The sequence below is a fragment of the Sapajus apella genome, unplaced genomic scaffold (assembly GCF_009761245.1).
Source record: "Sapajus apella isolate SASKATOON/1434 unplaced genomic scaffold, GSC_monkey_1.0 scaffold64, whole genome shotgun sequence".
NCBI lineage: Eukaryota > Metazoa > Chordata > Mammalia > Primates > Cebidae > Sapajus > Sapajus apella.
In genome coordinates, this window is record NW_022437004.1 from 12,262,494 (window position 1) to 12,406,672 (window position 144,179).

The 144,179-nt window shown below is 36.2% G+C and overlaps 1 protein-coding gene, 1 long non-coding RNA gene and 1 pseudogene across 2 annotated transcripts; 2 read left to right on the plus strand and 1 right to left on the minus strand.

The window, feature by feature from the left end:
- Positions 1-11,975: 11,975 nt before the first annotated feature.
- LOC116530076 lies at positions 11,976-12,078 on the plus strand (annotated as a pseudogene).
- A 27,913-nt stretch (positions 12,079-39,991) lies between these two features.
- On the plus strand, positions 39,992-83,119 carry PLPPR4 (phospholipid phosphatase related 4). The gene is made up of 7 exons (XM_032247961.1): positions 39,992-40,513; positions 62,001-62,186; positions 70,817-70,946; positions 73,105-73,300; positions 74,899-74,956; positions 75,771-75,944; positions 79,246-83,119. The coding sequence occupies exons 1-7, from the start codon at positions 40,436-40,438 to the stop codon at positions 80,569-80,571; spliced, it is 2,148 nt and encodes a 715-aa protein (XP_032103852.1). The 5' UTR covers positions 39,992-40,435; the 3' UTR covers positions 80,572-83,119.
- Positions 44,197-64,181, minus strand: LOC116530012. Its single transcript, XR_004259786.1, has 3 exons — positions 64,048-64,181; positions 61,935-61,941; positions 44,197-44,209 (listed from the first exon to the last, which is right to left on the minus strand). It is a non-coding gene; the product is annotated as an uncharacterized LOC116530012 (long non-coding RNA).
- Positions 83,120-144,179: the final 61,060 nt, after the last annotated feature.

Below are 144,179 nucleotides of genomic sequence, written 5' to 3' on the forward strand. Positions count from 1 at the left end.
AACTATCAAACATTGCTGGAAGAGATTTTTTTGTAGATTTCAAAATAACTGCAGGAGTGGATTTGGAATGTTCCCAAGAAAATAAAATGAAAAGTGTTTGAGGTAATGGATATCCCAGTTACCCTGATTTTATTATTACATATTGTATGCTTATATCAAACATTACATTTACCCCAAATACATACAACTGTTATGTACACATAAAATTAAAAATTAAAAAAATTTTAAAGAAGACACAAATAAATGAAAAGGAATTTCCTCTTTTCTGAGTGGTGCCTATTGGTACCCTGTATTTTGATTAACCCAAATCTTCAAATGTATACTTAGCCTGTTTAGCTCTGACTAGATTAATCTACACATATTGATGCAAAGACAGATATTATCCAACAAAGTAAAGTCCAAGTTCAAGAAAAAATAATCAACTTTACATAGAAACATTAACTCCAATTATATGGTCAATCATAAATTTGGCTGCTTCTCTGTAGTCTATGCATGAGAATCTATATTGAATTAAAAACAATTTATATACATAATAAAATTATTTGAGATGGTGCTGGTTCCTGGAAGCCACTGAAAATGAGAATTGAGGTCCTGTTCCTCAGACCCAAAGAGCCCAAGTGTTCTCCGTCCCTTGAATGATGTTTCCAGAAGAGACTGGTGGCAGAGGTGCCCACTGTATTACAGAAAAATGTTTTCAGACATTTGACCTCATTATCTATGATGCCATATTTACATTTATTGTTTCTGTTCTCTTAAACTGAGATTGTATTGCTAACCATAGAACTGACTGTGTGGGAGAGAGAGTATGAAAAGCAGTTCTCCCATTGCTAAGTCTAGCAAGCAAGGGATATTATAAGAGAGAAGGTAACATGGGAACCACAAATGCAGCCAGAAACATGATTTCTTCTTTTCTCTTACTCCTTTCTGACCCCTAAATATGACAAACAAAACTGGTTCTAACTTTTTAACTGCCCTTCTAAAGACTTTGAAGAGCAAAAGAACCATTGGTATACTCAGAACCAGTGAGGATGATGGATGCATTACTCAAAAATAGTGTAGCATATCTGCCAACTACTGCTGCTCCAATCTCAATGCTCCATAAATATATGAATGGTACAAGAAAACTCTACCTTTCCAGCAATCACCAGATGAAGATTCAGCAATGGCAATGTCTAAAATTGGCATGGGATCACAGTTTGCATAAATTTATTATAAAATCTGTGACCTGATATCTGTGCACAGGAGGAATTGATAATGTCTGCTGCTGTAGAAGGCTGTGGTAAGTCAGATGATGGTCAAATAGTAGATCTATGTCCTGAATTCACAAAGCAAACCTTAAACCTGTGCTGCTCATTCTCAGCCAAAAAATATTTGCTACATGTCAGCTTGTGCCAGTGAAAGGGGAGAATTCCCTTGAACCTTTGTAGGACACACAAATGGGGTGGCTCATTTACTCAGCTGCCATGCTCAGTCTCTTAGTGGAGGGAGCACATGAGTGGATTGGTGTAGGAACCAGAGTGAACAAAAGCTGGAACTGGCCAGTTGCTCCTCTCTGTTGGGAGCAGGCTCTGTGTGAGCCCTGTGGGAGCATCCAGGAGAGTTACAATGCTCTTCTAGCTCTGCTGTCCAAGCAGGTGTCTGTTAACACCCAAATCACCAGGGGATGTATGTTACAATCAGTGTTCTTTTAGTATTTGCTGTACATAGACACAAAAGTGTTAACTAGCTCAGTGGAAGGTCAGGGTGACAGCCTTCTATATCCTGCCCTTTGCTACCCAAGTTCTTGTTCAGTATCCATGAAGAATTAGCTCATACAAATAAATTGAAGGCTGGTGAATGTGGAGGACTTTATTGAGCAATGAGAGTGGCTGTCAGTGGGAAGGGGAGCTAGAAAGGGGGTGAAGTGGGAAGATAATTTTCCCCTGGAGTCCAGCCCTCCCCAGCTGAGCTCCTCTCTGACCATCCCTGGTAGAACTCCTCTCTGACTGTAGTCTCTGATATCCAGCTGCTTCTTCTCGTGTGTGTGTGTGTGTGTGTGTGTGTGTGTGTGTGTGTGTGTGCTGAGTCTGGGGTTTGAGGTTCTTATGGGCACAGGATAGGGAGCACAGTGAGCCAAAAGGCAACATTCAGGCAAAAAAACAGGGATAGTTTGCACTTTGGGCCACAGGTCCAGACTTGAAGGTAGAGCACTCACCAGGGACCCCACCCTCTTCTACCTAGTATTTCCCTGCCTCCAGTGTGTATCACTAGTTGCAATACTAGGTATGTGAAAGACTCAGATGTGAATGAGACAAGATTCTTGCATTGTTAAAAGAATGAGAAAAGCATATATGTCAAAACTGTTAACATTCTATAAATACTGAGCACCCATTAAACATAACACAGAATTTATAATCTCTAAATAAGTATAATAATGTTATTATTACTAGTAATTTTTATTACTGCCATATTATTTATTAATAGTGACATTTATGATGATACTCTAATTTCTGAGCTAATATTCAGACTCATACTTCTTTTTATCAGTTTTAAAAAATCAAACCATAGAAAAGTAATTAGTAACAACCCACAAGATATAATTCAATCTTTTCAGATTACTACTCTAGGCCTTGAAGCCATATCTAAAAAGACCAGCTCTTTTTAAAAAATGGAATAAAGTGATATTTTGCTGCAGATCCTTGGATTAAATCCAGTCTTTTCGTTGTTATTTCCATAATGTGTATTGTGCTAGATCTTGAAAATGCATTTAATCTCTTGGCTATTGTTCGGTTGCTTTTTAAAACTGCTACTGGCATGAGTTTGCTTTGGCAAACGTTTAAGTGTGAGGGCACTGAGTTAAGATTCATGGTGAAAGGAGAAGCAGTGTGGATGGGGTGTTGAAATTATGTTCAAATTTGGTTACAGATTGGGCCTAAAAGTAGGTGTAAAAATTCAGGCTAAATGTAGATGTGCAAGTGAGGAGGAAGTATGAGAGAGAGCTGCTAAGACCAGTGAGAAATGTGCAACTCCATCTCCCCAATGCCACAGTCAGTCCCAGAAAATGGAAACATTCAACTAACTGATAATCATGCTTCTGAAATTGTTTTCACTGATGCTCCTGATCACAACTTCCCCCACAGACCTGAGTGTTGCGCCAACTCTAAAGCTAAGCCCATTATCTGCCTTTCTAGCTGAATTAAAGAAATAGACACCAATCTCCATGGGTAGAATGTGGGCTGGATGGGGACAGAAGAGGAGAAAAGACAAACAGCTGTTCCTCATTACGTGATGAAGGGCTACAGTCACTTGTAGAACAGACCAAGGTATTTTTGACTATCCCTCTAGGTCCACTCAAATTATTTACAAACCTCAATCATTCCTGCCTTCATTTAGTGAAGAAAAAAAATGGTTCTCATTTTTTGGTATACTTTATACCATAGCCAAAGCAAGAAAAGCTAGAAGTCTATATGCCTACAAGAGATGGAGGGGCTTCTAATAAGCTGCCTTTTTCCCCTCTCCTCAACACATGGACACACACACACACACACACACACACACACACACATTGACATACATAAACACCTATTTTCACCTTAGTGGAGGAGAAGGCACAGGATCTCCCCTCTCCCCTGGCTGCTGGTTCATAACTGAAAACCCAGAGAAGGCCCTCCTTTGCTTCAGCTGTCCGAGCTCTGCCCTCCTGCCCCTTGTCACATACTTACATCTCACCTATGTCTTCCTCATTTGTAATTAATCTTGAATACGCATCAGAGGCATTCTGACCTTGCTTGATATTTACATGAGCTCCGAGTTTCTGTTAGATGTCCTGAATTTCCTATGACTTCATCTCCATCTTTACTACCGAGCAATAATCACCTCTCTGCAAAACACAAGCACACACACATACTGACACACACAGCAAAATGCAAACAGACACACACACACACACACACACACAATCACCAAGAAAAGTCTAATTTTCAGCCCCTGGACTTGGTTTTATGTCATTAATGTATTCTTTGCCATCTTGATCTAAATGTGACCTATTTGAAATGCTGCCCAATTTTCTAGCTTCGTTGAGTCGCATTTTAAAGCTCATTACCGGGTCTAAAATGATTTGTATCGCCTCCTATTTTGAAATATAAGCATTTTAAAAATAAAGTCTCACTATAAATAGGACTGTTCTGAAATTACATGTGGCACATAATTAAGTGATACACATTTAAGCACTCAGCTGTTTCATAATTCTCCAGTACCTGCTGCTGCTGCACTGAAATTCAGAAAACACACTGCCCTTATTCTGGGCACCCTCAAACCAACGAGAGAAGTAGGCACAGATATAGTCCAGCAGGATGCCTTGTGAATAAGCAATATTTGGAAGCAGAGGGCCCCATATCTAATGGGTTTTATTTCTTAACTCAGGAGCACCAAGACATCAATGCTTAGAATCTTGACTGAGCAGTTGTTCCTCTGATGAACAGAAGCCTACATTTCCTCCTGCTGGGAGAGTAGCCTGTGTACTTTCTGATAAGTATCAGAAAAATTTATAGCTTGCATGAGAAATGGAGTTTCTCCCACAGTAGTAAATCTATTGACAGGCACATGGGTTTTTCTGTCCTTGGCAAGCTTGAAGTCCAGAGACTACCGAAGAGCAAGTACTGGAAGGAAAATATGTACAAGTCACCTACCTGCCACAGAACCTGCAGCTCCCCTTGCCTCTGCAGAGTGCCAGCCACAGTTACCTTAGGAGGTGGCTAGTGTGATACCATCAATATTTAAAGGGGAAAGGGGGCATAATAAGAGGGAGTGTCAAGGGAGGGGAGTGATGAAAAGTAATCTTTTCAGAAAGAGGCCAGAGAGTATCTCCTTTCCTTCTCTAATGACTAATTGCTCTGAGCTCTGGGACTGAATGGCAAAGCCTAAAGCAAGCCTCCAAGTAAGAACAGGAGTAGAATAAGGAAGAGGGAAAGAATAGAATGAGGAATAAAGGAAAAGGATGGAAAAGAGAAGAGAATGAGATAAAGAAAGAGGGAAAGAGAGGAGATGGGTATATGGCAAGAAAAAGAGAGTTAAGCAAGGGAACAGAGAAAAAAAATGAATGATAAAATGCAAATAGAAAAGCAGAACAGAGAAAAACATTCATCTAACCCAAGCATAATCAAATACTTGTTTAGTATAGTGTTGGTGGAAGTTTTTTTTAGTTTCCTAGTCAGAGGGGAAAATAGATATGAATGATCACTTACCTCTGTAAATACTGCTGAATAATACAGCATCATGGGAAGTTTCTCCATCTGCTTTGGTCAAGAGACAGTTATAGAAGCATATTACTTTAGCACTGAAATGAAATTTAGAGGTCATTTAATTCGAACTCTTATTTAATGTAAGCTTTTCCCACAACTTTTCTGATAATTAAATTTCCCTCTTCTTCTTGCACGTTTCTTAAAGCAAGGGGGTCACTCCCAGAAAAATTGTTTGTGTCCATTTCAGATAATACTCAAATTTCTGAAAGTACTTCCTTCTTCTGAGTGGAAAACTGTATCCTTAGAGTGTCCTTCCAATGGTACTCTTCTTTCTTCTGCTGAGACAAAGGAAAATAGAAAGAAACAAATAGAAAGGAAGGGAAACAAGGACATTATCGTGGAACATCACATGATAACAGGAAAGCATGTAAAAGAAAAAAATAAATATTTAAAAGGGATGTAAAAGTTGTGCCTCTGAAAAAAAGGGAAATTGAACAAGAAAGAATATAAGAAGATATCCAACAGAAAAGCGAGAGAGTGAATGAAACAGGGAAGAATATTTCATTATCTAATTATTGCCATCTAATTAATTTTATTTTAATATTTCTCTGATTACTTTTTTTCTTTTATGTCTTTTATGTCTTCTCCAAACTGGAACTTTATTGACCTGGGGAATAATGGCAGCAGCTTAATTGTATTTTTTGTGTTATAATTTTGAAAGTGTTATTTTTCTCTTATTTTCCAAATGTAGTCATGATCCAGTCCAGCATTTGATTTAAAAATGATGAAGTTAAATTTGTGATTCTTCTGTCTAACATGGTCATTACACGGTTGGAGATACAGTAATTGCTTTTTTTGTTTCTCAAGTGTTAATGATTTCTGTACTATAAATAAACTGGATGTTCCCTAGTTGTTCATAAACAACTTCCATCTGGGGTTCAAAATTATAATGGTTTTGGCTTGGTTCATATTTATGTATTGCCAGCATCTGAAATCAATTAAAAAGAGAGATTTTATCTACCATTGACTTGTTCCTAGCCACAAGTTTCTGAATTTTCAAGTCGTTTAAAAATACTCTGCTCATTTGTATCTCCTTATAGTAAATGTAACTTTATAGAATCGATATTAATTTCTAATTTATTCTCTAAGCAAAATAGGAAGTTATAAGTATATATTATTGACTGTGGAGAAAATATCTTCACATAACTTACATTGGGTTAAAAAAACTATAAAGACATCAAAAAAACTGTAAAGACAATGGCTACATTAAAGAGATAATATCCCACTTGTTGGATTTTTTTAAAGTCCAGTTTTCCTATCTATTTATCAGAAATATTTCCTCAAAGGAAACATTTGAGGAACCAGTACTGTCAATAAAAAAGAATTTTCTCAAATTATGTTATTCAAAATACATGCTTTGTTATGAAAATCATCCAAGTTTTAGATAAAATCCTCTCTAATTAACTGGAATAGATTCGTGACAAAAATTTACACAGAAAGCTACTTGTTATTATATCATTTGGATGTTGCCTTGAAATTAGAAAATACTCCTGTAGTCTTTTACATTTAAAATTTTTTCAGTATTAGTTTTTAATTGTATAGCTCCTTAGGTAAAATAGCAGCATACTGAGAATTTTAAAAATACCATTTTCTTTTCCAATGTAAGAACAGATGTGAAATCTAGGAGGGCAAAAACATTTTTTCACTAAGCCAAGATAAAAAATAATGGGATATTTTTGTATTAAGAGGTATAATTTACTCACATGAATGCTAATGGCAAATGAATATTGTCATCAGATAAAGAATATTCATACGCTCTGATCATTTTTGAGACATTTCCTAGGATCTTACCCATATTATTTGCTGAAAAATTTTGAGTTAAAGAATATCTATATAACTCAAAACTACTGTTTTCAATAACAAGATCTGAGATTAAGTAAAAGCCGTATTTCCCCACCCAGGGATTCAATCTGTTTTGCTTCCTTATACATTTATATCTCTGATACCCCAAATCTGAAGGTCTTATTTAAGAAATGGACAATGATTATCGTAGGAACTAAATTAATCCATATTAACATGGGTATTCTGGTAACTTTTTCTTCTTCTCATATATTCTTTTCTCTGAGAATAGAGCTGAGTTGAGTTGAATTGAACAAGAAATTTCTTTCAGTTTTTTACTTAGGATGCATTCTCCAACCTTACAAAATACTTTCTGCTGTCTTAGCTTTCTAGCTTTTATATACTTACTGTGTGACCCTTTCAGCCACTAACCTTTCTGGCTTCTCTTGTCTTCAGCTGAGGCCTTGCTGGGATTATTCAATAGTCTGGTATCTTAAAAAACTTTCACAGATGGGTGGATGAGTTGGGAAAGAAGAGATAAAGGATGACTAAATTTTTCTTGTAAAAAAATTAGGCTAATCTATACTCATAGTGATGTCATTTTTACAAAAAACCGTAGAATATGTATTTTTTATTAAAACGTCATAATGATTATTTCCTTAAAACAGAATAATAACTATTTAAAAAGAAAATCAGTTACTGTAACATCAGGAATAATTTCTTTTTCCAATGAGAAATAACCTAACAAAGGAAAAACAACTATTGTTTTTAAAAAATAAATGTGTCCTAGAGTCGATATTGTCTGTGTAGGAAGTAGCAGATGGACTGCAAAGCATTTAGGAAAGGAAATTATTTAAGTCTGCTTATATACTAGGTACTCTTCTAGGAGCAGGTGAAATAATACTGAATAAGATATAGTCCTGGCCACTTAGTTGGCTCGTATCAGTAGAAAAGATGAGACACTATCCAAGTTTAAGTAAGATACTAGGCATAATACAATCAATGGGTAGTAAATGAAAGGTGTGGACTGCTTCGGGCACATCGTACCCATCAAATAAAATGTATATTTCTAAAGTCATTGGAGCCAGACTTTGGGGAAAGGGTTAATCAGAGAAGGCAGGGTGTATTACTGTTGTCTCTAGCATTCCCTCACATTGCTTTGTGGACATCGAAAACCTGGAGCTGTTTCTATGTTCTTCAGCCTTTGAGAAAGCCTGTCTGGTAAACAAACAGGAGCTTTATATTACCTAGAGAAAAATGGGATGGACAATACCACTACGATGGTTTTAGGCTTTATTTAATTCCTGAGTTTAGAAAATATCAGAATAAAATTGATTTTCTTAAGCCATCAGCAGCAATAAAGCAGCTCCAGCTACTACATGGAGGTCGTGTGTCAACCTTGGGATATTGCAAAACCCTGTGCTGCCCACTCAGGTCTGATTTTTTAAAAGGCACACAACTCTGCATTAGATTTGAGAGATTTTAGAAAAACTTGAACCAGGAAGCCTTCCACCGGGATACTAGAAATACATGCTTGTGTGTTTTTTTAAAGATCATTCTTTGATTCATTTAGGCATTAGTTCCACAATATTTCTTGATATGCTATTGTAAGCCAGGCACCGTATGTGACACTAGGAATAAAAATACTCAGGGGACAGAATGAAGTGGAGAAATGAAAAGATTTGGTAGAGATAATGATTAAGCTGAAACTTAAAATGTACTTGGGAAAGACAACATATGTATTCTGACAATACTTTAGTAGGAGTCAAGATAGCAAATGGTTGTGTCTAGTGGCTGGAGATTCTAGGGCAGCTGGGCCACATTTGGAATTTGGACCTGGTGGATGGAGGCAATAGACACCAAAAAAGGGGGCAAAAGCTCTGAAACAGAAAATGTGGGTGCTGCTAACTTGTTTGGCAACAGCATTATTGAATGATAGCCACTTCTAGCAGTCAGTTATCTTAGTCTGTTCAGGTTGTTATAACAAAATATCATACACTTGGTAGCTTATAAACAATAGAAATTTATTTCTCACAGTTCTGAAGCTCAGACAAGATCAAGATGCTGGCAGATTCATCTACTGTTGAGGGCCTGTTTCCTGGTTTATAAACAGTGCCTTCTCACCGGGTCCGCACATGATGAAAAGGGCAAGAGTCTCTCCAGGGCCTCTTTTATAAGAGCACTATCCCATCCATAAGGGTTCTGATTTCATGACCTAATCACTTCCTATTTTCTAATGCTAACCTTTATGGTTAGGACTTCAACAATGAATTTATGGGAGACATTCAGAATCTAGAAGAGATGTTTAGGAAATTAAAACATCATCTTTTTCCAAGCAAAATCCTGCTCTATCAGCTGGCCTTTTACCATTCACTTCTGGCTACTGTTGCTTGATGATTAATAACCCTCACATGAACAGATCTCCAGCCCACTATTTCAGTTGAAATATAAAATGTCCTCCTCTGATGCTGGGTGCATCTCAGTCATTCTGGATCCTGTCCCAGGAAATAGCACCTGATGAAGATTTTGTCCCATGCTGCTCATGGGTTAGCCATGGGTACACAATGAGGAAGAAGGCTCTCTGGGCGCATGTGGTAGGTGTCCCTGAGGTTTTATCTCTTTATTATAACCACAATGAGCAAGCAGTAGGGTTTCATCCAGTAAAGAAGCAGATTATTTTTCAAAAACAACACGAGGAACATCAAGTTAGAATCTGGTTAGAAAGTCAATTTCTAAACATAAGTGATATAAAAGCTATAGCTGAAGATTTACAGTTCTGTGGAAATGTCTATGCTATATTGCTATTATAAATGAATAGTATAGGCAACAAAGTAATATGTAAGCAATATTTTGAAGGGAAATGTATACATAATTTGAATGTGTAAATATATGTGATACTGGAAGGGCTCTAATCAAAATGTTTAAAGTGATCGTCTTAGGAGTAAAGGTGTTTTTCCTCTATGATTTTCTGTGTTTTCAAGTTGTTTTTGTTGTTGCATTTTTTATACCAAAATGTTACATACATTTATAATTTGATAAAATTAAACAATGCAATTTTGGAATTATGCATTAGAGAAACACATGTCTCTATTTTGGCTTGGAAACTGGACCTCTGTCACTTTTAGAGCCATAATTTCATTTATAATTTTTTATTATTAAAAAATTTAAAAGTATGTAAACAACATGCTTGGCTTCACTGTGAGGTGGAGTTTCTCTAAAATTTATTTTAGGCAAAATGAAGTTAAAGCCTGTCCAGTAAGTAGAGTGTCCTTTGCTAATAGATATTGTAATAAAACAAAAATATGATTATATATCACTTTTTGAATTTTTCTTTCTCAAATGTACCATCAAGCACATTTTGTAGACCTCCCTGGCTTTTCTTATTTCAGAACACCAGATGGACATGGAAGCACACAGTGTGCTACAAAACATTTACTCCTACTCAAGATTTGTACTGACAGATTCTACTCCACAATTTCCCTTAAACTGTATCTTAGCCAATGCCATTATGGATTAACTCCCTGCCAGCAAATATAATGGTTGGTAACTTTTATTACAATGAAAGCGAAGCTACTGACTGAATCAGGATTCTCAGGATGCCAGTTTTGATTAACTTGTACTATTCTTGTATTTTCTACTATTAAAAGCATAACAATATTGTCATTACTTTGCAAAACTTCAGCTCTACATGAAAACTGGACAGATTAGTAGAATTCTGCTGCATATGCACCTGTTGAAACTTACTGGTGAATGCCGTTGGTATAAACGTTCACACTGCACCATAGATTTCATCCAAAGTTGTATTTTTCTACAGCTCTCTTGTTAAAATTCTATTCTCCTTGTATAGCACCTTTTCTTACATTTTAAGTACAAAATCCTAAATGAAAGAGTAAGAAATTACTTTTTATTTAATTCATTTGCAAAGGATGCATTGTTCTTTGAAGCTAGGTTTGAAAAGAATTCAGTATTTACCTTCTTTTCCCAGGGAAGTGTATAATTCTAACTTCAATGTTAAATTCTCATCGATGGTTGATATAAAATACTTTTAGCGCCTTTTCCTTAAATATTAAAAACAACAAAAATGATGACGGCAGTAAACTGAAATGCAAGTAACAATTTAAAGAGTGGAGCCATTACTGTGTTCCTATGGTAAATACTGCCTTAGTGATTGCTGATGCTTTTCATGATGCACAGTATAAACATTTTTATGCACTGGAATTATTGTTTAAAAGTTTTCACAAAATGTAAGCCAATCCCTGCAAAGCCCTTATTGGCTCAACCCTTGAGGTACTCACTTGAGGAAGAGGGGTTTTGTAGTAGCCTCTGATTGGTGCATTCTCAGAAGACCTAATCTAGTGATGGAAATGTTAGGAAAATATTAAATCCTTTTTATTTTCCTGCAAAATACCTCTGGCAACCTGTAGGACACAAAATAGTGCTAAGAGTACTTCCAGAATTTCCAATTTACTGGCAGAGCTGGTGTTTCCCTAGATGGGAAGCCATCTAAAGAAAGACAGTTGTATCATAGCAACTCTAGAAACCAATGCATTGCACACATGGTCATGGAAGGCCAATGATGGAGCCTTGTGAATAGAGATTTAAGGACTGATTTAAGCTGTACCACAAGAACTTTCTGGTTGCAGTCTCAGAAAAACTGTTATGTCAGTAAAATTTAGGGTGGACCATCTTTTTGAGACTTTAACCTGAGGTCCTCAGAACCTAGGAAGCTCAAGTTACTTCCTAGGTTAAAATTTAACTATTACTTATTAACCGTTAGACTTTTTAATTTACTACATCTGTTTTGTGAGTCTCAAACCTCTTCTGACCTTGCCACTCTCAAATCTTTGATCAAAATCATATAATAAATTAATCTGTAATTTTTAAAAACAACTTTCCTTCTTTTAAAGAGTCTATGCAATCGCTTCTCGGCCTTTTGGCTAAGATCAAGTGTAGTATCTGTTCTTATCAGTTTAATATCTGATACGTCCTCTAAAAAAAAAAAAAAAAAAAAAGAGTCTATGCAAGTGTTTTCTAGGGATATTTGTTTTACTATTGCAGTCAAAAGGTAAGATTTTAATAAAAAGATTTTTAAATAATCAAGAAGTAGAGAACAGACTTATAGAGGAACATTGTGTAATATATGGTGAAAGAAGAACATCTTTCAGAGGGTCTGTCTCAAATAATAAATTAAATCATGCCACTAGTTATGGTGCCTAATTTATCGTGATATATGTATTATGTGTATATATAGATATTCACAGCACTGCCATGTAATGCTTTGATTTTGCTACATATTAAGGTTGAGTCTCTTCTTGTAAATTATGATTTTGTGGAGCAGGCAGCAACTCTTGGAGGTAATGCAACCCAACTCTTCTACTTTTCAGATGTAGAAACTGAGAACTAGAAAGGTTAATGATTTGCCACATTCACGCAATCAGTTAATGACAAAGCCTAGTCTAGAAATCATGAAGCTTGACTCATTGATAGTGAGCTGGTAGGTAAATTCTTCCCTGCCTGCACATTAAACTCTCCTGAATCACCGAGGTACCATTTTGTAAACTATTACTGTAATTCATTGAGGCTCTTTATTCCTAAGCATCTTAGAATAATTTCAAAAGTGGTGCCCTAGTAGGCCTTGATAGTTAGTGGAGCTTCCCAAAGTGTTTTTTTTTTTCTTTCCTTTGTTTTGTTGGGGATGTCCTCAAGGAAAGTTCACCAGCAAAGATAATCTAGTTCGTTGTATTCAAAGCAGCACAAAATATCATATATTCTGAAAATAAGAATATCATTTTACAAATGGATGCTTCAGAAGGAAACTCTAAAACATAAACAGATAGTTTGTGTGTCTTAGAAATGCAAAGAATGATAGCTTGTTTTCATTGTGGAATTATTAAAAATCAATCCAGCACTACTAATCTTTATTTTCTTCTCTAAGAGATGATTTCAGTTGTGGATGAGGAGAATGCTGGAGAAATTAACATGTTTCTAGATTTCAGAAAAGCACTGGATGCTCTTCAGTGATATTATGATGAAGAATAAGAACAAGTATTATGTGAATAGATATTTCATTAAATAATGACACCCAAGAAAATAGATTTATGTCACCGAAAAAGTCAGTCATGTCTATTAGTTTCTATTCTTTGCCTTGGCTTGAAAATATAGAAATGATTGTTATCAGGCACTATGATTATTTATTTTCACTTTTGTTCCAAAAAGAAATTTAGCAAAGCTTGTAATGATATTTATACTAAAACATGAAAACAACATTTAGAAAAAGAAAATAAAGAAAAGTTTAAGCCAGAAATGAGGTTGGTACTCCAAGTACATGCTACAAATACCATCCTTCTTTCACAGAACAGTGGCAATTAACTTATCTTTTTAGGATTTCATGAGTAAGAAAGTTTTAGAGTTAAGGCATATAGGCTCAGTTTTTTTTTGTTTTTAAAATAGGGATAATAATAATATCTTCCTCATAGGGTGGGGAGGAGATTAAATGAGATAATGCTTTTATACCTTTAACACAGGTCTAGGTTCAGAATAAAGATATTAATTAATATATGTTGAATCCACAGCTCATTTATAATGTTCATCAAATTGTATGCATTTGATTCTGCTGTCTCTCTTGCCATTCTGACAAATGGAAGAAACTCCATAAATGTGCGTTGAAAGAAAGAAACCTGAATATTTCATAATGGTTTTAGAGGTAGACAATTTAGAAGATGATGGATCCATATTCATAAAGTTTTCTTTATTTCTTATTACTAGAAGTATTCCTGCCCTATGAACTTTAATTTTGTATTCCTCTATAAAAAGTGATTTTCTTATTAAAAAATGTTGCTTATTTTTCACTATTAAAGTTCTCTTTCTTGCTATTAGCTTTTGCATGAGTTGTCCCTCCCACATATCAATTAATAGAAAATACTCAAAAGTCAACCGTGGCCACTGCCACTTGACTCCTATATTTGCCTAGGACCAAACTTTAGGTATCTCACTTATTTATAGCTGGTCTTCTTATTTCCTGGTTCTAACATAACTTTCATTGAACACTTTAGACTTCCTTCTCTGACTTACGGTTTTAGTTTCCCAGCTCACCTGGTCCTAACTCAAGATATGTGCTTAATTTCAGCAAATGTTTTCGCTGCAAGTATAAGGCAACCAGTTTCTCTGGGCATTTAGTTCCCCCGACCCTCATGCCCCACTAGCTTCTCAAGAGTAGACTAGGCTTCCATTAGCTTTTTCTCCAGAGCCCACTGGAAATTTCTAGACTTGACATTGAAACTAGGATGAGGGCCAGACAATTGTCAACTCGTAAGAGTCTGAGATGGCTAAATCTTTCTGGTGGCTGATTAAGTCAAGATAGTAACAAAAAGCCATTTGTTGAAATAGGATTAAGGTAGCAAGTACGTCAACTGATTCATGTCATATTAAAATGCCCTTCATTGTGTAAAGGCCATGTTCTCATCCCTGCTTCTGTTCAGACAAATAGTTTAAATTTCTATAACCTTCTAAGCTGTCTCTTTCAGAGGAATAAATGGTTTACTCTAATTTTATATTTTTACCCCACAAATCAACAGGAACATATTCTAGTCAGACAATACAAATATGAGTATGTAAGTGAACAGTCACAACTAATCTTGTTTTTTTACCATCTATTTTCCATTTTTTTTTTCCTGCCTTTCTGGTCTTGATCATGTGATCAATTTTTAGATAAAGTTCACTTTCCTAAGACAATCAAGAAACACTGTATTGATGGACACATTGAATCTGTTCTACCTATTGTTCAAGTACCATTTCATAACCTCCCAGATATTTATCAAACACCCACCATAGGTGCATTTTAATTCTGGACAAACATACCCTATTATCCCCCAAAAGCAAATGGATTTCTGCCACCAGGCCTTTACTTTTCACATGCTACCTTTCAGGAATAAACCTCTCCACCAACATATTCTCTTTTAATTAGTATTGAGTCCAATTCAATTCTTATTTCCTTTATTATGTCTGCATAAGATTTTAGCTTCAAACAGATTCTTCTTACTTAAACTTCTATAAAATTTATATTTGCATTTTGGGCTATTCTATTATATAGTTTCTTATAGTCTTCTGTTTGTTGGTTGATCACTAATCTGTAAGAAAATCAAAGACTTGGATCAGTTAAATGTTAATTAGAATCTCCACTCTAACTTACCACAGAGCCAGCATGGGAAAATAATTTAACTTCTCTGCGTTTAATTTTCTTTAAATGTAACATGAGGATGTTATTTTCACTTCAGTGTTTTGGAGAAAATAAAAAAGTAGTGTATCCAAATTCTTGACCCATAAGATGTGTTTAATAAGGATTGGTTAATTCTGTCTCCCTTCTCCCAATATTTCATGAGTAACTTCTGAATCACCAACTGAATTGTTCAATATGCAGTTATACAAGTACTGTCTTTTACTATCACCATATAAATCCCTACTGTACTGAGTACTCATAGGCAGAGCAGATATACTCAATAAAATAAATGGTTATAGGAGTAATAATCATGATAATAATAATAACGATGTCTCGGATACCCTTTGCTGCATAAGAACTACCCTAAAACTAAGAGGGTTAAAAAAAAAAAACAACAACAACAACTAAATGAAAAAGTTTCAAATAAAAACGATGACTGAGAACTACTTCCAGAATGGCCGTGTGAGGAGCTCAGCAGATACTTTTCCCAGTGCCACAACCATAGCGGGGAAAAGCTATATTTTAAAAATCACTTAACAGTCTCTGGAAATTGTCCTTATGGCATACAGCAAATGGAAACATAGTCAATCACCAAGAAAATATACTTAAGTATCTGAAGAATAGCATGAATCTGTAGCATGTGAGCCATGACAGGTGCCCTCCCTTTCCTTCCAAGCTCAACATCATGAACGCTCCATTCCAGGCAGGTGAGGCAAGAACAATGTGCTCTCTCACCCTCCAGCTCTCAGTTGAGGGCAATAGCATGTTCCCAGGCAGAGCAGGTCAACAGAACTTCTCATTCCCCTATCCCTGCTCTGTGTTGCAGAATCAAGATTATAGGCTGAGAATGCATATTTGATTCCTCTTGTTGGCAGAGTTCCACTGAGATTGCATAATCCAAATAAAAAAATATATAAGTGTTGAAAAGACAGGATATGAAGAACCAACAATAATTTTTCTAATGCCTGGAAATCTTAAAACTTATGTGATTGTATTGAGAGTGAAAATAGAATGGAGAGAATGTCACCACAGCTGGGTCCGAAGGAGGATAAATGTCATTATTTTTAGCAGAATCACAGAGTAACTGGCACAGAGAAAAAGAAAGGCTATTTTATGTTAGCTCTTCCATCAAGGTAGTCATGGAAGACCTGCCACAAATTGGCTAAGTCACTTAAACTTTCCAAGTACCAAGTATTAGAATTTCAACGTACTCATTAATTAATCAAACCCCTCTCCACTTTTAGGAATTAATCCTAAAGAAATAATCAGAGTTGTGGATTTTTTAATGAGAACAAAAAATATGGTAACAACTAAAATGTCCAACAAAATTTAAAGAGTATGTGTACTATGCACTAATATGTAAATAATTATCACTATATAGCAAAATGTTTGGAGTGTTTTCTTAGATTTGTCAAATTTCATGTATCAGTCACTTGCGAAATAAACATGTGTTTTATGAATAAAGAATTTAAGATGTGTAGAGAATCATTAAAAATGTTGATGCATTTTCTTCATCACACAATCCTTGTTGCCTAAGCTAAGTTCAAATATTTTGCCTTTATTGGTTCTAACAAACAGTTTGAAAAGCTCTTTAGTTGGCTTTAAAAAGATAATGGACTATCTGTGTCTGTCCAGATGTGTGATTATGATTACAATACCAGCTTCTCTTAAAAGAATGACTACTTCAACCACATGAAAGACCTTTCACAAGCATGCCCTAAATAAGAGGATAAAACTGTTTGAAGCTGTTTTGGCAATTGATGCTAAATTATATTCTGTCACAAGTTTTACAAATATGTTAGAAAAGACATAGACAAAAAAAGAAATAGAAGCTTAAAATTCTAATTTTTGAAATTTATTGGTTCACTGACTTAATATTTATGTAAGACTGAGGAGCAAAGATGACTAATATTCTCTGCATGTCTTCTAGTAAACTACAATATAATGAGCAGTATTAGAATGCATACAAACAATTGTACCACAATGAAATAGATGTTAGAATAGAATATGAAAATAGATACAAAGTACTATGGGAAGAGATGTGAAAGAGTGATAAACTGAAACTGTAGGCCAGATTGTGTATTGCTTTTTCTTTTTTGAATGGTGTCATTGGATAATAATACAATGGCCAGAGAGTAGCCTGACTGTACAATTCTTGGCCAAGATATAGAATACTCTATAAATAGTATCATTTGCAATTACGCAGCATGGCAGCCCTAAAAAAAGGAAAATATCATGGTCTCTGGAAGTTTACAAAGACCTACAAATGGTGGTTTTTGAATCCAGCACTTTCTAGCTCTGTTAGTTGCTCATGCTTTTATTTGCAAAAGCTTAGGTTTGTAACTTATAAAATAAAGATATTATTATCTCAAGTTACAAAAAAGTGAAACTATATTCCTTAGTTTATTTCTATATGCCTTAGTTTATTTGGACTGTTACAACAAAATTCCACACACTGAGTGGTTTATAAATAACATAAATTTATTTCTTAAATTTCCAGATTCTGGAAAGACCAAGATCAAGGTGTCCAGTGACACCAAATATGCTGGTGCCTTATCTTGGACTTTCTTTTTTTGTTGTTGTTGTTTTTTATTTCAATAGTTTTGGAGGTGCAGGTGGGTGTTGGTCAGATGGATAAGTTCTTCAGTGGTGATTTCTAAGATTTTTGATGCAACCATCACCCGAGCAGTGTACACTGTATCCAATACGTAGTCTTTTATCCCTTATCTGCCTCCTATCTTTCCCCCAAGTCCTAAAAGTCCATTATATCATTTTTTATGCTTTTGCAACCTCACAGCTTAGCTCCCACTTATAAATGAGAACACACAATATTTTGTTTTTCATATCTGAATTACTTTACTTAGCATAATGACTTCCAGCTCCATCCAAGTTGCTGCAAAAGTCATTATTTCATTCCGTGTTATGGCTGGGTAGTAGTCCATGGTGTATATATACCACATTTTCTTTATCCATTCATTGGTTGATGGGCATTTAGGTTGGTTTTGTGTTTTTGCAATTGTGAATTGTGGTATTATAAACTGTGTGTGTGTGGGTGGGTGGGTGTGGGTGTGTGTGTGGGTCTTTGTCATATAATGACTTCTTTCCTTTGAGTAGATACCCAGTAGTAGGATTAATGAATCAAATAGTAGTTCTACTTGTAGCTCTTAAGGAATCTTCGTACTGTTTTCCATAGTGGCTAAACTAGTTTACATTTCTACCAGCAGTGTAAAAGTGTTCCCTTTGTCCACATCCATGTCATCATCTATTATAATTTATTTTTTATTATGGCCATTCTTGTAGGATTAAGGTGTATCTCATTGTGGTTTTAATTTGCATTTCCCTGATAATTAGTTAGGTTGAGCATTTTTTCGTATGATTTCCTTTCTTTAGTTTTTACGCCATCACCGTCACTGCTTGACAAATCTTTATTTTTAGATTTGTCTGTTTCCCTCTGTTAGAATGTAAGCTCTTTGAAAGACAAGGACTTAGTCTTTTCTGTTTACTACTGTATGTCCCATGCCTATTGTCTCATGTAGTAGGTGTTCAGTAAATATTTGCTAAATGAATGAATGAGTGGATGCCTAGTGTACATGCATGACTACCTCACCATGTTTGTTGTGTACAAAGCATGTACTTTGTGCAGTTCTGCTATGCTGAAGTAAGTCCTTTTCAATTCTTCCTATCTGATTCTCTCCCACAGTAATGTACTGGAATCCAGGAAAAACTGCAATCCTTGGCATGTACTTATCTAGCTCTTCAGACTTCCTCTGCTCCTGCTTACTGTATGCTACTTTGGGTAATTAAGTTATCTGAATTCAGTGCAATATTGCAAGTCTCTCCCTGTTTGTTTTTGGAAGTTGTAGTCTCTGACTGAATGTAGGAACACTGGAATAATCCCACAAAGTAGCAATTCCAGAGGGAAAAAGAAGCCCTTTGTTTTTCTGATTTTTACAAAACCATTACTTGAGCTGGAGCCATTTGATTGAAGAAGAATTTAGATTTTTCTGCCTTTTCTCAGATGGGAAGAATCGCTTAGCTTCTTGAAACAAAGCATGAGTATGGTTTCTACTATATTTCTCAATTAGTAGAGCATCTACTCTGATTCTAAAAAAAGACAAACAGTTATAATGTTCAGTGTTGTATGTCTTTATTATTTTATCACTTATTTTTCTGTTCTCATCTGTATGTTTTCTAGAAAATATGCTAAGCTGTGTTATAATCTATTAGCCAGATAACTTATTCAACCTGAAGACAGAAATTGTCATGAAGAAGTTAGTAAATATCTGTTAGTGTTGTCAAAGAAAAAAATTCTGCATCCACTTTCTAGATTGAATTAGGTGAAATTTAACTTTTCTTCCAACTTTCAGTTGCTCTTGAAAGTAAATATATCTAAAATTTTTTCAAAGAAAACATGTTTAGCAGATATAAAAACATTGCCTTATGTTTACTTGTTTCTTTAGAGTTCACATATTACCTGCACAAACACTAGGCAGAAACTGCTAATCGCTCACCTGAATGTCAGAATCATGATTTTTGTTGGTAAGGCAATGTGCCCAGCTTGAAAATTACATTGCCCCATTTCTGATGCAGTTAGGCTTTTTCCCCTCCTTCTAGATGGAGAAGCCAACTTGTGACTAAATAAGCTCAAGGTAAGAATGCAGGAGTGAAGCAGTAAAGGAAACCTGGGTTCAGGAGGGATTCCTGGAATTTCTGTACCCACTCTGGACTTCCAACTTCTGGTATTGCTGTGTGAAAAATAGCAAACTTTTATTCCCTGAAGCCACTTGTGTGTGTGTGTGTGTGTGTGTGTGTGCGCACGCGTGTGTGTGTGTGTGTGTGTGTGTGTTCTATTACTTGCAGCCAGAGACAATCCTAGCTTTTTCACTATATATCTCCCCTATCCCCTTTTAAAAACACTCAAGAGCTAATACAGAGTAAGGATTAATTACTAGGTCAAAATTGAAAAGAAAACAAGAACCTGGAGAGACAGTTGAGCACAGAGGCTACTTTTGGTCTTAGGGTATTTGTTAATACCAGAAATTCAGAACCTATATCTTGGTTGCTTGCAGGGCAACAGTGACAGAAACCCAGAGCAGGCTGCAAGTGGGGCTTACCCCGCAATGAGCTGGGACCGCAGTAGTATACATCCTCAGGGTAAAGGTGAACCAGAAATAGTACAGCCCTTTCAAGGAATTGCAGCCCTTTTTCAAATTGTCTGATCAGGAAATCTCAAGTTGCCCTAAAATGATTTCAGGCTGATAATCCTACCAGTCACTCAGCAGAAGCAACTGCTAAATTGATGTCAGAATTGATCTTAACAGAAAACCCTCAACACATGGAAAAACAGCTTTTCAATTATAATTACCAATCATTAAAAAACAACCAGGCCTACAAAAGTTGATGATGACAACCAGCAGAAACAAAGACAAATCAAAGATCCATACACTCTCATATAATGGAAGTATTGGAGACAAATTATAAAACATCTATATTTTCAATATGTAAGAAAATAAAAGATGACAGTATAAAGTTTATAATAAGGGGGAGAAACTGTCATTATTCTCAGACAACATGAAGAAAACTACAGATAAATCATGAGAATTAATGAGAGTCTAACAATGTTTCTATATACAAAATCAATGAACAGATATAACCCATTTTCCAATACAACAGCAACAAACAGGAAAAATAATACCATGTATACAGTAATACCAACAGTAACAAATACCTCAAGATGAAAAAAAAAAAACCTCTGCAAACTAAAATCCTATAAAATCGTTGTTGTAGAATTTTACAGGAGCCATAAATATATTGAAAAATAGATGTGTCCATGGATTAGAAGGCTAAATATTGTGAAGAGGTCAATTCTACATAAATTAATCCATAGGTTTAATGCTATTTTGATGAAAAAACCCTTCATGTTTTTGATTATTATTTCTGTGAAACTTGACAAGTTCACTCTGAGATTTATAAGTAAAGCCCCCAAAGAAGAACAGTGTGGAAGGAAATTGTTCTACCTTATATCAAGTTTTATTGTCATTTGTAGTAACAATAGAGATAGCAGGGCAGTGGTGCTTGGGTATACAAAATAGATAGACTGAATAAAATAGAATTCTCAGAGACTCATGTATATATGGACAATTGATTTATGTAAAAGGTATTTTAGCCAAGTGAGAGGAAAAGTTTTACTTTTTAATATGTAATGTTATGATATTTGAGTATGTTTGGGGAAATAAATATTGTAACTGATTACATTTAAAAAATTCTAGGAGTATTATAGACCTACATATTAAAGATTTCAGTAGTTTATTAACAGACTATCTTCTTGATTTCAGATCTTGGAAAACTCCTACACCAGACACAAAAAGCCATAATCATCAAGAAAAACATCAATCAAATGGACATCATTAAGATTTAGAGCTTTATGGTATCATTTAGAGATATCATAAAGAAAATAAAAGTGATAGACTGTATTTGTCAGAAAAAAAACTGGCAAAGAAAATATATTCAGAAGATATTTTTTAAAACCTATATACAAATGAAAAACAAAAATGAAAAGAAACTTCATAGAAAAAAAGGCAAAGAATTTGAGAAAGCACACCACAAAACAGGCTATTCAATGGCCCATAGATGTATGAGAAAGCAATCATCCTCATTAAAAGTTGGAAAATGCAGTCGGGCACAGTGGCTCACAGCTGTAGTCCCATCACTTTGGGAGGCCGAGGTGAGCGGATCACCTGAAATTGGGAGTTTGAGACCAGCCTGACCAACGTGGAGAAACCACGTCTCTACTAAAAATACAAAATTAGCTGGGCATGGTGGCATGTGCCCAGAATCCCAGCTACTTGGGAGCCTGAGGCAGGAGAATCCCTTGAACCCAGGAGGCAGAGGTTGCAGTGAGCCAAGATTGTGCCAATGCACTCCAGCCTGCGCCACAAGAGCAAAACTGTCTCAAAAAGAAGAAGAAGGAGAAGGAGAAGGAGAAGAAGAAGAAATTTAGAAAATGTGAAGTAAAACTGAAATGAGGTACCACATACCAACAACCACATTTGTTGCAACAACCACATTTGTTGCAACAACCACATTTGTTGCAACATCCACATTTGTTGCAAATAACAATACAGAACATATGAAGCAAAGGGAATTCTTACACCTTGCTGGTACTACCACTTTAGAAAACAGTTTGATGTTATGTAGTAAAATCAAAATATTCATTCTCTGTGACTAGCACTTACACTCCTAGGTACACACCTTAGAAAAACTAGTGCACATGTGCACCTCAAGGCATATATGGGAATATTCTAAGAAGCATGATTATAATCCCCAGAAACAGAAACTAACCTATCTGTAATCTTTGAAATGGATAAGTCATTGTGCTAATTCCACATGCTAAAATTTGTAGAACAGAAAAAAGAACTACATTTACATTTCATACACAGAGGACTCAAAAACATCATACTGAGTGAAACAAACAAGGCTCTAAAGAAGGAACACATCGGAGTTTCTGGTAGACTGGCCACCTCCTATTTTCTTTTACCTGATAATTACCCCAGAGTTAATCGTATTTTAATTCATTAAACTATACATCTATCTCTGTATTTTCCAATATGGGTGATTATATTTTACAATTTTACAAGCAAAATAAAAATATAAGTAAAATCTTACAATTGTCTTGTAGATTCATTATTCTTAAATATGGGGGGATTGGATACATTTGTGTGTGGACGATATTTAATAAGCCAGAGAAATAACTCTATTTAGGACAACTTCCTAGAGTTTCAATATTTATAATGGGGGAGGAGGAAAGACATCAATATAAGTATGGAAGGCTTTGGAGGGAGTGAACAGATTTAAATGGTTAGTAATTAAATCACACATGATTCAATGTGCAATTATAATGTGATGATTTTAAAAATAAATAAAATTTTTAAAACACCACATGTGATCATATTATAGAGTGACAACTCAATTCACATGAATTAAAAAAAATAAAATACAAGTCTTCAAATATATTTGACTCTTTTGCAGATATACATTTATTATTCTCTTAAGAAAAGCGAAAAAATTTGACAAGTATTGCTGAATGTAATGGGACACCATTAAAATGTGATCATAGGTGTATACTATCCTCAGGTTTGCATTTTGGACAATTACTCTGGCAATAGAATAAGGTAATTAATCAGACACAAAACTGGAGACAGGGCTAACAGTTGGAAGGATTTTGCAGTATATTCAATGAGAAGTGATTAGGGCATTGTGACATAAATGAGAGTGCATATATATGTATATATATATATATATACACATGCTAGACACAACATGGAAAAATATCTTCTTAATAATATATATATATATTTTATATATATATATATATTTTATTACACTTTAGGTTCTGGTGTACATGTGCAAAACATGCAGGATTGTTGCATAGATACACACATGACAATGTGGTTTCCTGCCTCCATCCCCCCATCACCTGTATCTGACATTTCTCCCCTTGTTATTCCTCCTCATCCTCCCTACCCCTCACTGTGCTTCTCCTATTCCCCCTCAACAGACCCTAGTATGTGATGCTCCCCTCCCTGTGTCCCTGTGTTCTCATTGTTCAACACCCACCTGTGAGTGAGAACATGTAGTGTTTGTTTTCCTGTTCTTGTGTCAGTCTGCTGAGAATGATGGTTTCCAGGTTCATCCATGTCCCTACAAAGGACACAAACTCATTGTTTTTTTATGGCTGCATAGTATTTCATGGTGTATATGTACCACATTTTCCCTGTCCAGTCTATCATCGATGGGCATTTGGGTCGGTTCCAGGTCTTTGCTATTGTAAACAGTGCCGCTATGAACATATGTGTGCATGTGTCTTTATAATAGAATGATTTATAATCCTTTGGGTATATACTCAGTTTTGGGATTGCTGGGTCAAATGGAATTCTATTTCTAGATCCTTGAGAAATTGCCGCACTGTCTTCCACAATGGCTGAACTAATTTACACTCCCACCAACAGTGTAAAAATGTTCCTATTTCTCCACATCCTCTCCAGCATCTGGTGTCTCCAGATTTTTTAATGATTGCCATTCTAATTGGCATGAGATGGTATCTTAATGTGGCTTTGATTTGCATTTCTCTAATGCCCAGTGATGATAAGAATTTTTTCATATGTTTATTGGCCTTATATATGTTTTCTTTTGAAAAGTGTCTGTCTGTTCATGTCCTTTGCTCACGTTTGAATGGATTTGTTTGTTTTTTTCTTATAAATCTGTTTTAATTCTTTGTAGATTCTGGATATTAGCCCTTTGTCAGATGGGTAGATTGTAAAAACTTTTTCCCATTCCGTTGGTTTCCAGTTCACTCTCATGGTTGTTTCTTTTGCTGTGCAGAAGCTGTTGAGTTTAATTAGATCTGATTTGTCTATTTTGGCTTTTGTTGTCAATGCTTTTGGTGTTTTAGTCATGAAGTCCTTGCCTATGCCTATGTCCTGAATGGTTTTGCCTAGGTTTTCTTTTTAGGGTTTTTATGGTGTGAGGTCTTATATTTAAGTCTTTAATTCATCTGGAGTTAATTTTAGTATAAGGTGTCAGGAAGGGGTCCAGTTTCTGCTTTCTGCACATGGCTAGCCAGTTTTCCCAACACCATTTATTAAACAGGGAATCCTTTCCCCATTGCTTGTGTGTGTGAGGTTTGTCAAAGATCAGATGGTTGTAAATGTGTGGCATTGCCTCTGAGGCCTCCGTTCTGTTCCACTGGTTTATATATCTCTGTTTTGGTACCAGTATCATGCTGTTTTGATTACTGTAGACTTGTAGTATAATTTGAAGTCAGGTAGCGTGATGCCTCCAGCTTTGTTCTTTTTGCTTAGAATTGTCTCGGCTATGCAGGCTCTTTTTTGGTTTGTCTAGCTTTTTATTTGTTCTGGTTAAAAATTTTAGTCTGAATTATCTAAGTCACCATTACTAGAAGCATCTATTTTTAAATATTGTTAATGTATGAATATATGTTTTAAATAGTAATCTTATTTTGATTCTATTGCATACATTTAAAAAAGTGATATGACACTTAGGTATTAATATATGTAATATTAATATTTACCAAAATTATATCATTAAGAGTAATTTAAACATGTTAAAATTTGAGATACTGTTATAGAATGATCAAAAAACATTTTAAAATATCATTTTAAAGGTATATGAGAAAAACTTTTGAAGTCTGTTTTCTAAGTATTTGATTTCAAATAACTTCCATTAGTATAGTATGAACTCCTTGGGAAGAGGAGCTGTGCTCATTTATCTCTGTAACTCTAATGTCCGATGAAATACCTTGTATAGAATACTCCCTCAATAAATATTTGTTTAATTATCAAATTTTTAGTTTAGTTTAAATTTGATTGATAAATATGCATGAAAATACAGCTATCTCTCTCATATGTGCATTTGCATCCGTATATGTGTGTATGTACATGTATCTGTATATCATTATATATGCTTTTTAAATTATACTTTAAGTTCTGGGATACATGTGCAGTTTGTGCAGGTTTGTTACATAGATATACACATGCCATGATAGTGGTTTGCTGCATCCATCACCCTGTCATCTACATTAGGTATTTCTCCTAATGCTATTCCTCCCCAATTCCCCCACCGCTGCTATTCCTCCTCTAGTCCCCCACCCCCCAGGCCCCAGTGTGGATGCTACCCTCCCTATGTCCATGTGTTCTCATTGTTCAACACCCACTTATGGGTGAGAACACGTGGTGTTTTGTTTTCTGTTCTTGTGTCAGTTTGCTGAGAATGATGGTTTCCAGTTTCATCCATGTCCCTGCAAAGAACATGAACTCATCATTTTTTATGGCTGGATAGTATTCCATGGTGTATATGTGCCACATTTTCTTTAACCAGTCTATCATTGTTGGACATTTGGGTTGGTTCTAAGTCTTTGCTATTGTGAACAGTGCCGCAACAAACATACATGTGTATGTGTCTTTATAATAGAATGATTTATAATCCTTTGGGTATCTACCCAGTAATGGGATTGCTGGGTCAAATAGTATCTCTATTTCTAGATTCCTCAGGAATTGCCACACTGTATTCCACAACGGTTGAATTAATTTACACTCCCAACAATAGTGTAAAAGCATTCCTATTTCTCCACATCTTCTCCAGCATCTGTTGTCTCCTGATTCTGTTGTCTCCCAACTTTTTAATGATCACCATTCTATCTGGCATGAGGTGGTATATCAATGTGGTTTTGATTTGCATTTCTCTAAAGACCAGTAATGATGAGCTTTTTTTCATATGTTTGTTGGCTGCATAAATGTCTTATTTTGAAAAGTGACTGTTCATATCCTTTGCCCACTTTTTGATAGAGTTGTGTTTTTTTTTTTTTTCTTGTAAATTTGTTTAAGTTCTTCATAGATTCTGGATATTAGCCCTTTGTCTGATGGGTAGATTGCAAAATTTTTTTCCCATTCTGTTGGTTTCCAGCTCATTCTATTGATAGTTTCTTTTGCTGTGCAGGAGGTCTTAAGTTTAATTAGATCCCAATTGTCTATTTTGGCTGCCATTGCTTTTGGTGTTTTAGTTATGAAGTCATTGCCCATGCCTATGTCCTGGATTGTATTGCCTAGGTTTCCTTCTAGGGTTTTTATGATGATAGGCTCCATGTTTAAATCTTTAATCCATGTAGAGTTAACTTTTGTATAAGGTGTAAGGAAGGGATCCAGTTTCAGCTTTCTGCACATGGCTAGCCAGTTATCCCAACATCATTTATTAAACAGGGAATCCTTTCCCCATTGCTTGTTTTTGTCAGGTTTATCAAAGATCAGATGGTTGTAGTTGTGTGGTGTTCCTTCATTACCATCATAACACAATAATAATTTCAAAAGTATATACAGTTGTGTTCTATAAAAGTATATATAGTTGCGTTCTTTTGAAATTATTATTGTGTTATGATGGTAATGAGTGGCTGGTCAACAATAGAAAACAACATTATTTCCATTAAATCTAGTCATATTCCTTTCTAATCAATATAACATTTGGTTTCAGTGTTTAAATAACATTAAGACTGTTATTCAAATGACATGTTGATTACATCTAGAAATCTGCTTTTCCTGAAATAGTATTTAATTTATTCTGATTTGCATCCCATTTTAAATAACTTACAAAAGACTCAGCACAGATTGAATAAATTAAATATATTTTTATAATGTGGCTTTTGCCATTTTATGACATTTCAAGGTTTAAATTTTGTTCTCAATAATATTTGCAGAGCCAAGTAGATGTCTGAAATTTAAATATCATATTAAAATATTACTTCACTGTTTTATATGGCATATTAGAAAATATATTTCATTTCTGTCAACTTTTTTATAAAAATAAATTTTATTTTATTTATTTATTTTTTTTTCCCATTTATTTATTTTATTGCATTTTAGGTTTTGGAAAAATAAATTTTAAACTCTACTTTGTATCTTTGTTATTCCTGCATGCCTGAAGTCATGTCAGAAATTCACTGCACTAGGAAATTCATGTCCATAGAATGTGACATTAAAGAGTCAAGCACTATATATTGCAGTTGGGTAGAATGTTGTTTAAGAACTCAGCCATGAGGGAAATTTGTGAGAAATGATATGTGAGGAAAAAGTCATGGTCCGTACTAGGAACAATAAGATCAACCACATATGCTCAAACCAAACTAGGAGACTAAAATGTAGAATTAGAATCAGTGAGAATTAGGATAGACGAAGGGATGGAAATTGTGGAAGTTGTTGAATATCAGGGATCAGGATTTACTTTTTTGTAAAGGACCTGAGAGTAAATATTTTAGATTTTGCAAGCTACATAATCTCTGTCACAGCTACTTCACTCTACCACTGTAGGGTCAAAGCAGACACAGATAATACAGAAAGGAATGCATGTGTTTGTGTTCCAATAACACTATTTGCAAACACAAGCTGGATTCAGGCTGTAAGCCAGTGTTCACTAGCCCCTGCTCTAGAGGCTCCAAAACCCCCAAGGGCTAACTAGTTCATCAAAGAGCTCAGTCCTCCTCCAATGTCAGAAGAGAGAGAATTGAAAAGCCTCATTTTTCCTGTGGCATTTTTGCTCTACTTGCTGCTGCATCCTGGTCCTCCATGATCCAGTGCAGATTACCTCGAGGGTGCTGAGGTTCTCTCCCTCACTTGGAGCCTGGCACAGACTCCAGCAGTGCCCCACATTGGGACTGCCAGGTTAGAGCTCTGTCATTTCACAGTCCCATACTCATTCATGATTCCTCAAAGCACAACACCACAAAAGGTGCTACAGTTGAGAAAATGGGAGATGACTCTCAAATCCATCTTCCCAATTGATGAAAATAAGAGGCTTATATAGTGGGACAGGAATGTAGCTAAATTGCAGGAAAACAAGAATTAGAGAGGGGTAGGTAAGAGTTGGTCAATAGGTAGCAGGTGGTTAGTTACGCAATCACGACAAATACAGGAATGGTGTCTCCTTGTCCAGATGCAATGATCTAGTAAGTTTCAGTTCCTTGATACTACTTGGGAGTTCCGATAGTCGATTTCCTGAGAAAGAAATGCAGGAAACTGTCATATCTATTGTTATCATCTTTATCTATCTATCTAGATATGACAAATATATTCTTAAGACTGAACGGTTCACAATAAGATACCATCTCCTATCAGTCAGAATGGTTACTTAATAATAAATAACAAGTACATATTAATATAATAAAATACATTGTACTAATATTATCTTATATGTTAATATATTGTTTTAAATTTAAAATAATAAAATGTTTTTTTAAGAAAAGTAAAAAATAACAGATACTGGTGAGGCTGTGGAGAAAAGGGAATACTTGCACACAGTTTGTGGGAGTGTAAATTAGCTCAACCCTGCGAAAGCATGATTGCGATTTTTCAAAGAGCTAAAAACAGAACTACCATTCAACCTAGCAATCCCATTACTAGATATATACCCAAAGGAAAAAATCATTCTACTATAAAGACATATGCGCGTGAATGTTATTACAGCACTATTCACAATAGCAAAGGCATGGAATCAACCTAAATGCCCATCAACGACAGAAGGGATTTTTAAAAATATGGTACATATGCACCATGGAATACTATACAACCATAAAAAAGAATGAAATCCTGTCTTTTGCAGGAAAATGGTTAGAGATGGAGACTATTATTCTCAGCAAACTAATGCAGAAATAGAAAATCAAATAACTTATGTTGTCACTTGTAAGTGGGAGCTAAACGATGAGAACTTATGAAAACAAAGAAGAAACAATAGATACTGGGGTCTACTCAAGGGTGAAGGGTGGGAGGAGGAAGAGGAACAGAAAAGATAACTATTAGGCACTGGGCTTAATTCCTAGATGATGAAATAATCTGTACAACAAACCACTGTGACCTGAGTTTACCTATTCCGTTTACATTTGCCTATATCAACTCTTTTTCAAGTAAAGATCTGCTCCAAGATGACTTCTTTTTTTCCCTGTAGAATGAACTTGCAATTCATCTTCTTAAAAATAAAATTTAGCCTTGTTCAAAAGAAATTCTTATTCAGGTGTGAGCTCATTTTTCTAAGATATGAGAAGTCTTTTCTGGAAGGGCTAGACATACTAAATTGAATAGAAGCTAAATTTTAAAAAATGCAAATTAAACAAACACTTTGTATATTGACTCTTTCAACTTCCCAACGTTCTACTTATCTTTATTCTGGCAACACCTTGCACCTGCTGGCTTTTCACACCACTTGCACAATTCACCAATCAAAACTTGTCAGCTTCCATTAACCCCAATGAGCTGCACCCATAGGCAAGACATATGTGCCTGCAAGCAGAGAAACTCCAGAATCACTACATAAGACGGATTGATGGGCATCCTTGTCATCACCTCTCCCTGCAAGTTGCGGGTGACAGCCAATTATGCAGTGGTGAGTAACTTGTGTTATGACTTGATTTGTAGTCTATTGTGATGCATTTCAGGATAATGGCATAGTAGGATTGATGATAGCTTGAAATCAGATACTGATTGGTAACACTTTACTCCCACAGAAAAACACTTACAACATCATTAGTATGATTCTACATTTTCTGCACTTTATAAAGTGTATATTGCACAGAGATTTTTGTTTATAAGTGAAAGAAACTCACAAACAAGTAACTTAGGCAAAAATAGTTGGAGGAGTCAGTGATTACTGACTCATATACTGAACCTCAAAGTTTGTGTTGGAGTTCTTCTTCTACGTAATTGAACTCAGGGACTAAAAACTCTCAAGAGTTTCTATATCTCATCTCTTTTCTATTAATGCCAGATTTATTCCCTTTTACAAGTGCAAGGCTTTCTTCATTTGCTTAAGGAAACATGACCATAGGCAGCTTTGGGACTTACATCTGTACAGCTTTGCCACCAAAAAGGGAAGGACACTCTTCCCTTCTGACTCTAGTTAGAAAACTCCTGGGAGGGTGCACAGACAGGATCCTATTGATTTCATGACAATCTCTGGACAAATCTCCATGGTCAGAGGACATAGGGTAGCATAAATGATAGGCTTCACTTCAATTGTGTGCTCACTCCATTATTAGTGTGGTGCAGTCTAACAGAAAATGTTCGGATGTCCCCAGGACCACATATTATCTTGTATTTGGAAGAGAGGCCCTCTCTCAAAATAAGGAGTTGTTGCAAACCAAAGCGACAGAGATTTCCTACATGTGGAATCAAAGATAAAATTTTATGAAAGAACATTTTATTGAATGATAAATTAATAACATACAATTCCATGTAAAGGGCAAGTCAATGAATCTGAGAATTCTAAAGATTAAGTGAGCATAGTCTCCCTATTTGCAGAGACAGGACAAGAGATTCTCTGTCATTTGTGACCCCATACCTATGTGAAATCAAATTTAAAGCCAAGAGTGGTGGCACATGCCTGTAATCCCAGTGTTTTGAGAGGGTGAGGCGGGAGAATCACTTGAGGCTAAGAGTTTAAGACCACCCAGGTCAACATAGTGAGATTTCAACTCTACCAAAAAAAAAAAAAAGTAGCCAGGCATGGTGGCTCACACCTGTAGTCTCACCTGCTCAGGAGGCTAAGGCGGGAGAATCCTTTGAACCTAGGAGTTCAAAGCTGCAGTGAGTCATGACCACATCACTGCTCTCCAGCCTGGGTGACAGAGAGAGACTTCATTTAAACAAAGGAAAAGAAAGAAACAAATCAAATTTGTATTACTTTTGTACATAAAAATGGAGTCCAGTATAAATAAAGCTATTTTTCAAATATCAATGAACAAATCTATATCAAAGGAATAACTAAAGGGTTAAAAACTATTTAAAGTATATAATTTCTATGTATTTTATTTTATTTTATTATTTTTAGATGGAGTCTTACTATGTTATCCAGGTTGGAGTGCAGTAGCACGATCTCAGCTCACTGCAACCTCTGCCTCCCAGGTTCAAGTGATTCTCCTGCCTCAGCAGGAGAAGTAGCTGGGACAGGCATATGCCACCACACTTGGCTAATTTTTGCATTTTTAGTAGAGACAGGGTTTCACTGTGTTGGCCAGGCTGGTCTCAAACTCAAAATGGTTAGAGCCACCTGGAAAAGAGGAAATGGAGAGAAGAGAAATAAAATGTGTCATTTCTCCAATTCACTCCTACAATTGGAAGTACAATATAAGAATACATCAAATAGAATAAAATGGTTTATAGTCATGTGCTAGATTGTGAAGTCAAAATAAGGTCTACCAGTATTCAGAGAAATGCCATTGAGATCCAGAGTAGCAAGGACAAAATTCAGAAATGTGAGATATGAATGCATTCCAGGAGACTAGAACAGCATGTGAGAAGGCACAGAAACAGAACAAAGATGGTACAAGTGCAGCTCAAACAAGCTCGTCAGAGGAGAGGACATCAAACAAGTGTCTAGTGGAGCAGGACATACCCAGAGGTGTTGTATGATGGAAGAACCTGGAGGCCATAGCAGACTTTTGTAAGAAACCAGGTATTAACTGATGCTAATGCAAATAGGGAAGAGAAAAATATGAAAGGTGAATGTTCATGGGAAATTCAAAAGAATTTGGAGATGAAATATAAGGGACACAAGGCATGAATAAATCAAAGATGACAAGATTTTTAGGTTGAGTGGGTTGGATCATCGTACACTTTAATTAGTTGCTGCTTGTTACTTTCCAGGAAGATAGTAGAGAACCAGTTGCAGTGTGACACTGAAGAAAAAGGAATAGCCAATTTATATGCATGTATTTCTCAACCCTTTCACACAAACACTAGTGTATTAATACAGCACAATAGGGTAAATATTTTAAAAGGGGATTGAGAGCAGCTGTGCAGAACTTGGTGGGAAAAAAAGCACATTTTTATAGCATGTGAACATGAAGTAAAACCAAGTTTTGGAGAAATACATTAAATTTAAAACTTCCAAATAAATTTCATTCAATTTTTAAATAAGAAACTTTTAAATGAGAAACTTAAGCTCACTTATAAAGAGAATGGCTACATACATTCTCTCATCGGAATTTTCACTTTTGACCTCTTTAAATTCTTGATAGTAACCATTGAAGAGAAACTTTGTCTGCACAAGTAGGAGATAAAAATCCGGGCCGGGGGCAGTGGCTCACTTTGGGAGGCCGAGGCAGGTGGATCACGAGGTCAATTTATCGAGACCATCCTGGTCAACAAGGTGAAACCCCATCTCTACTAAAAATACAAAAATTAGCTGGGCATGGTGGCGCACACCTGTAGTCCCAGCTACTTGGGAGGCTGAGGCAGGAGAATTGCTTGAACCCGGGAGGCAGAGGTTGCAGTGAGCCGAGATCGCGCCATTGCATTCCAGCCAGCGTTAACAAGAGAGAAACTCTGTAAATAGCAAAGACCTGGAACCAACCCAAATGCCCATCGATGATAGACTGGACAGGGAAAATGTGGCACATATACACCAGGAATATTATGCAGCCATCAAAAACGATGAGTTCATGTCCTTTGCAGGGACATGCATGAACCTGGAAACCATCATTCTCAGCAAACTGACACAAGAGCAGAAAATCAAACACCGCATGTTCTCACTCAAAGGCGGGTGTTGAACAATGAGAACACATGGACACAGGGAGGGGAGCACTACACACTGGGGTCTGTTGGGGGGAAATAGGGAAGGGACAGTGGGGGGTGGAGAGTTGGGGAGAAATAGCATGGAGAGAGGTGATGGGGAGGAAGGCAGCAAATCACACTGCTACCTGTGTACTTATGCAACAATCTTGCATGTTCTTCACATGTACCCCAAAACCTAAAACGCAATAAAATAAAATTAAATTAAAAAATTAAAATTAAAAATAATCTGACATCATTGCTTCACAATCATTAAAAATATAACAACCCTTGAAATTACATGTGAAGAATTCAAAAGCTCTGCCTTCATTGACAAAAGTAATGTTTAAATTTCTGATGATAACTTAGATGTTTCTGAATCCAATTGCATATTTTTGTTGCATGTTACAAAAGAAAAATGATGCTCTATTTGCAGAATGATCATTCATTTTTAGGACCATTGCTATGTAGGTAGCTTGGAAGCCATACACAAGGCATATAAGTGCCCATGGATAGAATTATAGATAGAAGACAGAAATGTCAATCATTTCCCTCAGTTGTGCCCATGAGGAGAACTGCTGGATCTCTCCACTCTCCAAACCTTTAACAGACCGCACCTAGGGGTGTGCCCAGTGCTCCCTGGGCAATAACATGCTCTGCTGCTGGCTCTCCAGTGGGTTTCCAGGTAGTGGGGCTCCCTCTAGGCTATATTTAGTACACTGGGGTGGAGCAGCAAATTCTGAAGTTGTTTCTCTTTTCTCCTGGTTTATAGCCTTCTGAGCTTGCTGTCATACACTGTTCCACCTTGAACCTGGATTACTTTGCACCGACCCTGCTAAGGCCTTGAGAGGATCAATATCTTGTGAGACAGTTGAAAAACATTCACAACACACTAGTATGACAATGCACAGCCATAACACAACTCTACAATAAACTTTTTATTTTGTTGCCTGTATCACTGCTATAGGTTTTCTTGAGGTAGCCACTGATTCCCAGGGCAAAGATGTGTTCCTGTGGGATGAAGCTCCATAGATTCATGTAAATCAGCTTCTACCATGCCTCACAAATGATCATAGTGGACAAAAGTCATTGATAGAAAACTACACTAAAACAAAATAATCTTTTAAAAATCTCTTGCCAGGACCAGGCATGGTGGCTCATGCCTGTAATCGCAGCACTTTAGGAGGCCAAGGCCGGGGGATCACTTGAAGTCAAGAGTTCAAGACCAGCCTGACCAACATGGTGAAACCCCATCTCTACTAAAAATACAAAAATTAGCCTGGCATGGTAGCACGCTCCTGTAGTCCCAGCTACTCAGGAAGCTGAGGCAGGAGAATCACTTGAACCCAGGAGGTGGAGGTTGCAGTGAACTGAGATTGTGCCACTGCACTCCAGCCTAGGCAATAGAGTGATAGAGTGAGACCCCATCTCAAAAAAAAAAAAAAAAAAAAAAAAAATCTCTTACCAGAACTGCTGTTAGGTAAACTTGGCGTTAGATTAAAAAACAAAAAAGTCGCATATCTTTGGTATGTGAATGTCTTCTTATCACAGGTATGTGACTTTTTTGTTTGGTTGTGGGCACAGAAAATGTTTTGATTGGTTTGGGCACAGAAAATGGGCTTTGGCTAAATTAATGAGAAAGACAGGAAAGAGGAGAGGAAAGGATGTATTTGGAAAGACAATGGAGATATACAAAGAAACAAAAGGAAGGAAAAATACAAAGAAACAAAAGGAAGAAAAAAGCCAGACTTCCTAAGAGAAAGGTAACAAGGATAGTTCAGAGAACCAAAAGGCCAGCATTAATTAGCATTTTCTGTTCTTCCACCATGCATCAACACCGAAAATTTTCTGACTCTGTATCACTTTCCTCAAGATTCAGATTTTTGGGGAATAGGATCCAATTGCTCACATTTTGGTCATTGTTCCATCTGGCCTCGGGAGGACTGAATACCCTCATTTGCAGTCCCAGTTTTGACTGTGGAAGTGGGACAGTTTATCATGAAAATTCAAGAACCATCACAAAAAGAGGGAATGATGGATCCTGAACAAACACAAACAACAGATGTCCATCTCACTCATCTAACCCGTTCATTTTTAGATGTGGAGACAGAGTCCCTGAGTTAAAATGCTCTTATACACAGCCACGGAATTAGTCAGTGATGAGGTTGGAGCTAAAACATTCCTTTTCCATCCTTTGGAAACTTCTCATTTCAATACTTTTCCTACGTCATACATCTGCATATTCAGTTATGTTAAGTCTATTTCATTTAGAAAAATACAATAAAATCTTACATTGTACCCTCAAATGTGGTGGAGTGGGCTGATATCTGAGAAATACATAGCTAATTTAAATATATTTTTATGACCTTAAAGATAAATGTCATGCAAATACCCAAAGGGCAAATAGTTGCCAGGAAACAGAAAAGCAGTTTGCATTCAACTATGGGCACAGAAAACCAATACATAGAAAAACGACTTCTTTCTTATCTGAGAGGTCTGACAGTTTTAATAATAATGTCAAATGCATTTTCAGGCATATTTTTTCCAGGCTATTTGTGCTATGAAATACTCTGTCTTGTGAAATGTCAGAGTGCTGTTTTTTCAGTGGGTGCCATTTTTCATTTGAATGCACTGAAACAGGATTTCCACTGAAAATGTTCAAGTTCTGTGAGGCACATTACATTGTTTTTAATGTCACTATTATACTGTAGAGCTGCAACTAGCATACATAAAGCAACATTCAACATAAAAGTTTTGCACTTGGCTCCAATGTGAATATACATGGGAAAGATGGAATGAAACATATTTTTTAGTTTTGGAATGTTCTCTAGTAGCCTCAGTGCTGTAAGTGGCTTGAATGTCCACTCCTCTCATGGACTTCCTTGACCACCATTCTTAAGAAGTTTCTCGTAGTGATTACAACTGTTCCCTAATTGTTTCTTTACTAGTCTATATCACAAGACATAATTATACGTTTGTAAAGAGAGGCAGTATGTGTAGCCCTTAAGATCAAATAGCTTGAAGAAACCTGCTGAGTTCAAGAATATCAGCCCCATTAATTATATATATCTGTGGTCCTACCATACAGTCATAATTTACCTCTTTGAGTCTCAGTTTTTTTTAACTATAAAATGTGATCATAATGATGCCCATTTCATAAAGATCTTGTGAGAGTTGCATGAGGTAAGATGCAAAGTATTGTTAACAGTGCCTATTCCATACTGAGCATCATGGAGGAGTTTTCTATTACTATGACTAATTTATTGTCTGTGTCTGTCTTCTTTTCACCTGCATTAGCCTGTGAATTTTATGCAGGCAGCAACCATATATATTCTTTCCTCTAGTGGGTGTCTTGTAAGAAATATGCCTCTCACATAACTGGGGACCAATAAATACTTGTAGGTTGAATGGATGGACAGATGAATGGATGAACTAGCTTTACAATTCACCAAGTGCTTTCACACTTATTGTCACAATTAAGCTACCAGGCAGTGTTGTCAGATAGTACCAGCACTCTTCTCATTTTGCACAATAGAAAACTAAAGCTTGGAGATACTAAATGACTTGCTTATGAGCAGAGTTCAAGCATTAGAAATTTGAGCACAAATTCATGTCTTCTGACTCCAAATTTCATTCTGTTTTGGTTCAAACTTTTCTATTTATTTGTTCCATCTCTGAGTCCTGTCTACTGATTTTTTTTTTTTTTTTTTTTTTTACAAAAAAGGGAAACCATTTGCCCTGTTCACGTTGGTGCATTGTTTTGAGCATCAAAAGTTAAAGTAGGTAATATATATCAAATTGTTACCCCAATGTAAGACATTATCATTTGTTTAATATTTAAGGGAATCTTTAGCTTGACTGTTTTATGAAATGCTATACATTAGAAAAACAAAATTCAAAAGGAGAGAGAGAGAAGGAAGGAGAACTTGGCCTAACGAAAGGTAAAAGATTTACAGTAAGAATTGGCTTTGAATTCTGAAACATTTCCTTATCCTTGACAATGTGGGCTGGCCAATCTGGGCAGACTAGCTAGGGAGGAAAAAAAGGGTACCTTTCTGATGTTTCAACAATTTCTTCAATTGTTGAGATATGATCAGCATATAGCTCTGATGTTATATCACATACTTTCAGGTTTTTTGCTATTAAAATTAGGCAAGTATAAGTTTAGTCTTTTATTTCACCTCTTCTTAAATAAAAATACTGAGTTTCCAGGATGATAACGTACCTCTTTTATTATTATTATTATTATTATTATTATCATACTTTAGGTTCTGAGGTACATGTGTAGGATATGCAGGTTTGTTACGTAGGTATACATGTGCCATGACGGTTTGCTGCATCCATCACCCCATCATCTACATTAGGTATTTCTCCTAATGCTATCTCTCCCCTATCCCCTCCTCCCTGCTATCGCTCTCCTAGCCCCCCACCCTTCTACAGGCCCCGGTGTGTGTTGAGCTCCCTATGTCCATGTGTTCTCATTGGATAGCATATCTCTTAAGTTAATAATGTCCTAGCTTATTTTTTACCTCACTAAAGACTATAAATTTTGTTAAGGTGTCAAGAAGGTTGTAAAAAGAAAGGCCTTCAGTTCCTCCCCACAACACAAAGTAATGTTGTTAGTAATGAAAAGTATAATTACTGGTTAATGTAATAGTTAAACAGAATTAGCCAGCACTTATTGAACATATAATATGTGAAAGAAACTATGCTGTATGATTATACATGCGTGACTTAATTTTATTGTTTTATTTATTTCTTCAACATATACTGACAACCTACTCTTTCCAGGTACATTTCTAGTTACCATAAAACATAATAATGAAAAGGTGCTTGACCTTATGGAATTTACTAGTGGATGAGGCAGACAAGAGAGAAAAGGACAAAGAAACATTTGATATACTGTCAAATGGTGGTAAGTTCTATAAAGGAAAATAAAATAGTATAAAAGAAAAAAGAGTGACAGAGGTCTGAAATTGTGATGTTACCTGGTGTGTCAAACACAACTTCCCTGGGGAGTTAAAATTTAAGCAGAGATATGAATTGAGTGATGGGTTAAGCCATGCAATTCTGGTGGAATAGAGTTCTCGGAAAAAGGAAGAGTAAGTACAAAGCTCCTGAGGCAGTGAGAGGCTAAACTGGAATGGCCAGACCATCGAGGTGCAAAGTGATGTGAATGAGGTCCCAGAACCAGGCAGGGTTGCCAGGTAGCGCTTTAAAGAAGATACAGGAAGTTTGGACTTTCTGTTGAAGTGGAAGAGAGCTTTGGAGGGTTTGCGTAGAATAACACAATCGGGTTTACTTTTCCAAGGACCGTTCTGGCTTTTGTGTAGGGAATCATTCTTAGGTTGTGAGAATGGCAAGGGCAAAATCTGGTAGAACAGTTAGGAAGCTGTTAGGTTATGCCAGTCTTGGCAAGAGATGGCAGTCCTGTGTGTGGTAAGGAATGGGGGCACGTAGTCAGTTTGGGAAGAAGATGTAGTTCTCTTCTGATTACTTCTATTTTCTAAGTGAAATAAGAGTAAATGTTATGAACTGAGAATGAGGAGATTTGAGAAGTGAGAAGCTCTGAATGGGAAAATGGCTGAACAGAAAAAATTCTAGAATTCTGGGGGAAATCCAGGACCTATTTGGAGTTGTGGTCATGAGCTGGATGGGAGAAAGAATCATGCGGTTGTGTGTTTTTCTCCAGTTACTTTCGGTTGCTCTGGTAAGGGCAGAGAATTTGGTCCAACTAAGCTGGGATTTTGATCAGGTGAGTATGGCAAATTGGGAGGGGAAAACAAACAATTACACTACTAGACTTTGGAACCCATGGCTGGCAGAGGAAAGTGGGGGCAAGAGGTGGTGGTGGCAGTGAAATGTGTACATTATTAGATAGGATGGTCCCATATTGCCGAAGACCTAAAGGAGCAGCGACTGAGAAAGGGAAATGGATAAATGAGTTTGGAATTGGCCATCACATGCTTGAAATGGAGACTTGAAGATACTGGAAATGGCCTAGGGCATGTGATCACAAAAGTTGGTTATCTTTATTAGTATAATACCATGTCCTGTGTTTGCTGGGTGTTTTTCTGTTCTTCATCAACTTGATACACTGGTTGCCAAAATAATCACAAAATTGAGACTAGCCACGTATACTGCCAACAAGCGGAAGGACTTTAGATTATTAATATCTGAAGACATACTTCTTTTTACTATTATGAATGTAATACTGACATTGTTCTAGGGTTGTGACAGTGAGATTATAACATGCCCTAGCCTTTGGGCTCAATGAGAATACCCATTACCTGTGCATTCACACATCTGCCTTTCTGGATGCAAGGAACCCACATCGTTCCCTCACAACCAATAGTGTTTGTTAGTGAGTGCTTTGGTGTCTAAGGGAGCCAAGGAGTCTCCCAGGCAGAGAATCTCCTATAGGAGCTGTCATTTCTGGTTAGCAACCAGCTCTCAGTGAGTGCCTACCGCGGCCTACTTTTCAGTATGATTTCATTTCGTGCAGGTAGGGTTGTTTTTCTCGCTACGGGTCAGTGCACTGGAGCAGGGCTTCAGATCCTCAGCATTCTTGAATAGCATTCCTAGAGTGACCCAGGAGGCTTCCCAAGAGGGGAGTAGGTGGCTTAGCTCCTCAGCCTCGCTACTGCAGAAACCAGGAGTGCGTCCCCCTTTTCGGATTCTTGACGTCAAGCTCCGACAGCCCTGGAGCCTCGCAAGGGCGGTAGAGAGCTGAGGAGGGGTGGGTGACAGCGAGGGGAAGCCATTGCAGCAACAGCTTGGAGGAGGGAGCTGGACGTCGCCTCTCGCCAGGGAAACGGGGAGCAGGAGCCAGACTAGGGGAGGAAGAGGACCGGCCGGCTCAGGGAATCGCTGAGCTGCTGCAAAAAGGGGCGGGGAGAAGGTGGGGGCGCTGCGTGCAGCGCGCTGGCTCCAGCGGTGGCCGCGGGGAATGTGACATCAGCGGCGCCGGGCGCTTGGGGCTGGAGGAGGCAGCTCGCCTCGGCTGCGCTGCGCACACCTCGCCCGGGGGAGGACGCAGACCGGGGCAGGCGGCAGGGATGTCGGCGAAGGAGAGGCCAAAGGGCAAAGTGATCAAGGACAGCGTCACCCTCCTGCCCTGCTTTTATTTCGTCGAGGTGAGTTGGCCCAGCGCCTTGGCATAATGCAGATCCTCTGGGGATCTCCTGAGCGAATTCAGGTCCCGGACAGCGTTGGAGGCGCAGAGATCGCGTGCCAGGGCGCGCTCCGCTGTCCCCAAATGCCCGACCCTCCCTCTTCCCCTAGATTTCACAGGAGCTCCCCGAAGGTGCCTGTGAATACCTGTCAGCCCGGGGTGATTACCACTAGAGGTGTCGCTGCTGGGCAACCAGGGAAGAGATACCTGTGTGAGTGAGTGTGGTTTTAGTTCCTTGGCCCTCCTGTGTGTCTGTGTGCACAACGTCCGCCAGTGCCCCAGAGGGGCCATGATGCCCATATTTCGGGATTTGTGTCTTCAACCTGCCAAGTACGCGTCGAGAACTCTGTGTGCACACAGCTGTGCCTAGGGCATATGAGGGTTGACGGTGTTTACATAGCACAAATATTGTCCGTTGCTTTTATTACCCCTGTACCCCCAAATCCCTCTCCTGTTATGGTGTTCACATGTGCTTCTAAAATTGGATCTGCATCTCTAAACATTAATCATCAATTTACTGGCCTCTTTCCACAGGAAAAAAAAATACATATTATGTATGTGTGTGTGTACATATCTATATATAATATTTTAAATCTATGACATCATCTGATTTTACATGATTTGTATCTGTGTATTTACTGTGCTGAGCAGGATGACAGTTAAGCAATTAAATGCAGATTTATTCATAATGAACCTCTAACTTACCAAAATGCAGTATTTGCGAGAGAAACAATTCATAGGAGGGTTATAAAGATTGACAGATACAGTGATTCCATGTACTGTACTCCATTGCATTAGGAAGACATTTTTAAGCAAGAGGTTTCTTAAATCACAGATAGAAAGGGGACGTATTGCATAGGTTTAGGGAAATTAGATGGTTTTAAGCATAAAACTATATTCTGTGTAGTTAGAGCCTGGGTTGCATAGAGAATTGTAAGACTGTTGCTGAATTATAAATATCCTTCTCTGGCCATCTTTTCAGCCAAATATGGAGGTTTAGCCCTTCCAAGTACAAACAGTAGATTCTGTATGCAATCATTGCAAAGCTTATCTGTTTTGAGGAATAGTCATTGCCTTGAAATTGGGAAAAGAGACATTGTCAGACTCTTCTTATAGGTAACAATGTATTTAGAAGTTTTGTATAGGTGTCATAGTTTTTCAAATAATTTCAGTTTTAAGAAAGATATATGTGACTTGCATAAGTTTCAGAGAAATGATGGGTGGCCCCTTCATTCATGACTCATTGAAAAGAGACAAATTAAAAAGGACCTATGTATTTAAAATAATCAATTGATTCATTTATTGTCCTTTTCACAAGAGATTTTTGAGACCATGGCTTAGGTAATTTTTGATGAAAGACAATAAACAGCTTTCTCTAGTAAAATGTAGACGACAGAAGATTCCGTGATGAAAAGGGTGAAGGAATGAAAGATGAGATACCTGCCTTCAAATTCAATATATCAGACCACTTGTCGCATTGCTAGTTTTGTGCTATAGTGCTTTCATTTGTGTCTGAGTCAATGACATTTGTCTAGGAGAAATCAGTTAATGGTTGAGTTCCCTCTCCAGGAAGGAGCACACCTGAGGTCAGCAAGAAGCTGACTACATGTAGGTAGCAGCTATATGGCTTCAAGGAAAATGCCCCCATGAAAGAGGATGCGAACTAGAGAATCAAGGATGTGCGTTTACAGAATGTACATGCACACTTCTGAGGCACCTTTAACAGGAGTACATGTCCCTTAAGCAAGAATTTTAAAAGTAAAAGTGCCTCATAATACATTGGAATTGTGTGTTTAGGAATAGACATCTCATAATTGTCACTTCTTTCCCATGAGTGGAAATAGCCCAGATTCATTACTTTTACTTTGGCCCATTCACATACCCTCTATGAAATTTTTCAGCAGAGCATGCTATAGAACAATTACTTAAAGACAATTCATGGAGTTTAAATGAGCATTGATGGCACTGTGACTTGGGGATAACAGACTTCAAAGGCAGATCCACACAATTGGATTGCAAATTATCTTCCTGACAACCAAATGCATGAATCACTAAAGAGCTTCCAGAAAATGGGAGACTGCATTAGTATACCAATTATTTAAGTGTTTGACCAGATGCACTACCACGGTCCTTTGAAATGACTCATTTTGAAGCTGGTGACAATGCACTAAATTTACATCTCCTTTGTAGGATGAATAAACATAGCTTGAATTCGCATGTTAGTAAAATGCTCTAGAGTAATGACACTTTGCTTTACAGTATAGTTTTCCAAGACCTCAGAAGTTAAGATGGAAAAGTGAAGCATGAGTGAATCTCTTTCCACCACATATTAGCCTAAAGCACATATTTTTAGCCTTCTCTGTTACTTGAACTATAATTTAAGTAACAAGAAGAGGCTAACAAAACAGACCTCTGGAGAAAACAGTTTCTGGGTCTCAAGTCAGTGACGCCACGAGCAACTTACACTTTGTCTTTTTCAAAGAATTTAGGAATTTAACATTACAAATTCATGAGAGATATGAGATATAAAGAAACTTTAATTGGGAAAATGAGGGAAGAGAAATTCGCTCAAGCCAGAAGGGGCTGAAATCAAGATGGACTGAGTTACATCAGGAAAATGGCAGCATGCTCTAGGGAAAACCTGGGCCGTACAGACAGATTGATTGGTTCAAACACCACCTTTGCCAGGTACTACATGAATTGATCTAGCCAAGTTACTTCTCTCATCCTTTGTTTCTTCACATATAATAGAAATTAAATAATATAAATATAAATACACATGTATTCATATATAATAGAAATAATTATATGTCTTAGACTATAGAATATATTATGAGGTTAAACATCAGGCCTGTGATATGGTAGGCAATCAAGATATGTTAGTTCCTTTCCTTTATAACTGTCGTGACCTGAAATGGATTATTTTACTTATAGTTTGGATTTAAGGGATCAAGTACTGATAAGGTCTAGCTTGAGAGTTCTCATAGTTAAGAAGTCATCTTCTCCCCGGTTTCTAGAAATAGTTTGGGCTCCACAGGTTTCTTGAAATGAACCTGTATTAATTGATATAAATGGGGAGAGTGAAGTGCTATTTACAGTTTGTACAATAATAAAGACAAACATTTATAAAATACTTAATATGTACTAACAATAGGGTTAAATGCTTTACGTGCATCATGTCGTTCAATCTTCAAAGTTTCTCTTTAAGAAAGAGGCCATCATTATCTGTGTTTTGAAGAAGAAACTGAAACTCATTAAAGTTAGACAACTTGCCCAATTTTATAGAGAAAAGTTAGAGGCAGGGCTGGATATTAACTCAGAACTCATGCTCTTCACCACTGCAATAACAATCTCTGTTGACTTGTTGAAAGAACGCTCAAAGTTACTCTGTATGGTTTCTCACTGGTAAAAATAGGAAGGTGTAATAAGGCAAGGGCATGCTGTCAAAGATGATACAGTTTTCTCTGGCAACAGATCAGCTTCCTCAGCTCAATTCCTCCTCCAGTGGGAGCCTCCAAGCACAAAGAGTTGGTAGACAGTGCATACTCTCCACATTAGCTCATCAGCTAGTGACTAGTGCCCCTCAACAAGGACCCTGGATAGAAGCAAGGAAGGAGTAAAGAGGTCGGCAGTCCATTTGCTGAGTGTCAAAGTATCTCTAATTATATCCCCGAAGGCATTAGGCTGCGGTGTTCAGCCACTAAAACCAAGTAACCTTGTCCTTGTTCACCACCATACCTGATGTTAAAGCACACATTAATTTAAGAGATATAATTATTTTTTCTTACCTCTTTGGTTTATGCTGCTATTTGCTGATAAAGTGGTTTATGGTTGACAGTAATGTTGGACAGCATTTGAAAAACATTGTGATTTTTAGTTTAGCACCTCATTTTATGAGCAAGTTTCATAACTTAGTTTTATACTGTTCAGCCTGGGAAAGCAAAGGTCAAGCAGTAAGAAGAACTCTCAGAGAAGCATACCCATACCCTATTAGGTTGAACAGAAAAGCAGGTAAAAAGGAATGTTCCACTAAAGAAAAGGTTTATCACGCTCTTAAAGTTTCTGAGTACTCTGCAAGAGATGGCTCTATCACTTACAGTGGCAGATGCAGCCAGCAGTGTACCTAGAATTAGCAAAAGAGTTTTCAAACTTAATAGCCCAATAGTATATGTGATAAGGTCAGTTGTCTGGGTGCTAGTGCATGCAAAGGATTACAGTGGTCCCTCTGGGGCTCAGGCTCACAATTTTGTTCTCATTAGTCATCCTGCTCAAAGATCAATGAACTATGTAGTATAAACAAGTGACAAATTACCTTTTTACACCTAAAAACCAATAAATTGTTAAAATAAATGGGAAAGAGATTCTTTTTACTTAATCATTCTGCTACATGACGTAACATTTTTATAACACATCTGTTGCTAACTTTATGAAGGCAGAAGACTTATGTTTGACCTATATGTAAATATATGTTTACAAGGCTACAGATACAGAAAAGAGTTTGAAATTGCCTGTTATTCATACAAGAAAACACACACAGACACATATGTATGCACGCACCTGCACATAGGTATGTACAAATACATATGGAGTGAGAATATCATCTCTCTTTCCACTCAGCATAAAATTACAGTATCTGAAGCATTCCAATGCAGAATATTTTAAACTCAAAAAAGTAAGATTACGCAGAAAGTTTTCATTTTATTTTATTTATTTTCAGGCAGGGTCTCACTCTGTCACCCAGGTTGGAGTGCAGTGGCATGATCTCAGCTCACCGCAACCTCTGCCTCCCAGATTCAAGTGATCCTCCCACTTCAGCCTCCTGAGTACAGGCATGCACCACCACACCCAGCTAGAATTTATATTTTTTGGTAGAGACATGCTGCACAGGCTGGTTTTGAATTTCTGGGCTCAAGCAATCCTCCCGCCTGAGCCTCCCAAAGTGCTTGGATTACAGAGGTGAGCCACTGTGCCTGGCCTATTCAGAAAGCTTTCATTATTTTGAATGTGTACTCAGCAGTAGATACGTTGCAGGATTTTGCTAACGGAGTTAATTACTATAGGGTCAGTAATCAAACAATGTGTTCAGGAGTAGAAGCCATTGCTGCTACTCTGTTACCATCCTACCTAGAGATGTTCAACAAGCCTTTGAGCAAAGTCACCTGGTTAGTTTGGTCTAAACACATTTTGACATTGTGGTGCCTTGACAAAACCTTAACACAATTTTCATTTTCTTCCCATTGGAAAGTATCCACAGATTCTTAATTGTAGCAAACATTAATTCACAAGATTTCTGTTCTATGTCATGATCTATGTAAAAATTATATAACTCATTTGATTTTATTGCTGAGAAGTATTGCTAGTTTATTCCCTTTTACATAAATGTTAGCATCAGTATGAAATATAAAATCACGTTTCTGCATTGCATATACCAAAATAGTAGCTGTAGATTTTTTTCTTCTCTAGATTGTATAGAAGGATAGGCTGCTCAAAGAAGTACTTCAAACTCTGCCAAATGAGATGAGTTGGCAAGTCTTTCCTCTTTCAAAGTCACAATGCATAAAGTCGGATGCAAAATAAAGTAAATAGAGAATAGATTCCTAAGTTTTAGAGATAGAGTTAAATGAGGACATTTCTGCAAATGCAAGTGTTGAACACTAGGGAATTCTTTTCTATTCCTAAACACCACCACGATCTTACTATTTCTTCATGGGAAAGTTACTTGGAATGTGATTCGTTCTACTTTTCTCTATTAGGAAATAAAAATACTTGGCTTGCAAATTTCAAGTATATCTTTAATAATAATAATGATAATAATCAGAGTAATAACAAAGAATAGTCCATTTCAAGTCTTCTTTATATGGGGCCCCTCTAGATACATTATTTTTAGTCCTGAGAACTATCCTACTGAGAAGGCATTGTTATCTTTATTTTTTGATTCAGAAATTATAGCTAAGAGAGCTACTGTCTTTACCAGGGACACATAGCAACTAAATGAAGAAGTCAGGATTTCAGAGCTTGTCCATTGTGCTCTTGCGTTATGACTACGCCACACTGTCTCACACATGCTTCCATCAACAGTGCTAAACCTAGTGCTGAAGTAGAATGGAGAGCCCTGCCTCTGCTGTGAGTTGACTGGCTTGATGGTATCTGGATGCATGTATTTGAAACATGTCTGGTTGTGGCTCTATCAGAGTTGCGGAATAGAGTTTTTCTCTACATTCAGCTCTAAACTTCACTGTGTTAGTGCTATTTCCTAATTAATAGTAACTGGTTTAATTTCTGACATGACTTGAAGGCCCAGTGGCCCCTAAAAAGAAGCTTCCTTTGGACAAGCACAAATGGCTCCTGTGAGTCTTTGATGGACATTAATGAGGATCATTGTGTGGGGATTAGAGGGAAGACTTAGAACATAAATAGAGTTTTAGGAGCATAGAATATGTAGGTCTATTAAAATGTTAGAAAGAAAGAAAACAAGATAATAGAAACAGAGAGAGGTGGGTCCAAGCAGGATTAGAAGAAAAAGCATTAGAAAATTGAAGGTAGGCATGAATTGTGTGTGTGTGTGTAATGGAGATCCAATCTGTGAGCAAACCATGAGACCCCTTTAAACATTTGATTGTCTAAGCTGGCTTGTTAAATAAAGATTACCTGAGACACTATTACTGATGTTTATGTTGGAAATGTATCACAAATATTACAGCAAACACATTTTCTCTAGCATATGTATATGGCATAGGACATTTCTCAAGCAACCTTTTTATTTAAAAGGTGGGGAAATGTCTTATAGAGTTTAAAAGTCTTATTACAGAGGTAAGTCTAATAAAATTATGGAATTTAAGAACATATGGCCTCACTGTTTCTTCTATCACATAAGAACATTTTTCCTTGAAAAGGTTAACTGAGTTAACCTGTAGACATACCAAGTGTGCCTGAAGTACCTAAGGACACTTTGGTTAATATCAGATCAGGAATAGAACCTAGGTCTCCTGATTCCTGTTCTAGTGCTTTTTCCTAATTACTACTATTTCTAGAATTATTTATATTAGAAAGTTTCCCTCTGGATTATAACATTTAAAATACAGGTCATTCTAATTCTACATGTGAACAAGTTGTGGTAGCTGTTTGTGCTAACTTCCAAACACATTTCATGACCACCTTGCATTAAACAACAAGTCAAAGCAATCATGAATGGATCTTCCACTTTTCCAAATTGTTAGGCTCTTTTAAAAGCATGGTAATAGCCAAAGATCAGAAAATTGGAAATGATTTTTTTCTCATTGTCTAAGTGCCCACTTGTAATTTTACAATTAATTACCTTGACATGAAGTCTGTAACACACAGTAAAGGAAAGTATAAACATGGGAAGGAGTAAAAATATAATTTATGTCATCATTCATGGAATAGCTTTGAATTTTCCCTCATACCTTAATGTAAAGTTTTCATACAAGACATTGCTCTGCCTCAAGGATTATTGAAAAGTTGAAGATTAAATCAATCTCTGAGATCTATATGAGTCCTCATATCTTAATTTTACTTATATTTATTTTATGATCTAGGAGCTACATATGGATTGTTTGGGATTTGAGATTTCAAAGAAAGGCATCACTGAAGCAAAGAACTTGCAATTTTAGTTTTCATAGAAAGTTATTTTACTTACATAAGGCACATATACCAGCAGACAAATTTTTTTGCCCATGGTAAAACAAAGTATTAGATATATATTTTTTTACTTTGGTAAAATAATATAGTTTTTTTTTAACTCGATCTACCAACTAGCCTTGTAATCTTGGGCAAGTAACTTATTTCCTGTAAGCCTAATTTTCCTCGTTTGAAAATGATGAAAGTATTATGTTCAGGTGAGAGTAATTATGACCCTTTAATCGTAAACAAATTATAAAATATGGCCAACAATTCTAAAGCAAAGTCAAGCCTGGTAAATGAATTTTCTTTTTTCCACTTACCAACACTCTCTCTCCCATCTTGTCGAAAGTAAACTTTGTTGGTGGCTTTAGATGTTATATGATTCCCTGGAAAAGAGCAGGTTCTCCTCATTGTTTTTTACTGGTATCACTCATTCATGTATGTTTTATATAGTGTACATACAATGGTAGAGCAGTTTATTATAAGGTATAAATACATTAACAACAAACCTTTACTGGAATTCCTGCTCATTTTCATGGATAGAGGGACATATGCACACACTCACAAAATAGAGACCACTTTTTTTCAGTACCCTTACCTTGACCCAGTCAGTGGAGGGGAATTCTTATTTACTGAGCACCTTCTATACACAGCGCCCAGGTAACACTCTCCTGAAAGTCCCTACTCCAAGGTTTTTGGTAGGCCCATACTCTGTGAGCCACTGCCATTCTCATCTTTCCAGAGTTCTACAGTATTATATATAAACTTGTCAGCAGAAATGTCTGTCCAATGCAAATTAAATATCTTCCCTTGCCTCAACCTAACCATCTGTGAAATAAAGAATATTATGCTTTCTAAAAATGATGAATAAATTAGATTTAGTCTTTGGGAATGAGTCATCTCACTTAGGCTACTGTATGATTCACTGGAATCTTTTATTTATTTATTTATTTTTTTAAGGCAGTTGGATACACCCTGAAGAATTAACAGGTTACTTATCCCTTGGGTGATGATCTGAAAATGCTTGTATTGTAGCAACTGAGATTTGAGTTAGAACATGGAGAACATCCAACTGTGAAGATTTAGACATAAGTAATGTCTTATTCATGGCAAAAACTTATAAAAAGGGTGGACAGCAATCTGTTGTAAACAATATACTATAGAGAGATGAACTTTTGAAAACTCTTCTGCTTTAAGACCTCATTTGGTTTCTAGCTTCCAGCTGAATTTGATGTATGTGGAGAAAAATTATTTGATGTTAGTATGTTTTTCAATATTTAAGTTTCAGACTAGTAGTTATTTCATAGATAATATTGGTTCTAGTAACTTTTAGATAGTTTGAGCAGGACATAATTAAGAAAAAATTCTTTTTATTTATTTTTAAACTCCAGCCTGTGGAACAATGAAAATAGCAGAGAGCAGATAGTCTCTCAATAAATCTGTGATGCATTAGTTGTTGTGTTAGTCAAGAAATCTAGCAGTTTAATTAATGAATATATGGAGATAGACCCTGGGCTGAACCTCAGCTTTGGCCTTGATCTTGGCCACATTATTCCCCGACTAACCTTGAAGGCTAGTGGTCCTTTCAGTCCTGTTCAGAAATAGGAGAAGAGATTGCTAAGACTTCAGTGCTCAGATATGTGTTCCAATATGTCTAGGAAGGGCCAAGTGCAGTGCATCCTAGAAAATGCCTGCTCTACGGGACTACAAAACACTTTAAGAACTGCTCATTCCAAAGTCTCCACCCCACGAAACTCAACAGGCTCTGTTTCTTCCTCCACCACTACCCTTCACCTTCCTAAGATTCCAGAGGTTGAGGCAGCACAGTAGGGAGATGGGATGAAGTATCTAATATATTTTGACCCCAGGAATCACAAGGTCCTTAGTGATCTATCCTCAGTTCCACATTCTTTCCAGGCCATGTTAAAAAATCACAGAGAGGACAGCAATTTACAATCTAGACAGAAGCTCTTTAGTGTGGAGACTGAGCCTGGGCAGTGAGGCAGGGCGAATTAACTCCCTCTCACAGTCTCTACTCTTGGTTCAAACCACTTACCTTCCCAGGTGATTGTGTTGGTCAAGCACCTAACAGCAGTTAGATTTATTTATTTAAGTATTTAGTAACAAAACGGGTTTCTTTGGCAGATGCACTTGTATGCCATGTTACATGCATTTGATTTATATATATTGTTCATCTGACTTTTGGATGCATTTTCCAGTGAAACATATAATGCAATCCCACTTACTTTAATTAATTTAATAACATCATTAAGATGTTAGAAAATAAAATGAAGTTATTAATATCCCACATTAACAGCTCAGCTTCAATATCTCTTTTATGTGCACCAAGCCTTTTCAGAAATAAAACTTACATAACTAAGACCTTCAGCAGCACTGGAAAGTTTTAATTCTGAAGAAGGACTCCTAATGTGCATCTCACTGTGCATCTAGTATATAGAGGAGAAGCCTAGAGGGAGAGAGAAGCTTGTGATATGCTATAGAACTCTAATCTCTGAAATTAGATGAGAAATTTCTTTTCTGAATAATTAATAGGTCAAATAAAATGTATCAGTCACATGGCAAATACTAAAAAGTATTTGTTAAATAAATTGTATAATTATAACAGAAAATATGAACTTTCATGTTTAAGTAAAATGGTTTAATAATAAAATTGATAACTTATTTTAATAAACATTGTAAAAACATAATTAATTTAGAAACACTGATTGCCTATAATTCAATCATTCCTTTGTATATAACATTAAGATAACATGTCAATTTAGATCTCAAAATCAGAAATTTGCTTCTCTTATAACTCAGCTATAACTCAAAGACAAGGGGACGTCTAAAAGTTCATAGATAAAATGGAATTAAAAGATAAAAATAAAAAGTATAAACTTTATTTCTCAACATAAGCTCTATCAAGTTTAAGACACTTTTATAAGCAATGATAAAAGCCATTTAGTCCATACCTAAAGAACTGATGGTCCTGGGAATTTGACCATGTCATTGCAGTCTTTTTTACATTAACAACTGAAGAAAAATGGGTGCCTTTGAAAGATTTCCTAAGATTAGAAAACAGTCAGAATCAGCCAAATTAGGACTATGAAGTGGATGCCTAATGATTTCCCACTGACGCTCTCAAAAAATTGCCCTCGTTTGATGACAGGGATGAGCATTGGTGGAGAAGAGCTCTCTAGAAAAGCTTTCCTGGGCATTTTTCTGCTAAAGCTTTGGCTAACTTTCTCCAAACACTCTCATAACAAACAGATGTTACTATTCTTTGGCCCTTCAGAAAGGGAACAAGCAAAATGCCTCGAGCATCCCAAAATGATGTTGCCATAACTTTTGCTCTTAACCAGTCTGGTTTTACTTGGGCAGGACCACTTTCCCATTTTGGTAGCCATTGTTTTGATTGTGCTTTGTTTTCAGGATCATACTAGTAAAATCATGTCTCATCACTTGTTATGGTTCTTTGAAGAAATGCTTCAGTACTTTGATCCTACTTGTTTAAAAAATTCCATTGAAAGCTCTGCACTTGTCTGCAGCCCATCTAGCCACATTTGCTTTGGCACCCATTGAGTGGAAAGTTTGCTAAACTTTAACATTTCATCAAAACTGTATAAGCTGAACCAAGTGAAAGGTCTATATTGTTGGATATTGTTTGTGCTCTTAATAGTCAGTCCTCTTCAATTAGGATACGAAAAGACAAATGTTTTTCTTGCAAATTGATGTAGATGATTTGATGTTGTGAAATTCATCGTCAACATCATCTTTTTCCACTGATTTCTTGTATTTATAAACCTTCTGTAAAGTATCAATGATTTTGCCTTTCTTCTACCAAAGCTTCTTCATAAATTTGATGAATGTTCTTGCTTCAATTTTAGCAGAATTCATGTTGCTCTGACAGGTGATCTTTTTAAACTGATATCTTATCCGTCTTGGTGCTTCAAACTAGATCCTTTTCAGACATGTTATGAGTGAATGTGAACTCATTTTGATGCAAAAAATTGAAACCCATGCACAGTATTTTCATAATATACATGCTCCATGACTTTTGAAGATCGCTCATGGAGAAGTTTTAGTTAGGCCACATTTGCCTGACATTATTAAAGTGGCCTTTTCCCCCCAAACTCTTGTTTTGTTTGCACTATGTCTTTCCTTTGTCAGATAATGTGAACAGCTATCTGCTTTCTCTTGATGAATAAAACAATCCCACTAAGAGTGAAAACACTATTTAATCTAAGTACATTAAGATCTTACCTTTTTTAGAGGACATCAAGAATATGTACAATATCACACACTATAGACATTGTAGAGTAGCATTAAGAATATATAAAGAGAGATATTCTCATTTCTTTATTTTTGTATTTTCTCAATGTCTTTGGAAAGCCATAGGTCCATAATAGAAGCTTCTGGGAAGAGGTAATATGTACAATAATCACAAACATGAACTGGAAAGCCAGATTTCTTGAGTTTGTAATCCAGCTAAAAAGCTGTATAACCTTATACAAATCATGGAATCTTACATGATAACCCTGTACAAATCATGTAATCTCAATTCCCTCATCTGTAAGATGGCAGTAATAATAGTACCTTCATCAAAAAGGTGTTGTGAAGATTGCATTAATTCAAACATATAAAGTACTTTAAATGGTACCTGTCAAATATTAGTAGCATTAAATTACTACTATTACCCAAATTTGTAATGTCCACTGTATGTTACAAGGGAAGAGAAATTATAGCTGGGAGAAAGGATTTAAAAGCAATTACTTTTAACAATTAAAATATAGATCCTTAGCCTCAGGTCTTAGTCTCTAATTTGGTTTAAAGAATAAAATGCTTACCAAGACAATGCACATACTTCAGTGTCTAATTATGTAAGAAGAACAAATCTTCACTACCTGAGGTTAAGGCTGGTGATTACAAAACCTACTACCCAAGCCTAATGCTAGGTCAATATTCAGGTAATAAAACAACCATTTATCATTATTTTTGACTTTACTGTTAGATCATAGAGTGATTGTAACTGGTCCTTTTAGAGCTGTAAAGATGTAGTTTCATATTCAGGTATAAAAACATAGAACAGATTTTTCCCAATCTAGTACATATATTAGAAAAGGTAGCTGTTCTCTATTAGTTGTAATTTCTATGGAGGATCCAATTTAAGTTTCTTGTATTTTTTAATCCTAAAAATTATTAAAAATCTATAAATTCAAAATAGAAAGCATTTTATTGTGGTAGAAGTAAATGAAGATCTTTTAAATGGGGGATATTTTCTTAACCACACTGCAAGAAAGTCTCAACATTTGGCAACTCTCTTCAAATCATTCATATATGTATTAGTTCATTGTGCACTGAGGATGTGTCCTGACTAGGTGTTCTCGGTGTACAATAAAGGGATAAAGAGATAAATAATACAATTTGTCTGCTCTCAAGGATCCTGTTGTTGAATAGGAGAAGAATAACCACAATCCAATATGATAATTGCTGTGATCCAGGCATTCATCAGGATATTGCTGTACAGTCAGAGAAAGTGATCCAAAGGAAGCACTAAAAGCAGGAAAACATCTGGAACCTTAAGTGTGCATAATTTCTGATACTTTACATTCAAAATCATTCACTAGGGAAGACAAAAGTGAAAAAACAAGCAGATCATATCCAAAATATAATTAAAAACTCTTAAGATATTCCCAAAACCAAAATAATACAAATGACTTCAAAGAAACTGCACAAGGGAGAACCTTCAAGACCTGAGGGCACCACATCAGTGAGACTGTGATTTCAAAGTGCCTGCCACCCCTTTGCTGCTGTTGCCATTGAAACACCTTGACACATGCCATCTCTCTCCTTGTGTCCTTTAAACTGGCAATCTCATTGAAGCCTGGGGCTATCCTTTCCTGAAAAGCACTAGACTAGTGCCAGATGGTGACATGTGGTAGAATGGCAGCAGGGTACATGGCGGTGCATGCTTCCAGGAATTTAGCAGACCAGGTTTCAATTACTGGCCTTAAAAGCTAGGCAGGCTATTTTACTTATCTGGGGCATGGCCCTTTTCTTAAATTTATTTTGAGAATCCCAAGGAGGTTATAAGAATTAAATCAGATAATTAGGAGGAAACGTCTAAATAAAAACTCAGTAAATGTCCTTTGCTTTTTAGGTCTGAGTACATACCTAATAAACTCTACTGAAACTGAGAGGAGTTGTAGAAAAGATAGATCTCAGATTGAAACAAGGCAATTTTTATGTTTGAGTGATAAGGAATAAGTGAGCAGAGAACATGTTTAAATTAAGAATTAAGAGAAACAGAATGGCCTTTTTCGAACTGCACCATTCCCCTAAGACATCCTCTCTCCACGTGGGAATTGCAGCTATCTTAACAGTATGAAGGAAGAAAGCGAGTTGAGTTCCACGAGCAAAGAATTTTGAGCATGTTTCCCAACATAGACATCTGGGTAGGAATCTGGGTGTTCCCACTTGGGGGTTTTGTGGCTGTTGCACCAATTTTGTAACCTATTTCTGCCTCAGTTTTCCCATTTGTAATTTGGAGATACTGATAGACACTTTATACAGTGTAGATTGATTGTAGCAATCTTTTAAACTTAACTAGTATCTGGCACCTAAATCCTCAACACATGCTGTGTATTTCTCAGAAATTGTCTATGTGTTTTGTTTTCTTAATCATAATTTCCTAATTTCTTTCAATTAAATTCAGTGAATATTTACTGGACACCTAAAACATTCAAAGCACTGAGTGAATTGCAAAGGTATCACTTTTGAATATTTGATCTTAGGGCAAGAGCTGGTAATATGTAAATAAATATAAGCAAAGCCAGACTAACAGGTCCTTCAATAAAGTTATATATGAAGTATGTGAGATGGAGCCTTCAATTCTGAGTGGTGTGCATGGGGAAGATTTCAGGGAGAAAAAAAATTATATTGTCTCAACCCGAAAAGATAAGTGCAATTTTTATGAGAAATAAACGTGGAACTGTAATGTGAAGCAGAGACCAGAACATGTCTTTTTGAAATATAAATATAATGGGAACATGGGCTGTCTTTCTGGTTTGGAGAGTAGAGAGTAGGTGGAAAGCAAAATTAACCAAGAAAGGCAGATGAAGGCCATATTATAAAAAGTCATAAATATCATTCTAAAAAATTTGCACTTTATTTTGTTATTATTGGGGCACCATTAAATGTGTGATGAGGTGTGAATTCTGGGAAAATTGGCTTGGAAGCATTGTGGAGGATGAAACAAATTATGAGGAGAATACAGATTTTTTTTTTAAGCCATAATGTTTTATATAAGGCTGTGACAGTGTGAAAGAAATGAGAGAAAAAATTCTTAATTCATGACAGTACATGGAGCATTTCAGTATTAGATGGCAATGTAAAAAGGCTCTCATTTCACTGATAACAAATGAAGCCCAGAAAGGTTAAGTGACTTTCCCAAATCCCAAAACCTGGTAGAATAAATGAGGGGAGAAAATGGATTCTCCTGGTTCTAATGCCAGCACTGGTTTTCCTCAATCACACTGCCCTGTTTCAATTTGTATCTATTCATGTCCTACAAGCCACATCTGTTTTATGTGTAGAAATTAGTTTAGATTTCTAGACCTTGAGTTATGTTACAGACTCATTCTGACCAATTCTTTCCTTTAATGATACTTCAAATGTTAGTATGTTTTCATAATCTGTATTTTTGAAGTTCTTTGCAGCCAATCTGAATATGCCATACTTAGAGTGAAGATAGTTTTATATGCCATAAAGCCTAGTATTATGTTATTATTATCATCAATATTTGAAGAAAGTACTAATTTGTATTAGTTACAAGGCAAAAATACTACAGAATACCACTAAAGCCCCTTACCACATGTGTGTTGACCTGTGACAACCTTCTTCATGGCTACAGGCTTTAACATAATTGCCTTGCTCTGCTAGTGTTTTTCCCAGTTTGAATTGAATTTTAATATACTGTATTAATGTTTCAAATTTTATATTTTATATGATTTGGGGGTATTTACCAAGTTGGTTCCAAGCCTCTCATTTTAAATGTGTTATTAATATTAAAATCTTCCTTTTTCTCTTAGACTAGCTCTTGCATATGATTGGCATGAATATGCACAATTATTTTCTTTGATTTTGTGACATTACTTATGTCAAAACTAAAATAATTTAACTTTCAAATCTCTTATGCTGGTGTTGTTCTCCAAAAGTGAGGATTTTGTACCAATAATTTGCAGCTTTATGCCTCCAGCCTTGGCCTCTCCTGCTAGCTCCAAAGCGACATCTTGTTTTAATAACTAAGAGACATATCAGTTTTAATATTTTCAGAACAGAATCTTCTATTCTTCCCATCCAAACTTCTCCCTATCCCAGGGAGTGGCTCCACTGGCCTAATTGCTCAAACCCTATCTTTGAGATCAATATTTATTGTTTTATCTTCTTCACTGATCAACTCATAAACAAGCTCTGTCATATCTATTGCCAAAACTATATCAACAATCTACGAATTTATTTGTATCTCCAGTACTAAACTCTAGAACATGCTGCCTCATCTTTCTTGGATTTCTGCCATTGCCATGCATCCACTAGAATGTAAGCTCTGTGAGTTTTCTCTGGTTTACTGCCACATTCCTTACACTTAGAGAAGTACCTGGTGCCTACTAGGTATTCAATAAACATTTGTTGAGTTTTTAAAAGCTTTCTAAATTTTTACCCTATTCCTATTTTTGGTCCACTGTGACCATTCTCAATCCAACAACAAGTGATCTTTGTAAAAGACATTTCAAATCATATTACACCTCTGCTTGAACTCTCCAGAGGGTTTCTCATCCTACTTTAAATAAAATTCTAACTTCCTCCTTGGACTTCAGTCTCTGCAAAGTTTGGTCCCAAATCTACCTCTCTGACTTCAGTTTGTATCATTCCTCCACTTGGTTATGCTTTTTACCTGGTTTTAATATGGTTGGTTCTTTCTTGCCCTTTCAAGTATCTGCTTAAATGGCACCTATTTAGATAGGTCTTCCTACCTAAATAGGAATTCAGGCACTTAATTACACAGCCCTCTTGTTTATAGTATCTGTTCTTTCTGATATATATTATATCTTATATATATTATATATTTTAGCATAAATCTGATATAATGTATATCTGATACAATATGTATCTCTGATATAATATATAATACCAGATATAATATATATCTGATATATATTTTTTACCTGCTTTCCTCAACTAGAATGAAATATTCATGGGAACAAAGATTTTGTTTTATCACAACTGTATTCCCAGGACCTAGAACAAGGCCTGGGGCTTGTTTTTTATCTTTAGACAGGGTCTCAAAGATATTTGTTGAATGAGTAAGTGGATGAGCCACCAATAGCATATATATTAATTGGCCCTTTATGACTATGGTTTCAACCAGTTCAAGAGGATCTTATAGGATTCTGAATTCATGATGGCTATGAGGAAGGCAAAGAATGGAACTGATCTGTATTGCCCTAGGATAAGAGCAAAGTGAGCTCTCCCCAATGAAAAGTAAAGCTTGTCCTTATTATAATCATGGTAAAAGCAAGTAAGCTATCTGATCTAGATAAAATCTCATGATAGATTTCATAAAATGTTTCACTAAAATTGATATATAATCTAGATTTGTCTTTTTAAAGTTAGCATTGGAAAAATCAATATTATCTAGCAAATGTGGTCTTTTGAAACACTTTGCTTTTGTTTGCCCTGTTCTCTAAAACAGTTACAATTTTTCTTCTTAAAATTTGCTCTATTATTTTCACTCACAAGTTCCTTAGCAGATGGTAATTATAAGAATCAATCTTTTCTTTTTGAAAACTGCTTTCCTAATCCTCAGGTAATTTCCCTCCTCTCTATTGCTGCATAAAAAAGCTTGGTTACACTTTTTTGGTTCACTGTTTTGGGGGCTATATCATGACTAGAGAATAAGATTTGTAGTGCTTGCTATATAGACTTTTAAAAAATCTCTTTAAATCTCATTTTCAAAATCCCATTTTCAATGCAATCAAAACAAGTCTGTGTAATTTTATTATGTGCATATCAATTCTATATGTATTCCAAAATTGGCACATACCGTCTGTTAAATTTCTTACATTGAAAAAAAATCTGTTATTGCGCATTTCAGAAGATTAAAAAAAAAACAAAACTCTGAAGACAGTTATGTTAGAAATAAGCATTGTCATTTAATTCATTACGTTGGGTACTAAAGTATGGGAATACCATGCATAAAATTACTTATTTCCAAAATATAATGAATATAATGAAGATTTTATACAAATAACTCTTTATTTAAAACAAAATGATGCAAGCAACAGAGTAAAAGGTGCTTTTTGTAAAAAAAGAGAGAGAAATAAACATTAAAAAGAAAAAATGATTCTTATTTTGAAAACAAATGAAGGTCTTAAAACATGCTTCTATAGAAATATAGAAGATACTAATATATATATGGAAAATGATATAATTGGAAAAAGTTTCAGTTTCAGAAAGACTATTGGCTGAAAGGACTAATGCATAATATTAATGACAAATTAATTCATTTGTTAATGTAGCATATATGTATATATAGAGGTATGTGCATGTATATTTGGAAGTCACAATAATGTATATTAGTAGCAACATAGAAATCAGTACAATTAGGCCGCTGCCTTAAGAAGACTTTAGTTTGGGAAGCAATGCAAAAGACTAGACCTAATTTATAGGAGATAAAAAAGAGCAGTGGGTAAACATTTCCTAAAAAGAAGTACTAGGGAATTAAGACTGAGGAAATCACTCTTAAAAGGTATTATCAAGTAAAGCTTCATGAGAAAAGTGACATTTGATGAATATATTGTTGTTATTATTTATAATAATAACAATACTTAATAACATTTATAAACTGTTTATTCCAGATATTGTGGTCTTTGGAACTAGAATTCATAGATTCAAAATCCACATCTGTCACTTACTATCAGTAACTGCTTATCCACCTGCAAAATAAGGATATTGATAGCAACTGTCTTATGTCACATTAGAAAGTTTTAAGTTAAATGAATTTAAAATGTATGAGTCAAATTAATTAAAATTCATAAAACAGAAAATTGGCATATAGTAAGCACTATGTGAAGTTTTTGTTAAATTGATACTTACATATATTTATATGGATTTAAGTGGAAATTTCAATAATGTGCATGCACCATGAAGTGCTGATTTATTGGTCAAGACTGAAGGCTACTATTCCTGCACCATAAGAGAGGGAAGTGGTGAGGAGGAATGGTGAGATATTTGAAGTGACCAAATAATAGTCAATAAGAAAAAAATAAATGTTTTTGATATACTTTTTGTTCTCTGCAAAGTGTCCATCGGAAAAACAGAAAGATAATGCCAGATTAATCACTACGTATTTCTATTTTTTCCAATAAACCATATTATTTCCTCATTACGAAAAAGGCCTCTTGGGAATAGAAGGCATAATGTTGTCTTCTAAAAATAAAAAATAATTATTTTTTAAAACTAAATCAGAAATCATGGGTAGTTAACATTGTCTTTATCAAAAAAATTGGCTATTTGCTTAAATAAATATTATATCCTCCAAAGGAACAAAACCTTAAACTAAGCAATTCTTTGAGTGCTATATAAGTCCTATATGTCCACATTTTCAGATTCCAGCATGTCTGGCATTAGGTTAAGCATTTGTGATATTTTCTGTTTAGCACATTATTGAAATTTCCACTTACATCCATATAAATACATTTAAGTATTAAACAGGTCTCTCACTAAGCTTACACTCCTTGATGGCCGAGTCTATCTCTTGTTTAATATATTGTATCTAGTACCTACATAGTGCCTGGCACATCATAGGTTGAATGAGTAAATAATTGAACCCAAAAAGAGTACACAAAGCCTAGAAAGTACACTGTGCCTAGTTTAGGGAAACTAAAGAGATGACACCTAGTGAAGTTAGGATTTTCAGAAAAACAATGAATAATTTTTAATGTAAGTATCTCTCAAATATTGCATGGGGTATACTTACACTAAAAATTCTTCATTGCTATCTGAAATTCTGATTTCACTGGGTAACCTGTATTTTTATTAGCTAAATCTGGTAACTCTAGTTATTATAATAAATTAAGGTTTACTCATTTATTCATTTAGTTAGTTATCAACAAGTAGTGATTGCTTCCTTAAATTATTAAATGATGTATTCCCTGCCTACCAAGTGCCAGGACTTATAAATAACACTGGCAGATGCTCACTTCGTAAAGCACTTATTTCAGTGGGAGACTGGGAGAGACAAAAAATAAATAAGTATTAAATTGGCAAGATAATTTCAGTTAATGATAAGTGCCATGAAAAAATACCAAGCAGGATAATAAAGCAGAGCATGATGGATGGATCAAGAGCTACCTTGAGTAGAGAGTGCAGGAAGGCATCATTAAACAGTAAAAAGAATCCAGTATGTAAAGAGCCAGAAAAAGAGCACAAAATGAAGAAGAAATAGTAAGTGCAAAGGACCCTGGGCAGAAATGAATTTGACTATCACAGAAAAAGAAGAGAAACCCATTGGATTGTAGTGGGCAGGGGGCTAAGGTATAGCGAAAATGTGGTACAAGAAGAATCAAAAGCCAAAGCATGAAGAAACTTGCATTGCATGGGATGGCATTTGGATTTTATTCAAGTTGCATAGGAACTACTACAGTGATTCAGATAGGGAGTGATGCAATCTGAAATATTTTTGGTGGTGGTTGTTGTTTTTATTTTCTTTATTTCTTCTAAAAAAAAAAAAGAGGATACATGTACAGAACATGCAGGTTTGTTACATAAGTATACGTGTGCCATGGTGGTTTGCTGCATCTATTGACCTGTCTCCAAGTTCCCTCCCTCAACCCCCACTCTGCAACAGGCCCTGGTGTGTGCTGCTCCACTCTCTGTGTCCATGTGTTCTCAATATTCAACTCCCAGTTATGAATGAGAACATGTGGTGTTTGCTTTTCTGTTCCTGTGTTAGTTTGCTGAGGATGATGGCTTCCAGCTTCATCCATACCCCTTTAAAGGACATGTTCTCACTCCTTTTTATGCCTGCATAGTATTCCATGGTGTATATGTACCACATTTTCTATCCAGCCTATCATTGATGGGCATTTGGGTTAGTTCCATGTGTTTGCTATTGTAAATAATGCTGCAATAAACGTACATGTGCATGTGTCTTTATAGTAGAATGATTTCTATTCCTTTGGGTATATATCCAGTAATGGGATAGCTGGATCAAATGGTATTTCTGGTTCTAGATCCTTAAGGAATCGCCACACTGTCTTCCACAATGGTTGAATTAATTTACATTCCCACCAACAGTGTAAAAACGTTCCTGTTTCTCCACAGCCTCACCAGCGTCTATTGTTCCCTTACTTTTTAACAGTAACAATTCTGACTGGCATGAAGTGGTATCTCATTGTGGTTTTTATTTGCGTTTTTCTGATTATCAGTGATGTTGACCCATCTAATCTGAAATACTTTTACAAGACCTCTTGGAATGCTGTGGGAAAATGGATGAGTACAGTGGGAGGGTAGGAGTGGATGTGTAGCACCAGTTACAAGGCTGGGGTTGACAGAGACTCATAACAGGCTATAACTTAGATGGGTGAATTGGAATCCATGTTGAAGGCAGAAGCAATAGTACTTACGAATAATTCTTAACTCTGGAATCAGAGAGGAATAGTTAAAGAAGGAGAGAAAGCCACTTGTTTTCTAGGTATGGCCTGTATATCAGGTAGAATAAATTGATCTTCTTTGTCCTTCATTCCTAGTTGCCTATATTGGCATCATCGGTGGTTAGCCTCTATTTCCTCGAACTCACGGATGTCTTCAAACCTGTACACTCTGGATTTAGCTGCTATGACCGGAGTCTTAGCATGCCATACATTGAACCAACCCAGGAGGCAATTCCATTCCTCATGTTGCTTAGCTTGGCTTTTGCTGGACCTGCAATTACGGTAAGAACTATCCCCCAAATTGTGTTTATCAGTCCTAGGAAGCCAAAATAAATGGGTTCAAAGCAAGCAAAAGGTGAACTCTAAATCTTGAGTCAAAATCATGTCTTTAAGATACTTTGATAGCATCATGTGGAAGTTAACAGAATAACATTATTGGCATTAAAAGTTAAACATTATATGATTTGAAAAATGATTGATCCCTAGTGTTTATTTGTATAAAACAATATGAAAAGTTTTGTAACTGTGTATTCCTCTTTGAATGGCTAATATGACATTTCTGATATACTACCTAATTAACTGACTTTACATGTGTTTATTTGGTATCTGAAGCCTGAAAAATTGGGGAGGAGAAATTACAGAGCCAACAGACTTGCTTCCAAAAGTGCGTTTGCTATCACTTATTCATTTTTAAATAGATTATTGCTATTGATTATGAGTACTGAGCATGAATAATTATAGATATCAAAACTCATTCCAGCCATGCATGCACACATACACATACACACAGACACACTCAAAGAATAAAATGTTTTATATTCAAAGAAGGCATTTGTATTTATAATATGCCCATAAATTCAAAATAGCTAGAATAGACTAATTTAATGTTCCTAGCATAAAGATAAATATATACGATGATGAGTATCCTAATTACTCTGACATAATATTTACATATTATATGAATATATCAAATTATCAGCTATACCCTGAAAAGATGTACATCTATCATGTATCAATAAAAAATCTAAAATAAATAATTACATAAATAAAATATGTACATAAAGAAATGCTCTAATGTACTAGAACTGAATTCAAAACCTAGTTGTTTTTAATGTGTTAATATACATTGTGAACAACACACTTTTAGATAAATCTATTAATAAATAAGACAGGCCAACCCTTTTCACCACTACTTTTGGCCCAGAAATACTACCTAAGGGGATAAGAAACATGTTTCAAGGGAAATGATATTTACTTCTATGGTGAAAAAATCTTGTTTTCCTTTTAGCATGTACGTGAATGTCAAATAAAACGGCTGTTAACTTAAAAGCTTTATTTGAATGCAATTTTTACCAGACATCCCAATGAATTGGCTTATTCAGGTTTAGTACAGCAGCAATTTAAGATTTTCTACAAAGATCTTCTAAACTCTATACTTTTATATAGCTATGGAATTTTAAAATTTCCTAATATTAAATAATCATAACATGCTGTTTACACTATAAATACATAGTGTATAAAATATTCTCAGAAGACAAAATGGAAACAATTTTCATAGAACTTTTTAATATTTAAAAGGTTTTAAAATACTTTATAAGTTAATCAGTTATTCTACAGTGACTGTTAGATTATTAGAACTATTAATGATGTACTTGGAAGAAGCTGAGACTCTGAGACGAATTAAACATTCTTGGAGTGCAATATTGCTCAGAATAACAGTATTTTCCTGTCATTTGCTAAAGTTTTAACAACAACAACAACAAAAAAACATACTATGCAGTCATTTTACCAGGGCAGAAAAACAGAACTAAAGACAAAAGGGACATGATTATCTCAACAGATGCAGAAATGGCTTTTTATAAAGTTCAACATCCCTTTATGTTAAAAGCTCTCAATAAACTAGATATTGAGGGAACATACTTCAAAATAATAACAGCCATGTTTGACAAACCCAAACATCATACTGAATGGGCAAAAGCTTGAAACATTCCCCATTGAAACCAGCACAAGACAAAAATACCCTCTCTCACCACTCCTATTCAACCAAGTATTAGAAATTCTGGCTAGAGCAACCGGGCAATAGACAGAAATAAAGGGCATTCAAAAAGGAAGAGAAGAAGTAAGACTATTCCTGACTAGTCACCAGAAGACATGATCCTATGTGTAGAGAACTCCATTGTCTCGGTCCAAAAGCTTCTTAAGCTGATAAGCAACTTCAACAAAGTCTCAGGATACAAAATTATTGTGCAAAAATCACTAGCAATCCTATACTCCAACAACAGTCAAGCTGAGAGCCAGGCAGCAAAAGAATTCCCATTCACAACTGCCACAAAAAGAATGAAAACCTAAGAATACAGCTAACAGGGGAAGTGAAAGATCTCTACAAAAAGAGCTACAAATCACTGCTTAAATAAATCAGAGATGACACAAGCAAATGGAAGAGCATTCCATGCTCATGGATAGAAAGAATCAATATCATGAAAATGGCCATACTGCCCAAAGCAATTTATAGATTTGATGCTATTCCCATTGAATTACCAATGACATTCTTCATAGAACTAGAAGACGCTATTTCAAAATTCATATGGAATCAAAAAAGAGCCCAAAGTGCCAAGACAATCCTAAGCAAAAAGAACAAAGCTGGGAGGCATCATGTTACCCAAGTTCAAACTATATTACAGGGCTACAGTAACCAAAACAGCATGGTACTGCTACAAGAACGGACAGATAGATCAATGGAGCAGAACAGGGAACCCAGAAATAAGACTACACACCTATAACTATCTGATCTTTGACAATCCTGACAAAAACAAGCAACAGGGAAAGGATTCCCTATTCAATAAATGATACTGGGATAACTGGCTAGCTATTTGTAGAAAATTGAAACTGAACCCCTTTCCTACACCCGATACAAAAATCAACTCAAGATCAATTAAAGACTTACATGTAAAACCCAACACTATGAAAACCCTGGAAGACAACTTAAGCAATATGATTCAGGACATAGGCACGAGCAAAGATTTCATGATGAAGACACCAAAAGCAGTTGCAACAAAAGCAAAAATTGAAAAATGTGATCTAATTAAACAAAAGAGCTTCTGCACATCAAAAGAAACTGTCAACAAACAGACAACATACAGAATGGGGGAAAATTTTTGAAAATTATGCATTTAACAAAGGCCTAATATCTAGTATTTGTAAGAAATTTAAATAAATTTACAAAAAAAATCCAATTAAAAAGTGGGCAGAGGACATGGACAGACACTTCTCAAAAGAAGACATACATGCAGCCAACAAGCATATGGGAAAAAAACTCAGCATCACTGATCATTAGAGAAATGCAAATCAAAAGGACAATGACATACTATCTCACACCTGTCAAAATGGCTGTTACTAAAAAGTCAAAAAATGTCAGATGGTGGTGAGGTTGTGGAGAAAAAGAAATGTTTATATACTGTTGATGGGTTCAACCATTGTAGAAGACAGTGTGGCAATTCCTCAAAGACCTAAAGTCAGAGCTAACATTCAACCCGCAATCCCATTACTGGGTATATACTCAAAGGAATAGAAATCATTCTATTATAAAGACACATGTACATGTATCTTCATTGCAGCAGTATTCACAATAGCAAAGATGGAATCAACCTAAATGCCCATCAGTGATGTGATAGACTGGATAAAGAAAATGTGGTACATATACACCATAGAATACTGTGAAGCCATAAAAAAGAATGAAATCATGTCTTTTGCAGGGACATGGATGGAGCTGGAGGCCATTATCCTTAGCAAACTAACAAAGGAACAGAAAGCCAGATACTACGTGTTCTCATTTATAAGTGGAAGCTAAATAATGAGAATACATAGACACACAGAGGGGAAAAATACATACTGGGGCCTACTTGAGGGCAGAGATTGGGAGATTAGGGGGAGTAAAAGGATCAGAAAAGGTAAGCAATGAATACTAGGTGTTATAACTGGGTGATGAAATAATCAGTACAACAAACCCCCATGACACGCATATACCTATATAACAAACCTGCGCATCCTGCACATGTACCCCTGAACTTAAAATAAAAGTATAGATAGATAGATAGAGTTTATAATATATATAAAGTTTATGTATATATAAATTCTTTAAATCTGTCATACTGTCACACCAGAAAGCACATATACTAATTTGGGTAAAGTGCTCAAAATTATTGTGATTGATATTTATGAATTTGAAATGAATTACATAAAATACTATACAAAGTGATCATGCCTCTGTTATAAAGGCTGTATTGATATTTAATCATATAAACAATTTGCCTTGTATATATCCAGATACTCTGACTAGAGCAACCAGGCAAGAGAAAGAAATAAGGAATTTCCCCTAGGGCATTTTATCAAGTTGCTAGGAAAGTTAATTTAGTTGTGGCACTACCGGCCAGCACTATTTATTTCATGTTGCTTCCTTTGCTGACACTGTTACATGTCCTGGGGACGATAAACTTGGCGTTATCACTGTGTGCCTGCTTGTGTTGACTCCTTTACATCCTATGATAAATTCTCAATATGCAAGTTTGGGGTGCTTTCTGAGGGACCTGGCATTAAAGCTTTCTTTCTTGAGACCTGAAAAATAAAAGGAAACTCCACCATGGCTCCCTTCCACCAGGCTGACCTGGGTAATCCAGTGCCAACTCCTTCGGCAAAGGTGCCACTCCATTCCTGGGTCTCCACAGAGCCTCCATAGCTGCTGCATGCTTCTTCATGGAAGGAAAGGCAAACTAGGGGACTATTTACACTTCAGGATTCCTGATTTCCCTGTATCACTTCCAGATATTCCAGGATGACAGCCATTCTTTCCTAACACACTGGTTTCATAGGTTTTATGTAACCAACTGGTTGGTGAGACAGATTTGACTTTGCTAACATCAAACAGTTTGCCACAACTTTCTCTCCAAACATATACTATACTTCTAGATTTCACTCAATTTCATTTTTTTTCTTGGTTTTGAAGGGCTTCTCCCCAAACATACATTTTCTCAACAGTGATCCTATATTGTTTGCAGCTCTCTTGTTCTAGAACCATAATTCTGTCTCTAACCTTCCTACAGATGCAGCTGTGCTAACTCCTTTCCCCTATCTTCCTGAAAATAAAAATAACGGACTCTAATTTATGACATTCAAAGATGCCATTTTCTTTTCTATCTTTATGGTGACATAAGCCTGTCCCAAAAATGGGGTAGTGAGAAGGGGTAGGGAGGCAAGCAGAACGCTCAGTTTGGGAATGGGTGTCTGAGGACTTTTGTGAGGAGAGCTGCTGCCCACCACGTGGAGTGGAGGGAAGGTAAAGCAAAGCAAAAGGCCTCGCTTCAACAAGATTCTCCAAAAGGACCTTCGCAGGAATTAAAAGATCGGTTAACTTTTATGCAGTAATTTAAATATGAATCATTCAGTATTTGCTTTCCAGATTTTTAATGCTTTGAGAGATGTTTAAAAATAACTTGTTTCTGTAATGTTATATATAAAAGTGGAAAAATGTATTTCATTTATATGAAATGTATATTTTTATTTTTCTGACATTGCCCTTAAATTGAAAAATTTCTTCCTTAATGTTCAATTTGCATTTACTTTAGAGTGATAAAACAAGCATTCTGTTTTAGGTTCTTGGAGATTATTTCTCAGAGAAAACAAGTAAGACTAATTGGGTTTATCATAAATCTTCATAAAGTCTATGTGAACAGAAAAAAAAAGTGTGCTTTTCTTCCCTGGAAATACAATTTTATTACATATCATTAAAGAATTAATACATCTAATTTTATAGAAAAAAATTCTATCAGAATTTAATTGTAACTTCTGGAGGATAGTCTTAGCTTTAAGAGACTACACAATCAATATGCAAAATATTAGACATGTTGGGGCCTCCAAAAAACATTCATTCATTGAAAATTTAAAGATACTATGATGAATACTATAATAATTGTTATTGTATTGTTTTATAAGAAAGATTTTTTGGATTGGGAGTTCTTCCTATGATAACTATTTCAGGGACAGGGTTCTCACAGTACTGAGAAATATATTTCCTCTCAAAATTTCCCCTGAAGTAATTGTAATACCTCCTCCCAAAACCTGTCCATGATACTTGACACAAAAACAGCAACAAATTGCATTGTTGTTTTTTAGGGTTGGGTACAGCACAAAACAGAGTTTGTGAAAAGATACTTGTTATAAACCATTTTCTGTTTACAAATGTAACAGAAACAAATAATTTTCTTATCAGAACCTAAATTCTGACACCATACGGCAGTACAACAATATGCCATTCAAAAAGGGGAAATAAGCTGGGCATTTGGAAAATCACTGGGAAACATCTCCCCAGTCCCTGAGAAGACCTATCTTTAAGCCAAATTGAATTATTTTGAAAACTCATAAATGATATTAGCTGAGGTTAAGTGACAGAAGTGAAGGTGAGGAGAAAATGTGCTATTTAATGAGAGGGACAGTTGGGTGATGTCAGAATACTGACAAGAGATCTCTATCCATATTACATGATCTAGCCAAAAAAGTGTTGATGCACCTTCCTTACATATGAGTTTTGAACACATTCAAACAACCAAAACAAAACTCTTGGCGGGGTGTGGTAGCTCATGCCTGCAATCACAGCACTTTGGGAGGCCGAGGCAGGTGGATCATTTGAGGTCAGGAGTTCGAGGCCAACCTGGACAACAAGATGAAATCCTGACTCTACTAAAAATACAAAAATTAACCGGGTGTGGTGGTGCATGCCTATAGTCCCAGCTACTTTGGAGGCTGAGGCAGGAGAATGGCTTGAACCTGGGAGACAGAGGTTGCAGTGAGCTGAGATCATGCCATTGCACTCAGCCTGGGTGACAGAGCAAGACTCTGTCACAAAAACAAAAACAAAAACAAACTTCTGAAATCTCAAGGTCATTTGGGATAATGACTGTTGTATTTTATGACAAGGCACATTTTTCTATACAGATTAATTCTTACGCAATTCAGCACTTAGGGACAAGTTGTGAATCATTACACATATAATTATAAAGAGAAAAACAAAGTTATTCACAGAATTTTTATTGAGGAAGTGAAGATGAAATTAATTGCTTTTAGCTGGGTCACAGTACATTTCAGGGATAAATGGTTAATTTTCTTGAAATGATAAATTTGAGGTAGCAGTTATATTATTCTGTGTAAGTGTTGTAGTATGTTGTATCTGTTTACACAGAGTATAGAACCTATTGAATGTCCATGTCTAACTTGAAGTGCTAATGTAGGATTATTTTTTCAAAAAGTATAAATGGTTAACTCAACATCCAATTGTTTGAAATGAATTCCTTTTGATTGTATCTATAACGACTGATCTTAAAAGAGTTTATTATGCCACATGATTTTCATACATATGATTATGGGTACAGCTCTACTATGATAATTGTTCTTTAAATTTTTTACACAAATTAAGATTCTTTATCTTTAAACATGTACCACATTCCCTACAGAACTAAATATAGCAATTTAAACATTCAAAGTAGAAGGCCATAGGCTTACTGTCATTAGTTTTTTTTTTTTTTTAAAGTATAATTTTGAACACTTCATAAAATAAATGTTAAGCTGGTAATGAGAACTGAGAAGTTTCCCCTAGAAAACCTGTTTCAGCCCTAACCAAGTTTATAATATTTACGGTGACATGATTACTTGTATTTCAGAGACTGTCAGTATCTCATTAATCCTACTTTCCTCAGCCCCACACATTTATAGCAAACCAATATCTAATTTCACAACAATCTTTTAGGCACAATGGTCTTAAATATTTGACAAAAATTTTCATAAATAAAATTGACAACTTTAAATCTTGCTTCTGTTGTACGGAATAATTGACAACCCAAATGCCTAAGGTGGTTAGCAAATGTGAGTTTCACAGTAAAAGGCCAAAAATGTAAATCTCACTGTTGGCAGGCACTGTGCTAGACAGTGAAGGTGAAAAGTAAATAAGAAATGGTTCTTCCCTCAGAGGGCCCTAGTCTAGTGAGAGAGCCAAATGAATGATTTCATAACGCTATGCTAGAGGAAAGGACAAGATGCTAAGGTTGCCACATACACAGAGATGTGATTCAATTTAGGGTACAGCAAGAGGTTTCAAAGAAAAATTACTGAAGAAAATCTTGCCTAAGTCATATTGAGTTCCTTTATTGATCTCACAGGTCCTAAAATCCTGCAGCAAAGTGCCCTGTTCCTTAAGAGAGTCTTCCTGATACTGCTGTATGATTCTCTGTCCATTGTGAACACGTTGTCTAAATATCTATACCTAGGAAATACTACCCTGCTGACCTAGATTCTCTTGTAATCTGCATTCTCTGATAAGATAGCCACTAGCCACCTGTGGCCACTTCATTTTACATTTAAGTTTATTTAATTTTTAAATAATTAATACAATGGAATAAGATTAAAAATTCAGGTATTCATTTGTGGTGGCTGTATTTCAAGTGATGAATAGCCACATACGGGTAGTAGCTACCGTATTGGACAGTGCAAAGGATAGTTCCATCTTTGCAGAAATATTTATGGGACAGCTATGCTATAGATAATGCTTTTATGCAGTTACACACTTCCCTTGGATTGATCCTTCTGCTCAATCGCAAGTTGGCTTATGGACCTAATCTGCTGGTAAAATGTTCCAGTACATAAGAGTCGAGAAGACCATACTAAATCTCATTAGAGTAGCCTATTTATTTACTTCTCACTGCTTGATCAAATTCTCAGAAGAAATTGCTGTGCCTCTAAAGCTTTTAAGAAAATTTGTATTTTACTTTATTGAATGGATATGTTAAAAAGTGATATATAATTCCTTTAAACCTGTTGGCTTGATAGGTATTCCAACATGCTTTTTCCTGAATACCCTTCTGTCTTTGCAGATTATGGTAGGAGAAGGAATTCTCTACTGTTGCCTCTCCAAAAGAAGAAATGGGGTTGGACTGGAGCCCAACATTAATGCCGGAGGCTGCAACTTCAACTCCTTTCTCAGACGAGCCGTCAGATTCGTTGGTGGGTATGAGGAATCACAAAGAAAGAAAATGTTTTTTCAAGTAGAAATGTTATATTTAATCATAGATATTAAATCTCTAACACTATAATTTAGATGTGTAATTTCAGTACATGATGAGTTTTACAGTTTACAAGAAACTGTTAAAACACCAAAATTTGGGCTTTGTATCTGAAATGTGTTATTTACAGCCAGAGCCCTTGTTTTGAGAGCTCTTATGCCATGCATTTCAATGTATTTTTGCCTTAGCTCTGGTTGAAGCATGAATTTATTTTAAAATGGTTTCACTGGATCTGTGTTCACGTTTTCAAAATGGAGAACAAACGTCAGCAGGCCAGAATGAATAGATAACTCTTCGAAATTACTTTAGCCACCTTAGTGGCTCCATTTCAATTGTCCTGGAGTGTTTTCATCCAGAAGTTACTACACTTTGAAATGTCACCATTGAGTACTGCATCGTGGCCATTTTTCCTTTGCTATAGCCTCTAATGTTGCCTTTCATCTTTTATGAGACCTATAGAAAATCTACAGACCTGGCTAAACAGCATCTGAATCAAACCAGTTTCTAAACCTTCATCCCTTCTACTTAGCATGGGACCATCTCAATGTTGTTCCAGTCACAGGTCTTTTAATTTTTTTTAACATAGTTGAATAGTCACCCACAATACATCACACCAACCTGAATGTTTTCTACTCATTCCCAGTACGTCAGGGTAAAGTTATTTTTACCTGTAACATATAAGTTCAAAATAAATAATGGCTTCACTTAATCCCTAGTAGAGAATTATACACAACTTTCTTTCTGGCAAGAGGAAAAATCAGGTCTAACTCACGCCTCACACTGTGCTCCACTAAGCATTTTCTTACCATCACATTGAGATGATAAGAAAACAATAGACCACTTAACAGCATCACAAACTCAGGCAAGGAAATAAACTCCAGGACATGTAGCTGATCTCAGAGAAAATATTCCCTAAAATAAAATACTGTGGACAATGGGCCATATATCCTCTTTTGACTGGAAGGATGATCTGTTCTACCCTAGAGAACAATGTTCCAGAACCTGCATCGGCAATAGGTCTAGAAAGTCTCATTATCCAAGGGAAGAAGTAAGTCTTTGAATGCTTCTAGGAATTCGAATGTAGAAATAAAGTTTCTGTGTCATGAATCCCAGGTGTGTGGGTGGAGAAGCGATGGAGGAGTGGTGGTTAGGTGACAATAAGCAGTGAAGAAAAATGCAAAACAGGGTAATGTGCAAGCCAGCACTCTTGGTCTGGAGGCGGTGACTGGAGAATTACCCTGGTCCTCTCATAACGATTTCCATGAGCAACTCATGAATCAGAATGCAAGCTGTCAAGTCAGAATGAATCTAGGGTGGCAAGAAGAACTAGAGTGAGCAGGTTCCAGATCATGTGCCTGTGAGCAGAAAGCTGGACTCCCACAGATAAGGCCAGGCAAGCAACTTCAAGCAGGCATGGCGTTTGCACATACAAATGCAAGGATTTGTTATCTTATGGTTTAAGACTGGTCCTAGGAGAGAGAGAAAAAAGAATTTGGACCAAGAGATATAAGAACATCATGTCCAAATTCCATACACTCAAGGTAGGCTCCCCACATTCGGGTACCTAGGATACGATTGTTGTTTCCATGACAGGGCCGGCCCGATCTCTTCTCTTTTTAATTAGCATTCCTAGTAAGATCACAGCTTGAAGAGAATTAGAATGGATTCTGTAGGATGTGACAAATGTGGCTAGAGTTAGAGACCATCGGGGGAAACAACCCTGGAAACTTAAACATGCTAAGCAAATTAAAACTACTTTAAATTTTGCTTCATTCTTCACATTTAATCCCTCTCAGATCATATCTTAGCATGCTCCAAGTGTCTAGCAAGTGACTTGTGGTTAATGGTAAGAATTGGCCCTTTATAACCAAATTAACGAAAGTACCTAAAGTTACGACTTTGGAGATACTCATTGTCTTTATTTTGGCCTTAACTATCTGTTTAGAAGTTGAGAATTCTCTATACTATCTTCTTGAAATTAATTTAGAGAAAATGAACACAATAGATTTAAAGATCTTGATTCATTAATGTTTAATGAATATGTTTGATGCAGACACAACCACAAACTTGGTTAACAGTTTCCTTCATTTTGCTTATAGGTGTTCATATATTTGGACTATGCTCTACAGCTCTCATTACAGATATTATACAACTGTCCACGGGATATCAGGCACCTTACTTTCTGACTGTGTGCAAACCAAACTATACCTCTCTGAATGTATCTTGCAAAGAAAATTCCTACATTGTGGAAGATATTTGCTCAGGATCTGACCTCACAGTTATCAACAGTGGCAGGTTAGAATCTGAGATCTAAAAACACTCTGTATCATTGTTTTCATTATTCAATTGCTGCTTAAAGTATCATTTTAAGCATGCCTTTTTCAGTCATAATGATTTTTCTTTTCAATTCAATGATCTCTTCAGTAAAAGAAGCCATAGAATCCCATTGGGGGCTTATTCCAAATTCTTCTCTATGTCTCAAAATTTCAGCCTCACATTCTTGCTATTAGTCCTTATATCATCAAATTCCACCATGTTTCGTGATCGATCCTATATTCACTATGGTTTTAGATTACTATAAATGGTTTATTTCAGAATATTTATAGTCAGTCATGGCTGACAGTCAATAAGTTTTGTACTGGTTTAAATGGAAGACTAAACATGTATGAAAGTTATATCTCCATTATACATTCTACAAAAATGTGAATTTTTCTTTTTGTAAAGTTTGAGAAAGAGTAACATCTAGGATTGCATATGTTTTCTTTGAATGAACTCAGGTGTGCATAGCTTCTGGGCTTACACATTAGAATGTAAAGGAAACTCAAGAAAATACCAATGCATTACATTTTTATAAATAAAGCAAAAATAAACTTACATGAAAAGAGACAGTAGTTTAGAGGCTCAAAAGAAATAAATTACAGAGGGATAAGGGCCAATCAATTATTGTAACAATTGCATTTCCCATTCAATGAGCTCCCAAATATTGATTAAGGAGTCAAGAATAAGTTAATTGGTACACCTGAAGAAATAAAGCCTTAATATGGTTCTCATGCATCATTGATTAATTTTGAACCTACAGCCAAGACCTATATTGTCTATATTTTTCTCAGTCCTATTACATTAATTTATCTGTATTAAATGGGGATCTTCTTTATCATAGTACCAAATACTGAGGAAGGCACCAATTTAAGTAAATTTTATTTTTTCTAATTTTTTAATTCATTGAAACAAATCTCTCTTCTTTTGCCTACCCTTTTCAGTGTCTCTTCTGCTATCCTTGCCTGCTCTTTAAACTGGTTAGCTAAGTAAGACGATCTATGATTCTTGAGGTGAAATTATTATAAAATGTATTACATTTTGTTAATTTTGTAGAGAAACCTTTGTTAAAAGTTAGACTTTTCTTATGCTTTCTAGGCTATTAACAAAACACATCTAGATCCAATGACAGGAGAAAATAACTTCATTTTTTAAAATTTTTATGTAAATAAAACAATGTATTTCGGAGAATAGAAAAAGTTTAAAGCCTTGAAACCCTAGGTTTTATGAACTTTTACTTTGAACTGGTGTAATTCTTACAACAAAGAACAATTATGTTTTCTAATCCATTTCTGCTTTTAACCATCATTCTAGTGATGTAATGAAGTGGCCCCTTGCCAAGCCAGCAGTTCTTTTTACTTGAAAGTACATCACTACTATTTGTTAATATTAATGGTGATTAGCAGTATTTATTTTATCACTCAGGTCTTTCACCAGAAAGCTGAACAGAAAATAAAATTATTGCTTATTGCCTTGTGACTTTTAACTTGAATATTTTAACCACTCGGGGCCTTTGAAATGATTGCTAGCAGTGTGTCTGAACTACAAGACATAATTTGACTATCTTCTTTTGGCAGAAAGTCCTTCCCTTCTCAACATGCAACCCTTGCTGCCTTTGCAGCTGTGTACGTTTCGGTAAGTAACTGGTTCTTTTTTGTTAAGCTGTGTTCTACAGAAAATCTGAGGAATGAATGATATCTCCAGGTGACTAACTAGATAATATAGCCATGTAATAACAGAATGGTAAATTTAGCACTGCGGTCTTTCAATACAATGGCATCCAAAGCAGAAATCAAACACTACTATAAAAATAGCACAGTAAAAGAATCTTTCTACACAGTTATAATAGTATTTATTTATTCTGGTATTCCTTTAACATTATACTTCATGGAAGGATATTCTGAATTACAGGAATGTTACTAAACCTGAAAGAATCATAATAAGTACCCACAAATACATACAACATGCACGCACACACAAAAACTCCCTCTCTCTCTCTCTCTCTCTCTCACACAAACACACACACACACACGCACACACGCCACTTTAGTATTTCTGTAACAATAAATTTTAGGTCATTGTAAATTTGGAAATGATGTACAATAAATAGTCATTGCATCTAATTTATACAATAGTCGTGAAGTCTTTCCTGAGAAGAATGAACTGAAATTATGTGACAATTAACGTGGAGGCTAAGCAGTTAAGTGGTTAACTACTGCCTTGGTATTTTTCCAACTTTCATGTAATTAAATGACAGATCTGTTATTTATTAGATAAATTTCATCATGTATTTCCCTTCTTGGTGGGTATAGAACATAGCCATTAAGAAGGGGGGATGAAACAGTAAAATAGAAGTCAGTTGTATCAGACTTTTAACTTTTGATTTGATTACAATTTACTAATAAAATGTCCTTTCTAACATACTTAACCCACTTCTTCCATTTTTAAGATGTACTTCAATTCCACATTAACGGATTCTTCTAAACTTCTGAAACCTCTCTTGGTCTTCACATTTATCATCTGTGGAATAATCTGCGGGCTAACACGGATAACTCAATATAAAAACCACCCAGTTGATGTCTATTGTGGCTTTTTAATAGGAGGAGGAATTGCTCTGTACTTGGTAAATAATTTATTATTATTTTACAAACCAAAGCTTAAAATGGAAAACATGCATCAAATATTTTGCACCGTAATAGCTTACTTGCAATATATTTTATGTTCATGAGAAAATCTCTGGCGGCGTCTCCATTCCATGCCAAAACACATATCCCACTTTCAATAAAATCACTTATTGAACTCTTACTATGAGCCAGAAATCATAATTTCAGAAAGATTTTTGAATTTTATCTTTATGCCAACCAAACTGGAGATGGGCGGGGACTATTATTAATAGTATAATTATAATATTACAGATGAAAAAAGTGATTATTGCTGAAAGTAAGGTTAGTGAAAGCAAAAATTTAGTTAAATGTTATATAACTTGCCCAACAGCACCAATTTAGCACCTGAATGTACCCGTGATCCAACTAATACTGACTTCTTTAACACTACTCTTTTTTCAAGCCTGATCTCCCTCTAAGGGAAATATCCTCAGCATAAGGAAATTGAGATTGTCCATTTCATTTTGTCATGCATGCATGCATTCATTCATTTTACATTTATTCAATATCTAATTTGTGCCAGGGATTATGCTGAACATTAAAACACTGAGAAATGAGATGTATTCTTTAGAAGTTTACAATGTAAAGACTAACATAAATATAAATGGTTACAACATGTTAAATGATATAACAGGGTATGAACAAAGTATTTTGGGAATAGCAAACTGCCTAAGGAAGTTAGAAAAGATTTCACAGAAGTGATGTGTGTGCTGTTATTGTTGTTTTTAATGAGAATTTCATGGGGTAAGGAGAGGAGGAGGACATTCAAGAAGAAACTACACATGCAAAGAGACGGGCATCTGAAAGAGCAAGTGGAAGTGGAAGATGGCGAGCAGGAGGAATGAAACATAATGGCCAGGTTTCCAGCATGGAATACTGGACAAATAATAACTTCATTAGCAGACCAGGTTATTGGAAGATGGAGCAGATTGATGGGGGTAAAGGGAGTTGGGGGGATCAATTGAATCAATAAGCAGTTGAGTAGTTGCTTCTGGAGTTCAAAAGAGCTTAGTACTAGAGAAGGACTAGAGAAGGACATTATTTAATGGAAGTACCATTGTAGTTACTTGGGGTATATAAAATTGCCAGGTCATAAAAATAAAAGGGAGCTAGGGAATATTAATAAACAAGTGACATGCAAAGGAAAAGGCAACAATGAAAGAAATTGAGAAGAGCTGACAGAAATAAAAATTAATTATCTGTAGCTACAGTTCTCAATCATGTGGTCTTAGTGCCCTTGGAAAGATATTACAAAAAAATGATTAACAAAATACGGTTAAAGTACTGACATGTGCTATCATTTTATAAGGTTTTTATTTTCATAAACTGGCACAGTCAAGATTGCCACTTTAAAAGTTATTCTTACGTGCATTCTTCAGCACAGGAAAAAGGGATCAAATTGAAGTTGGCGTGCCAGGAATTGTGCATAAGTCTGGGTTGCCCATGGGAGTGTTAGTTGGCAATGTGCACTGCAGAAGAAATAAAGAAAACTAGAAATGCCACTCTCTAATTTATGAATTGTTTTTGCATGTGTGTCATTTCACGATGTCCTGGAATTAGCATGGGATTTATAGCCCAAATAATTTGGTTATGAGTCTCAATTTTCTTGCACTTAGCCAAGTTACACAGCCTCTCAAAAGCCTGTTTTTCACCTACAAAATAAAGATATTAACTTTCTTTCCCATGTCATAACAAAATTAAACAACTACAATCATGTGTCACATAATGATGTTTTGGTCAACCATGGACCATATGTATAATACCGTGATGATTCCATAAGATTATAGTACTGAATTTTTTCTATACATTTTCTATGTTTAGATATGCAAGTGCTTAGCATTGTGTTACAATTCCCTAGAGTATTCAGTATAATAACATGCTATAGGATTTTGTAGCTTAAGAGCAATAGGCTATACCATATAGCCTAGGTATGTGGTAGGCTATGCAATCTAGATTTGTGTAAGTGAATTTTATGATGTTCACACAATGACAAAATCACCTGTCAATGCATTTCTTAGAATATATCTCTGTCATTAAGTGACACATGGCTGTATTTGTATGGAGAGCTTATAGTTTAGGGGAGGATTTGACCCAATTAATAAATTTAGGTATAATTATTAATAGAATACGAGGTAGGATTGCTCATTCTGGTGAGGGCATAGACAGGCATTATTTAGAAGAAGATTTCAACCAGGGGTTAAAATACTTGAAGAGGGAGGAGCTTGACTTTATTTCATTTCTGTCATACTCTTGCCCTAAAATTGAAAAATTTTTAGTTCTAAGTCAACGCTTTGTTCATTGTTAACCATTGCAGAAAATCAATGAATTTTTTTTTGTTGTTTTGACTTGAAAAGTAGACAGTGGCTACCTCCTTTTGAAATTAGCACACTTATAGGTGTCTGCTGCTTGATTTTATCTCTAAACCAAGTATCTCAAAATTGAAAGCCCAGCAGGGATTAGATCGTCCATGTGCAAAGTAATGATTTTGAGTCTGAACTTGAGCCTTTTTCTAAATTTTTGCTTTCCAAATCTATAACAACAAAAAATTGATACACTGTTTATGAAGACAAAATTAAATAAAATCTGGCTCAAATTTAGTGCAATGACACTAAATTGATAAAATAGTATTTCCGGTGTATGGCAAGTTTAAATCAGGAAAGAATCTAGGTGCCGCAATCTGGTGATGATTTCTGCCCTCTCTTCCGAGAGCACCCTGTACAATGCTGAACACACAAGGCAGTACTCAGTGTGAGTAGTAACAATATCTGTCTATGGCCTTATTTCAAAACCTGATATCATCTTTTATGAATGATGTATTGCTGTATATTTTGTACACCTCTCTGCTTTCCTCTTATGATTGAAAATGGAAGGTAAAATAGATCATTTAAGCCATTTGAGATGTCACTCAACAAGAAGTCCCTAAATCCAGAAAAATGAATTGCTTTGAAAAGCAGGAAAAAGGTGTCCTTATTTCTCTCTTGTCTGCTTTTTCTTCTGAAAATATACACAGGATAAGATTGACAAAAACACCCAGTAAGGTGGAGAAAAGAATGTGGTTCACATTGCTGAGCAATTCATGAAGTGATTTATGATAGAACTTACAAACTATTTCCCTGCAAAAATGTGGTTTTCATGTTTTGCTATTTGTATTAGTCAATGGTGTATAGGAAGCATATACCATATATGTACTTCAGTGGATACTCTAAAAAAAACCCTAGCGACTCCAGTGCGTGATATTTATTGTTTTCTCTCAAACACTAGGGCTTGTATGCTGTGGGGAATTTCCTGCCTAGTGATGAGAGTATGTTTCATCACAGAGAAGCCCTCAGGTCTCTGACAGACCTCAATCAAGATCCCAACCGAGTTTTATCTGCTAAAAATGGTAGCAGCACTGATGGAATTGCTCACACAGAAGGCATCCTCAACCGAAACCACAGAGATGCTAGCTCGTTGACAAATCTCAAAAGGGCAAATGCTGATGTAGAAATCATTACTCCACGGAGCCCCATGGGGAAGGAGAACATGGTCACCTTCAGCAATACCTTGCCTCGAGCCAACACCCCATCTGTAGAAGACCCCGTCAGAAGAAATGCGAGCATTCACGCCTCTATGGATTCCGCTCGATCAAAGCAGCTCCTCACCCAGTGGAAGAATAAGAATGAAAGTCGGAAGTTGTCCTTGCAAGTTATAGAGCCTGAGCCTGGACAGTCGCCACCCAGATCCATAGAGATGAGGTCAAGCTCAGAGCCCTCGAGGGTAGGGGTGAATGGAGACCACCATGGCCCTGGCAATCAGTACCTCAAGATCCAGCCTGGCGCCGTCCCCGGATGTAACAACAGCATGCCTGGAGGGCCGAGAGTGTCCATTCAGTCCCGCCCTGGGTCCTCGCAGTTGGTGCACATCCCTGAGGAGACTCAGGAAAACATCAGCACCTCACCCAAAAGCAGCTCTGCTCGGGCCAAGTGGTTAAAAGCTGCTGAGAAGACTGTGGCATGTAACAGAAGCAATAGCCAGCCCCGAATCATGCAAGTCATAGCCATGTCCAAGCAGCAGGGCGTCCTCCAGAGCAGCCCCAAGAACACTGAAGGCAGCACGGTCTCCTGTACTGGCTCCATCCGCTATAAAACCTTGACAGACCATGAGCCCAGTGGGATAGTGAGAGTTGAGGCTCACCCGGAGAACAACAGGCCCATCATACAGATCCCGTCCACTGAAGGTGAAGGCAGTGGCTCCTGGAAGTGGAAAGCCCCTGAAAAGGGCAGCCTTCGCCAAACTTATGAGCTCAACGATCTCAACAGGGACTCGGAGAGCTGTGAGTCTCTGAAAGACAGCTTTGGTTCTGGGGATCGCAAGAGAAGCAACATTGATAGCAATGAGCATCACCACCACGGAATCACCACTATCCGCGTCACCCCAGTAGAGGGCAGCGAAATCGGCTCAGAGACGCTGTCCATTTCTTCTTCCCGCGACTCCACCCTGCGGAGAAAGGGCAACATCATTCTAATCCCTGAAAGAAGCAACAGCCCCGAAAACACTAGAAATATCTTCTACAAAGGAACCTCCCCCACACGGGCTTATAAGGATTGAGTGATGTCCCTTCCATCATTTGGGCTACTCCCAAAAGACCATATGTTGATTCTACGTGTGCTCTGTTCCAGTGAATTGGGAAGTCTCACCAAACTAGATTGTCTACCATCAGCCGGGAACTCTGTAACTTCTTAGAACTGCTATACTCAAACTTGTAGATTTCACATCAAGGAGAGGGAAAAGCACAATGCAAGAACCTAACTGATGTGATGATGTGAAGCGTTTTCTTAAGACCCGTCGTCAAACAAAAGGTTTTGCAGAAGGCAGTATCAAAAGAAAGTGGTTTTCTTCAAATGTATACTATTTTACTTCCTGAATGTGCCAACTTTGGGGATTTTTTCTTTATAGTGAGCTGTGGGAATCCAGAATACACACGTTTTCCCTACAGCAGAGGCCATGCAGTATTATATATTCATTTTGCAGAATCTGCACCTACAGCTCAGTACGGGTGGTGCTGATTATTATAGTACATATACCATGTAAACTCTCAAACTCTATTTAGCTGTGAAATAGTGGTGTGCAATTCCTTGTTAAAGAAATGCTACTTTATTAAGACGATGCTGGCTGCTTTGTGTTAGAATAGGACACCCCGCAGCTTCTCTGTAGTGGCTCTGTCACAGTCAAAAACTGAAAGGTTTTTGTGCATTTCTTCAAAATTATGCTTTCTTCAACATCAAAAATTGTGTAGGAATATTTTCAGTGAAAGGGATAGCTAGTGCTTTTCTGTATAGTTTTTCTGCTGCTTACTTTTTAAGTGTAGGTACTGCTAATGAATCTGTTTATTTTAGTGAGTAAATTTGCATAATTTTATAAATATATTATTTTAGAGCATCTTTTGAAATTGTGATCATATTTTGCTTTCTATGGCTTCTCCTTTACTTACTGATTAAATTTTTTTGATATTATAGATATGTTCTTCTATTTTAAAAGCAAAAATGACAATTGACATTCCTTGAGCAAAATATACTGCTGTGAATTTGCAAACAAGAAATCTGAGCCAAAACTTGACATTGTGGCTTACATTGCCAGAAATGTTGGTCAAGTTTGCCCTTAGATGTCTACAACCAGCTGTCATAGGTTGCCATCTTAACAAGTAATCTAAATGTCTCATTTGGCTCTATGTTATTAACTTTATTTTTAATATCCTGATGACCAGTAAACTAGAGCCACACTGATTAAGTTTGACCTTTGTCTGTAAAACATTTTTGTTAATTGGACACCAAGAGGAAGAATCTGAAAAAAATGCATATTGGTAAGTCAAAGTATCTCATGGTATAAATTAAGAATAATTTTCTTCAAAATATCTGAATAGCTGCAGTTTTAGTTTAACATGCAAACAACCATTTTTGCTACCTATCCTGAATCAAGCCTTGAGCCTAAATCAAAGGAAACCAATATCATTGATAAGAAGATAAAATATTTTGGCGTGTTTTCCAACTTAAACTATGAAGACATACTCAGTTCTTGGAACTTAGTGTTAAACCTTTTTGCACCATTTGTTAAGAATTCTGATACATACTTGATGGTTGCCAAGGGAATGAAAGGAAACAACAGAGATGGTTGATCTCATCTTAGCTCACTTTCCAATAAGTTGTTTACAGATGAATAGTATCACTTCATTACCAATTTCTACATGAAAAGGGCAGAGCTTTCTAGAAAAACCAACCTTCTAAGGCATTAGGAATTTAGCTGAAACCAGCAGAATTGAAAACTCTGGCAATAAAACGTGGACTCAACCATATCCCTTCTGGCAATTTCCTTCTCAGAGAGGGGAGTGGGAATAAAATGTTGCCTTCCCCACTTCTCACCACCACCACCATCATGACACTCCTACTGGCTTTTGCCAGTTTCTAGAGGGAAAGGTGGGCTGGTTTTAGTACTCTGAAGAACAAAAACAAACAAAAAAACCCTGCTGCAGCATTTCAGGTGCAGTATGATATTTCCTAATCTATTTCTTAACTAAAGATTTTAAAGTACTTCTCTAGTCATTGAAGTTCTTTTTTCTTTACATAAATATTGATATATTCTTTTTCTACTCAAAGTGCCAAAGGCTACAGTTTTTAATGACTTAACAAATTGTAACACATTGTTAAGAACATATAATGATAGACACTAGAACTCAGACCTCTGCATGTATATTTGATAACATGTCTTTTGTAAAAAAAAATTACAAAAAAATTTGTTTACATTCCACTGGTACCTTAATTTAAAATAAATCAGACTAACAGGTGGTATCCCTTCTTAGTGTTCTATTTATCTTATTTGCTAATGGGAGCACTTCTTCCTTTGTTAGGCTGTGCTTTACTGATAAAACCAAGTATTGAATAAAGAGAGTTAATTATCTTTTTAAAGTAAATAAAATTATGAATATATATATATATATAGTATATATTAAGTATTGTGTTTAATAAAATGTTATGCAATGTTTTCCAAACTGATAAAGTTTGTAAAGTGCTATAAATGTATTTTGTTAAGTACAGATAAAAGCTATTGTGTGAGTATATTGTGCTAAAATCATAGAAATAAAGATTAGATTTCTTCATCAAAATTGGAATATTTTGGTTTTTACTTTGGAGTCTGAATAGACAATAGCTTGGCTTACAGGAAAATAACTGAGGAAATAATAATAAACCAGAATTTATTAAATTCATAATTGTTTAGGAGAAGATTGTGACTAAAAGAAAAGTTTGTCGATCTATGACATGCTTTCTTATTGTTTAAAATTTTATTTTATGCTCATTAAAGGAGCTCTTTTAAACTTTAAACATGTTTTTGCATATCAATCTTACAGTATATAAAAAAGAAAATATGAAGGACTTGACTAAGAGTAGTTGATGTACTTATTTTCCCATCCTTTGTGCCATCGTGGCCATTGGTGTTGCAGCTTTTCTTAAGAGAATGCTTCACCCTTAACTCCAGAATATTCTTCCAAGCCATTAAGACTCATTATATGAATTTTGCTGCTGATGATTTGTACATCTCACTAGAAGGTATTAGCACAAGTTTTTAGACCACAACCAGAACTTATGATTTACTCAAATGGTCCTTAGGCAGTTCGTTGAATGAAATGTGAAGTTACAAATATCCAGTAATGCCACCAAGTTCATGTAGCTGTCCAACCAAGCTCATACATACCAGGCAAGGACATCACAGTTGCTACCTGGCCAACAGCCAATGTAAGACACTATTGATTGTAGGAAGCATCCTAATTTTAGAGAAGATAACGTGAAAAAAAAAAAACAAAACACTGTGTATCTCATATAGTGGATGTAATATAGCTTCTCTAGGTCTTGAAATTAAACTTCTCTAGGTCTTGATTTTTTCATTTCTAAAATGGGGACATTCAGCCATATTTCTCTTGCTAAAGGAAGTCCTCAAAAAAGTCCTTTCTCATTTTCTATGGATTATCATTATGCATTTTATCAAATGAGCAAAAACTTACAAGAAAGGCAATAACTTGATGATCTAAAACAACTAGTTAGTATTGTCATCTTTGACCTCAAGATTAACAGAAGCAAGCCAACTGGGGTTGCGGAAAATCTACATCCACCATTTCAGCACATAACATATCAAAACAGGTGACCTGTATACATGTACCCCTGGTCCTAGTACCTTTCTCATGAGGCAACAGGTGAGTAGATTCTTGGTTATAATATACCTACGAAGTCATCATTAAGGTCCCTGTCATTTCTGTTTTTCATAGGTCACGTCTTTACTTGATGTCTATGGATAATTTCATATTACAGGCCAAATGGAATATGCAAATATGTGCATGATTCAGAGAGTAGTTTAATTAAAATAATATAATTGAAAAAATCAAAAGGAATTGAATTGGTTTAATCTAAAAAACAACAAACATGACTTGGAAAATAGGCAATGGCCTTTTTGTGACTGGATATTTCATTTCCTCTGCTTAAATATGTTTTTCCCTGTATTCTGTAAAAAGATTGTAAATTGCTCTAGGATCAAATGCTTCAATTTGAAGAAAGCATATATTTCAGTAATAGTATACAGATTGCAGGTAAGATCTATTTATAGAAGATACCTAGTGACCATGCTTTCAAACTGAAAGACTACTTAGATTAACCATTTGATATAAAAGTGACTTTTATTTCACTGTCCAAACAATTGTTAGCCAAAGAAAGTACTTAATTTTCTGTATTTGTGCACCACAGTTAAGGACAAGTGAGACTATGATTCTGCCACCAATTCTGCTTTACAAACTTGAGTGCCCATTTTATCTTTTACTCCCCTACCTTAAGGTTCTCAGTCATTGCCTATGAGAAAAATGTATCTGAATTCTAAAGTTACATTTTCAAAATGGTACAATTGACAATTCGATGAATGAGTTTGAAGGCAGGAAAATATGAAAATTACATTTGCATAAACTCTCATTTACTATTAATCACTTCAGGGTACTTACATCTGGCTACTTCCTTATAAGAGTGAGACAGAGGAAGTCAAGGATAAGCCTCTTTGTCTTTAAAAAGATGATATAGATGCGACATCCAACATCTATAATCCACCCAATTAGTCCAAACTAGATCCAGGTTAAACTTTTCCCTTTATGAGCCATGCTTTTAATGTCAAATCTAGAATATAAAAAGAATTCTCAAAACTCAACAGTAGAAAAAAGAGTAAATGGTAAAAAGGTAAAATAAAATTGGGCAAATATATTTTCAGAAATTTCACCAAAAAGCATGTACAGCTGACAAATACATGAATAGACATTCTGCATCATTAGTCATTTGGAAAATGCTAATCACAACCACAATGAATTATCACTAGTCAGGTATCAGAGTGATTAACATTAAAAATAGTAATAACAGAAAATACTAATAATAATGTGGAGAAACTGAATCACTCATATATTGCTGATGGGGATGTAAAAGGTACAACCACTCTGAAAAACAGATTGGTAATTTATTTTAAAAACTAAACATACACTTAACCATACAACCCGGCAATTGCACTCTTGGACATTTATCCCACAAAAATGAAAACTTATCTGCCCACAGCAAAAATGGTACATATATGTTCATAGCTTCTTTATTACTAATAGCCAAAAACTAGGAATAACTCAGGTGTCCTTCAATGGGTAAATGATTAAACAAATTGTTATATAATTATATTACAGAATACTATTCAGCAATGAAAAGAAATGAATTATTGAGATCCCCAACAACTTGATTGAATCTCCAGGGAATTATATGGAATGAAAAAGCCGACACTAAACAGTTACACAATGTGTGAATTTATCTCATGTAATAAACAGTATAGATACAAGCAATCTGTATTTGGAGAAATGGATTTTCATCTTTAATACATGGCTTTCAAGGTTGTTCTAATTGTCACAATTTCCCACCAGAAGTAGGAGTAGGAGGGAGGAAGTCAAGGATAAGAAGCTTTATCTTTAAGAAGATGACATAACTGGTATCCATTATTTATGATCAGATAATTGGCCTAAACTATTAGGTTGGTGCAAAAGTAATCGTGGTTTTTGCCATTACTTTCAATGGCAAAAACCACGATTACTTTTGCACCAACCTAATAAATCACCTTGTTGCAAGAGAGGCTGAAGCATGTAGTCTCTGGCTGGGAGTCCCTGAGCCCAGCTAAAATTGTGTGTGTACCTTTTCTAAACAGGTAGAAGAGGATGAGAATAATTCCTGGGGGCTAATGATCAGTCTCTGTCATACCAGCTCCAAAACTCTTCACAATTTGACCTACAAATTCTTATAGTCTACTACTTCTCTAGGAAAATCTGTTTGATAGATAGACATATAGACAGATGATAGGTAGGCAGATAGATAGATAGATACAGATAGATAGATAGACATAGAGTTAATTTTTAGCTCCCTTTCTCAAAAGTATTCACTCTTTTTTTAAAAAAAAAATTCCCTTTGTTCTTCAAGGTTAAATCTCAGTCTTCCTCTATACGTACAATTTTAGAGCTGGAAGGAACCTGAAGGTATTTACTCAGTCATGCAACTGGCAGGTGTCAGGGAGGCACTGAGAGCAGGGAACAGCTGTGTTCCGTTAACTTTTTCATCCCTTAATATCCCACCACATAGATTGGACGCTTGTTAAACACTTTTAAATGAATCAATTAAATAATTAGTCTTCTGACATCACTAGAGTTAGTACTTTTTTTTTATACTTTTAGATCTGTGCTATATGTGCAGAATGTACAGTTTTGTTACATAGGTATACACATGCCGTGGTGGTTTGCTGCATCCATCCCCCTATCATCTACATTAGGTATTTCTCCTAATGTTAGCCCTTCCCAATCCCTCCACCCCTGCTATCCCTCCCCTAGTCCCCCCACCCCCCGATAGGCCCCAGTGTGTGATGTTCTCCTCCCTGTGTCTATGTGTTCTATTGTTCAACACCCACTTATGAGTGAGAACATGCCGTGTTTGGTTTTCTGTTCTTGTGTTGGTTTGCTGAAAATGATAGCTTCCAGCTTCATCCATGTCCCTACAAAGGACATGAACTCATCCTTTTTTGTGGCTGCATAGTATTCCGTGGTGTATATGTGCCACATTTTATTTATCCAGGCCATACATTTTTTAAAAGGGCTAACCTTCTCTCTCCTTTTTAAAACTACTTAAAGATCCTTGATCTGTATGACCAATGTATTACTTAATCATACAGTTTGTATGATTAGTCAATTTGATAAATGAGGTATTGAATATTTACTACACACTAAACTGTAAACTATTTATAAGCAGTTCTAACACAACAGGCGTTTAATAGATTTAGAACAATTGAATGCGTACAGTGTGTTCTATCTCTTGTGAATAAAAATAAATAAAACAAGTAAATGAGACAAATAGGAAAATCTGAGGGGATTAGGAAGAGAAAGAAGTGGTTGTCCATTTGATTGTGTCCTGAAGTCACGGTTTCTCAAAAATGCACTCTGAGACTCTAAAGCCAAACTTATACTATTTTTGTTTTTCTCTTTTTTCTTACTTGAAGCATGTTTAAAAAGTGTTGACGGGGTATAAGCCAGATTTCTTGGAACAAGCTGTCTTCTCACAATACATATGATTTAGCAACAGTTGTTTGTTCAGATGTTCCCACCTCCACAGTAATCTTTGTGGAGGCAAGTGCCAAGGAAGTATACCTGCTTATTCCGACATTTAAAAAACAAAAACAAAACAACAGAAACCCTTTTTATACTCAAACACGCAAGGTTTTTTTTCCTTAATTCAAAATCAAACAATAAACCAGGACCTATAGTGATTTCTTTCTACCTGGCATAGCCACTGCTCTCTTCTTGCCATTCAATGTGCCACTCGAATATCACAATATTTTTCAGAATTCTAGAGTAGTGAAAGAGTCTTTGAGGTTAGATTGACAAGTATTCAAATTACAGCACCACCTACTGTGTGCCTCAGTTTTCTTATCTGTACAATAAGTATAATAATTTAGGGTTGTTATGGATTTTAAATGAATAAATTTAGGTACAATATTTAAAATACTGTGTGACATTTAGCAAGCAGTACATAAATGTTCTTTCTTATTTTTATTATTTCAAAGTGTTCTGTGGCTTCATCTCCAGTCCTCACTTCTCCCTAGAATTTTAGACTCAAATATGTAACTTCCTACTTCATTGATGTCTTTACTTGAATATGTATAACTATCTCATATTTAACATTTTTTGAATACACTTCCTAATTCTTATTCCCAAACTTCGTTCTTTCTCTGACTCATCTCCTACTGACATGTACTATTTTCACCCCATGTCATCTACCTTTTCTAAGGCTTTACCTAAGTGTTAGAATAATGCCGTGGGAGTAGAGGTTCTGGGAAGAGTCTCTGGGGCCCTTTGGCTATCCAAGTTCACCAAGAAATTTAAATTTGGACCATTTGAGATTTCCCTATCAGAATGAATTGCAGATAAGTTTCTTTACTCTTCCACTGGGGTAAATATTGACTATCCTCCCACCCTCTTTTCTCTAATGTGAATGTATTTCTGTTGAGATATTACATTTATCCTTTATAAGCATCACTACCTCAGTTTTCATCCTCTTCTCTTATGTCCCTTTCTTGAGATTTCTGGAGTCTGTTCTCAGACAGATTTCTTGGACTTCTTTTTTATCTCTTAGTTTTCAAGGACAAGTGTTTATTAGCTTTCATTTTATTCTTGACACAGTTGTCCTTGGTTTAGTCTTCATTTGTCTTTGGTTTACCATGTTTCTTTCCTACTGGATTTTTCTCCTCCCCTCCCACCCCAAGAACCTTTACATAGATTCCAAGCTGGTTTCTTTCTAATAATACCTCATGTTTAAATCTGAGCTCTTCTTTTTGAGACAGCTCTTTGTCTAGAGATTGTATAGACATATCTTCACTACCCTCTTGTCTTAAAAAGAAATTAGGATTGTTTATAAACATATGTATGTTGCTAGATTATACTTAGCATGGTACAGATCTATTTTTAAATTTTTTTCTAATTATCTGATAATGTGTTAATTAATTCCTTTAAAGATACTGAAATGTCAGCTAAAATTAAAACTCACCATTAAATACAACATCAGCATCATATTTAAGCAGTACAGGCAACAATTTCAGAATGCATGAAATGCACACACGCATATTAACACAAAAATGCATACACAACTAACCAAAACATGCATGCACAATATAACAAATAAAAACATGCATATGCAATATGACAAAAACAGGATCTAAATATTTTCTTTATAAAAATGTAAATTTAATTATGATTAAATAACAAGCATTACTATAATAATTTAAAATTTATAAACCAATAAAGAATTTTCACATATTAGAATACATGATTATTAATGAAGCCAATGGGTTAAATGAGACAGCCTCTTCCCAACTCTGAACTATGCAGTTAAGTAATATTTAGCCTCCCTTTCTGGCAAATTTCACTGCCTGACTATTGCTAGTATGCTGGCAATAGCTATAATATTTCTAAAACATAAACAACAGTACATTTGACCTGATTCAGTCAAAAATCATTTAAAGCAAGCAATATATCTAGCATAAGTTCTTCTTGTAATTTTTGTCTTTTTATAGTCTCAAAACACCACTTTTCTTTTACGCCTACGTAACACTGCCCCTGCTAACTACTCTAACATTTGCGCCAAAACTGTGTAATGAATTAGTGTTCTTTTCCCTAGAATACCCACTGTGGGAACTCTAATGCCACTTTCCATTCTAAAGGCATTTTAAAATATGTCAAAAACATGGTAAAAAAAATGAAGTTTCGTTGGAGTTTTTTGTTTGTTTGTTTGTTTTTTTGAGGGGTGGTTTGGGTTCTTCCTTTTTTGACATTTGGTCACTCTTCCCCCTCTTTGACCTCTCACTGCTTCATAAATCACAGCAAATATTTCTCTATGATTTTTTGGAAAAAAATCTAGAAGAAGAGAACATTTCTGCCAATCTTTTTGCCTAAATTCCAAATATCTGTAAGTGCTATTTTGATATCCAAATACCCACAGCAGACCCTACTTTCTGGTGGCTAGCAGTACCTTGACCATAGAAACAGCTATCTGGGTATAGTTGTACCTGTGAAGCACATGCACATAGTGACAGCAACAAGTTTCTGATTCTACAACACATTTTAACCCCTCGATATAGAACAGGTATCCTACATGTATTGATCACTCCTTGCGTCACCTACTTCATTTGAATAGGAAAGAAAAACATCTAGTTAAACATAGCCACTTGACTACATGCATTTAACTTCTCCCCCCCCCAAAACTCTAGTAAAGCAAATGCACAAAACAAAAAAAATAAAAATAAAAATAAATTATCTACAAAGACAAGGAAAATAGAGGAAAATGTAATAGCCGATGAATATTTTAAAATCATGTTGTAAAAGAGTAGATAGTACAGTGGTAGCTATAATAGTAAATTTAAAATAAGAAAAAAACAATCTATGTACCTGCTGAGGGATAAGCCTAAAAAGAAGAAATCCCTAAGGCTTAGCTCTCGAAGACTGTAGGTTCTTTAGTCCGTAGGGGTAGATTACACAAATAAAAACAAGTGGCCTTGTAGAAAGCATGTACATAGGTCAATTGTCCTCCCTATACCCTTTCTCTATGTACAGCTATCAGTTAATCCCTTCCATAGAAAAGATTAGGGAATTATATTTTGGATAAATAACACAAATACAAGCTACAATGGTGGGGGGGGCAAGTTGTATGAGTATGTCTTAAAAAAAAGGGGCACGTGAAGGCTGACCTATAAGACCCTCAGGCTCCTCATTCATCATTTTTGGTAGAATACTGCAATTAGCTGATACAACTCCCACCTTCCCAAGCAAGCTTCAAACTGGGCGATTCTTCTCTAAAGAAATGAAAGAAATGAACAGTTACATGGAAATATTCTCACATGCTGACATCTGAAGATCCGTACTCAAATGATTGACTTACATCTTGATCTTTCTAGAGTATACTACTAATCAAAAGCAATGCTCATCCACACAATTTCCAACCAACGCTTTAGTGTTTTGCAATAAGTATGAATGAATGGCCAAATTTAGCATTATATATTTGTTAAAAAGTTCCATGTGAAAGATAGAGACCAAAACAAAACAAACTATAAAATGATATTCAGAAAAAAGTTCAGATAGAATAAATCTTTGTGAGAAAACTATAATTAATTTCCTCAGAGATAACAGAATATATCACAGCTATGAAATAGGAATAAGATGCATGAAAATAAGCTAACCTAAGAATAAGAATTCTTGAAATTAAAAATATGATAAAAATAAAAATTTTATCAAAGATTTAAAAGGCAAATGTGAGTAAATCTCCTGGAAATTAGGGGGAAAAGACAAAGGAACAATAGAGCTAAAAGGAAAGGAAAGGAGGGATGGAGGGAGGAAGGGAAGGAGGGAGGGAGAGAGGGAGGGAAAGAAGAAATGAGGAAAAAGAAAATGAGAATAGTAATCCTAGCCCAATAAAAAAGGAAAAATATTGAATAATACAAGGATTTTTTTCAGAACTGAAGGACCTAATGTTTTAACTTGAAAAAGCCCATGAAATACACAAAAAGATAATAAAAATAACCACACCAAAATATCATCATGACATTTAACAGAAAGAAATAATTTAAATGCTTCTTGAGAGAACAAGGGAAAAAGAAACAGAAATAAAATAACATCAGTCTTCTCCCCTATTAATACCAGATGTGAGAAAACTGTTGAGCAAAATTTATAAGTTTAAAATTGAGAAAGAAAATTATTTTCAACCTAGGATCATATACCTCACAAAACCATAATGTAAAGGTAATAGTAAAAGTAAGAAACTAGAAATTGTAGTCTCAGAAAATTTATTCTTTACTCATTCTCTAGTGTCCTAATTTATTAATTCATTCATTTAAAATATTTAATGAATAATATATATCTGTTTTTTGCTAGTATCATGCTGTTTTGATTAGTATAGCTTTGTAGTATATTTCAAAATCAGGTCATGTGATGCCTCCAGGTTTGTTCATTTTTCTCAAGACTGCTTTGTCTGTTGGGGTCTATGGTGGTGCTATACAAATTCTAGAATTGTTTTTCTATTTCTGTGAAAAATGACATTGAAATTTTGAGGGATTTTGCATTTAATATGTAAAAACTTTGGGTGGTATTGTACATTTTAACTAAATTCTTCCAATCTATGAGAATGAGATATCTTTCTATTTATTTGTATCATTTTCAATTGCTTTCATCAATGTTTTATAGTTTTCAGTCTACAGATCTTGTACTTTTTCAGTTAAATTTACTCCTTTCATTAAATGCTATTGTAACTGAGATTGCTATCTTGATTTCTGCTTTCAATAATTGTTGTGTACAGAAATCCTACTGATTTTTGTATGTTGACTTTTATTCTGCAATTTATTGACTCCATTTATTCATTCTAACAGTTTTTTTTTTTTTTTTGGTGGAATCTTTAGGGTTTTCTATATACAAACACATTATCCAATGCAATAGAATGAAAGCCCAGATATAAACCCACGTACTTATGGTTAATTAATTTTCCACAAAGCTGTCACATACACACAATGGTGAAAGGATAGTCTTTTCGAAACAAATGGTGTTGAAAAAACTGGACATCCACGTATATAAAAGTGAAATTAGATTCCTCATCTTGTACCATATACAAAAATCTACTTGAAATAGTTTAAATATTTAAACATAAGACTTTAAATTGTAAAACTACTAGGATGAAACAGGGGAAAATTCTTCATGACATTTATCTGGGCAATGATTTATTGGATATAACCTTAAAAGTGCAGGCAAAAAAAAAAAAAGCAAAAATAGACACATGCGATTTCATTTCAAAAATCTTTTACACAGCAAAGAAAATAATTAACAGAGTGAAGAGACAACCCATGGACTAGAAAAATAAATATTTGCAAATTATTTATCTGGTAAGGGGCAAATATCCAAAATACATAAGGAGCTCAATTGAATAGCAAGAAAAAAAAAAAACCTGATTAAAAAATGGACAAAGGGCCGGGCACAGTGGTTCTCATCTGTAATCCCAGCATTTTGGGAGGCTGAGGCAGGTGGATCATCTGAGGTCAGGAGTTCAACACCAGCCTGGCCAACATGACAAAACCCCATCTATACTAAAAAGACAAAAATTAGCCAGGCGTACAACTGTAGTCCCAGCTACTTGGAAAGCTAAGGCAGAAGGATCGCTTGAACCCAGGAAGTGGAGGTTGCAGTAAGCTGAGATCACACCACGACACTCTATCCAGCCTGGGTAACAAAGGGAGACTCCGTCTCAAAGCAAAAATAAAAAGGATAAAGGGCATGAACAGACAGTTCTCAAAAGTAGACATATGAATGGCCAACTGATATATGAAAAAATGCTCAATGTCACTAATCATCAGGGAAATGCAAATTAAAACCACAATGAGCTGTCACCTCACACCTCTTAGAATGGCTATTACCAAAAAGTGAAAAGATAATAAATGTTGGCAAGAAGAAGAAACCAAAGCACACTGTTTGTGGTAATGTAAAGTAGTATACACATTATGGAAAACAGTATAGAAATTCTTCAGTAAACTAAAACTAGAATTGCAATCCCACTTATGGGTGTACATCCAAAGCAATTGAAATTTTTATGTTGAAAAAATATGTACATTCCCATTTTCATTGTGTCATTATCCACAATAGTCAAGATATGAAAACAACTTAAGTGTCTGTCAGTGAATCGATGGATAAATAAAATGTGCATACACATGATGGAATACCATATAGCTTTAAAAAAGAAGGAAATTCTGTCATTTGGAACAACCTGGATGAACACAGAGTACATTAAGTTAAGTGAAATAAGGCAGGCACAAAAAGACACATTCTGCATCTTCTCATTTATATGTGGAACCTAAAGAAGCCAAACTCATAGAAGCAGAATGGTACCAGAGGTGGGGGTAAAGGCTGGAAAAACGAGATGTGTTAGGCAAAAGATAGAAAAAATCAGTTAGACAAGAGAAATTAGTGTTAGCGATCTATTGCACAGCATGGTGACCACAGTTAATCATTATGTATTGTATATCTCAAAATTGCTAAAAGTAGGTTTCAAATGTTCTCATCACAAAAAAATAGTAAGGATAATTGATTGCATTATTATCAATTATGCAATTATTTAATTATTTATTTTATTTTATTTTAATTTTTATTATAATTTGCACTTTAATTATTCTACAATGTTTACATATATCAAACATCACATTGTATCCCATAAATATATACAATTATTTTTGTCAATTAAAAATAAATAAAAACTAAAATATTTAGAGTATCTACTATGTGCTAAGTATGGTTCTCTGCTTTGAGTGAGAAAAAAGGTTTCTTATTTCATAATGCTTAGGAAGCAGTGGCAAGTATGCTTTAACAAATCAGAGAGTAAATGAGAAAGAAGATATAGGATCTAAAAACACAATTCTAGCTCACAGAAATACTGAAGGACAGTCTCAGGAGTCTAGTTGTAACCAGGCGCAAAATCAACTAGTCCAGATTGGAGAAGGAGGCTGGAGGATGGTAGGAGAGATGACATTAGAAATAGAATTCAGCTGAGTGCCTCTGAAGTATTTGAGCATCTGGAAGAACTATTGCTAGAAACTTGACAGGTCTCAGAACATTTTGGAAAAATTACCAATTAGACCTTTAAAAAAATTAAGAAAATAAAAAAGGCAACATTAAAAGTTTTGGACTGAAAACAAAATGAAAAAGTAGATTTGTACATGCTTGCCTCCACAGTGAATAAAATTTACATAATAGTATACATAAACATGAGCGCCAACCTTTACCGTAACATAAATTTGTACAACAGGAAGTTCATTGATGACTATGATGAGGAAAGTATTAGGGGACTTGCAGGAGAAAACCTGATTGGAATGGTTTCAGGAACAAATAGGATTAGAACTGGAGACAGCAAATGCAGGCAATGCTTTCAACGAGTTTCAGTAAATATTTATCTCTGCATCATTAATGTTAAGATTTTTATTTTTGTACAAGTTGCAATTAATACTTCAAAAAAATGTTGAAACTATACATTTACATGAAAAACATATATAAATTTTTGTTTATATGTTATTTAAAAGTTGATACAGTCTGGGCATAGTAGCTCATGCCTTTAAACCCAGCATTTTGGGAGGTCAAGGCAGGAGGATCACTTGAGGCCAGGAGTTCAAGATCAGGCTGGTCAACATAGCAAGACCCTGTCAGTACTAAAAATCAAAAAAATAAAAGCCAGATGTAGCAGCACACACCTGTAGTCTCAGCTGCTCAAGAGGCTGAGGTGAGAGATTCACCTGAGCCCAGGAAGCAGTGGTTGCAGTGAGCTGAGATTGTGCCACTGCGCTTCAGCATGAATGACAAAGCAAGATCCTGTCACAAAAAAAAAAAAAAAAAGGTTAATCCAGTTAAGAACTCTCACTATATACCCCTCCTCCATCATCAGATTTTGAATACCTAAATTTTAAGACTTAAGCTGAAGGGTATACAACAACTAAGTGAAAAGAAGGACTTAATTTACACTTATCTATAAATATAAATTGTTTATGCAGTCAGTTTCCTTGTCCAGGCCAAATGTTCTAGTCAAGTTTCTCCACCCTGCTGAGTCTAAATACTAAATAATGTCTATGACAGAGAATGAAGTGCTCCACTAGCTAAGCAAATCATTTTCTGCTAAACAAATCAAAATGATAAAGCATTGTAGATGCCAGGCTATTTTCTCACTTCAAATTGATGTTGATTGCATATAATCATGCACAGTCCTAGGGAGTTTTTCATTATTAAGATTAATCATTCCAAAACCCGGCAGAGACTCAACAAGAAAAGAAAACTTCAGGCCAATATCCATGATGAACATAGATGCAAAAATCTTCAATAAAATACTGACAAGCCAATTGCAAAAGCACACCACAAAGCTTATCCACCATGATCAAGTAGGCTACATCCCGGGGATGCAAGGCTGGTTCAACATATGCAAGTCTATAAACGTAATTCACCACATAAACAGAACCAAAGACAAAAACCACATGATTATCTCAATTGATGCAGAGAAGGCCTTTGACAAAATTCAACAGCCCTTTATGCTAAAAATCCTCAATAAGCTAGGTATTGATGAACGTATCTCAAAATAATAAAAGCTATTTACAACAAACCAACAGCCAATATCATATTGAATGGGCAAAAACTGGAAGCATTCCCCTTGAAATCTGGCACTAGACAAGAATGCCCTCTCTCACCACTCCTATTCAATATAGTACTAGCAGTTCTAGCCAGAGCAATCAGGCAAGAAAAAGAAATAAAGGGTATTCAAATAGGAAAGGAGGAAGTCAAATTGTCTCTATTTGCAGATGACATGATTGCATATCTAGAAGATGCCATCGTCACAGCCCAAAATCTCCTGAAACTGATAAGCAACTTCAGCAAAGTCTTAGGATACAAAATCAATGTGCAAAAATCACATGCACTCCTATACACCAATAACAGACTTGAAGAGAGCCAAATCAAGAACAAACTTCCATTCACAATTGCCACAAAGAGAATAAAATACCTAAGAATACAACTAACAAGGAACGTAAAGGACCTCTTCAAGGAGAACTACAAGCCACTGCTCAATGAAATAAGAGAGGACACAAACAGATGGAGAAACATTCCATGGTCATGGTTAGGAAGAATCAATATCATGAAAATGGCCATACTGTCCAAAGTAATTTGCAATTCAATGCTATCCCCATCAAGCTCCCAATGACCTTCTTTGCAGAACTGGAAAAAACCACCTTAAACTTCATATGGAACCAAAAGAGAGCCCGCATAGCCAAGTCAATTCTAAGCAAAAAGAACAAAGGGGGAGGCATCACACTACTGGACTTTAAACTATACTACAAGTCTACAGTAATCAAAACAGCATGGTACCGGTACCAAAACAGAGATATAGACCAATGGAATGGAACAGAGGTCTCGGAGGCAACACGACATATCTACAACCATCTGATCTTTGACACACCAGACAAAAACAAGCAATGGGGAAAGGATTCCCTGTTTAATAAATGATGTTGGGAAAACTGGCTAGCCATGTGCAGAAAGCAGAAGCTGGCCCCCTTCCTGACACCTTATACTAAAATTAACTCCAGATGGATTAAAGACTTAAACGTAAGACCTAACACCATAAAAACCCTAAAAGAAAATCTAGGCAAAACCATTCAGCACATAGGTGGAGGCAAGGACTTCATGACCAAAACACCAAAAGCATTGACGACAAAAGCCAAAATAGACAAATGGGACCTAATCAAACTCCACAGCTTCTGCACAGCAAAAGAAACAGTCATTAGAGTGAATCGGCAACCAACAGAATGGGAAAAAATTTTTGCAGTTTACCCATCTGACAAAGGGCTGATATCCAGAATTTACAAAGAACTAAAACAGATTTACAAGAAAAAACAAACAAGCCCATTCAAAAGTGGGCAAAGGATATGAACAGATACTTTACAAAAGAAGACATACATGAGGCCAACAATCATATGAAAAAATGCTCATCATCACTGGTCATCAGAGAAATGCAAATCAAAACTACATTGAGATACCATCTCATGCCAGTTAGAATGGCGATCATTAAAAAATCTGGAGGCAACAAATGCTGGAGAGGATGTGGAGAAATAGGAACACTTTTACACTATTGGTGGGAGTGTAAATTAGTTCAACCATTGTGGAAGACAGTGTGGCGATTCCTCAAGGACCCAGAAATAGAAATTCCATTTGACCCAGCAATCCCATTACTGGGTATATATCCAAAGGATTATAAATCGTTCTACTATAAGGACACGTGCACACGAATGTTCATTGCAGCAGTGTTTACAATAGCAAAGACCTGGAACCAACGCAAATGCCCATCGATGATAGACTGGACAGGGAAAATGTGGCACATATACACCATGGAATATTATGCAGCCATCAAAAACGATGAGTTTGTGTCCTTTGTAGGGACACGGATGAACCTGGAAACCATCATTCTCAGCAAACTGACAGAAGAGCAGAAGATCAAACACCGCATGTTCTCACTCATAGGCGGGTGTTGAACAATGAGAACACATGGACACAGGGAGGGGAGCACTACACACTGGGGTCAGTTGGGGGGAAATAGGGGAGGGATGGTGGGGGGTGGGGAATTGGGGAGAGATAGCAAGGGGAGAGATGCCAGTGTAGGTGATGGGGTGGAAGGCAGCAAATCACACTGCCACATGTGTACCTATGCAACAATCTTGCATGTTCTTCACATGTACCCCAAAACCTAAAATGCAATAAAATAAATAAATGGGAAAAAAAAAAAGATTAATCATGACATGAGAATTTTTCAAAGATGTTTTTCTTTAAATATCCATGAAAGTTAGTCTCGGTGAGCAGACTAGCCTCTATTCCAGAGACTTCTAATGAATACCTAGCAATCAGCAGGTAATCATGTTACTCCCTGAACTACTGAAAAAGCAACTTCACAACATGACATATCAAGAGTCCCCATCCATGTATCAGTGACAGGTGGAATGTCATTCCACTGAGATAAACCCAGGAGCTAGCATAAGTGATATTCCCACAATTCCCCCTGCACTCAGGATCTCTTCTCCCTTTACTTCCCTCAATAAAACACTTTTTTCTGAAGCCTTGGCCTGTCTTATGTGATCTTTTCGGTAAAGTTGCCCCCTTTTAGTCTAAGCCACTAGTGGAATTAAAGGCAAGCCCAAAATTCACGTAGCTGGATAAGACCCTGATTTCCGCAAACTCCATTACTCAGAACCTGGATGCTACAGTTGTTGCAATAAGCCCATATTTTCCTGAAAACCCCACTGTGTCTGCTCTATTTTTGAACTTTCAACCTCTTTCTACAGCCTATGTCCCCAATTAGATAGCAAGTACCTGGGTTCCAGCTCTTGAATTAGAGCTGAATGGAATCGCCAGGAACTCCTTGTGGCATTAGTCTTATCAATCCTATCCTCTAGATAGGATAAGATCCTTCATCCTTATCCTCTAGAAGCCACAGACCTGACTGTGCTTTCCATACTTTCTATTCTAGCTTTACAGTCTTTCCTCTACACTGAAGGAAATCCAGTATTGCTGCTAGCATACTGCACAAATGAATCACATATTCTAATCCTACCAGAATAAAATACAATAATTGCAATAATTCTGGAGTTCAGATTTGAACAATGGTAGCAACTTTCAAAACAAATAAAATGGCATCTCACATCCATCAGATCTGGTGATTCTTGGAACTTATTCAAAATAGTCAGGTCCCAGCTTAAGGTTTGCTATTTTGTTGTTGCCTAAGTAATGATTAAGAGAGAACATGATTCACGTTTGCATTTCAGTTCCATCACTTTCCACTTTGTATTAAGTCTCTCAATTTCCTTATTTGTAAAGTAAGACCCAAAATACCATGTGACTAGATAATTGCTGGGAATAAAGGAACGTGTCAAGGAAGAGCCCTCATTCTCATAGAGAATAGCAAAGAGTAGCAGGACTCCAAAAGAGAAGACTAAACAAATTGACTTGTGACAACTGCACATATCCCAAGAGTAGACAAGACACTCTGACACACTGACAAGATCAGAGAACAATTTATTACTCCCATGAAAGCAAAAATCAGGAGCATCAAACAGTAACACAAATTCCCCTGCCCCCAAGTCCTGTGAGGTGAAACAGTGGGCCCAGATGGTGATTACAGCTGGGGAACCCAGCTCAGGACAATTTCTGGCAAGCAGTAAACAAGCCATTTTCCCTCTAGCAGGGACCAAGCAGGACCAAGATACTGATGTTCTAGTCACCTGGAACTACTTGAGACCCCATGAAAAATTAAGTAAATGGTTTTGGATCAGAGGACACTCAGGTCTTGCAGTTAAACATATTCAACAAAGACACATAATCTATAGGGGAAGCACAACAGACTGTCTTGTTAACAGTAAGCTTAATAAGCCTTTACTGTGGTTATTTTAAAAAGCACCTTGGCACATTTGTGATACTTTCACTATGTAATAAATAAGCAAAGTGGTTTTTTAGGAAATTAGTCTTTTCTAACTGTATATATTTAAAATTAATTGGATTTGTTAAACTTATGGCCTGAAATTTGTGAAAGATGCTGTATATATGTTTGTAGCTATATTTTAAAATCAGATGATAATTCCAGTTTAGAGGCAATCTTATAGAGTGAATACGGGCTTGAGATATAGTCACAAGATTTGGATTCAAGTCCCAGGTCTGCCACTTGCCTGCAGTGTAATCTTTGGCAATTATCCTTTGCTCTCTCTGAACTTCCATTTCTGACTCTGTAAAATAAAATTTAAAAAATAGCAGTCCAAAAACATGAGCTCACAAAGATTTGAGAATCAGATTGGTGGTACATCTACAATATTTTAATTGTAAAAGGTTAATAAATAGCATAAATACAAACTAGTAAATAAATTTAGCCTTTGCTTAAAATTCATAATTTAACTTCCCCATTATACATAGCTGAAGGTGTAATAAATGAGATGTGATATATTCAAGTCAATCATTTCAGTGAATGCTGCCAGTGTGTCTGTGGATTGGCAATGCTCAAGTATTTCCACCTGTAAATCAGCAGGTTGCCACCAGGAGATGGCAGCGCTATTTGTGTACTAAAATTAGAATGCAATGTTTAGTTCCAATACCTCAGTATAGCAATTTAAATTACAATGAATAAGTTACTCAATATTTATTAAAATAATAGACTGCTCAAATATTAAATGTCTGCATTTACATGACAACATAAAGAAAATAGCATTTAGAGGTGGATTTTATGAAATGTAATACCCAAACATAAAGCAGCTTGGTTTATTTAAACTAATTTTAGTCACCATATAAATCAACACTTAGGGAAGAATGTAGTGTAGACTCCATTTTCTGCACCTGGGAGAAGGTGCTTTCCCGGTCCCCTACAGCTGCTGCTGCTACCTCGATATGGAACGAGAGTGGCTCCCTTCCTCTCTTTCCTTAGAACAATGGGGCTCAGGGCACACAAAGGGCTAGTTGTTTGAAGAGCATTACAAGTGTTGTTGTTATTTCTGTTGCTTTTGCTGTTGCAAGCTGTGCTCAGTGCTGTGGCAAGATAGAAATGAGATATTACTTTCTTCTTTATGCCTATGCAGAACTCTAGCAACACCTCAGCATGTACCTGTCAATTGCAGTAGTAGGGTATTTGGGTCCTTAGAGTAATCTCACAAAAATCTTACTATTTTTCCCATCTTACAGATGAGCAAACTGATGAGCTGAAAGATTGAGAACTGAGATTTTAATCCATTTTATGAGATTTTAATCAGTTTCCATCTTTGTTAATCAATGGGCACCAGGAGCATGGATGGAATGTCTGTATTCATCCTGGCCCAGAACTGCAATGTACCCAAGAATTCACAATTGTCTTTCAGTTCTGTTAATGCTGTGTGGGTCCACTTCCACACACGCCTTGACAGGTCTTACAGCATCATCACTGAACTGTTTCATTGCCAAGTCAGAGAGAATTCTTTCAGCTTTGTGGTCTGCATTACTAGAAATATAAATACATGCTGTGGGGAGTTGTACATGTGTGTGCATAACGTTTAAGGGAAAATATGCACCTGTAAGTATGTTAGCTGAAGCTCCTAAGTAGCAGCTGTATGAATATTTTATATTTCCTCCTGCCCATTGCTTCTGTAACCTGTTTCTAAAGTGATTAAAAAGAGAGAGAGGGAATGCAAGAGAGGCCAGTTTTCATAGGAACAAATGTAACATCGGAAAACCCTGTTAGGCTAGAAGACTACCTCCAGGTAAGCTGAACTCGCACCACCAGTGTTATGAGCAGCACATGCACCCAATTTAATTGCGTTTTCAAAAGTCACCTCTAAAAACCTTCCATGGGTAGTAGTCACAAATTTTTTCAAAGTATAGAAATACAATCTATCTGACCTCTGAAAATAAAAATATTTTGAGTCAGAAAATTAATTAAATTTTTATTTGGATTGGCACTATTTGAGTATAAGCAAAACAGCCAGCATAAAACATAAATACTCTAGGAGAAAATTAAGGCAATGCAAAGTAATTACCTTTTCTTAATTATTAACTTTGTAGTACATCTAACAGCAAAACATGTTAGCTACTTGAGAAAGAGCCTAAAGAGTCAAAATAATAATAAGCAATAAGTAACATAAAACATTTCCAAATTTATAAGATGAATTGCTATGAAATAATCTAATTTAGAAAAACATTGGTAGCTTACCAATAACTTCCTATAAACAACATAAAAAAGCAACATTAATCTGTACTGTATTTTAAGAGCCCAGATAAAAATTTCCATTTTAGAAAAATCTGTAATTCTTATGTAAACTTCAAAACTTTTGCATATAGCTTCCAAAGAGTTCAGGTATTACACTATTAACAACAAATAAGTTCTAGAAACTTTAGCATTATCTTTGAATTCTTTCCTTTTTCTCTTTATGCCCAACTTCTCACAAAACTCTGCATCTTGTCCATTCTCTTCTTTCCCCATGACCTGATAGCACTCTTTTCCCCACGTGCTCTAGGTCCCCACACTGTAGGTTTACGAAGCGCTCATAAACAGACCCACCCTGAATTTTTTGCATTTCCTTACCCACACACCCAAGACTTAGTGGGCAGGTTTCTCATATGTTTGTTAGAAGGGTCTCATTAAATTTTTTTTTAACAATATAATGTAAATAACTGATGCTAGGTCAATGTGTTACACTTCCCAGTGTGATCTACTTTAAAAGAGATATTTAAATTTTAAAAAATTAATTTGCTGATTTTAATCCTTTGGAAATAGAGGAAATAATTTTTAATGATAAGTGCATAAATGAATACTCAAAGGAAGAATTAATTTATGATGTTAAAATTTCAGCAGCAACTCAACTATAAACCTCAATAATCTCCTATTTTCCATAATTCGAGCCACTATCCCCTTTATATACAATGCTCAACTCTGCAACAAAATTTTGGAAACTTAGAAGCAATCTGATTTTTTCTTTATTACCTCTTCCCACAATCCTGAATTTGCAACACTGAACACCTTTAAAAATAGAGATAAAAGGTAGAGTTTAAAACAAGAAGATTGTTTAAGAATCAGCAAGAGCTACCACATGACCATCTCACTGTTCCTTTCCCACCTCTGCAGAAGACTTCAGGTTTGTCCCTGAGACTATAAGACAGAGGCTTATTTGAGAAGATAAGAGGCCTGTCCCTGGAAAGCACTCATCACAGATAGGAACAGATATCCTTTTTAAAATCTCAAAGTTAAGTGAAAGTCTGTCAGCATAAAGAGAATTCTGAAACCCAACTTCTTGCCGCATTGGGATCTCAGAACTACATCAGGTAGACAAATAATCTCCAAGTCAAAGGTTGAAAAACTCACCTAGGAGAATTTGACTAGCACAGGAGACAAGCACTAAAAGGACTGATATCAGTTCACCCAGATTAACCAGATGGGGAATCAGTAAATCAAGAAAATGTAATAGTCCCAGGCATGCATGCACGTATTAATATAATTTTAAAATACATAATGCTAAAATTGATGAATCCACATTCAAAGGTGGAGATTTTAATGCCCTTCTCTTTGTAATTGATTAGTGGAAAATATCAGTAAGCACATAGAAGTTTTGAATATCACTGCCAAAACTTGACCTAATTAATGACAGACTGGATAAAGAAAATGTACTACATATATACAATGGAATACTACACAGCCATAAAAAGGAACAAGATCATGTCTTTTGCAGGGTCATAAATGAAGCAGGGACATAGCCTCAGCAAACTAATGCAGGAACAGAAAATGAAACACTGCATGTTCTCACTTATAAGTGGGAGCCAAACAATGAAAACACTTGGACACAGGGAGGGGAATATCACACACTGGGGCCTGTCAGGAGGTGGAGTGAGAGGAGGGAGAGCATTAGGAAAAATAGCTTATGCATGCCTGGTTTAATACCTAGGTGATCTGTTGATAGGTGCAGCAAGCCACCATGACACACATTATATCTATGTAACAAACCTGCACATCCTGCACATGTACCCCAGAGCTCAAAGTAAAAGAGTGAAACTCTTTTTAGTAGAGATGGGAGTGAAACCACATCCTTAAACAGAAATCCTTATTAAAATCACAGAATTAAGTGAAAGTCAATCAGCATAAAGTGAATTCTGAAAACCCAACTTCTTGTCCCATTGAGCTCTCAGAATTACATCAAGTAGATGAATAATCTCCAAGTCAAAGATGAAAAACTCACCTAGGAGAATTTGACTAGCACAAGGAAAAAGCACTAAAGGGTATTTAGCTCCAATACCTCAATATAGCAATTTAAATTACATTCTAAACATTACATTTTTTTTTTTTTTTTGAGACGAAGTCTCTCTCTGTCACCCAGGCTGAAGTGTAATGGTGCAGTCTTGGCTCAGTACAACCTCCACCTCCCAAGTTCAAGCGATTCTCCCGTCTCACCCTCCAAAGTAGCTGGGATTACAGGCATGCACCACCATGCCCGGCTATTTTTTTTGTATTTTTAGTAGAGATGGAGTTTCACCATGTTGACCAGGCTGGTCTCGAACTCCTGACCTCGTGATCCGCCCACCTTGGCCTCTCAAAGTGCTGGGATTACAGGCATGAGCCACCACACCCAGCCATATTCATTTATTTATTTATACATACAACTGCAGAATATGCATATTCTCACTCATAGGCAGGTGTTGAACAATGAGAACACATGGACACAGGGAGGAGAGCACTACACACTGGGGTCAGTTGGGGGGAAATAGGGGAGGGACAGTGGGGAGTGGGGAGTTGGGGAGAGATAGCATGGGGAGAAATGCCAAATATGGGTGATGGGGAGGAAGGCAGCAAAACACGCTGCCACGTGTTTACCTACGCAACAATCTTGCATGTCTTTCACATGTACCCCAAAACCTACAATGCAATAAAATAAATTTTAAGTGCACAATAAAACACTTACCAAGATGGACCATCTTACCAAGATGGACCATAAAACAAGTCTTGTTAACTTTAAAAGGATTGGATTCACATGTTTTTATACCATAGTTGGATTTTTTAAAAATCAATAAGATACCTTCTTTGTCTCTTTTGATCTTTGTTGCTTTAAAGTCTATTTTATCAGACAGGAGAATTGCAACTCCTGCTTTTTTTTGCTCTCCATTTGCTTGGTAAATCTTCCTCCATCCCTTTATTTTGAGCCTTTGTGTATCATTGCATGTGAGATGGGTTTCCTGGATACAGTACACCAATGGGTTTTGGCGTTTTATCCAATTTGCCAGTCTTTGTCTTTTGCTTGGGGCATTTAGTCCATTTACATTTATGGTTAATATTGTTATGTGTGAATTTGATACTGCCATTTTGGCGCTAGCTGGCTGTTCTGCCCATTAGTTGATGCAGATTCTTCATTGTATTGATGCTCTTTACCATTTGGCATGTTTTTGGAGTGGCTGGTACTGGTTGTTCTTTTCTATGTGTAGAGCCTCTTTCAGGAGCTCTTGTAAAGCTGGCCGGGTGGTCACGAAATCTCTGAGTACTTGCTTGTTCACAAAGGATTTTATTTTTCCTAAACTTATGAAGCTTAGTTTGGCTGGATATGAGGTTCTGGGTTGAAAGTTTTTTTCTTTAAGGACGTTGAATATTGGCCCCCACTCTCTTCTGGCTTGTAGGGTTTCTGCTGAGAGATCTGCTGTGAGTCTGATGGGCTTCCCTTTGTGAGTAGCCCGACCTTTCTCTCTGGCTGCCCTTAGTATTTTCTCCTTCATTTCAACCCTGGTGAATCTGACAATTATGTGCCTTGGGGTTGCTCTTCGTGAGGAATATCTTTGTGGTGTTCTCTGTATTTCCTGGACTTGAATATTGGCCTGCCTTGCTAGGTTGGAGAAGTTTTCCTGGATAATATCCTGAAGAGTATTTTCCAGCTTGGATTCATTCTCTTCATCGCATTCAGGTACACCTATCAAATGTAGATTAGGTCTTTTCACATAGTACCACATTCTTGGAGACTTTGTTCATTCCTTTTTAACCTTTTTTTCTCTAATCATGCCTTCTCGTTTTATTTCATTGAGTTGATCAACGCTATCCCCATCAAGCTACCAATGACCTTCTTCACAGAACTGGAAAAAAACACCTTAAACTTCATATGGAACCAAAAGAGGGCCTGCATAGCCAAGGCAATTCTAAGCAAAAAGAACAAAGCGGGAGGCATCACACTACCGGACTTCAAACTATACTACAAGTCTACAGTAGTCAAAACAGCATGGTACTGGTACGAAAACAGAGATATAGACCAATGGAACAGAACAGAGGCCTTGGAGGCAACACAACATATCTACAACCATCTGATCTTTGACAAACCTGACAAAAACAAGCAATGGGGAAAGGATTCCCTGTTTAATAAATGATGTTGGGAAAACTGGCTAGCCATGTGCAGAAAGCAGAAACTGGACCCCTTCCTGACACCTTACACTAAAATTAACTCCAGATGGATTAAAGACTTAAACATAAGACCTAACACCATAAAAACCCTAGAAGAAAATCTAGGCAAAATCATTCAGGACATAGGCATAAGCAAGGACTTCATGACCAAAACACCAAAAGCATTGACAACAAAAGCCCAAATAGACAAATGGGACCTAATCTTCTGCACGGCAAAAGAAATAGGCATTAGAGTGAATCGGTAACCAACAGAATGGGAAAAAATTTTTGCAGTTTGCCCATCTGACAAAGGGCCGATATCCAGAATTTACAAAGAACTAAAACAGGTTTATAAGAAAAAAACTAACAAGCCCATTCAAAAGTGGGCAAAGGATATGAACAGATACTTTACAAAAGAAGACATGCATGAGGCCAACAAACATATGAAAAAATGCTCATCATCACTGGTCATCAGAGAAATGCAAATCAAAACTACATTGAGATACCATCTCATGCCAGTTAGAAGGGCAATCATTAAAAAATCTAGAGATAACAGATGCTGGAGAGGATGTGGAGAAATAGGAACAGTTTTACACTGTTGGCGGGAGTGTAAATTAGTTCAACCATTGTGGAAGACAGTGTAGCAATTCCTTAAGGACCTAGACATAGAAATTCCATTTGACCCAGCAATCCCATTACTGGGTATATATCCAAAGGATAATAAATCATTCTGCTATAAGGACACGTGCACACGAATGTTCATTGCAGCACTGTTTACATTAGCAAAGACCTGGAACCAACCCAAATGCCCATCGATGATAGACTGGACAGGGAAAATGTGGCACATATACATCATGGAATATTATGCAGCCATCAAACACGATGAGTTTGTGTCCTTTGTAGGGACATGGATAAACCTGGAAACCATCATTCTCAGCAAACTGACAGAAGAGCAGAAGATCAAACACTGCATATTCTCACTCATAGGCAGGTGTTGAACAATGAGAACACATGGACACAGGGAGGAGAGCACTACACACTGGGGTCAGTTGGGGGGGAAATAGGGGAGGGACAGTGGGGAGTGGGGAGTTGGGGAGAGATAGCATGGGGAGAAATGCCAAATATGGGTGATGGGGAGGAAGGCAGCAAAACACGCTGCCACGTGTTTACCTATGCAACAATCTTGCATGTCTTTCACATGTACCCCAAAACCTACAATGCAATAAAATAAATTTAAAAAAAATCAATAAGATACATAAAATATCCCTATGTATTTGATATTTTATCAGCTTCCTCCTCAATAACTTTGGAATTAAAAGGAAATCTTAAAGGAAATTAGAAAATATTTCTTATTAAATGATAATACAGATACAACATACCAAAACTAACTGGATGCAGCTAAAGAAATGCTAATGCTATATTTAGAAGGAAATTTATAGATTTAAATGTCCATATTTAAAAAGAAAAATGCAAAGCCAATGATCTAAACCAAGGCACTGTGCTAAACACTAGAAATACAGTAGTAACTAAAACATAATCTCTGTCTTGGTGAATAGAGTCTGGTGCAATGGTTGTCATATGTTGACATGAATCATCACCAGGAGTATTTATTAAAATGCAGAATTATTAAAATATAGACCAGGTTACAGTTTTCCCTTAGGAAGCAATCATTATTTGGGGGATGCTCTTCACAACGAAAAGTTCCATGTGACTAATAAACATACAAAGAAGTCTTCGATTTCATTACATGTTAGGAAGGTGATAATTAAAACCACAATGAGAATTTACTACACACTCACACGAATAACTAATGAAAAGAACAAAAAATATTAAGTGTTGCAAGCATGTGAAACAACTACAACTCTCATCCTGTCGATGGGAGTTTAAATTGGTATATAACCACTTTGGAGAACTGTTTGGCAGTATCTGCTAAAGCCGAGTTTGTGCATTCTTCATGCATCAGCAACTCACTTCCTTAGTATCTACTCTATAGAAATACTTACAAATTGATCAAAAAACATGGACAACAATGCTCAGAGCAGTGCTGTTTGTAAGAGCCAAAATGAAAACTACATAAATGTCTGTCAACAGGACAGATAAATAAACTGAAACATTCACACAATTAAACAATAAATAGATGCAAAAGGTGGTTGAATACCATAAAGGTAATGAGTAAGAGGAGCAGCATCCATAAAATCGTACATACAAAATGCTTGTATTCAGACAAATTTCAAAAATAGGCAAAGCTATTCCACAATGGTAGAAGTTGGAATAATCTTTAAGAAGCATGAGTAGCGACTGGTAAGGAACTTGAGGGTGGCTTTGGAATGTTGACAATGTCCTATTCCTCAGCTTAGGTGTTATTTACATGAGAGGTGATATTGTTTGGCTGTGTCCCCACCCAAATGTCATCTTGAATTGTAGTTCCCATAATTCCCACATGTCCTGGGATGGACCCAGTGAGAGGTAAGCGAATTATGGGGCAGTTTCCCACATGCTGTTCTCGTGATAGTGAGTGAGTTCTCATGAGATTTGATGATTTGAGAACCAACTGGCATTTGCCCTGCTTCACTCATCCTCTCTCCTGCTGCCCTGTGAAAATGTACCTTCCGCCATGACCATAAATTTCCTGAGGCCTCTCCAGCCATGCAGAACTGTAAATCAGCTAAACCTCTTTCCTTTATAAGTTACTCAGTCTTGGGTGTTTCTTCATAGCAGCATGAGAACAGACTAATGCAAGTGGGTTCACTTAGTGAAAATTTGCTGAGCCATACACATAGAAATTGCTATATATAAAATTAAAATTTTAAATAGAAGCAGAAGAAATATTTCCCCTTATTTTTTATTTGACTCATAAAAGTCATCAGCAAAGTATTTTCCTTGTCAGGATTTCTTATTCCTAAAATTGCCAACTACAGTTCTTTTTCTCATTACATTTAGTTAAAATCACTTGTACTGTTTTGTTAGTTCTCATACTTAGTATGTACAATTTGGGTGTTCAGATAAATGGAAGGTCTTTAACATTCTCAAAATCAAATAATAAGGTCAAGGTCAATCTTCATTAAGGGAATTATTTTTGAGGTTAGTGATTTACTACATAATCCCCCTGCAGTTGTATAAATCTCTTTGAGTCAGGGTAGTATAGTCTACACCTCCCTAAGTGTAATGAAAGCTACCTGAGCTATCTCCTTTTGGGAATGAAATGCATTGCTTTCTGCAACTGAACAAGCCTATAGTAAGTTATAATCTTCATTTTTGGAGCTATCTGATATAATTAATATGAATTTCTTAAACTAATCATTTTCCTTTTCCTTTAGTAGACATATGGGAAAACAATCGGTGTTTTTGCAAGCCAAGTTTTGAGAAGCTTTTAATTTAGCAAGAGAATATTCATAGAAACAAATTACCTTGTGCTCCCTCGTATATTATAAACCTCCTTTGTTGCTTGAGGGGAAAAAAATCCAGTTACTCATATTGGTTTATGTGAGGTCAAATTACAAGATGCCTTAGACTTTAAGGTGTAACTCATATTAATTTACTAAATAAAGGATATTGACTCTGATATTCTTCATGCAGTTCCATTTTATAGCAGTGAATACCTACAAATGAGAAAAATCCATTCATAAAATTGTTTATCAACAGAACATTTGCTTCCTTTTGTTCTGCCTTTAAAAAACTAAAGCATGTTTTTAAAAGTGAAAACTAAATCCCATTCCCACCAGGATTAGCTATAATTCCTTCTGCAATCTTACCAGAGAGTCACAATCATGAGCTTGGGAATGATTGCATTACTGCACCAAACATGCCAGCTAAAAATACCTAGGCAGTTATTTGTCAAAAGATTTTATCACTTTAATGGTCATCTATTAAGATTCTTGACCTGTTCCTCAATTTCACCTACTAGATTCAACTCTCATGTTTGTGTAGCTGTGGTTATACAAGGGGTAGATGTGGGTCAAGATAGTCAAATCAAAAAGATCTGGCATTGCATTTGAGATAGGTCTAATACTGGGCGTTTAGAGAGAGGATAATTTCTTAACACATAGAGTTTTTAAAGTGTACTAGAGTTATATATTTACCCAGTTTTCTTAAAATAACCAATTTCATGACAGCATCTTAAAATGAGAGCATGCCTAGCTTCATTACAGTTGCACAAATTTACATTAGTGGATAAACCATAATTGTAAACTGTTTTTCCTTCTGTTATTATCCCTTGAAAAAGATTCTATTATGTATTTTTTTAATAATTATGAGGGATTGTGTGTTTTATTGCCTTCTATTCATAATACATCTTTACTGACGCTTTTATGGTTTCTGAATTGATTACTGTTTTGGTTTCTATGGTAACTGCCAGTTGCCTACCTATAAATAGATACTTTATAATAACAGGCTTATCAGAGTTCAATTTTTGAGAACCCTTCTGCAATAAGAAGGAAAATTGCTAGAAAAATAACATGTGAATCAAGGTTTATGGAAACAGATATCTTGTACCTGTCATAGAATAAAAATAGAAGAGTCAAATTGAAAATTCATGTAGATGCATGCTGGTAAGCATATGGTGAAAAGAAAGGAATACTCAGTCATTTAAAAAGAAAAATTTACAGCTGGGATACAGTTTTACATTTGGCCTCCATTTAAAAATTCATGCTATCTTTTAAAATAACATTTATTAACTACACACAAAGTCTGCATTTCTTTCATCACCATCTTGTATTACTCTTCAATGTGACTTTGTAGAAACTCTTATGTATGCATATTAGTCTTTGTTATATAGAAAGTATATATTATCTTCCAATGTGCTCTTTATATTTTTACTTTTATTGTATTATGGTTTTATTTGCCATACTGACATTTTAGTTTATGTAGTCAAATATGGCAGGCTTTCCCCTGTGGCTTCTGAATCTGTGCTTCACTTAGGGAGACTTCTGCAAGATTTCAAACACATTCCTCTGTATTTCTTTTTCTTTTTAAATTCTTTTTCATTCTTAAATAGTCTTAAAGTATACCATGTTTTTAATCCTGCGTAATTGAGAATTTGCCTGTAACTTTTGACTCCTGGAAAATGTAAGTACTAACAGTTTACTGTTGACCAGAATCCTTACCCCCATGATAAACAGTTGATTAACACATATTTTCTGGGTTATATGTGTTACGTACTCTATTCTTACAATAAAGTGAGCTAGAGAAAAGAAAATACTATTAAGAATATCACAAGGAAGAGAAAATATACTTACTATTTATTAAGTGGAAGTGAATTGACATAAACATTTCCATTCTTGTCATCTTCATGTTGAGCAGGCTGAGGAAGAAGGGTTAGTCTTGCTGACTCAGGTGTGGCAGAAGTGGAAGAAAAATCCACATATAAGTGGCTTAGTGGAACCATGCAGTTCCAGCTCGTGTTGCTCAAGGATCAACTGTATAGTAGCAAGTATCAAATGTGTGCTAGTAATGTGTTTATTTACTCTAATTTATGAACATTGGAAACGGCTAGAAGTTCCATAAAATTCCCAGTATTGTTTGCATTTAGTTTATTATTTAGTTCACAATTTAAATCTATATAATGTTTAGTCTTCCATGCAGAAACATGGGATGTGTCTCCACTTGATCTGCTCAGTTTTATGTCTGACGGTAAAGTTGTAATTTTTTATTGTCTGCCTTAAAAGAATTCTGAAGTTGTGCAGTTTTGTGCAATTGTGCCTGAAATATTTTTCCAGTTATCCTTTCTAATTACTTATTGCCATTAATAACTAATTCAGGCATGTTTATCTTACATTTTGTCATTTAATTGCATTCTCTTATTAATTCTATTGAGTTTTTAGTCTCTTTATATATTTTAAAAAGTACTAAAGCATGTTCCCATTTGCTATCTGTATATATTATAAAGCTTTCCTCACAGATCATCAAGTTATTTGTACATTTTTGAAAATAATCTAAGTATATGCCAAAATATCAAAGAAAAATCACACATATCCATATATACATGAGTTTGTATATATCTTCCCCAATTAATACATGAATAGCCAGAGAGAGGGCTGATAATAATTCTAAAAAATAATTAACTTATTATTACTCTTTTATTTAATAAAAATGATTAATCACAACTTTTTTCTTTCTTTTTTTTTTTTTTTTTTTTAAATTGTACTTTAGGTTCAGGGTCACATATGCAGATCATGAAGGATTGCTGCATAGGTACATACGTGGCAATGTGGTTTGTTGCCTTCGTCCCCCCATCACCTACATCTGGCATTTCTCCCCATATTAGCCCTCCCTGACCTCTGCACCCTCCCACTGTCCCTCACTTGGGCCCCCCCAACAGACCCCAGTGTGTGATGCTCCCCTCCCTGTGTCCATGTGTTCTCATAGTTCAACACCTGCCTATAAGTGAGAACATGCGGTGTTTGATTTTCTGTTCTTGTGTCAGTTTGCTGAGAATGATGGTTTCAAGATTCATCCATGTCCCTACAAAGGACATGATCTCATGGTTTTTTATGGCTGCATAGTATTCCCTGGTGTATATGTGCCACATTTTCCTTCTCCAGTCTATCATCAATAGGCATTTGGTTTGGTTCCAGGTCTTTGCTATTGTAAACAGTGCCACAGTGAACATACGTGTGCATGTGTCCTTATAGTAGAATGATTTCTAATCCTTTGGATATATACCCAGTAATGGGATTTCTGGGTCAAATGGAATTTCTATTTCTAGGTCCTTGAGAAGCGCCACACTGTCTTCCACAGTGGTTGAACTAGTTTACACTTCACCAACAGTGTAAAACTGTTCCTATTTCTCCACATCCTCTCCAGCATCTGTTGTCTCCAGATTTTTTAATGATTGCCATTCTAACTGGTGTGAAGTGGTATCTCAATGTGGTTTTCATTTGCATTTCTCTAATAATCAGTGATGATGAGCGTTTTTTCATATGTTTGTTGGCCTCATATATGTCTTCTTTTGAAAAGTGTCTGTTCATATCCTTCTTCCACTTTTGTATGGGTTTGTTTGTTTGATTCTTATAAATCTGTTTTAGTTCTTTGTAGATTCTAGATATTAGCCCTTTGTGAGATGGGTAGATTGCAAAATTTTTTTCTCATTATGTTGGTTGCTGGTTCACTCTAATGATTGTTTCTTTTGTTGTACAGAAGCTCTGGAGTTTAATTAGATCCCATTTGTCTATTTTGGCTTTTGTTGCCAATGCTTTTGGTGTTTTAGTCATGAAGTCCTTGCCTATGCCTATGTCCTGAGTGGTTTTTCCTAGTTTTTTCTTCTAGGGTCTTTATGGTGTTAAGTCTTATGTTTAAATCTTTAATCCATCTGGAGTTAATTTTAGTATAAGGTGTCAGGAAGGGGTCCAGTTTCTGCCTTCTGCACACTGCTAGCCAGTTTTCCCAACACCATTTATTAAACAGGGAATCCTTTCCCCATTGCTTGCTTTTGTGAGTTTTTTCAAAGATCAGATGGTTGTAGATGTGTGGCGTTGCCTCCAATGCCCCTGTTCTGTTCCATTGGTCTATATCTCTGTTTTGGTACAAGTACCATGCTGTTGTGATTTCTGTAACTTTGTAGTATAGTTTGAAATCAGGTAGTGTGATGCCTCTGGCTTTGTTTTTTTTTTTTTTTTTTTTTTTTCGCTTAGGATTGTCTTGGCTATGCAGGCTCTCTTTTGGTTCCATATGAAGTTTAAGGTGGTTTTTTCCAGTTCTGTGAAGAAGTTCATTGGTAGCTTGATGGGGATCCCATTTAATCTATAAATTGCTTTGGGCAGTGTGACCATTTTCATGATATTGATTCTTCCTAACCATGAGCATGGAATGTTTTTCCATCTGTTTGTGTTCTCTCTTATTTTGTTGAGCAGTGGTTTGTAGTTCTCCTTGAAGATGTCCTTTACATCCTTTGTTAGTTGTATTCTTAGGTTTTTTATTCTCTTTGTAGCAATTATAAATGGGAGTTGGCTCATGATTTGGCTCTCTGTTAGTCTGTTACTGGTGTATAGAAATGCTTGTGATTTCTGCACATTGATTTTGTATCCTGAGATTTTGCTGAATTTGCTTGTCAGTTTAAGGAGATTTGGGGCTGAGATGATAGGGTCTTCTAAATATACAATCATGTCATCTGCAAATAGAGACAATTTTACTTCCTCTTTTCCTAATTAAATACCCTTCATTTTTTTTCTTGCCTAATTGCTCTGGCTAGAACTTCCAGTACTACATTGAATAGGAGTGGTGAGGGAGAGCATCCTTGTCTAGTGCTGGATTTCAAAGGGACACTTCCAGTTTTTGCCCATTCAGTATGATATTGGCTGTAGGTTTGTCATAAATAGCTTTTATTATTTTGAGAAGTGTTCCTTCGATACCTAGTTGATTGAGAGTTTTTAGCACAAAGGGCTGTTGAATTTTGTCAAAGGCCTTTTCTGCATCTATTGAGATAATCATGTGTTTTTTGTCTTTGGTTCTGTTTATGTGGTGGATTACATTTATAGACCTGTGTATGTTGAAACAGCCTTGCATCCCCAGAATGAAGCCTACTTGATTGTGATGGATAAGCTTTTTGATGTGCTGTTGCAATCAGTTTGCCAATATTTTATTGAAGATTTTTGCATCTATGTTCATCATGGATATTGGCCTGAAGTTTTCTTTTTTTGTTGCGTCTCTGCTGGGTTTTGGTATCAGGATGATGTTGGTCTCATAAAAGATTTGGGAATGATTCCCTCTTTTTGGATTGTTTGGAATAGTTTCAGAAGGAATGGTACCAGCTTCTCTTTGTACATCTGGTAGAATTCAGCTGTGAAATCGTCTGGATGTGGACTTTTTTCCAGTTGGTAGGCTATTAACTGCTGCCTCAACTTCAGCCCTTGTTATTGGTCTATTCAGGGTTTCCACTTCTTCCTGGTTTAGGCTTGGGAGGGTGTAAGTTTCCAGGAATTTATCCATTTCTTCCAGGTTTACTGGGTTATGTGTATAGAGTTGTTTGTAATAATATCTGATTGTAGTTTTTATTTCTGTGGAATCAGTGGTGATATTCTCTTTATTGTTTTTTATTGCATCTGTTTGATTCCTCTCCCTTTTCTTTTTTATTAATCTGGCTAGCAGTATGTCTATTTTGTTGATCTTTTTGAAAAACCAACTCCTGGATTTATTGATTTTTTGAAGGATTTTTTTGTATCTCTATCTCCTTCAGTTCTGCTCTGATCTTAGTTATTTCTTGACTTCTGCTAGGTTTTGGGTTTTTTTGATCTTGCTCCTCTAGCTCTTTCAATTTTGATGAGAGGGTGTTGATTTTAGATCTTTCCTTGCTTCTTATGTGGGCATTTATTGCTTTAAATTTTCCTCTAGAAAATTTACACTGCTTTATATGTGTCCCAGAGATTCTGGTATGTTGTGTCTCAATTCTCATTGGTTTCAAAAAACATCTTTATGTCTGCCTTCATTTCATTATTTATCCTGTCGACATTCAGGAGCCAGTTGTTCAGTTTCCATGTGTGGTTCTGAGTTAGTTTCTTAATCCTGTGTTCTAATATGATTGCACTATGGTCTGAGAGACTGTTTGTTATATTTCTGTTCTTTTGCATTTGCTGAGGAGTGATTTACTTCCAATTATGTGGTCAATTTTAGAGTAGGTGCCACGCAGTGCTGAGAAGAATGTATATTCTGTGGATTTGGGGTGGAGTTTTCTGTAGATGCCTATTAGGTCCACTTGGTCCAGATCTGCATTCAAGCCTTGGATTTCCTTGTATTTTCTGTCTCATTGATCTGTCTAATATTGACAGTGGAGTGTTAAATCCCCCACTTTATTGTGTGTGAGTCTAAGGCTCTTTGTAAGTCATTAAGAACTTGCTTTATGTACCAGGGTGCTCCCATATTCAGTGTGTATATATTTAGGTTCATTAGTTCTTCTTGATGCATTGGTCCTTTTACCATTATGTAGTGTCCTTCTTTGTCTCTTTTGATCTTTGTTGGTTTAAAGTCCATTTTATGAGAGACTGGGGTTGCAACTCCTGCTTTGTTTTTTGCTTTCCATTTCCTTGATAATTCTTCCTCCATCCCTTTATTTTTAGCCTATGTGTGTCCTTGCACTGAGATGGGTTTCCTGAATACAGCACACTGATGAGTTTTGACTTTTATCCAATTTGCCAGTCTGTGTCTTTTGATTGGGGCATTTAGTCTATTTACATTTAAGGTTAATATTGTTATGTGTGAATTTGATCCTGCCATTTTGATGCTAGCTGGATGTTTTGCCCGTTAGTTGACACATTTTCTTCATTATGTCGATGGTCTTTACCATTTGGTACGTTCTTGAAATAGCTGGTGCTGGTTGTTCCTCTCCTTGTTTAATGCTTCTTTCGGAGCTCTTGTAAGGCAGTCCTGGTGGTGACAAAACCTCTCAGCAATTGCTTGTCTATAAAGGATTTTCTTTCTCCTTCGCTTATGAAGCTTAGTTTAGCTGGATATGAAATTCTATGTTGAAAGCTCTTTTCTTTAAGTATGTTGAATATTGGCGCCCACCGTATTCTGGCTTGTAGGGTTTCTGCAGAGAGATCCACTGTGAGGCTGGTGGACTTCCCTTTGTGGGTAACCCGGCCTTTCTCTTTTGCTGCCCTTAGCATTTTTTAATCACAACTTTTTCTAAAACTAATAACTGTTGTAAATTTTCACACGATGTAATCATCACCGTCTTTTTTTTTTTTTTTTTTTTGAAGAACGAGAGAAAGAAAGAAAAAGCATTAAAAAAAAAAAAAGAAAAGAAAAAGAATAAAGGAAAGGAAGAAAGAGGAAGAGGAAGAGGGAGAGAGAACAGGGGGGTTGCTTTATTGCCCGGGCTAGAATGCAGTCTAAAACTGGGTATGCCTGTAATTGTGTTTAATAATAGAGACATAAAAAAAAAAAGAGGGAAGAAAATAATTAACAAGCAGCCAACCAATATTTCATTTAAACCTGTAAATACGTGTGATGTAGTACTGATAAGAGTGCATATTTTGTGTATTTAAAGTGGAGAGTTCTATGAATGTTAATTAAGTCTACTTGTTCCAGATCTGAGTTCAAGTCCTGGATATCGATGTTAACATTCTGTCTCATTGATCTATCTAATATTGATGTTGAAGTCTCCCGCTATTATTGTGTGGGGGTCCAAGTCTCTTTGTAGGTCTTATATATCTGGGTATTTCTGTATTGGGTGCATATATGTTTAGGATCTTTAGCTCTTCTTGTTACATTGATCCTTTTATCTTTATGTAATATCCTTCTTTGCTTCTTTTGATCTTTGTTGCTTTGAAATCTATTTTATCAGCAAAAATTGCAACTCCTGCTTTTTTTGCAACTCCTCATCACCGTCTTGTGAGTTCCCTTGAGTCTATGTCCACCTTGTTCATTTGGGGATCCCCAGACCCACACAGCAAATTCATTCAGTGTTGTTAAATCAATCAATCAATCTTTACTGTCCTAGTTAATTTTTTGTCAGTGAAAAAGCCCATCGTTTGATTGAAGCTATGAAATTTTACTCTGCTTTGATTGTATTTTGATGCCTAATTTGGTCTTATTTCTAAATGATTTTCACATAGATGATTGTACATTTAACAGAAGAAAGAGTTTTTTTTTCACTTTAATTATAATCAGAGGGCTAACTGTGGATGTCTCACATAAGAAAACAAAAATATCAAAAATGTCTATGATCAAAAATGTATATTTTTTCTAGAAAAAAATTTGAAACAAAACACTAAAATCATCTAAATATTTAATCAGGTTTTTATCTTCTCACAGAATTTGATTGTTTCATTATCATTAGAATTATACTTTCTGGCTAAATTCATGATACAAATTGATAAATTGTATTAGATATGCTTTTTCATTTAGAAAATGTAAGTTACATATTCCTCACATGTGTTAGCATAGACAAACACAAATGACTCATAACAGCTCAGATTTATATTATTCTTTCTAAGGATTCTTCAGAACAATGGTAATAGCATATACAGGATGCAAGAAAGTAACCTGATTTTATTCCAGTCAGTACAATGTTCCATTAAGAGTGAATTTGTGCATTAATTTCAGGGGAGACCGTGTAATGAAATGCATGTCAGACATTTAATGCCTGCTAGGCATTTAAGCTGCTTTGTATTTAAAAGCATGAATTGACCTTATTAGATGCCTAATAACTGAAGTAATTGTATCTTGTAGTAATCAAAATGTCTTCCATTATAACAAAAATATGATTTAATTACATTATAGTATCAACTATTATTTCTGATGTTCAGAAACTTATGGTTAAATTTGTATTTCTGGTGCTAGAGAAACCCAATTACATTTTTTATGCCTACAATAAGCAATGCTTTTAAAGACATGCAAGTGTTATCATTATTGGAAAAATTGTATCAAAAATGAAATATCAGCAATACCTTCCTTTTGTTGATCTGTTCAGAGAAGAGCTATATACCTACAGCAGAGCTTATTCTGCCTATAACCATATACCTGATATTCATTTAAATAAATTATCAGAAAAACAGTGACTAAAAGAATGGGCTCTGATACTGAAAAACCTTAATATCTAGTTCTAGAAGCTAGAAATCACAAATGTCAGTACAGTAAATTAAATTATTTCCCTAGTGTCCCAATATATAAATGTTATGTCTCATGCCATATTTGCAATGCTGTGAAGTTTTAGATCAAACACCTCCCACTTGCTTGCTCTCCAACTCACTTTCTGATTGGCTGTGCCCTGCCACTGGCTGTTACATGTAACAGCCTTTCTGTAACTCTGAATTTCTTGTACTTCTTTTAAATGCAGAAATACTCTTCTTCATATGTGGTCCAATACTTCATCTCTATGAGTTTTAGAATATGGAAATATTCTATTCTCAATGAAAATAATAGTACCTCTTTGGAGCAAAAGTATATTATTTTCATTGTAGAGACTGTCTTTAATAATATATGTCATGTGAGGTCTTATATAATGTTAAACTATTTACCTCTGGAAAGACTTCACAGTTTTGGAAAGCATACAACATCTTTCTTAAATAGTTTTACATGCCTTAAACTATTTGTGCCTCTCCTAAGGCTGACATTTAGTTCCAAAACTTGTATTCCAGTTCCAGCCTCTGGCGCTATGCCCCTACAGAATGGCTTCCTCCATCTTGACCATTAGAATCCATTCTACAACACAGATGCCTCTTACCTTTCAGATGTCCAAATAGAAAGTACAGAAAAAAGGCTACAAGACTAACCTCTACCCTTCCCTCTGACACATACAATTCACCATCATGTTTCCTCCTGCTATGTATTATTTATCCCTGTAACAATATTCAGACTTCCTTCTCACTCGCCCAATGTCCTTGTTGCTAGGGTTCTCTCACTGTACCCTTCTCTCAAGCTTAACCCAGCCACCTCTGAAGAACACTTGTCTGATGCTGCTTGAGAATGCTATATTCTGCTTCTGCTGATCCATGAACTCGACTAGCTTTGCTGAGCAAAACTCTCAGATCCAGTTTCCTCAAGGAATACAGCATTCATTAAATAGTCTGAACTTTGACTCATTCAAAGTTGTATTTGAACCTCTTCACATGGCTCATACATCTCTGGTTTTTAAAATTTACTTTCAGATATGCTCATTGCTTTTATTTCTGGTATGCTTTCCCATCCCCAATTACTAAAGCCTTTCCCATTTTTCTTCTGTTCACTTAAAATGAACAAGAATCCACTGGGTGACTACTAGGCATACAGAATGTGCTTGATACAAAGTGTGAGGCGTAATTCCCTACCCAGGCATCCAACCTTTAAAACTTGTATTTTTTTTGGAGGAGTCTAAGCATTCAATTGGTGCATGTTTGAAGGATTAGTATAAATTGGTATAACAGAAAAGGGAATAGAGTGGCATAACACAATCATTTCTATTTATTTTTTAAAGTATTATTACCTGACTTATCATGTGGTATAGAGAATTGAAATTTGAAATTGGTGACCCATTCAGGTGTCAAGGAGAGTTTTCAGGGTTTAAACTATTTTCAGACTGTACAAAAGAAGCAGAAATTAAATGGAAACTTTGTAAACGTATAATGTAAAATTGTGTCTGACTTTACTTAATTTGGAGTTCTGTTTAATCTGAGTCTGTATATCATTTAAGCCTCTGGTAGTACTGAGATGAATTATATGTAAGGGAAAATCAGAAACTGCCTGCATCAGAAAGCTCCAGTAATAATTATCATTTGTAAAAACCACAGGAAAATCTAAAAACACTTCAAATTACAATCCAAAGAAAATATGGAAAGCCTACTGGATAAGAGGTTCATAAGCAGGCAAACAAAATAAGGCAAATTGGTTTCCAGCCTTCTGTCGGTAGGAGGTGGGAGACAATCTAAAATTACTGTGCAGCACTTATCAAATGTAGGTGTTTAACTTTCATCTGCACAAATGATAGAAACTGAAATAAAGAATAATAATACCTCTTTGTATATCTGAAGCACTTTTTATTACATATTTCTCATGACATCCTTGTAATAACCTTAAGCAGGTAGTCCTATGTCTTAATGTTCATTGTACAGAATCTGTAAAAGGAAAAATGAATTGGAAAAGGGTTTGAGCAAGAACAAAGACAAACTTCTCTGACCTCACAATTTTAACCAGAGGTTGCTTAGTTCTAATATAATAAGAGGGGAGACATTTGATAGGAATCCTCTAAGAAGCACGTGAAGATTTTGCATCTATGTTCATCATGGATATTGGCCTGAAGCTTTCTTTTTTCATTGAGTCTCTGCAGGGTTTTGATATCAGGATGATGTTGGGAAGAATTCCCATAAATGATAAATGAAGGATTTCTCATAAAATGATTTGGGAAGGATTCCCTCCTTTTGGATTGTTTGGAATAGTTTCAAAAGGAGTGATACCAGCTCCTCTTTGTATGCCTGGTAGAATTCAGCTGTGAACCCATCTGGACCTGGGCTTTTTTTGGTCAGTAGGCTATTAATTGCTGCCTCAACTTCCACCCTTGTAATTGGTCTATTCAGGGTTTCCACTTCTTCCTGGTTTAGGCTTGAGAGGGTACAAGTGTCTAGGAATTATCCATTTCTTCTTGTTTTACTAGTTTATGTGCATAAAGTTGTTTGTAGTAATCTCTGATTGTAGTTTGTATTTCTGTGGAGTCAGTGATGATATTCCCTTTATTGTTTTTCATTTCATCTATTTGATTCTTTGCTCTTTTCTTTTTTTTGTTAATCTGGCTAGCAGTCTGTCGTCTATTTTGTTGATCTTTTCAAAAAAACCAGCTCCTGGATTTATTGATTTTTTGAAGGGTTTTTTGTGTATCTATCTCCTTTAGTTCTGCTCTGATCTTAGTTATTTCTTGCCTTCTGCTAGCTTTTGAGTTTTTTTGATCTTGCTCCTCTAGCTCTTTCAATTTTGATGATAGGGTGTCAATTTTAGCTCTTTCTTTGCTTCTCATGTGGGCATTTATTGCTTTAAATTTTCCTCTGGACACTGCTTTAAATATGTCCCAGAGATTCAGGTACATTTTGTATTCGCTTTCATTGGTTTTGAAGAACATCTTTATGTCTGCCTTCATTTCGTCGTTTATCCAGTCAACATTCAAAAGCCAGTTGTTCAGTTTCCATGAAGTTGTGTAGTTCTGAGTTAGTTTCTTAACCCTGAATTCTAATTTTCGGCACTGTGGTCTGAGAGACTGTTTATTATGATTTCCATTCTTTTGCATTTGCTGAGGAGTGATTTACTTCCAAATATGGCACGAATTTTAGAGTAGGTGTGATGTGGTGCTGAGAAGAATGTATTAAACTTCATAAGGAACCAAAAGAGAGCCCGCATAGCCAAGACAAATCTAAACAAAAAGAACAAAGCTGGAGGCATCATGCTACCTGACTTCAAACTATACTTACAAGGCTACAGTAATCAAAACAGCTTGGTACTGGTACCAGAACAGAGATATAGACCAATGGAACAGAACAGAGGCCTCGGTGGCAATGCCACACATCTACAAACCTCTGATATTTTACATACCTGACAAAAACAAGCAATGGGGAAAGGATTCTCTGTTTAATGAATGGGATAACTGGCTAGCCATGTGCAGAAAACAGAAACTGGACCCCTTTCTGACACCTTAAACTAAATTTAACTCCAGATGGCTTAAAGACTTAAGCATAAAATCTAACACCATAAAAACCCTAGAAGAAAACCTAGACAAAACCATTCAGGACATAGACATAGGCAAGGACTTCATGACTAAAACACCAAAAGCATTGGTAACAAAGGCCAAAATAGACAAATGAGGTCTAATTAAACTCCAGAGCTTCTGTAGAGCAAAAGAAACAAAGATTATAGTCAACAGACAGCCAACATAATGGGTAAAAATTTTTGCAATCTACCTTTCTGATACAGCGCTAATATTCAGAATCAACAAAGAACTAAAACAGATTTATAAGAAAAAAACAAACAAACTCATTTAAAAGTGGGCAAAGGACAGGAACAGACAGTTTTCAAAAGAAGATATTTAAGAGGACTATAAACATATGAAAAAATGCTGATCATCTCTGGTCATTAGAGAAATGCAAATCAAAACCATATTGAGATACCATCTCACTTCAGTTAGAATGGTGATCATTAAAAAATCTGGAGACAACAGATGCTGGAGAGGATGTGGAGAAATGGGAACACTTTTACACTGTTGGTGGGAGTGTAAATTAGTTCAACCATTGTGGAAGACAGTGTGGCATTTCCTCAAGGACCTAGAAATAGAAATTCCATTTGACCCAGCAATCCCATTACTGAGTATATATCTAAAGATTAAAAATTGTTCTATTATGAAGACACATGTACATGTATGTTCACTGTGGCACTGTTTACAATAGAAAAGACCTGGAACCAACCCAAATGCCCATCAATTATAGACTGGACAAGGAAAATATGGCACATATACACCATGGAATGCTATGCACCCATAAAAAATGATGAGTTCCTGTCCTTTGTAGGGACATGGATGAATCTGGAAACCATCATTCTCAGCAAACTGACACAAGAAGAGAAAATCAAACACCACATGTTCTCACTCATAGGCAGATATTGAACAATGAGAACACAGGGACCCAGGAGGGGAGCATCACAAACTGGGGTCTGTTGGGGGGGACTAGGGGAGGGACTGTGGGGGGTAGGAAAGTTGGGGAAGGATAACATGGGGAGAAATGCCAGATATAGGTAACAGGGGGATGCAGGCACTAAACCATATTGCCATGTATGTACCTATGCAACAATTCTGCATGATCTGCACATGTACCCTATAATCTAAAGTACAATAAAAAATATGTTTAAAAAAAAAGCAGGTGAAATGCTACTATAGGTCAGAGAATGTTTTGAACTAAGTAAACTTCTTCACAGACTTTATAGGCCCTTGGGTATGAGGAATGCCCAGGATTTGTTTGACCAGTTTAATATACACTCCCCCTAACTTACAGTGTGCTTTTATGCAAAGATCTATTTTATCCTCTCAGTAGATCTGTGAGGAAAGAAATATTTCATCACGTTTTAAGGAAGAGAAGACAGAGGCTTAGAAAGGCTGGTATCTTGGCCAAAGTCACTCATAAGTAATAGGTAGAAGCAGCATGTACATCCAGGACCTAGGCTTCAAAACCATAATTTTTGCTACTTTGCCAGGGACGGGTGGGAAAACACACAGGAAATGTTGAGTTAGGTTTACAACCCTGTAAGTGCATGATTTATTGAATTGTTTCTTAAGTCAAATAGTGATGAGATAATTGTCCTAATGTCAAAGTAATTGTATTAGTTGAGTTTATATTTTAAACCCTTCCTTTCCCATGCTAAATTGTTGTTTTGTTATTTAAGCAACAACACCAATAGCAACACTAAACAAAATTTTTATAATTGACTAAAAATCTCCACTTACCTGTCTAATGCTTTTTTTTTCCACTTTGGTTTCTTTTCATTATTTGATTGTATATTATATTTATGTGGTTTAAAATATAGCCTCCTAGTTTTTCTTCTAGATGTTCTGGCAGTGTTTTACTGAAAACAGAGTAATGAGGAAATTATGTGATTAATCATTTCCATCCTGGTCTGTCATCCCTGGGTAATCTTCACTAGCTAAGTCGCCCTCATTCCTCTCTACCAATACTACACAGCAGTCAATGGAAACACAAATTTGGCTCTGTGATCACCTTCCCCTTTTCTTGACAACCAATGAGAAAACAGCTTTAAACCCTAGTTTACCATTAACTATCTGGCCTAGGGCAGGGGATCTCACCTTTAAAAAAGTTCACTTTCTGATTATTAAAATAAGGAAATTGAACTAAAAGCTTTTCAAGGACCCTTACATCTAAGAATATATATTATTAGCATTGCAATAGCACATAAGCTTTATGAATGCAAAGACTTTGTTAATTTTGTTTGTTGCTGTATCTTCAATGCCTACAACAGTATTTTCTAAAAGAAGTTCAATAAGTGAATAAACAAAGAGCATTTCAGTTCAGGTTTACGGGGGAAAAAATTCATGTTTTAACATGAGAAAACAGATGGTTTACAACTCAGGAAAGGCTTCATGAAGGAGCAACGCAGTTGAAGGGCCCACCTCTTTGAAAGTTCAGAAATGACATAATCAGCTCATTTAAAGGTGACCAGTATGAGAGAAACTGACACAAATTAAATTTTAACTAACTGATAAATCACATTTATAAATTCATGGTTTACAATAAAGGACTTGCACTATGTGTGTGGCTGATATTTGTGTTTTATCCAGTTCTCCTAGTCTGTTCAGGCTGCTATAACAAAATACCATAGACTGGCTGGCTTATAAACAATCTGTTTATTTTTCACAGTTGTGTAAGCGGAGAAGTCGAAGATCAAGATCCTGGCAGATTTGGTATCTGGTGGGGGCCTGCTTCCTGGTGCAGCCACAACAGTCTTTCCACTGTATCCTCTCCTAGTAGAAAGACAAAAGCACTCCCATGAGCCCCTTTTATAAAGGCACTAATGGCACTGGTGAGGGCTCTGCCTCTGAGGAGGGCTGAGACTGTGCCACTGGACTAGCAACTTCACAAGTGCTTCTCGGTTCCCCATATCCCGTAACCACCTCCTGCCTTTGGTGGAACAGGAAGGCTAAATTGGACTAGAGTTGGGCATTTCCTTTCTCCTTGGGAAGACTAGAGCCAGCTGGAGTAGGGTATCTCCTTTCTACCAGGTCAGTTAGGTTCTGATAAACACCAGCAAGTCAGGCTCTGATTAAATAGTTACTCCTGGTGGCCAGCCTTGCCAAATACACAGTGCTCTGGCTTACAAAAGGGTTCCTTTCCCTGCCCTCTGCCTGAAGCAGGAGGGGATGTTTCTTCTCTATTCACTATGAACAGTGAGAACCAGGTCAAGCTCTTGGAGATAAAACTTGCAAAAGTGTGGGGAACTCCCAATAACTGGGTCCCCCTGGAGGTTTTATATCTGACTTCTCCATACTAAGCCTCCAGCAATCTATCAACCACAGTTCAGGTTTTCCTATCCTGGTACTGGTTCCCACAGAGGTTTCCGCTCCTGGATTTCTGTTCTGTTAAAATGAGAGTCTCTGTATTAGTCTGTTGATTTCTCCAATTTTGGAGATAGCAGTTTGCCCTGTGACCTTGCCTCTTTTACCAGTTTAAGAAGAGTTGTTGCTTTTTCAGTTTGTTCAGCTTTTTCCTTGTTAGAATGGAGTGGCAACTTCTAAACTATTAATATGCTGAACCAGAAACCACATAATGTATTTTTTAGAAACACCTAAAAGTATATTGCTCTTTTTTCTGACCTAAATCCAAATGACTTTGAAAAGGGATTATAATTAAGAACAAAATTAAATTACTTATCTCCTAGCAACGAGAAATGAATTAATTGCCTAACATTAACAGTCTTCTGTTATGCTCTGTGGTTATTTTATTTTAGCCACCCTAGTTAGCTTTGTTTTATTTTCTACCATTTTTGGGACTTCTTTTTACAGTATTCTTATTAATGTCATCAGCCCTATTAACAGAAAGTAAAAGTTTTAAATTATTTTAATTTAGATTATTTCATGGTGTGTATTCTACTGTTTTGTTGCCATTTACTTTAAAAATTTTAAGTCATCAATAAAACATTTTGAAAGCAATGTTTATGAAATAATCTTAGTTAGTGAACATGTCAAAATAATGTTGTTTTCTTAAGATACATGGCAACAATCAAAAGAAAGAGCTGCAGTTTCTTTAAACCCTCAACCATAGAAGTGTAATATGTGATAAGCAAAATGGCATTACAGGTATTGATTGATTTACCACCTATGCAACTTACGACCATTCGACTTTGCTCTGCGTCTGGCAGCGCAAACGTTGCCCAGCTGGGCGTACGACAGTGCGGACCAGCTTCCAGCAGCACTACCATCTCCGTATGCACCAATTCAACTGTACATATAGCCTACTCAACTTACGACCAAATCGTGTTACCACCGGTCCGCGGTCCCGACCGTGGTCGTAAGTCGAGCACTAGCTCGACTTTGGTACTTTGGTTCAGAGCTCTAAAATGGAGTCAAGAAGCCATCCTAAGAAGAATTCCCTGAACAACCTAAAGTAAGCTGGGTCAAACCACCACAACCTAGCAAATAGCAGAATTTTGCCATCCCAGCCACTTTTAAGCAGCAACAACCAATGAACTATAGACTCTTACTAAACCAGCTGCCTCCACTAATGATAATTATTTTAAAACAATTTGTGTAATCACCCTCAGTGTCCTTTCAAAAATCACCACTCCCTTTCCTCTTTTGGAACACAATTTAGCTTCTAGTTGAATCTGTGTCTCCTGAATTCCAGCTCCTAAGACCCCAATAAATGCCTTGTGTTACTGCTTTAAAGTCTGGTCCTTCTTTTCTTGATTGACAGGAACAACTGGAAGCTCCAGTCCAGTACTTTATTTTTGTACACATAGCTATTTATAAATGCAGAATTCAGTTGGCTATGCTAGCGTCTCCTCTCGGCAGTGGGGCGGGGCTTTGGGAGTTGATAAAATGAGTTTATTTCAATCCCAAAGTTTGGAATATGTGAGCCTGGAAAAGAGAAAAAAATAGAGTCCAATGTATCTTTTGATTAAATACACTATTTTTTCAGTCTGCTGAAAGTGACTCAGAGTTAAAAAGAAAATTCAATAAATGTCAATTTAACTTCTACCTTATGTCAGGATCCTTTCTTGGAAACATGATATTTAGTTTGCTAATATTAACATGCAGAGTGGCAGGCAATGTAAAGTCAGAAGGAAGTAAGAATTAAAACATCATAGTATTGATGCATAAAGAGACAAATGTGTTATTATGATAGGATAGAATCCAGAAATGAGCTTATGTATGGATAAATAAGCAATAAAAGGATAGTAAAACAACTCAATGGGGAGGGTATAGTCAGTAAAATGAGAGAAAAAAATTAGGTTGAATCTTTCTTTACACCATATGCAAAGAAACAAATTCCATATGGATTAAAGATGTAAAGGTGAAAATCAAAACTGCAAACACACTATTAAAAAAAAAGAAAACTATGTTTATAACTTTGGGATAAAAGAGGCTTTTAAACAACATATAAAACACAGAAGCCACAAATACAATACTCGAGAGTCACAATTTTGACTACACCAAAATTAAAAACTTTAAAAATCAGAAGCAAACTACAGATTGGGGGAATGTATTGTCCACCTACATAACAGAAAAAATGATCAGCATTCAGAATAGATAAACTTCAGCTAGGAAGAGTATATTTTCAATCTTTGTGATGGGGAGAAGATTACTTCCTAGAATAGATACAGACTTCATACAAATCAATGAGAAATAATAGGAAATTATAAAAACACTTTAAACTTTGATACTACAATGTGTTGATGGGATTGTCGGAAGTTTGATATTGTTGTATATTACTGGTAGGGGTGTAAACTGGCACATTCTTTCTAGGGAATGATTTGTCGGTGCTCTTAGAAGTTAAAATATGGCTACTCTATCACTCAGCAATTCTACAGTTCAATATATTCATGAAATAAATATTTGTGTGTAGAAGAAAGCATATATGGCATTCACTGTGACATTGTCTGTTACAGTAAAAAGTTGAAAACACCAAAGTATCCATGAATAAAATAATGATTACGGAAGGTCATAAAATGGGCTGCTATGCAGCTCTTGAAAAGAATAAGACATCAATATTCACACACGTGAAAAGATCTCCAAGGTGTACTATAAGGTAAAAACGCAAGTTGTAGAACAATATTCACATTATAGTCCCATTTAATTTAAAGACTAGTTACACAAAGTAAAACTATATGTTCCTACAAACACATATGTAATAAACGCTTATTTAATTATGTTATACAAAATGTTAAACTAATAATGGTGGGTGTTTCTCAGGAGGTAGCTGGGAAAAGGAATAAGGCCTGTACTTTGTCCTAGTACATTTTCTGTTGCTTATAACAGAATACCCAAAACTGGTAATTTATAAAGAAAATAATTTCTAGTTATGGAAGCTGAGAAGTTCAAGATTGAGGGGCTGCATCTAGGGGTGACCTTCTTGCTAGTGGGGACTCTGCAGAGTCCCAAGGTGGCACAGAACATAACAGTGAGGGGGCTGAGCATGCTAGCTCAGGTTTCTCTTTATCGTCTTATAAAGCCACCTATCTCACTCCCACGATAACCCAATAATTCATTAATTCATTGACCATTAATCCATGAATAAATTAATCCATTCAAGAAGGAAAAACCCTCATGACCCAACACCTCTTAAAGACCCAGCCTCTGAATACTGCCACATTGGGGATTAAATTTCAACATAGGTTTTCAAGGGAACGAATATTCAAACCATACCATTCTTTATCTGAATTACTTGAACATTTAAAATAAAAATTGTTTAATATTTCTATAATTGGAGTATAATCTTAAAGAGATCACAATGATTGTAAACACAGGAATTTGAAAAAGGTACCTTAATACAAGGCTGTTCAGGGCCATCTTGAAGATTATCCTAAATGACTTAAACGTTTCTATTTAAATACAGCTTTTATTATATTAAAAACTAGAATTTTTAATATTAATACCATTTAATGGATATTTCAACAGCTAACTCCTTTTACTTTTCATTTCAATTTGATTTTTACAATGCTTCCCATGCTGTGAAACTTTCTATAGAAGTCTATGCTGGTTCATCACCTCCACCATTAAACTGAAGATCTGCATGCTATATATATGAAGATATATGACTCCACTTTTCAAAGGGTCGTTTTACAGTTTTGCTTTGATGTCAAATGAGGTTTTTTCCTGAAATAGTATAGTTAGCACCAAATTAAATCTCCAGAGCATAATCCCTAAATAACCCTATTAGCTCCATTCTTACCCTAGACCATGAGCACTTTTTTAACTCTTCCCACACTTATTCAAGATGCCCTGGATATCATGCATCCAGGGTAAATATTAGGTGATGGATAGATGGATCAATGGATGACTTATATTTGGAAACCACTATAGAGATAAGTATGCCTGCCCTCAGTCTTTCATTTTAAATCTTTCCTTAAATCTTTCATAAGCACCATAAGGGCATCCACTCCCAATGAAGTAGTTGTACAGCTTTATTAGAAGACATTTAGGGATCAGGGTGCAGAGAAGCTTAATAAGTACCTAAGGCCTAAATAGGATACTGTGCCACTCTGTGACTTCGTACATTCATTATTACAAAATTGCATGTACCTACCCTGAAAAACAGACGACTATATTGTGACTCCCCCAACCAATAAAAGCAATTAGCTTTTGCATGATGTTTTCCATGTGCAAAGTAATCTCATATGTTACCCGGAAAACCCCTATTTAAAATTGCAAACCGCGTTTTCACATATTCCCTAATTCCAGTCACCTTTCTTTTCCCCCAAATAACAATAAACACCTTCCAGCATATTATATAATTTATTTATATAATCTCTTCATTGTCTGTCTCTTATCTATTTTCCCATCTCCAATAAACCCACATCCCCATGCATTCTAAGCTATGTGAGAGAAAGGAATTATGTTTATTTTCTTCACTGCTGAATCTCCCATGCTTAAAACACAGACTGGTACATAATAGGTGATTCGTAAAATTTTGTTGAATAATGGAATTAATGCAATTTTACAACATTTTTAATTTTTTTAAATGGGTAAAATTTGAGGATGAAAGAGTTTGACTTTCTTTTTTAACTGCCCCTTTTTTTTTTCTTTCTTTCTTTCTTTTTATTGTATTTTAAGTTCTGGGGTACATGTGCAGATCTTGCAGGACTGTTGCATGGGTACATACATGTCACAGTGGTTTGCTGTCTCCGTCACCCCCTCACCTGCATCCAGCATTTCTTTTTTTCTTTTTTCTTTTTTTTTGAGACAGCTTCAGTCTTTTGCCCAGCCTGAAGAACAGTAGGCTCACTGCAGGCTTAACCTCCTGGTCTCAGGTTTCAAGCAATCCTCTCCCCTCAACCTCCACCTGCCACATTTGGCTAATTTTGGTATTTTTTGGTAGACATGGGTGTCGTCTCACTTTGTTGTCCAGGATGGTCTCGAACTCCTGGGCTCAAGTGATCCTCCTACCTCACCCTCCCAAAGTCCTGGGATTACAAGTGTGAGCACCGCACCCAGCCACTTTGGCTTTTTGAATACAGGTATTAGAAGGATAACTCCAGTTCTCTCTGTTTTGCTTTTGCAGTTAAATTACATGATGTCAACATCAGCAGCAGCAGCATGATTTGGGTTTTACACAAATACAGAAAGATCTTTTAAATTCCAAGACAAATAGCTGTTTCTCACAGGTCGACCGGTTGCACTTCATTCCACCTTTGTCTGCATCACTTTGGGTTGAGCACAGACTGAAACTGAGGTTGGAGATGGGAAATGATGCTGTAGACAGTCAATATGGACACCAGTTTTCTCTAAAAATCACAGTAAATTAGCTGGGCGTGGTGGCATGCACCTGTAGTCTCATCCCAGCTACTCGGGAGGCTGAGGCAGAAGAATTGCTTGAACCCAGGAAGCAGGGGTTGCAGTGAGCCGAGGTCGCACCACTGCACTCAAGCCTGACGCCTGGTGACAGAGTGAAACTGTCTCAAAAAAAAAAAAAAAAAAAAAAAAAGAAAGAAAGAAACTCACAGTGAATTCATTTGCAAAGATAATCTATATACTATGGCGTATAGTCAATATTACTGTAAAACATATACTGCCCCAACTTGTCTTATGAAATACTTTGCAGCATCTGTGTATAATCAGATATGTTTATTGGCATTATGGGTGGTCAGATTTGTTCATATTCTCTGAGTACATGAAAATTTTGTAGGAGAGAAATTTGAATTTTATCTCAGCTTGAGCAGATTCAGAGTCTGTGTGAAGAAACTGGAGTAGGAAGGATGCTGGTCTTATTTTCCCACCTCCTCTTGCCCTCATTCTGTCCCTGCTCCCCCACCCCACCAGTCTGCCACCACCCCCCACCTCCTCTCACACACACACACAATTTGGCTTTCATTACATCTTCTTCAACATTGGAGTAGGGTAGGGTAGAGGAGGAAACAGAGAAAAGGGCACTCGTTTTTCCAAATGCCTCTTACTGCTGAAGACCTCTCTAGCTATCTTTTTCTTTTCTTCTCTTGGCTGTCATTTTTTTTCTCACTTTTGCCAAGGCTGGAGTGCAGTGGTGCGATCACAGCTCACTGCAGACTCAAACTCCTGGGCTCAAATAATCCTCCCACCTGAGCCTCCTACCTCCCAAATAGCTAGGATTATAGGACCACACCACCACGCCTAGCTAATCTTTAAATGCTTTTGTAGAAATGGAGTCTCACTGTGTTGCCCAGGGTGGTCTCCAACCTTTGCCCTCAAGTGGTACTCCTATCTCAGCCTCCTAAAGTGCTGGAATTATAGGCATGAGCCACCACATCCAGCCTGGCTGTCATTTTACTCTACGTGGCAGGTGACCTAGTGGGTTTCTCAGAAAGTGTCAAAGAAATCTTCACAGTGTAGTTTGCTAATGTGGGAGAGACTTTTCAGCTTAAATCCCCCAGCTCTCTCTCCTCTCAACTCTTGCTTTTTGGATTCCTACCTCAGCAAGCAGCTCTCTGCCATAAGGCCATCTTGAGACAGACGAAGTCTTGCTTCTGTTCACAGGGTCCATCTACCTGGTCCACACACCCATGACACACCACACATTGGGAATGCAGATTTCTCTCATCTGTCTCCTATGTATTCACCCTGTCATCTCTTCCCTGCTCCTTCCTCCTCTTCCAGTAGGCAATAGGGAGAGAACCACAAGCACACCACCTCAGCAGACATCCATCCAAGATAGGAGATAGCTGCCTCCCTTCTTTACGGAAATGACAGTGTAGTCATGACTCAGAGACTGAGTGCTTGAGCCACTCTGCTCAATTCAAGCTACAGTGCCTACGTTTACTGCTCCTGTGACACTAGGCTTGTTTTTAAATTTCTCTGTACCTCAGATACCTCATCTATAAAACGAAGATAATAGTATCTCCTACCATAGGGTTACTATGAAAATCAAATAAGTTAATTCTCATAAAAAATGCAATCAATATATCTTGTCTATTATCAACCCAAATTTCTGTTAGTGGTTCTTAGAAACCCTTTTGGGGGTCAGGGAGGATGACTCCCACCCCTTCCCTACCCCTGCCAAGGGGGCATAGAAAAGGCTCAGCACTCTCCTGTTAATCAGGGAACCACTCTAACACTCCTGCTTAGTTCCTGACTCCATCCGCTCTCACCTGCAAGACTGCAAATAGCACCCTAACCAGACACCTCCCGTCCCACAATCCATTCTTTCTGCTAAAATGAAGACAATTTCCTGAAAGCAGAAGTCAGTCTTTTTTTCTCTAGAGGACCGTATAACAAGTATTTTAGGCTTTGCAGGACAGGAGGCAAAATCAAAGATATAATGCAGGCACTTTCAAAACAAAAAAGAAAAAACTTTGAAAAATGTTTATTGACAGAATTTAATATATGATAATAATTAAGTACAATTTTCCATAATACAAGTAAATTAATAAAAAGTAAGTGATTATTTTGGAAGAAATAACATTTTGCTTAATTGGGACTCAAGTCAATGTTTCCAATCCTCAAAACAATTGCAAATGTTCATTTGTTAATGCTGATCCAAAATAGAACTTAACGTATCATCTTTGAAAATGTTACTTGCACAAAAGTTGATACTGCCAGATTGAAGCTTAAATATTATTTAAAGTTTTCAAGAGTTGTTACTATACATTTTACAGTAATGGGGCCATTGAAAACTTGGGTAATATGTCAGAAACATGGTATGAAAACTAAAGTAATCACTATGCACACCTGCTGAAGTGAACAGAAAATGAACAGTGCTATTTTCAAGGTATTTTCAGTAAAGCATCGTAGAAAACAGACTCAAAAGAGCTTATAGAAACTATCAAAACATCAAAAGTGGAATCAGTTAATTTTAGAAATCTTCTTTTGATGCTGCAAATTTGAATCAAGAACAATAGGAAAATTTCTTACTCAAAATATATTAGTAATATTTTGTAACATGAAGGGAAATAATGTTAGAATGTATTAATAATATAAATTATCTGGATTAAATTTGATAATCTTGTAACTATTAAATGTGCACAGTTTTTTAGCAGAACAAAAATCAATTAAGAAACAATCTTCAGCTTTGGATATAACATATTTAAATGTCGTAAAATTAATTAAACCCAAACATTAGTTAAAGAAACTTAATAACCTATGTAAGAAAGAAAGTGTAAGTATATATAGAGAAAAATGTGCTAAAAACATAAAATGGAAAAGACTAATATAATTCTATCCAAGAAAGGAGATTGTTTCTCAATATCTCTATATCATGCTAAAAATATTTTTAAAGGCCACACTCAATAAATAGGCAATGTTTACCAAAAAAAGTTAATGTGCTTAATGTACTTCAATAAAAAATGTATTAATATTCATAGTTTGGTTGTTTTCTACTTCACATTGTTTCCCAGTAAAAAAACCATGTTTTTCTTCTATTTCATAAAACATTATAATTCAGCCCTGAGACAAAATTATGTTAAGAACACAAGATTTCATGCTTATGAGTAAAATATGTGATATTTTTCTATAATAATTATGATGAAATTATTGAAGCCAAAAGGAATGTGGTATAACACCTGGAAGGTTCTTAGCAATTTTAGATAATCGTTCAGATCAGAGTGGTTACTTCACTCATAGAGATACAGGGTCGGAGTCATTTTGATGAGGACCTTATTGCAATAATAATATAGCAATAGATGTGTGATGTTCATAATATAAAGACATTAAGGTGGTATAAATGTAAAATTTAAAGGAGAATGCACCCTCCTTTAAGAGTGAATGAATGTACCTAAGAATGAAAGGTGGTGAATGTATCTATGTTTTTGCGAGATTGTCTATACTAAGGGCTTGATTTTAAGGTGGGTTATTGTCTGGGTGCTTTTACAAGGTAAAAAATATTCCAAAATGCTACCTTAGATTCTTATCTAAGGATTATAACAGGATCACACTGGAAGAAGAATAAACTAGTAGAATGGCAACTAGAAGAGGCAATTATTAATTCTTACTGTAATAGTTGCAATGGATATGAAGCTTATGTGTCATCTATCTACCAGTATTTGATGGAAAGTTCATTTGTTTCACACAATAATCCAAAGAAACAGGTATCATTATTAGCCCCCTCGTCATAGTAGAGAGGAGGAAGCAGGAGTGATGTAACTTGCTCAAGTATGTTCAGCTGGTAAGCACCCATGCCTGTATTTGATTCTGGACCCTCTGCCACTTCACTTCCCACTATGCTACTTGTTAAAGCAGAAGATACATGCACCAAAATCAAAACTAGAGCCCCTGGACAATAACCCACCTTAAAGTCAATTCACTTTCAACTATGTCATGTCGGAAGACAATAATAATAATGTTAATAACAGATAACATATGGATTGTGCTTACTATGTATCAGGCACTATTCTAATCAGTATTATAATATATAGTTATAATTATTTTACCCACAAGGCAACTGCAGCCCAGGAAAATCAAGTCAGTCACCAAAGATCATTTTGAAAGTGACAGAGCCATGGTAGGAATCTTGGGGTCCAATCAGGTCCAAGTAACGACAGTAGAAAAAGTCTTCGCCTAGACTCCTGTATTAGCTAAGATCAAATATCCTTCAGTTGACTCCCTGTTTCCATACTACATACAAAATGACCTTTGTAAAATGTACAGCTGATAATATGAACCCCTGGTTAAGCTCTCCCAGTGGCTTCCCATAGTACTTCACAAAAATATGGCATTAGAAAGCCCAGCACTGTCTGAGTCCTACCTACCTTCTGGTCTTATTTCCCACTGAACTTCCCAGCATCCTCTACTTCAGCTGCACTGGTTTTTCTCAAGTCTTTCTACATCCCACACTGCTTTCTCCCACATGCTCTTGGCACAGATTGCTCTTCTATGCAGAGCCCTGCTCTACCTCTCTTCATTGTCTTCCAATTCTCAGCTAAAGCCTCACTTCCTAAGGAGAGACCTTTGCTGACTCCAACCCACATACACACATCAAATCCCCTTCTAGTCCCTTTTATATGCAATATGGCTTCTTTACAGTACTCATCACAGTTCAAATTTTACAATTATAATGTAATTATCTGATTAATGCCATTCTCTTTTACTAGTCTATAAATAGAGGGAGGTCAGGACTCTGACCTGTTTTGTCACTTTTAGGTTGGGTTCCTTGAGACAAAGATGTATGTGCAAGTATCTTATTTGGGATGTCATTTCAAGAAGCACCAGTAAGAAAATGGGGAAGTAAGACCGAGAAGACAACAAAGCCAATATAGGGTACATTAATGAAGAGTTTGCCATTGTGGGAAATTGAAACATTCTTTTACGGACCTCTGGGAGACCACGTAGAATGCCCCTCAGAGCCATCCCAACAGAGGTGTGAGACACTATGCTATTACTTCATCACTTACATCCATAATTGGTTCAGGGTTGCTCTCAGGAAAGTTAACTTCTAGTCATTTCCAGCAAGTCATGCACACAAGCCAAGCTCGTTCCTACAAATAGGGAAAGTATTCAGACAGAAAATTGCCAAGTATTTGCAGTAAGAAGCAATCAAGTTGTATAGATAGAGTGAATGCCAAGGAGATACTGGTGGTCAACTAACAGCATCTGCTTTAGTCCCTCCCTTGTGACCCAACTCATGATCCAAATTATGTTTACTCAGACCTCAGTCCTATCGCAGATATTTAAAATTGATAAGTATTCACAATTTCTTTTTTTTTTTTTTAAATAAAAAAGACAATGGGAAGATTCATGGTATAAACTATATTCCCAGTTGCATTGATGCAATTTGTTCAGGCCATACTGATATTAATTTTCTTTCTCCTCTACCACCTATTTTAGGTTGTAATCAAATTCAGCCAGCACTTTGCTCTAGGTCACTGGCTCCATAAGGTAAGGTCAACCTGCTTCACCAGTAAGGTGTCTAAGCCCTTAAAAATGAAACCCGTGTCAGGGCTGTGGTTTCTAGAATAATCTGTTCAGTTATCACTATGCATAAAAGCATCAGGAGTCTCCATAAAACTTTATTATGTAGCAACATCCTTATCTTCTAATGATAATTTGGCTCAATTATTCCTTCCTGTAGAGTATCTAATTTCTTTGCCTGATGGTTTACTAGGATGAGGGAACCTAAATAAACTGGTGTAAGCCAATGCTTTGAGTTTAGTGGAACTTTTATTATTGCCCCTGGTTACAACCAGGGCCTCTAATTACTCAAAGCAGACAGGAAACACAGATTCCCTAGGAATGATAAGGAGAGGGACCATTTCTCAATCTACATTCCTGCAGCAGCTCAGCAAAGTGCTCCCATGATCAGTAGAGAAGCAGCACCAGGACAATACTTTTGGTGATTAGAGTAACAGAATGTCATTGGCAATAATAGCAGAAAAAATAACGGTTGCATTAGGATAGTGGTAGCAAATGTTAAGGACAGAAAAATCCTAAAATAGAATGATAAATATTCATATCTGTATCTTTCATTGATTCGGAATTCATCTTCTATAACTTTATAACTTCAGGCTTCTGCAGAAAAGCTATACAGATCTCAGAGATGCATTTTTTCATTTATCTAACATGTTTTAATTGATTTTATACTATGCTGATAGAAATAGCAGATACTGGCTGCAGTGGGGTTAATGGATTGATATTGACGACAACAACAACAATATTAAATAGCAACAGCCATTTCTTAACTGCTTATTTTATGCTGTACTCTCTGCTATGTGTTTTATATGCATCGAATGTGTATATTTCAAGGGTAAATACAAATAGGGTCACATTTGGCCAGGTATGGTGGATTACATCTGTAATCCCAGCACTTTGGGAGGCCAAAGCGGGTGGATCACTTGAGGTCAGGAGTTCGAGACCAGTCTGGCCAACATGGCGAAAACCCATCTCTCCTAAAAATACAAAAATTAGCCAGGTGTAGTGGCATACACCTGTAGGTCCAACTACTTGGGAGGCTGAAGCAGAAGAATCACTTAAACCCTGGAAATGGAGGTCGCAGTGAGCCAAAATCACGCCACTGCACTCTAGCCTGGGTGACAGAGTGAGACGTCATTGCAAACAAAACAAAACAAAACAACAAAACAAATAGGGTCACATTTATAAGAAAACACCAGGTCATGATGCTAAAAGAATTCCAGACTTTTTCCAAGACTTCTTTTTTTCATTTATCACCTAGAATTCCCAGTGGCCCTTGAATAGGTAGTCTAAATGTGATCTAGTATGAGATTCTAAGCCCAGTCATTTTAAGTAGTTCACCCCAGGTCTATTAATAATACTTCCCAATTGCTGCTCCTCATTCTTTTTTAAAAATCTGATTTTATAAAATGGACATAATAATTGTACATAATTTTTACAGACAGTGTGGTATAGCAGTATACATATACAATGTGTAAAAATCAAATTAGGGTAATTAGCATATCCATCACCTAAAAATGTATCATTTCTTCATGGTGAGAACATTCAAAATTCTCTCTTCTAGCTATTTTTAAATATATTATATATTATTATTAACCATAGTTACTCTACTGTGCAATGGAACACTAGAACTTACTCCACCTATCCAGCTGGAGCTTTGTACCCCTTGACCAGTACTCCCCTCCTTTTCCCAGCCTCTGATAACTACCATTTTAGTCTCTACTTCCAAGAGATCAACTTTTTTAGACTCCATAAATGGGAGGGATCATGAGGTATTTGTCTTTATGAGCCTGGTGTATTTCACTTATGATGTCCTTCAAGCTCATGCATGTTTTTGCAAATGACAGTATTTCATTCTTTTTAAGGCTGAACAGTATTCCAGTGTGTATATATATCACATTTTCCTTATCCACTCATCTGTTTAAGGACACTTAGGTTAATTCTGTATCTTATCTATTGTGAATAGTGCTATAATAAACATGGAAGTGCTGATATCTCTTCGAGATATTGATTTCCTTTCATTTGGCTATATATCTAGTAGTGGAATTGCTGGGCCATACAGTAGTTCTATTTTTAATCTTTTGAGGAAGTTCCATACTGTTTTCCATAGTGGCTGTACTGACATCCCTACTAACAGTGTATAAGAGCTCTCCTTTCTCCACATCCTCACCAACATTTGCAATTTTTGGTCTTTTTTATAAAAGGCCACCCCCTATTTTTACACCCCTCCTAGAGTCCTCAAGGAAGGAAGGTGAATGATGCTTGCAGCTCTAACTCATTTCTGTCCTTTTCAACCTTCTGCAACACTGTCTGTAGCCATATCTGCTGCCAGAACCCTCTAGAGAATAGAGACTTTCCACAAGTTGGTATTTGCTCACTGGTGAATACAGTGTATCCTTGGAATTGCAGGCCCTCTTCCCACATCACCCAGATGAACCTCTAAGCTCATTGAAGCTGCCTGTGGTGCATTCTCTCATACACTGACAACCTTCAAAACATTTAAGTGTCCACATCTTTCTGCCCACTTCCTAAGGCTTTCTCTGGAACCAAGGTGGAGCTTGCTCAGTCCACCTGCAGATTCTCGAACCATCATATTTCTCCTTCATTTATGATGACCTTCTATAAGGGCCTTGTTATCAGGGTCTGCTATCTAGATACCATACTTTATCCTCTATGAGTAAATCAATTGTCTACACATAGCCAAGGGCAAATTACACCAACGGATCAGTTTTCAGCTCTTTATCAGCAGTCTGAGAGACACTTTCAAGCTGTTTCAGTAGGCTGACAATATAGAATGCAAGAAGCTCTAAGGTGGAGTGATTAAATAGTGCTGGCAAAGCAAACAAAAGTCCATGTGGGTCTCAGCTTCAGTCCCTGCTACATGTATACGGTAGTCCCCCTTTATCCTCAGGGGATACACTGCAAAACACTGATGAATGTCTGAAACCACAGATAGTACTCAATTTTACATATACTCTGTCTTTTCCTCTATATCCATAATAAAGTTTAATTTATAAATCAGGCACAATGAGATTAATAACAATAACTAATTAATAAAGAACAATTATAACAATACTGTAATAAAAGTTAGTGAATGTTGTCTCCCCTCCCACACCCCCACACCCCGCAATATCTTCTTGTACTGTATTCACCTACTTTTGGATCATAGATGACCACAGACAGCTGAAACTATGGAAAGCAAAACCATTCGTAACAGGGAGACTACTGTATTGTCTCTTTTAATTCTCATGGCAACACTCTGAGAAAAGTGGTATTATCCTTATGAAGGGATTAGGAAGCCAAGACACCTTAATGTGTCTAAAATAACACAGTTAACAATGGTCACAGGTGCATTTGCAGTTTGGAGGTGGGAAAACGGAAGGTACCATCTATCTGGGGTCATTATCACCAAAATTGCTAACTAGAAAAGTATCTAAAGCAAAGATTGACTAAAACTTTTAGTCAACTTGTGGATATAGTTTAGCTTCAGTTTCTTCAGCACTCCTAATGTTCTTAAGGTGAGTGTATTTTCTCAGTATACTCATAAGCATGCAGAGTGTACATCAACATACCCTTAAGCAAACCTCCATTTATAGAGGTATCCAGAAAAGTTTTTACCTTTCTCCTAAGCCAGAAGAAGATCATCACTTATTCATGGTGAAGACTCTATGAAATTTGTAACATCTATACTAACAGCTATTTGGGGTAAAGATATGAAAAAAATTAAAGAGACTTTCAATACTGAAATTAATTCCAATTTCAGCCTTTCAAGACATATGACCAACAAAAGACCTAATTATTTCATCCTTTACATTTATAAACAATATTTTAGGTACCACATGCCTAGCTAACAAGAATCTAATGTCAAACTTCTTGTATCAGTGAATCACTGTAGTGGCATACACATGAGACAATTGTTGATGTTCAGAAGCTCATTATGTCACATGATCAGAGATTTTCCATGTGAAAGATAAAATGAATATCATATGATTGTTGCCTGATTCAGAGGCCCACGTGCAAAAACTGGTGGAGGTGTTCTGACTCACTGAAAGAAACAAAAACCGTTCATCTACCTGGAATCTTGAACATACTTCAGGAAACAAACAAAAGGCTCTTTGAGAGCTGGTTTGTTTTTCTTTACTTAAAAGAAAGATTCATTGCAGAATCAGAGCCAAAATATAAATGCAAACCTCAGAGTGTTTTTCAATAAGAGGCACAGAATTTAGGAGATCATTTTTTTGGCATGTGGAGGGTGCGAGTTCAAAGAAAGGACCCCATGTTTATTTCTTTTAATACAATTGTATATTTTAGTCTGTTTTTGATCTGTCCTCCTGCAATCTTGCACTTGTCAAGAACAAATCCAATATTAAGTTTCTGTTTGTATCAAAATAGTAAGTTTGTTTCCGAATCTTTGATCTATGCTTTACTTTCCGCACTAACACGTGTATAGCTTAACATTCATCTACACGTTGATTTACTAAACCCAATCCACTATCGCCTGTCCTGTTTCTCTTGCCCTAGTCTCCGCTTTCTCCATCTCTCCCAGGCTATGAGCAAATAGCCTTTGGCCTTATCTCCTACTCACTGATAAAAACCTCTTCCAGAGCCGAATCAATGCCCTGGAAATAGCCCTTTACCTTGTCAGAGCACTTTCCATATTTTATTATTTCTCTGTTCACTTTTCAGCAACACGCTGCTTTCCCTTTTCAATAATTGATTGTATTTGTGACTTCTGCCACTAGATGGAAAATGAATCTCCTTAAGTTTTTAGATATTGAAAGACTGTACATTCTCTAAATAAATTCCTAACTGGCATGAACTGCCATTCACCTTCACCTTATATGCAAATGTGTCGCCTTTCTCTGTGACTCAAGGAAGGGAGAAGGCATTGAAACAAAACCTTTTAAATATTACTAGATAGGTGCCAAGTTCAGCAACATTTAAAGTTAGCATCCCAAATGAAATATCCTGAGGCTATTTAACGGAAGCAATTGTAAACCATGGGACTCCTGGCATCAGGCAAAGCCAAAAATAGTGGAAAGAGGGATAATTATAGACTTTAAATTTTCTGCTCTTTTTGTGACTGAATTTCTTCAGGATATTGACCCTGGAGCCATAAAATCTTGGCACCCATTATGTCACAATGAAAAGTGTTTCACTTTTTTCTTAAGTATTGAAGTAGTTCATGATCTTAATATGGATTTAGTGAAAAGGCAGCAGCTTTCTATTATTTTTTTTCCCATTTGTTTCAACAAGGTCACAACAAAATGTCAAAAGTAACTTGTATTGGTGTTGTTACCAATTTGGATTGTCTTAGGTTACATATAAAAGCTGAATTTTGGATACATAAATTGCTTTTTCTTAAATCTTTCTTTTTCCTGATTAATTGAGATTGACAAGCATATGTATACAGTCCAATCTTGCCAAAGGGCTGCTTGTGCCAAAAGCCACTTATTCTTTCTGGGCTTTCATTATTCTAACTCCAAACAGTATACCAAGAGCAAAATGTAGCAAGATAGTGTCTTTCCATAGAGACTCAGCATTTAAATAGATTAGGATCCCAAGGTAAATCAAATGCTTCATGTCCTGGGAGTTTAATCCAGCTCTTGTTAATTAATCAGTCCGTATATTGATTATAAGATGTTTAGTTATACCAGAATAAAGATGGAAATAAGATAGCCTTTCTGTATTTTCATATTTTGTCATATATATAATTAAGAAAAAAATTTTTTAAACTACTGTACCCAATCTAAATGCTAACCTCCTAAAATATCTGCATTTCTGAATAATGGATGTCAGAGTTAAGACTGATGCTATGCTACATGCATTGCATGATTTGAGAGATAATACACGTTTTCTCCACTAGTCTACCAATCGCCTCCATCAACGTTCTCTGACCCTATCTATTAGATTTAGATTATAACCTCTACTTACCTGACACTTTGAGGTAGAGCTCAAATATGTGTTTCCTGATAAACAATTTTAAGCATCATAAGGATATAAGCCTCTTAAATTAATGTACTAGTTCCGGTCAGTGACTTCTCTTATTGGATGGTAGAGAGCAAGGAGGAGAGCAATACTCAATATCAGGATTTCCCAATGGAAATCCACAGATTTACTGTCAGTATCACATTTAGGGGTAGTAAGTTGTTGGCTAGTAAAAGAGAATCATAGAGGATGCATAACTCTCCCAAAATTTAGGCGAGTAATATGTGGGTGATAATGAGGCTGGGCTACTGAGGAACTAACACATATGTACAATTAAAATTTAAATTCCTCGAAACTAGGACTGGGGAAAACTATTATATTTAACCCCTTTCTCTAAAGAACACTTCTGTTTAAATCATTCAACCAACACTGAATGCTAACCATGTGCTAGAAAGTGCTGTAGGCACTGAAGATTCACAGTGACATCATTTGATTTACATTTTAGAACTATCACTCTGTCACCAATGTGAAAAAAAGACATCAGAATGACAAAGTCAAAAGGACAGAAGTGAGGAACTCATTCCAGTAGTCCAGGAGAGAAATAATAATAGCTTGACGAATGATAGCAATCATGGAGGTAGTGCTAAGTGATAGGATCCACAATACAGTTTGAAGGTAGAGTCAATAGGACTTGCTGATAGACCAGAAGAGATGTAGAGGAGACCTAAGAAAATACAAGAAGAGACACGACAATTGCAGAGACGGAAAGTCTTTTGGAAAGACTCAAGAGTTCTGTTTTTGAGATGTTGAGTGAACATGGAGTAGACAGTTAAAAATATGAATTCAAAAGTTCAGAGGAAAGGACCAGCTGGAAAAAGGTGGAAGTGGTTGGAAAAAGGTGTTCAAAGATGGGTGTCTGGATGTGATCAACTAGGAAATGAATATAGAAAGAGAAAAATTCCAAACCATGGTGATTCCAACACCTAGAATTCAGGAAGAGAACAGAAGCTGGAAAAGAGATTGAAAAAGACGATTCAGAGGGATGGAGTGAGAAGTAGGAAAGTGTCCTGTAAGCTAAGTGAAGAAAAGGTTTCAAGAAGAAGGGAATGTTTAACTGTGTTAAATTCAGCAGAAAGTAGAACAAGATGAGAAATTGGACTTGACTACTCATTTCGCCACATCAAGTCATCAGGGACCATTGACTTTGACAAGAGCAGTTTCAGTGAAATGCTGACTATGAAAGTCTGGTTTCATAGTGAACATATCAC

What these genes read in the sequence shown, in the direction of transcription:
- PLPPR4 (XM_032247961.1), top strand. Translation starts at nt 40,436, where the DNA reads ATGTCGGCGAAGGAGAGGCCAAAGGGCAAAGTGATCAAGGACAGCGTC. An exon ending in CCTGCTTTTATTTCGTCGAG is followed by an intron (nt 40,514 to 62,000) that starts GTGAGTTGGCCC and finishes CTTCATTCCTAG; the next exon opens with TTGCCTATATTGGCATCATC. An exon ending in TTGCAGCTGTGTACGTTTCG is followed by an intron (nt 74,957 to 75,770) that starts GTAAGTAACTGG and finishes TCCATTTTTAAG; the next exon opens with ATGTACTTCAATTCCACATT.